Source organism: Staurois parvus, unplaced genomic scaffold, assembly GCF_062004578.1.
Source record: "Staurois parvus isolate SC_StPar_1 unplaced genomic scaffold, SC_StPar_1.0 ptg001162l, whole genome shotgun sequence".
Classification (NCBI taxonomy): Eukaryota; Metazoa; Chordata; class Amphibia; order Anura; family Ranidae; genus Staurois; species Staurois parvus.
In genome coordinates this window covers 3,970,116-4,114,294 of record NW_028318958.1, presented here as the reverse complement: position 1 = coordinate 4,114,294, position 144,179 = coordinate 3,970,116, and the positions used below count along the sequence as shown (strand labels likewise).

Below are 144,179 nucleotides of genomic sequence, written 5' to 3'. Positions count from 1 at the left end.
CATATGTCCTTCTCACAAGTAGCAGAGCCACCACCTGTTTTTCTATTCATATTTTCAAAACAGCTTTTTTAAATTTTTTTCTGCTGCTTGAGCTATAAGATGCTTCTGCTGTTAATTCTATGTTCAGGTCCGTTCACCCTTTTTTTCTTGAGTTTACTCACCCCTCCATTTATTGCTTCTAGATGTCCCATGGTCTAGGAATCAGTTCCTGTGTCCTGTACTGTATGATTAAGATAATAGGAATTTTGACATACCTGTAAATTCCATATTTTTGAGTACGGTACAAGACACAGGGTCCCCCACCGCCCAACTTTTTTCTTCTGTAATCTGTTTGCTGCTTGCTAAAAGAGTGGAGCCTCATAGGAGGGGTTACCCTTACACAGTGGTTCCCAGCAAAGCTTTTGCCAGTGTCCAGGGAAGCTGCATATAACCCATGCATACCTCCCAACATTTTGAGATGGGAACAAGGAACACCTAAAGTATGTAAGGAGAATTATACAAGAAAAAATGGTTAGTTAAATCCGTAAGTGTTTTTTATGACTACTATTCCTTTATACTGACTTTTGACATTTAGAAATGCAGCAATTTAGAAATTGGATGAAATATTTGGCACTGGGAAACACTTTTTGGAAGATAAAAAGTGCATTTTATATATAACTATATAGATCAGACCAAAATGAGAGACAAATGAGGAAGAAATAGGGACAGAGGGACTTTGTTCCAAATCATGGACAGTCCCTCGAAATCATGGACAGTTGAAAGCTATGCCCATGGTCTAAAAATCAATTATTGTGTACTGTACTCCATTATATGGAAGTTACAGTTACATCAAAATTCCTATTTTTCAGTTCTCAGTCCTCAAATGCTTCCAAAAGGATGTATTTTGAGAATTTTCTTATGCTCAGTGTGACTGTAACTGTCAAGCACCTGTGGTAGTGAGCCCTTGTAGATAGCCAATTTGGGGTTCCCCAGGGTGTGGAGTCTAAGCCCCAGCCTGCTTCTTCACCAGAGCCCCTGATGGTGGGGATGGATTTGCAGCAAGCTAGAACCAGGTTGCGGCCCCCAGGTACGCCCAGCTGAGGGTGTGGAGACGGCTCGCATGAGCAGAGTACAATGCAGGAGATAACAGGAAATCTGATAGACAAGCCAATGTCAGGACGGGCGGAAAACAAGCACAGTCGGTGAACGAAGCCGGAGTCGGTGCACGTGTTGTCACATACAAGATACAGGAGTTGCAACAAACAGTAGCTCAGAGAACTAAGAAGTTTCTCAGGCAAAGTGGACTAGACTGAGCATGTCTTATATAGACAAGCAAACTAGGAGGCGGGCCAAGAAGTGATGGAAGGGAAGGATATAAAACCCAGAGAATAGCAGGTGACTCCCATAGGTGAGCACAGACAAACCACACATGTGAAGGGAATTGGGAAAAGCACTGCAGCAAGGAGGTAAGAATGCACAAACAAGAAACTGCAGGCTAACTTGTGACAGTACCCCCCCCCCTTACAAGGTCTCCCCACTTGTTTAGGACCAGGCTTAAGAGGAAACCTGATAAAAAAGTTCCACCTGACGGGGTGCAGAAACATAAGTAGAATGAATCCAACACCTCTCCTCAGGACCATATCCCTTCCAGTCGATTAGATACAAAAGCTTCCCTCTGATGAATATGGAACCCAAGATTTGCTTGACTTCATACTGATCCGTGATACTCACTATTGGGGAAGGATGACGATGAGGACGGGAAAACCTGTTGATGATGTACGGACTCAGAAGAGAAACATGGAAAACATTAGGGATTCGCAGATGCGAAGGGAGGCAAAGTTTGAAAGCAACAGGATTGACCTGGCGGAGATGGTAAATGGACCAATGAAATGAAGAGCAAATTTCATAGAGGGTACTCGTAGATGGATATTCTTGGTAGAGAGCCAAACCTTGCCACCAGGGAGAAATTTGGGACTCGCACGGCGATGACGATCTGCAGCTACTTTGTACTTGGAAGCTGCCAGATGTATATTCTTGGAAACCTCTGCCCAGATAGAATTGAATGATCGTTGTGTCTCTGCAGCCATGGGCACCGCAGAAAAGATGGTAACAGGAAATGGCACAGAGGATGATGACCATACACAGTGAAAAAGGGAGACTCACCAGTGCTGGCACTGGCATGGTTAATAAGGGCAAACTCTGCCCAGGGTAGAAGGTCTACCCAATTATCCTGATGGGCCGAAATGAAAGCACGAATATACCGTTCAACATTCCAGTTGACCCTTTCAGTTTGGCATTAGAATGCGGATGAAAGGCTGAGGAGAAGTCCACCTTGTATCCGAAGGATGTGGCCAGAGCCCTCCAGAAGTGAGCTGTAAATTGAACACCTCTATCAGAGAGGATGTGTGAGGGCATACCATGAAGACAGAAGATTTTCTTAATGAAGTTGGAATCCAACGTGACAGCAGAAGGAAGTCCTGTAAGTGGAGTTACGTGACACATTTTAGAAAACCCGTCCACATCCACCCAGATAACAGTGGAACCTGATGAAGGGGGTAGTTCATAAATAAAGTCCATGGAAATGCAATGCCAAGGTTCATCTGGAACAGGTAGAGGTAAAAGAAGACCTGCTGGAGCAGACGTGGAGGACTTAGACTGCACACAAATGGAGCAAGTCTGAACATATTCTTCAACATCCTTCCGGAGTGAGGGCCACCAGTAATTACACTGCAGGAAGGCACAGGTGCGTTACACACCAGGATGTCCAGAGAGTTTAGAGTCGTGTGCCCATTTGAGTAGCTTGGAGCGAAGGATGGGAACCACAAAGGTCTTTCCGGGTGGGATGTGTTTAGGCTGAAGATGAGTAGTGGCCAGGATACGGCAGAAATGATAAGTTCAAGTTAAACATGACATTCACAGTCAGCAATGGCAAATGGTCTGGACAAGGCATCTGCACAGGCATTTTTGGAACCAGAAAAGGTAATGTCAAAGTTAAATTTGGCAAAGAAGGGAGCCCATCGTGCCCAAGAAGTGCTGCATGGCTTTCAAACCAGAGGGCTGAGGCCAGTTGGAGATGGCTTGGAGTTTGGCAGGATCCATAAGCAGCCGTTTAATCATGACTATGTAGCCTAGAAAAGGAACCTGGGTTTTCTCTGAGGCACTTCTCCAACTTTGCATACAGGCGGTGGACCTGAAGACATAGAAGAACAGTACATACGTGCTGACATTGGGTTTTTAAAGCTAGAGAACAAATGAGTATGTCATCTAGATAGACAATGACACAAACATATGTCATTAACAAAGTTCTGAAAGATGGCTGGGGCATTACACAAGCCAAAGGGCATTACAAAATACTCATAATGACCATTTCTTGTATTGAAAGCTGTTTTCTACTCATCACCCTCACGGATCCTAACCTGATTGTATGCTTCACGGAGGTCTAACTTTGTGAAAATATGAGCATCCCAGAGTCTGTCAGAGTCCGGAAATCAAAGGTAAAGGGTACCGATTCTTAATGGTGATAGCATTGAGACCTCTATAACCAATTCAGTGCTGGAATGTACCATCTTTTTTCTCCACAAAGGAAAAGCCAGCCCCAGCTTGAGAATTGGACTTATGGATAAATCCTTTCTGCAGATTTTCCTGGATGTACTCAGACATGGCTTGAGTCTCAGGAATGGAGAGAGGGTAGATTTTACCTCGAGGTGGAGAAGTCCCAGGTTGGAGGTCAATAGCACAATCATAGGGACAGTGAGGAGGCAAACAGTCAGCAGCTTACTTACAAAAGACATCTTTGAAGACCTCTTGGAGGGAGCATTGAAAAGGTGGTGACCGCAGCCACGGGTACACAGAGAGGTGGAAACACTTTATGGAGACATTGTGACCCGCATGACAATACTTGGCCAGAGTTCCAGTCAAGATAGGGTGAGTGTTTATGTAACCATAGAAGTCCAAGAATGATGGGACTTGAGGACTCAGGAAGGAGATTTCCTCACGATGAAGAACACCCACATGCATAGTTATGGAGTTAGTTCAGAAGCGTAGAGGTCCTAAGGCCAAGGTAGAACCATCAATTGCAGATACTGATAGGGGCGTCATCAAGGGGACAAGAGGACTGCCCAATTCAGCAGTCAATCATTGCTCTTCCTGGCTGCCCCAGAATCCACATAAGCAGAAACCTGATACGAGTTCAGGACCCAATGGATGGAGACAGGTATGATAAATTGAGGGAAGGTGGCGGAATTCATTTTCTGGTCTAGATCACCTTCCTCAGAGTGACCTAGACCCAAGAGTTTCCCGGATGGACCGAACAAGACTTAATTATATGACTTTCAGCCCCACAGTAAAGGCATAGACCAAGTCTTAGGCAACGCGATCGCTCTTGTTTAGTGAGGCATGTTCAGCCTAACTGCAAAGGCTCTTCGGATGCCAGTACAGTTGCAGAGGTAGATTGATCAGGGGTTTTCTGGAAAACAGGAGCTAACAAACCCACTGGGGGGGGGGGGGGGTGACATGGACCAGCCCTTTTTAGATCTCTCTCCTGGAAGCGGATTTGGATGCTAAGAGCAATCAAGTCATCCAGGGTGGTGGGTATGATTCTTCCAGCTAGTTCGTCCTTAATATGGTCCGCTAGAACCTGCCAAAATGTTGCAGAAAGGGCCTCATTATTACATGCCAGTTCCGAAGCTAAGGTGCAAAACTGAACTGCATATTGACCAACAGTCATGCTACCTTGACGAAACCAAAGAAGAGCTCCCACTGCAGATGAAATCCTGACAGGCACATCAAAGGTTTTTACAGAAACCCTGCTGGAAGGCTGGGAGACTGGAAATAGGAGGATCTTGACATTCCCACAGTGGCAAGGCCCAAGCCAGTGCTTCACCAGAAAGGAGGGAAATCATGTATGCCACCTTGGAACGGTCAGTAGGAAAATGGCCAGCTGCTAGTTCAAAGTGAATCGAGCACTGATTGATGAAGCCCCGACAAGCTTTAGGATCACCAGAGAAACGAGGCAGTGGAGGCAGCTGGAGTTTCAAAGGATTGTGTTCCACTGGATTAACAGCGGGGGTTGGAGCAGCAGGAACCAGAACAGGAGACGAAACAGAGGGTAAGGAAGTGAACACAACCTGCAGATGATCCAACCGGGAAGAGAGTTCCTGCAGACAGTGCGTAATTTGTTCTTGATAGGCCTGCTGGACATCGACTCTCTGCGCCAAACACTGAAATTGTTCCAGGAAAGGTTGCAGTGTCTCTGAGGAGCTCTCACGCACCTGTGGTAGTGAGCCCTTGTAGATAGCCAACTTGGGGTTCCCCAGGGCGTGGAGTCTAAGCCCCAGCCTGCTTCTTCACTAGAGCCCCTGATGGTGGAGATGGACTTGCAGCAAGCTAGAACCAGGTCGCGGCCCCCAGGTACACCCAGCTGAGGGTGCGGAGACCGCTCACGTGAGCAGAGTACAATGGCGAGAGACAACAGGAAATCAGATAGACAAGCCAATGTCAGGAGGGGTGGAAAATGAGCAGAGTTGCAACAAACAGGAGCTCAGAGAACTAAGAAGTTGCTCAGACAAAGTGGGCTAGACTGAGCATGTCTTATATAGACAAGTAAACTAGGAGGCGGGCCAGGATGTGATGGAAGGGAAGGAAATAAAATCCACAGAACGCCCATAGGTGAGCACAGAGTAACCACACATGTGAAGGGAATCAGGAAAAGCACTGCAGCAAGGAGGTAAGAATACACAAACAAGAAACTGCAGGCTAACTTGTGACAGTAACCAAATTAATGCACTTGCAACACCACAGTTGAGTACAATACATTATACCATTTTTATTTGTACTGACAGGAAAAAAAAGGTACAAACTTTCAGGTAGTGTATACCCTTCTTCTAAAGTCCAAGCAGTGCTAAATCAGTACTTAGAAGAAGGGGGTTGACCTCCGAAAACTTGCCCTAGAAAATGCAATTTTTAGTGCAAATAAAAAAAATATCATGGGCAGTACTCAACTGAGAATTTTCTTGGAAATACTGGTGATTAGTAGATTATGAAGCCTACAACAATGATTTATATCATCTTTAAAATTTAAAGAAAATTCTACAAACATGACGTATTAGGGGTCCTTGAGGCCCGGAATTGGTAAACACTGAGATTAAATTTTCATGAAGAGGAAGTTATATTTTTATTGGCATAGCTAAATTGTTTGGGTGAGTATCACATCTGATAACCTTCTCACTGTAGCTAATGCTTCCATGGACAGTATCAATTTAGACTTTTCTTCCACATTTGTCATTTGGAATCACATGAAACAACCCAAGGTATCCTCCCAGGTTTGGAACATCACAAAGTTGACAGAAATATTATAAAAGAGACCTTTTGCTTTGAGGATGATGTAAACAAAAGAGATTAAGTGTTTGTGATATGTCTTTCAGGTAAAAAAACATAATCCCTCAGCTGGCAAAGCATTAAAATGATCTTAATCAATCTACAACAGAGGAGAAGGATGCTTTGTGAAAGAAATATCCACTAATGGAGCTTTGACAAGATAAAGTATCCTGGATGCTTTTTGACAAAAAGATAATTGATGAGCAGGGTAAGGCTTTGCCGGAGCCAGTCAAGGTTAGAAATTGTGTGAAAAGTATAACTTCTTAAAGGAACAGTGTCACAAAAAATAGTGGGGTTGTTTATATTACACAATATCACCACACTTACAGAGTTATCTTAAATTATGCCTAGGAAGTGATGTTCTCCCATGTCACCACAGCGTGTCTTCCAGACCCAATGTCCCCACAGTCAACCCACAAGGAGTCACTGTATGGTACAAGGTGGTATCAAAAAGTTTTGAGACTAGTTTTGTAACACGCCAACAAATGGCAGCACAAGGCTGCATGCACAGTCACAGAGAGAACCGAGCTTCATAAGTTAATGTGCCAAAAGACATTGTCCTGTGTAGATCGGAAGCTTTGGAACTGGTGCTATTCTGACCATGTGCATTACCACATCTGCAATTTCATTATGGACAGCAAGTTAGAACAAAAAGCAAATGTGAAATTCTGTGTGAAATTGGGAAAAACACTAATTCTTTGCAATGTTGTCAAAAATGGCAACCTTTTTTAGCTGGATCTTCATCTTTGGGAAGAGGGCATTTTTGGGGGTTGAGCTCTTTGAAGGTTTTCCTGACCTCTTGTCATCTTCCAGTGATGTCCTCCCGCTCTTGAAGCACACATGCCATTCAAAACACCTCAAGCAACTCATGGCAGCATCGCCATAAACTTGCTGAATCATGTCAACTGTCTCTGTGGCAGATTTTCCCAGTTTCATGCAGAATTTCATGTTTACTCTTTGTTGTAACTTGCTGTCCATGATGAAATAGCAGACGTGGTAGCGCACATTGGGCTTGATTTACTAAAGGAAAATTAACTGCGCACTTTGCAAGGTGAAGTTGCACTCTGAAAGAACAGTTGCTCCAGAGCTTAGTAAATGATCAGAAGCTTTGCTGACTTCCATCATCCAATCACATGCAAGCAAAAATTCTTTTTTTTTTTTAATTTTTCCTGCACGTGATTGGGTATTCTTTGCAAAGTGAAAATGTACCTCATTTACTAAGCTCTGGAGCAACTGCACTTGCAGAGTTCAACTGCACTTTGCAACATGCAAGGTCTATTTACCTTTAGTAAATCAACCCCATGATCATAATAGCACCAGATGCACAGCTCCTGATGTACACAGGGCAATGTCTTTTGGCACACTGACTTATGAAGGTTGGTGCTCCTTGTGACTGTGCATGCAGCCTTGTGCTGCCATCTGTTGGTGTGTTGCAAAGATAGTCTCAAATCTTTTTGATACCACCTCGTATTATAAACAATATTGTACTATGCTTGGAGACAATTTGCTGTAAATGTAGGTCATTGTTTTACATTGTTTTGTAGAACAAATATCCCTGTTACCCAATGATGAAGATTGTAAAGCTCAATTGAAACACGTTGAGGAATCATCGGCAGAACAAACCTTCAGTACTTCTCTGCCATACTTTTCAGGGGTTCATTTTTGTGATGTGATGTTTTCAAACATTCAAATTAGAGACAAATGTACATGTAAATGTTTTTATGACTTGTACAATAAAAAATATGTTTTTATGATAGGTATTGTGTAGCTACAAGTTCGATAGGAGAATAATTCCCATTTCATGTATGATTGGGGACATAGCAGCCTATTTGCTCCAGAAGGGCTCACCTGTGTATTCTTCAACATCATATACAGTATTCCTGGGGGCTTCTGATGCAATAGTAGCTGGAATAGGATGGACCTGGCAGGGTGTCATCAGGGGGCCAGCTGCCTGGACCAGGAAGAGATAGTTGGCTACCATGATGTCAGAAGCGAAGATGGAAGTGCAGGAGTAGGCATGTTCGGCAGATCACCACAGGACAACACTGGGAATGCTGGACACACAAGAACTGTTTTGGTGGAAAACCCAACACACAAGGTAAGAGGGAGAAAAAGAGATAAAAATATGTTTTGTGGGTGTTTCTCACACACTGGAAGACATACCATTAAAGATCCATTTCACTTTTAGTTCATTTACATCTATTTTCTATCAAGCTCTGAGGAAGGGAGTATTATGGGCCTCTGAAATGCATTGCATATTCTTTGGGTTGCCCACTTGACCTTTATTGAAATAAAGTCATATTTGGACCTTCAGCACTGATGCAACACTTCAATTTTAATTTTCGTTACGTTAGACTACAAGCCAAGGAAACTATGGAAATCCTCTGCAGTATAAATGCCACCTGCCCAGTAACAAAATCACCTACAGTCATAGCCAAGTTACCGTCAGACGTCAGGGGTCTTACAGCAGGACAATGACCCAAAGCATGTGTTAAAAAGCTCCCAGAAATTGTATAAGACAAAGCTCTGGAGAGTACTGAACTGGCCACCAATGAGTCCAGATCTCAATCCCATAGATCACCTGTGGAGAGATCTTAAAACAGCAGGTGGGAAAAGAAACCCTTCCAATCTAAGAGACCAGAAGCAGTTGGTGAAAGAAGAGTGGTCCATATTTCCAGTAGAGAAGTGTAAGAAACTCATTGATGGTTACAGGAAGCAATTGATTTCAGTTTTTTTTCCAAGGGGTGTGTTACCAAATATTAAATTGATGGTGCCAATAATTTTGTCCAGTCCATTTTTGAGGTTTTGTGTGGAATGTGTCAGATTTGGCTTTTTGTTTATCTACTTTTTTGTGTCAATATCAATACAAACAAAAGAAATAAACATGAGAATGTCTAAAAATTTGTAATTGCAACAATTTTCTGGGCAAAGTGGTACATTATCTGACAGACATGCAGGGGTGCCAATATTTTTGGCCATGACTGTACATCAACATCAATACCTAAGATCAGATAGTAATACAGATAAATATACAAAGCAAAAATTGCAGGAGCAATATCCAACTCAAGTCCATGAGACATCAGTGGGTAGGGACGGGCAGTCCATCACTAGATTTTCACCAGCTGCAGCAGACAACACGGGAGGCCATGGGGGAACTAACGACTTGTTCCTCAATATGAGGCACTTCAAGTATGCCAAGAGTTCTTTAACTGATTTCATTTTTTAATTACATGTTTCATAATTTGAACAACTTTTTTATCATTGATAATAAAATAAATTGCTATAATTTGTTTCCACATGTGTAATGTTGACCCTGCCATGCACCAACTAAGGTGTGTCTATTAGAGCAGGTCAAACCACAGATCAGACTGCAGTGAGAACACGTATATTGTGCCTGCCGGATCAGGACCAAACCACAGGTTATTTCTGACTTAATGCCTGTAAATAAAGAACATTGCTGAACATGTATAGTAGACAATACCTTTACTCCCAGCATGTCACCACACCTTCCCACAGCATTCTGAACACATCTGAGTGACTACTGAAGCTGGACCTTGTAATTTAAACAAAATGGACATATGGGAAAGTTTCTCCAGAGATTAGTAAATGCAGTGAAATTTTACTTTGCAAAGCATACCCAATCATGTGCAAGGAAAATAGGAAAAAAACAGCACTTTGCTTGCACATGATCAGATGATCGAATTTAGCAGACCAATATCTCATTCCCTAACCTCTAGGGAAAATTCCCTTGCAAAGTGCAATCCCCCGTGCAAATAGAACAGTTCAATTGCCTTTAGTAAATGAACTCCATGGCATTAGTATTAGCATTATGTATATATATATATTTGCATTGATACCTGTTTTATATCTGTGAGGAATTCAATTTTAAAACTGATTAAAATAGATTTAATATAATGTGTGTGTGTCTGTATGAATAATTCCTTGTCAATCTCTAGTGCTGCTACACAGGGACTAATACACTATATTGCCAAGAGTATTGGGACGCCTGCCTTTACATGCACATGAGCTTTAATGGTGTCCCAGTCTTAGTCCGTAGGGTTCAATATTGAGTTGGCCCACCCTTTGCAGCTATAACAGCTTCAACTCTTCTAGGAAGGCTGTCCACAAGGTTTAGGAATGTTTGACCATTCTTCCAGAAGCGCATTTGTGAGGTCAGGCACTGATGTTGGACAAAAAGGCCTGGCTCGCAGTCTGTGCTCTAATTCATCCCAAAGGTGTTCTATTGGGTAAGGTCAGGACTCTGTGTAGGCCATTCAAGTTCTTCCACCCCAAACTCGCTCATCCATGTCTTTATGGACCTTGCTTTGTGCTGTGGTGCGCAGTCATGTTGTCTGAAACATAGGAGCTTGTCTGGAGCTTGTCTGAAACATAAGCCTATGTGTGTGAGTACTCCAAGTGAATAGAGGGTAAAGCTGAAGTGACCAAGTGGATGGGGAGAAGAGGTCTTGGAACGACAACCGTGCATGTGACAGTATGGGGTTTGGGCTGAATACTTGCATGACACCCTGCAACACTGTATATATAGATGGAGCCCAGCTGTGCCTGATGGTCACATGAAAATAAGCTGGGCCCCCCCTTACATGCTGGAAAAGAAATGTCTGTTTCTGCTTTTGGTATATTTTCTTTCACCTTGTTCTTCTAACTGATAGACTATAACACGTGTGCGAGAAGTTGACTGCTAATATTTTAATTCATAACAGTTTATCCAGACAGCAAAAGTGTTTGATAACTAATAAAATACATGTGTATACTGAGCTCAGGCAGTGCCTTGAAAGTGCTAGGTGAGCAATTATATTGCAGTGTTATCTGTGGTTTTCAAAAAAACACAGGTCTTAGTGATGGATTAATAAAAACTGAATAGCTGGGGCCCTGTTTTGGTTTTTATATGGGGCCCCGTCATTTGTGTCTAATTAGTCCCATCATTTGTAGTTAGTTATGCTTCTAATGGCTGCCAGGCTGCAAGGAAAAGCTTGTTCTTTCAACTCTTCATATGCCAACAAGGTTCCCCTTATTCTTGTTGGAGCTAGGGGAACTAAAGGCAAATGGCATTTGAGAACAGCCCCCTCCCCATCTAGAGTTTTCCGGGAATATTGTCTCAAAGACAATACAAAGCAGATGAAGTCTACAATGCTCTTCAGACTAGTGAGTCTCGTCTTGCGTCATCACAAATCACCAGGTTACTTTTATCAGCTCTGTCAATGTTCCTTTTCATGCCGGACAGAATATTACTGCAGTAAAATGACCACACATGATGACGCTTTGTCTGGATGGATTGTCACAGACTGTTTTAAATCTCCATGGTTCAGTTGTTCGATCAGACGCATTTCCATATCAAAGCAGTAGATATGTGATGAGTTTCTTGTGACCAGGGAGCTCTCAGTTTGTCATGTCACTTGTTCATGAATAAGCCTGCAGAAAATGGTCCACTCTTGTCAGCCTCCTGGATCAGCAGCTTTCAAAAAACCTTAAATGGTAAAATATTTGGAAAGCTGTGAAATCTTGATAGACGTAAACTATTTAAATTAACATTCCTAATAAGAGGAATAAGTGTTTTAAGAACACTGAGAACCTGTACTTATAGCTGGTCCAGATTATGACGGTTTCATATTGTGCTTAGAACACAGTAATAAACAGTAAACTGGGATAATCATGGCCCAAGGATAGCAATTTAACTTAGATACGCCTGTAAACATTACAGACAGATTAAAGCCCAACTACAACCAAAATGTTTGTTTTGGGTTTGGTTAGAGTAGAGAAGGGAAAATATCTCTATTAGAGTTTATTGCAGTCTGTGTCCCTGTTTGGGGAGGAGTGTGTCCCACTTTCTTTGTAGATACATGGACAAGTGAGAGTAAATCTCTACAGTGGAAATATTGTCAGCAGTAAAAACTATAATAGAGTAGTAAAGGTTAGAAATTCTGTTAGGTTCTATGTAGCCAAAATGTAAATGTAAGTGCCACACCACTGCTAAAAGGTCCAGATTCAAGCTTATTCCAAAAAAGTCAGGGGGACAATCCAAAGAGAAGCCTAACTTTTCCGTGGGTCACAAAAAGCCTCCTTCATCTGGCCTTGGTATTGAAAGCAATGTGAATGGACTAGAAGTGACCTGGAACTTTAATGATATTTCTTCTAGTGTAGCACAGGCCTTTTCAGTAGCTGGTTTGGCAACTTATTTTAATTTCTGTACAGTATACGTTTGGAAGCCTCATCACTACCTGTGTGTTCCCCAATGGAACATTAAAAAAAAAAAAAAAAAAACATAAAAGAGTTTCTATTCCTACTCAAGAAATGAAAAACCTTTGACTAAAGTTTTGTACCCAGAGGTCATTGAATTCTAGATTCCCAAAATCTAGCAGTGTCAGTGCGTTTTAGTGATGACTTGACTATATTATTATTATTATTATACAGGATTTATATAGCACCAACAGTTTGCTCAGAGCTTTACAATATAACAGTTCAATAGGGTGAGGAGGGCCTTGCTCCTTGGAGCTTACAATATGACTGACTTCCTAATATGACTACCTAAGTAATCTTTACATTTTTTAAGGACCTAAAGAATTTGATTTGTTACACTGTTTTTTATGCTGGTAAGTGGACAAAATGGAAGTAAATAATAAATATACACACACACAATCATGTGACAATGCAACTACACACCATGTAAAGGCAAACATTCGATAGTCATTCAAACATTGCCTACAGAAAAATGTAATGCTTTTGAACAATTTTAAATGCATAAAATTAGAGTAAGGTGTTTGAAATGATAAAGGCAATAATTAGAACCTCCTTGGCAAGTATGCAGGTGAACCTGTGTATTAACCACCTCACAACCACGCCATAGCCGAAAGACAGCTACAGGGCAGTCATCTTGTTCTGGGAGCGAGTCTATAGACGTTCTCCCAGAATCCTGTCTCCTGTGTGTCCAAGGAGTGTGCATTGGGCTCTCTCTGTGTCCTTTGTACACAGTTGATTACAGATCAAGGTAAAGGGCCAATCACAGTGGTCCTTTACTATGTGATCAGCTGTGTCCAATCTTGCCTGTCATTTGCCTTTTTTTTCCTCAACTCTGTCACTGTGTGAGGAAAGGAGAGCTGAAAACCATCAATCCTGATAGCACATATTTACACTGAAAATCAGGGCACTAATCATCAGTGCCCAGATTATCAGTGCAGCCCCATTATTGTCTATCAGTGCAACATATCAGTGCCCATCAGTGCTGCCTTATCAGTGACACTCATCAGTGTCTATTAGAGACGCTTATCAGTGCCCATCAGTGCCACCTCATCAGTGCCCATCTGTTCTGCCTGATCAGTGCAGTCCCATCAGTGCAACTTCATCAGTGCACATCGGTGCACATCAATGTGTATGCATTTAGAAGCTCCAAATGTCCTTTCTATCTCCCCCCAGCAGTCTCCTGCACTCTTGCTATCAGTCCTAATTCAATCCTCCCCCATCCCTGATCTTCAGTGCGTTGTGCTGAGAGAACCTAGAGGTGGAGCACAGCTTCTGCTAACTCCGCTACTGCTGACACTGCGCAGGGTGGGAAGTGAGCTGAGCTGATGGTCTGAGGAAAGTGTGAGAAGGTAAGCTGGAAGAATCTCATGTCAGGTCAACAAAGGGGTTTGTTTACAGGGACATCAAAAGGGATTCTGACAAGGAGGGTCAGAAGAGGGGGGTAAGTGTGTGTGGGAGAACTGGCTGAACCTGAAGCCCCCCACGGCTGATAGGGATCCCCCATGCAGGCACACTTCACTATATAAACATCTCCCAAGCACTCTGTCCAGATAATATGAAGTTAAAGTGTTTGTAAAGGAAAAATTTCTCTTTTTTAAAAAATAACAAATATGTCATACTTACCTGCTCTGTGCAATAGAATTGCACAGAGGGGCCCTGATCCTCCTCTTCTCGGGTCCCCTGCCAGCGCTACTGGATCCTCCACTCTTGTTGGTGTCCACAGTTGGAAGCTGATTCCCATGGGGGCATTCATGTAGGCTCGCTCCGGATTCTCACTGCTGCATCCATTGACACAGACAGCGTGACCCAGCCCTGCCCACTGCTCCCTTGTCACTGGAGTCGATTGACAGGAGCATGAGCTAATGGCTCCTGCTGCTATCAATCAGCCCAATGAGGAGGGACAAAGCCAGGAGAGCCTCAGCTCTCGTGCACAGCGCTGGATCGTGATGGGGCTCAGGTAAGTATAAGGGGGGTGAGGGGGCCAGTTTGTGACACAAAAGACATAGAATGCATTAAGGTAAAAACCTTAAGGCTTTAGAACCACTTTATTTATTTATGACCATTCCATTTAACCCTGTGTTATCCAAACTCAATGAAAATTGTAATCTCCCCACATAAACTAGGCACACTTTATACAAAATACCAGTCCTCCAGAGAATAATTCATGTTTATTGAGGATTGTTTCTTGTATTTACTCACAGGTTAGGCTTCCTTCACACATACAGCTGCTACCAAGTAGTGATAGGCAACATGTTCAAGTGGAATGTATATTCGATTCGAACATGGGCCCTTCGTATGTTTGCTGAACACACAAATGGTACGGGCATTTTGCCCACCGTGCCCCACAATGCACTATGCCCGGAAGTGCATTGTGATTGGCCAAAGCATTGCACCTGACCACAGGTGCAATGCTTTGGCCAGTCACAGGGCATGATGACACCGCATCAGGGCATGATGTCACAGGGTTACATCACCCTCCCCCTTGTGACGTTATCACCCTATTTAACCACTTCAATACCGGGCACTTTTACCCCCTTCCTGCCCAGGCCAGTTCTCAGGTTTCAGCACTCTCACACTTTGAATGACAATTGCGCGGTCATGCAACACTGTACCCAAACTAAAATTTTATAATTTTCTTCACACAACTACAGCTTTCTTTTGGTGGTATTTAATCACCACTGGGGTTTTTATTTTTTGCTAACAAATAAAGACCGAAAATTTAGAAAAAAAAAAACCAAGTTTTTCTTTGTTTCTGTTATAAAAGTTTGCACATGAATAATTGTTCTTCATAAATTTAGGCCAAGATGTATTCTGCAACATTTCTTTGGTGAAAGTAACCCAAATCAGTATTTATTATTTAGTTTGTAGGAAAGTTATAATTCACAAACTATGGGATATATCTGAAAATTGATCAATCGTGAAGTACTGACAGCCAATCTAATTTCTTGAGGACCAAAAATGTCAGAACAGTACAGATATCCCCCAAATGACCCCTTTTTGCAAAGTAGACAGTCCAACGTATTTCATAGGAGGCATGGCAAGTTTTTTGAAGTTGTAATTTTTTTGTCATAATTTTTCGGAAAAGGAACAAATTAAAAAAATTATTTTTACAATTTTTTTTATACACTGTCACCAGTGCAGTACAGCGTCAGCATATATATGGTATGGCAGTGATCAGGGACACTGACTGGTGACAGTACGAAAAAAAAAAAAATGATAATTTTATTAAATTTTTTTTTCTTTTTTTAAGATTATTTTTCATATTACACTATGACCAAAGTAGTATAATGTTACCATAGTAACATTGTACTACTTTGGGGAAGTGATCAGTATTTTTTTTTTCTTTTTACACAATTTGTTTGCTAATAGCAAATAATTTATTTGCTATTTGCAAGCATTTAACTGAATGAAATAGATTAATTCAGGTTTTTTTTGTTGTGATTAGCTGTGATTGGCCACAGCTAATCACATGACACAGATGGGCTGTGATTGGCCCAGCTTGTGCATGTGATCGTTGTGACCATTCACAGCTAGACACACTTGTATACAATGGATGGCATGAAAAGAAACCATCCATTGTATACAACTGTCATGTGACCTGCTGTGATTGGTCACATCAGGTCACATGGTACTGGCAATGGGGCCGGTACAGAGATCTGTCATCAGCTGTGTCTGAGGTACACAGTCGGTGACAGATCTCACCACAGTGCGGCCCTGCAGGCATGCGCAAAGCCCTCCCGAAGGGACGAGGTGTTCGCCCGGATGTCATTTGACTATAGGCCGGGCAGCAAGTGGTTAAGAACTGTCATTGCGGCGTGGCAGTCAGACGACAGGAGCCAACGTCGAGAGCAGAGCAGATTTTTTCTTTCTTTTTTTGGGTTGGCAGTGGCGGCAGGCATCATGATTGACATTGGATCTACTTCAGGGGACATTTTTAAAATTTTTATTTTTTTATTTTTAATAAAAGGACTTGTCAAAGATCCTGTCTTTTTTTTCACTACACTTACATTTTTTGGGAATGGGTAGCGGTACCATGTATTGGCATCCCAGTCTTAGTCCATAGGGTTCAATATTGAGTTGTCCCATCCTTTGCAGCTATAACAGCTTCAACTCTTCTGGGAAAGCTGTCCACAAGGTTTAGGAGTGTGTCTATGGGAATGTTTGACCATTCTTCCAGAAGCACATTTGTGAGGTCAGGCACTGATGTCAGACAAGAAGGCCTGGCTCGCAGTCTCCATTCTAATTCATCCCAAAGGTGTTCTGTCAGGTTGAGGTCAGGACTCTGTGCAGGCCAGTCAAGTTCCTCCATCCCAAACTCGCTTATCCATGTCTTCATGAACCTTGCTTTGTGCACTGGTGCACAGTTATGTTGGAACAGGAAGGGGCCATCCCCAAACTGTTCCCACAAAGTTGGGAGAATGAAACTATGCAATTCCAACCCCTAAAAAACAACCCCACACCATAATCCCTCCTCCACCAAACCTTACACTAGGCATAGTGCTCTAGAGTACACTGGCGGCATGCTTGAAACCACTGTATCTGATGCTTTGCATTGCACTTGGTGATGTAAGGCTTGGATGCAGCTGCTCAGCCATGGAACACATTCCTTGAAGCCCACTACGCACTGTTGTTGTGCTAATCTGAAGGCCATATGAAGTTTGGAGGTCTTTAGATATTGACTCTGCAGATAGTTGGTGACTTCTGCTCATTGTGCACTTCAGCATGCCCTGATCCCGCTCTGTCATTTTAGGTGGCCTACCACTTCGTGGCTGAGTGGAATATTTAGTAGCAAGGAAATTTCTCGAATGGACTTATTGCACAGGTGGCAACCTATCATGGTACCATGCTTGAATTCCTTCAGCTCCTGTGAGCGACCCATTCTTTCACATATGTTTGTAGAAGCAGTCTGCATGCCTAGGTGCTTGATTTTATACACCTGTGGCCATGGAGGCGATTGGAACACCTGAATACAATGATTTAGAGGGGTGTTCCAAAACTTTTGGCAGTATAGTGTATGCTATATTTGCTAGCTCTTCTTTTCCTGGGGTGATCTGTACCAATTGCTCCTGTGTTCGTTCATAACTGAAGCATAGTACACTGTGTTTACTGTGCATCAGTTTGTGAATGAACGGGAAGCTGATCTGTACAAAGCATTCCCATTTATTCAGTGTCCAGTGTAGCTGAGGCTGCAGAAAATAAGACTGCCTTTAGTCCCTTTCAATGTCTCAAAAGTAAGACATTAGGGGGTTTATTTACTAAAGCTGGAGAGTCCAAAATCAGACTCCCTTCTGCATAGAAACCAATCAGCTTCTAACCTCAGCTTGTTCAATGAAGCTTTGGCAATGAAACCTGGAAGCTGATTGGTTTCTATGCAGAAGGGAGTCTGATTTTGGACTCTCCAGCTTTAGTAAATAAACCCCTAGGAGTCTGTTTAGACCCCTGATATTTTGCCAAAGCCCCCCAACAGGGCTGTTAAAAATGTAATAAATGAATAACATTCTAAAAACTGTTAAAAAAGCACTGTAAAAAAATATTAAAAAAATAAATAATTAAGAAATTGTTCACACTTGCTGTGGCCTTTGAAGAGTGATTGGCATTCGTATAGCTCTTCAGATGACATTTGACAGTCAGTAAAGAGGTATGGTATTGCCTCCTCACCTCCTGCTTTAGCCCCCAGAACCCCACTCTAGCATGCCATAGCTGTGTGTATTGAACATGGTTGCAGGCTGCGTGCAGTGCAACACCATTCTCTTGAATGGACCATGTTTGACAGGGAGGGAATTCATGTCGTGGCTATGAGGCAAAGCATTGCAGCCCCAGCATGTGTACAGGGGGTGCCAGATTGTCCCCTCCTGACCCTAATAATTTAACCAGACCCACTTTTTACCACAGCACGCTACACACCCCACAGGTTGTTGCCCCCCTGAAGTGTCCCTCATTCTCAACTTCAAAATTTGGGAAGTATCCTTTTTCTAAAATGGTAAGGTCATTAGGTTATGTGGCCATTCTTTAAACGACAGCATGCTCTCCTCGTACTGCATTATTTAGTAAAGCCATTTGCCCTATTTAGTTCTGTCTATTTGCACATGAAAAATGACGGGGCTTTATTATGCTATTGCTGTAGCAGCAGGCTAGAATTTCATGTTTTATATTATGCTGCTCTCAATGCCCAGAAAAACAGCTTTCAAGAAGATTTTTTAAAAGAATTCTTTTAACCTTTTTTATTCTTGTCATTTGGTTTGCAAACATAAAATTTTGAGTGGAAACGAATACGCATACGTCGCAGTGGGGTTTGACTTGGCTGTCAATTTATGTTCTAGAATGAACCAAAAGGCTAAAAAAATAGATGTATTTCAGAGAGGAAGATGAATGGATGGCGGTCTGTTAGGACGCATAGTTTAAATTAAATTACAAGTATTTTGTCTGTGACTGTCTGTCTGTAGCATAACAAGTTCGGACCGTTTAGTTGGAAGATCTTATAACAATCATTGGAGGATTTAGAGGGCAAAAAAATAACTAAGTTGTATAAAGTTCATAAAAATAGGCTAAAATGATTAGTAATGATATTAAAGGTGACAGGTGAAACAAAGGCATGTGATTTACTAACAAAAATATGATTGTGTAACCAATCTGCATTGATCTTTTATTGTTTTGACTGTAGTAAACTGAGAAAGGGTAATATGGCTAGTGTGGGTAATTGCTGTGGGATTTACACTTCAATTGTAATTGTAGTGTAAATCACTTATCTTTGTATCGCCTTATTAAATTGAAAGCACTTGATTTTTCTTTTTTTTTCTTTTTTTTGTAGCTTTTACATTTTTTACATGATTTCTTTACCATATGTTCCAATATGGTATAATATACACAGGTTTGTAGTTTCTTTTTTTAGTGGCTATCTGTATTTCATTGATATCACTCACAGATTAACAAGTGCTACTATGGAACCCAAACCACATAGGGAGAGCATTGTTTCAAATTACTCAGTCATAACAGGTATGCTTGTAAGCGAGTTGAAATTAGTTAGACAGGTGCTGCCCCTGAAGGGAGAGTTGGGGTTAACTTAGTACCCGGGTTTTTCGTTTGGCGGGATCTTTGGGTCCAACCCACTGCTCCTGTGGATGTAAGAAGGGACAGTCAACTGGAGCCAGAGAGCCCCAGGGAAAGGAAAAACAGAGAGAGCCAGAAGAATTCTTGGAAGCCACACTGCCACCATAAGAGCCAAGGGGTCCTGACACAGGTCTATTATACTTGAAGATGTGAGAGCCGCACAGCTCCCAAAGATGCCAAAGACACCAGAATGCCTCTGTTGGACTTGAGAGTACATACCTTTTGCAGATATGCCAGGACAGCACATGAGTGGGATTAGGGATTTAGGACAAAAACTGTTCTTTTGCTGGATTTGTATTGTTTCACATTTTATTATGTAAAGTGTAAGAAATTTGTCATCTGCCTGGTCTGAAGTTTTTTAAAGGACAGGTTGTCATTGGACAGGTGGCTGTGATCAGTGTTCGACACGACATGCCTAATTGCAAGAAGATGTACTTTTCAACTGGAGAACAGTTGTGCAAATGTACAGGGTGTACGTTCATCTTAAGTTTGAGTATTCCCTGATGGCAACCTCAACCCTCTCCAAGGGCATTGATGAAAACAACACAGAGTTAAGTTACCCCATATGTTTGAAGTAGAATGACCCTGTATCAGGCCCAGAAGAACCCACCCTGGGGTAGGCCTCTCATGTGACCCTTGCTTGGCACCTAACTAGGAGGGGAACATGGAGGACAAGAGGAGCCATTGCTCACTCTACCCCCAAGATGCCAACATGCTAGTGCTGAAAGAGTGGGACAGTTGACAGCCAACAGACATTGCAAAGTGTTGCCTTCATCTGGAAGTTTAGAGTCAGACCAATTGCTGTTAGCATGGTTAGAGCTCCAGGAAGAAAAAGGGTGAAGATGCAAAAGACATAGAGTGTTAAAGCAGCCAGAAACTGTATCATGGCCGATGGGAGGGTGCAGAGAATGTAGGATGGACAGGAGAAATGAGAGAACTGCAAGAGAATGCAGTGTGGATGAGGAGGTGGAATGTAGCAGAGAATGTAGCCTGGATGGGTGTGGGGTTGCCAGAGTATGGACATTGGTGGGGGGGTATTGCAGAGAATGTAGTGTGGACAGGAGAAATGAGAGAGGGCAGAGAACACAATGGATGTGTGGCAGGAAGCCCTTATAGAATAGTGGAATGGAGTATTGCAAACACTAAAGGGAGAGCTGCCAGAGAATGTATTGGTCTCATTTCTGAAGATGAAGCTGTACCTTAGGACTTGCAGGGCAAAGATTTTCCTGCTTCTTCTTATTTCATTCTGTGGATCTGTGCTTATTCAACTTTTGCTGCTTCTTGAATATTGCCCCACCAACATCAGATCAGCAGTCATCAGGAAACTCCTTTGACATGAAGAGGCAAATCTTTGTTCCCCTACCTAGATGCACACCTTTAATTATAGATATAGTGTGGAACAAGGCATGGTAAGACGGTAATAGGAAAATGATAGTTTCCAGAGAGTCAATAGGCTATACTGATGATTAGTTCTTTGCCCTCCCCTCGCCACTTTTGGCCATGGCTTCATGCTGCCTACTTGGGGATTTATTGTAAGTGGGGAATCATTTGTTGCTGGAGAGGTCTATTGTTGCTGGTAGGGGATCTATTTTTGCTGGAGGGATCTTATGTTGCTAGGGGGTCAATAGTTGCTGGGAGGGATCTACTGTTGAGGGAGTGGAGTATTGTAGCTGGCTGCTGGAGGGTCTGTTGATGCTGGCTGCTGGAAGATCTACTGTATTGTTACCAAGGGGGTCTAGTGTTGCTGGGGTGCATTTTTTTTTTTGGGGGGGGGGGGAATTGATGCTGGGGGGAACAATTGTTGATGGGTGGAATTTATTGTTGCTGGATGGTATTTATTGTTGCTGGGGAATCTATTGGTGCTGGGGGTCTATTGTTGCTAGGGGGTCTATTGTTGCTGGTGAAGATCTGTTGCTGCTGGTGGTCTACTGTTGTTGGGGACCTATTATTACTGGCTGCAAAGGATCTTGCTTGCAGGTGGGTAGGGGATGGAGGCAAGTGGTTACTTGGAAGTGGGGAGTGCCTGCACCTATTTTGAGGAAAAAAAACCTGGAGTAAAGTATTTCAAACACTAACGGGAGAGCTGCCAAAGAACACAGTGTGGTTGCGTTGATATCATTGCCGGATCTAGCCTGTCTGACTTGGGGGTGCAGTAAAAATGTCAGGGGGGCAGAAGATGCAAGGTCAGCAGGGCAGTGTATAAGAATCAGTAGAGCAGTTTACAGGGGTCGGCAGTTTGTAGGGCAATGTACAGGGGTCAGCAGTGCAGAGGACAGGGGTCAACAGGACAGAAGATAGGGGTTAGCAGTGCAGAGGAGAGGGGTTAGCAGGGCAGGTAACAGGGGGCAGCATGGCAGAAGATAGTGGTCAGCAGAGTTGAGGACAGGGCACTTAAGAGATCTCCTCCCCAAACAGCACATAACTGAGGTCAGTATCCCTCTACACAGTGTGTAGCTGGCTACTGCAGCTGCCAATCCAATCAGGGAATTTCACAGCTCAGAACAGCAACTGCAGTCAGCTATACATTGTGCAGATCGATGCTGTGAGGAATCCGATCTCAGCTATGTGTTATGTGGGGAGGAAAAGATCTGTTGAGTACCTTGTGTGCAATGCAGGCAGTGCTGGGACAAGGTTATCTAGCACTCAAGGTGAAGGTGACAAACTGCGCCCCCCCCAAAAGAAAAACAGCGCTAATCAACACGCTCACCCCCTAAAAATGAATCCCCTCTGCAAGCCCAAAATCTACCCAAACAAAAATGCAAACACTCCCCGTCCTTATAATCCAAACCCTCCTTCCAGCACAAATCTTTTCACCCCTATCCCCCCTCCTAGTACAAAACCTCTCAGTACACATCCCCACTCCTAGAGTAAATCCTTTACCAAATTCCCCCTTCTAGTACAAATCCCCCCTCCTAGCACAAATACTCTCCCCATATCTCCACCCCTAGCTTAAATCCTCCCTCCAAATCCCCCTCTTACTACAAATTCTCTCTTAGAATCACCCCTCCTAGTCCAAATTCCCCCATATCTAGCACAAACCCTCTCCCTCAAATTCCCACTCCTAGTGTAAATCCTCTCCTCAAATCTCCCCTCCTAGTACAAATACTCCCCCCCTGAAACTCCCCTCTCAGCACAAATCCTACCCTCAGTACAAATCCTCTCCCCCAAATCCCGCCTTCTAGCACATATCCTCTCCCCTAAATCCTGCCTTCTAGTACAAATCCTGCCCCACAAATCCCGCCTTCTAGTACAAATCCTCCCCCCCAAATCCCGCCTTCTAGTACAAATCCTCCCCCTCAAATCCCCCCTTCTAGTACAAATCCCCTCCCAATCCTCCCTCCTAGTACACATCTTCCCTACTAGTACATATTCCCCCCATATTCCCCCCATCCCCCTTCTAGCATCCCCTTCTAGTACAAACTTCCCCCAAAAAATTCCTCATCCTAGCACAACCGCCTACAAATTAGTAGCACATATTACCTCCAATTCCCCCCACCTAACACTAATCCCCCCCATTTCCCCCCTTCCTAGCACAAATCCACCCCCCCAAATCCCTCTCCTAGTACAATCCTAACCCCACTAATTCCCCCCTCTTAGCACAAATCTTCCCCAGTCCTGCCTCCTATTACGTCCCCACCACCAATTACCCTTCCCAGCACAAATAGCCCCTCCATCCCTCTCTCACGAGCTCCCCCTCCCCCAGTCTTCATTACTCGCCCCCATCTCTTCCAAAGACTGCTCAACTGTTGAAAATGTAGATGGGGGCGAGTAATGAAGTTGAGTACTGTCGGATGTAATAGCGATCCTGTGTAACCTGCTATATGGAGGATTGCTGTTATGACAGGAAGGGAGATCACAGAGAGCCCGCATCTCCTCCCCACTCTCTCCTCTCTGCCGCTCCTGTCTGGATTGATCATTTTCGATGCAGCTGACCGTGAGTGCAAGGGGGGGGGGGAGGAAGTTCAGCTGGCATGGCACAAAGTACGTGGGAGGAGGGGGCACCCGGCCTGGGTAGGCACAACTGGAATCTGTGGGAGCACAGCCCACCCCAACATCCCCCCTAGATCTGGCCATTATTGAGATAGAGCTGTCAGAAAATGCATTGTGGATGGGTCCTCATTTCTGATGGCAAAGCCATACCTGGGGACTTGCAGTTCAAGGATCTCCCTACTTCTGCTTTTTTTTTTTTTTTTGTGGATCTGTGCTTACTCAAACGTTCATGCTTTTTCTACTTAAATATTACTCCACCAACACCATATCAGCAGCCATCAGGAGGCTCATCTGACATGATGAGGCAAATCCTTGCTTCTCTACCTATATATGTAGACCTCTATACATAGATATAGTAGGGTACAAGGCATGGTAAGCCAGTGACGGGGAAAGTATCATCTCCAGAGAGTCAACAGGCTATACTGATGACTAGTCCTTTCCCCTCTTCTTGCCACAGATTTCATAGTATGGTTTTAGTGCATCACCTGGATTCACATTGACATGTAAATAAAGAAAAGGAGTTCAGTCTGTAATTAATGCTTCTCTCATGACAGTTTTTCTACAATTGACAAAATAGAAGTGCAGCGCTACAAACAATGTCCTTTAGCAATTAAAAGTGGGAAAATATGATTGTCCAATGCGGTAATATCAGATGTGATAAGCAGTTCAATTATGAGGAACTTCCAAAAAAACGTTAATGTAATCCAATCCAATATCGAAAGGGTAGGTAGATTGCCCACTTACCAGAAGCGCAATCTCTATGCGCATGTACAGGTCTCATGTAGCCGAGGTCTCATATAGGCGCTGCTTGGTAATACCCAGGTGGTCCGTCGATGATAAGGAGATACTGGTCTGGCCGGATCCCACTGCTCCTTGGATCCACACAGAGAGCCTAAAAGTGCTGGGGCTGAGGTATGTGGACTCAGTGCCAGATATAAGAAGTAAAGGTGCTCATAGTGTAGTATTTAAATGAAATATTTATTATATCCAATATATAAAAAACAATTAAAGATACAAAGCACATGCCTGCAGCCTGTAGCCAGTAAAAGCAGCTGTACAAAACATCTAAGCACTGACCAGTGAGAAATATGGATTGGCCGCCGGACCTCCTGACCCGGCGACGTGACGTCAAGGCGTGCGAAGGCTCCTCCTAGACGCGTTTCGTGTCAATACATGTCTACCGTAGGGGTGATGCCCACTTTTAATTGCTATAAGGACATTGTTTGTAGCGCTGCACTTCTATTTTGTCAATTCCAGTTGGAAGGGTTTGTGGTTCCTTTTAGTGCATTTGCCGCTCACTGGAGTGCGCTCAATATCTTATCTATACAGTTTTTCTACAATGTGTACAATGTCCAAAAACCTGACCAATCAGCACTGAGCATATTACGAAAAAGCAGAAGGTAATTTCAGTGAAAACACTGTATCAATACAATGAATGGATCGAGAAATAAAGACAGGTGAAATTATATGTAGATTTGGGGTCTAGTTTGAGCCCAACCCTGACTGAGCCTTACTTTTGGTCCATCTACTGTATGTGCGGGCAACTTCAATGACTAAAGCCAAAGCACAAGTGGTGGAAAGAGGCAATGCCATCCCCAAGTTGTACTGGAAAGTTTACATTTAAATATAAATTCTGCATATTTCTCGGTGTATATCTGTAGATCTGCTGACCATTGTGACATGAGATTTTCACTGACAGTGACCTCTCTCCAAACTCCAACCATGCAGGCCCTCCACTCAGGCTCCGTTCCTTTCTTACAAGCCTCTATTGTTTTTCCTACTGCATTTTCATATTCATATTCCAGTAATTTAGGTTTATTTACTTTTTATTCTCAACTAAGAAATAATACAAACTAAGCTGCCTTACATTTCCTAAAGCACTTAATGTCAGGCATTCAAAATATATTTTCTTTGGAAGACAACAATAATTTTCTTTAACTTAGAAATCTTGGAGCTCTAGTTAAATTCATGTTTATCCATCCTATTGTCCAAGTTTTGCTTATTAAGTCTGAAGGATTTGGAGTGTTCTGCTTACATAATGCAATGTTGTGGTTCGATGACATTGCAAATTATTGTTTAGATGGAAAATGGTTCCAATAACCCTGCAATGAACATAATAGTAGGCACCTAAAAGGAAAAATGTTTCAGTAAGGATAAATTACAAATTACACAAATCTTCCATTTACCATTTTAATTGGCACATGATTGCCTATAAAGAAGAAATAAAGTCCCCTCACCCAGGTTTTAAAGGATCAGAGATTTTGCAGCAGTGTGTCGGTCCTACACTTTTTCAGGCAAGTTCAACCACTTCAACATCCAGATTTGATTTGTTTTCTAACTGCGAAATGATCTAGAGCGTTGGTGGCAAGTTACTTTAATTTGGTTTCTTTGTTTTTGCAATTAAAATGTGGTTGAATGTTGTCTAACTTATTGAAAGATTTGGAAGTGTTTGGTAAATAAAAATAACTGAAGTTAAGAGCTGGAGTGAAATTGAACCCCTAATTACTAAAGGCTATTGGCCTAGGTCAATTTTTAATCCTTTAGACCCCAGAGGTGTCATTAAGCCATTCATGTTTTGCTCAAAATATTAGTTTTACTTTTGTTATAACATTACCATAATTATATTGAAGACTTGGGAACCACAAAAAGGATTCTTGGATACCAGTTTAGATTTCAGTTCAGTGCCTATACATTACTTGTTTAGACATAAGAGGTTGCATAGAGAATGTGTGTTTTCTATTCACTGCTGTAATCAAGAGACTATTTTCTGTGAGAGTTGCTAGAGACAGGCCCGGACTGGCTATAGGGCATACCGGGCATTTGCTCAGTGGGCTGGGGCCTGGATAGGAGGGGTGACTGGGCAGCACATAGGGGGGGCCAATCCGTCTATTTCTCTAATGCCGCCGCTGAATACTCGCTCCCTCCTGCAGGCAGAAATAGACGGATTGGCCCCCTATGTGCCACCCAGGCCATGCTGCAGGGAGCCTGTGCGGACTCCTCTATCTATGCGACCATGGAACGTGTAGGGAGCAACAGGCTGCTTCTGGTTTCTCCCCGGGGTGCAGCGCAGCTTATATGTCCGGCATGTAACCTCCTGTGGCTGGCAGACCCAATGGTATCTCTCCCAACTTGGCTTCTCTGCTGGCTGAACGAGCTGGTGGGTGGGGCGGGGGTGTGGCCATCTTAACTCACCTGCACGGGTGGCTGCTCTTGTTGAAAATGGTCTTCAACTGGGAGGAGGAGCATAGATGTTGACTCGGGAGCCTTCGCCTTCATCCGTATGGTGACTCTTGGAGCAAGCCCCTCCATCTGCAATGCTTCAACTTCCTATTGTGCTTAGTACACTTCATGCTGTTTACTGCCCCCCTCCCTGTAAACTGATCACTGCTCCCCTTCCCCACTGTATACTGCCCCCCCAAACTTCTCCCCTTCCCCACTGTATACTGCCCCCCAAACTGCTCCCCTTCCCCACTGCGCACTGCCCCCCAAAACTGCTCCCCTTCACCATTGTGTACTGCCCCCCAAAACTTCTCACTGCACACCTTCCCCACTGTGTACTGCCCCCCAAACTGCTCCCATTCCCCACTGTATACTGCCCCCCCACACCAAACTGCTCCCCTTTACCACTGTATATTGCCCCCCTCAAACTGCTCCCCTTCCCCACTGTATACTGCCCCCCCAACTGCTCCTTTTCCCCACTGTATAATGCACCCCCCAAACTGCTCCCCTTCCCCACTGTATACTGCCAGCCAAAAAAACTGCTCACTGCTCCCCTTCCCCACTGCATACTGCCTCCCCCCCAAACTGCTCACTTCTCCCCTTCCCCACTGTATACTGCCTCCCCCCCAAATTGCTTACTGCTCCCCTTCCCCACTGCATACTGCTCCCCCCAGTACACTACTCATTCCCCCTTCCACTGTATACTGCTCACTGGTGCCCCCATTTAGTGCTCACTGCTCCATCTCCACTGTATACTGCTCCCCCCATATACCGCTTTTTGCTCCCCCCAAATACTGCTCCCTGGTGCCCCCATTTAGTGCTCACTGCTCCATCCCCACTGTATACTGCTCCCCTCCTATACTGCTCACTGCTCCCTCCCCCTCGTATACTGCTCACTGCTCCCCCCCCATATACTGCCCACTGCTCCCCTTCCTTGTATACTGCTCCCCCCTGTATACTGCCCACTGCCCCCCTGTATACTGCTCACTGCTCTGTCCCCACTGTATACTGCTCACTGCTCCATCCCCCCCCATATACTGCTCACTGCTCCGTCCCCCTTCTATACTGCTCACTGCTCCGTCCCCCTTGTATACTGCTCAATGCTCTCCCTGTATACTGCCCACTGCTCCTCTTCCCTGTATACTGCTTCCCCCCCATATACTGCTCACTTCTCTCTCCCCACAGTATACTGCTCCCCCATATACTGCTCATTCCCCCCTCCACTGTATACAGCCCACTGCCCCCTCCTATACTGCTCACTGCTCCCCCCGTATACCGCTCACTGCTCTCCCTGTATACTGCTCATTGCTCCGTCCCTACTGTATACTGCTCCCCCCATATACTGCACTGCTCCTTCCTCCTCATATACTGCTCACTGCTCCCCTGTATACTGCCCACTGCTCCTCTTCCCCATATACTGCTCCACCCATATACTGCTTGCTTCTCCCTCCCCACTGTATATTGCTCCCTTCCCACTGTATACTGCCCCCTCCCCACTGTATACTGCCCACTGTCCCCCTCATATACTGCTCACTGCTCCCCCCTATAATGCTCATTCATCTCCTCTCCCCCCACTGTATACTACCCACTGCTCCCCTTCCCCATATACTGCTCCCCCCCAGTATAATGCTCATTGCTCCCTCCCCACTGTATGCTGCTCCCCCCGTATACTGCTCCCTCCACTGTATACTGCCCACTGCCTCCCCCCGTATACTGCTCACTTCTCTATCCCCACTGCCCCGTCGTATACTGCTCACTGCCCACACTTTATACTGCCCACTGCTCCCATTCCCCATATACTGCTCCCCCCCCACGCTGTATACTGCACTATGACCCCCCCCCATTGTATAATGCTTCACTGGTGGAGAGCCAGGGGACCCATGCAGCCTTCCTGTCACTAAGGGCAGAGCCATGGTGGTCCTACAGAAACCCAAAAATATTGCTAGCACCCGTTCGCGAAGCTACTGGGATGCAAAGGTCACACTTGAGACTGACCTCCAGCATTCCACCACTGTGGGGGGTCCCTGCTGCAGAATATGTGAAAGAGTCCCATATCAGGACCTTAACGAATGGCTCCACAATGGGAGTAAGGGTCCTGGGATCAGTGGGAAGTACCCTGGAAGGAAAGGCCCTTGGACCAGTGGTTAGGAGAGACCTTTATGGTTTTTTGCACCAGGGACCTCAAGGTTCTAGTTATGTCTCTGCTCCTATCCATCTTCTTTCTGCTGCCCCTGGGCACCTGTCCTCTCTCCTAGTCCCCTCTTCCCTCACAGCACTGCCGGGTTCCTCCCTCCTCTCTTCTGCCGGCTGTTGTGGGGGATGTGAGCTGCTCAGTCTAAAATGCCAGTGCTTATGTTTTGTCCCAGTCCGGGTCTGGCTTGAGAGGTGGATTTTTTTATTTTATCAAAAGAACAGACAACCAGACTAGTCTTGATATGATACAAGACAACCAGTCAACATTGGGCTTATGGAATTTAAATATTCAATTTTCAATATTTTATAATTGTGCATCCTCCTAAAACATGTATATTTCTCCCTTATAGGTAATAGTAGTTATTCGGACTCAACTGGGCTTGTTCTGCAATGCTGAGACATTTCTCAGCTTATCCAAGCCACTTCATTACTTATAATGAGTGTTAGGAACATACCTCAGTACTTATAACCACACAGATAGCACAGTCTCGTTTATCCAATCATAATCTTTGGCTGAAGTGTTAGGGGGTTAGTGGGGTCAGTGGTCATCTGAAGTCTAACAATTGTCTGCTAACTGCCTGACAACACTGAACATTTAGACTTTAGGAGTATGTGTGAAGTCAGCTAGCTGACATACCAGCAACTGTTAAACCTCTGGTGACATTTAATCCTCATAAATGATAGTTGCCATATTAACATTCTGATACGTTCTATTTAAAGGTTCACCAGCCTTTGTGGACACTCTCTGTCGTGAAGGACCACCAATTTAAGCTTGGCTATTACAGCCATCACAATCAGTTCTCTGACTAAAAACCCTGAAGGTGAACTAAGGACTATTTTTAAAACATGTTGCCCTAGATCAAGGGTCTCCAAACTTTCCAAGCAAAGGGCCTGTTTACTGTCCTTTAGACCTGAAGGGGGGGGGGCAGACTGTGGCCAGAGGGGGGAAGAAATGCCCTAGCATCAGTGGAAGTAAACAATGCCTCAGATTTGGTGGTAAGTGATAGTAAAATAAGTACACAGCATGCATGGACAGTAGGAGGACGAATCGTGCCCCATCATTGGTATTAATGGGAGGCATAGTACCCATTGTTGGTGTCATTGGAAGGAATGGTCCCTCATCAGTGGTGTCAGTGGGAGAAATAGTGTTCCATCGTGGGTGTCATTGAGAGGAATTATGCACCATATTTGGTGTCAGTGGAAGGAATGATGCCTCATTGTTGCTGTCAGTGGGAGGAATAGTGCTTCATATCAGTGTGAAGATTAGTTCCCAAGGGCCAGATAAAAAAGCAAGCAAAGGGCCTCATTAGTCTGTGGGCCACAGTTTGGAGACCACTGCCTTAGATTCTTCTCAATAGTTATGTCTTTTAAAATATGTATCAAATGTGGTTGGAGAATGCAAAAAGTTAAAAAGCAGTATAATTAAGTAAGTTCATCCCGTCGTCTATATTTGCACACTGTGTACCATTAAACATTTTATTGTATAACCTTTATAAAAATGTGTGCTTTCCATAAGGTAAATGCTCCAGGTGTATGGTACTTTAGTTTGTAACTTTAGTGTTTCTAAGCGATTATTGTTCATTAGAGGACTGTGATCTGAGGTCATAAACAGGCTACCCAAGAAGCTGACAAAGTTATTATGTGTGCTGAACCTGGATTTAATATGATTGGAAAATATAATCAGCCTCTATTAGCATCTTTGTCTTGCAAGAAGAGAACACACCAAAAACAGAGAGAGAAAGGAATGTGAAAAAACAAAAGATGCAAAAAAAGTGGGGAGGGGGGATAGAAAGTAAGGGAAGAGAAGAAGAAAAAATGAGAAATAAAAGGGCAGAAAAGTAAGAATGAGAAAGTGATGAAAAAAGGAAGAAAAATAGAGTTTACAAACATGGATTAATGAATAAGCGTGACAGAAGAAGAAAAAGAGGAAAAAGAAAGGAGGGGAAGGAAGACAGCAATAAGGATGATGAAGGGAGAGAGAAACAAAGATGAGAGAGGAAAGAAGTATACAGGAGAATGAGGATGGAACAGAGAAGAGAGAGAGAAGGTAGAGAGAAATAGGAGAGAGAAAAAAAAGAGAAAGAGAGGAGGTAAGAGATAAATAAAAGATAAATATAAGTGTAGCGCTACCCCCACAGGAGCAGTTGAATTTGATTGAGCCCCCCCTAGCTCTGCACGGCCAGGTAACATGCATTCTCCACATCGTCTTGCACCTGACTGCGCTCACCCTTTATCTAGCCCAGGGGGTACAGAAGTACTCATACTATCCTGTCCTGTTAGCTTGGTGTGTTGCAGCTGCTGTCAGACCTTACACTGAGCTGGCTTCTTCCCTCTTCCCTAGGAGACTTGGCACAGTGGAGATCCTTCTGTCCAGCAACCAGCCTGTTGATAGTCTCCCCTCCCTGCCCCCCCCCCCCCAGGCTCAACTCTCCAGCACCTTCCTTCAGTACATCTTCCACCCAACTCCTCTACTGCACAGGCTCTGTCATACTTACGAGTTGTCCTTGGTCACCATGCCCAGCCTCTTGCCTGGGGATTGGCCAAGTTCCCTTAAACATGCACATCTGGGCCTCCTTCCCTCCTCCGCACCTCTTCAGAAAGTACCAGAAGTTTCTGGAAGGGTGAGGGGGTCCACCAAAAGTCCTGACCTGTAGAGCCTCCCAGCTTGTCCTGAGGGGAACTCACTACCTCACTCCCAGGCTGACTCATCCCAGGCTTCTAACAAGCCTCTGACTAACAAAAATGCTACCTAGCTAAGCTAGAGGGTGCTACATAAGAGAAAAGAAGGAATTAAGACTACCAACAGAGCTCTTCACTCTGCATTACTTACTGCTGATCCCTTCTCTCTGTGTTACTTAGCACTGACCTAGGTTCTCTGCAATGACTCACTCCTGACTTCTGAACTCTGCATATTTGCTTCTGACCTCTTAGCTTCATATTGAAAATTCTGCCCTCCTGAACCTTATTTACACTCTTAATGTATTTAAAGATTTCAGTCATGTTCCCCCTTTCCCTTCTTTTCCAAAGACGGTACATATGAAGTCCCTGCAGTCTCACCTGATTTGTTTTTGGTAGTGAGGTCTCCAAAACTGGATCAGGTTCTATATTTCAATAATTATTTGTCCTCATAAGTTCAGCCAATACATTTAAAACAATGTATTTCTTATGGACTGAATATCAGCTTATAAAGTGGACCTGAATTCAAACTGAAAGTAGGTGAAAATGCTGATTTGTTTTGGTTGTGACCAGCACATGATTAGTTGGTTAATTTTCCACAGGCTAACAGCTGTGTAAGAGGCAATTTTACTCTTGCTTTCTATTTTGTCTACGATACAGGAATTTAAAAGAAATTTCCTCAATGAGACATAGATATAAAAAACCTGGGGTTGTTAACTATTCCCTACTGTATCCAAAATGAGAAAAATGTTGGTCTTTAGATATTTTTTAAGTAAACAACTGTGGAAATAAGTAAAAACAAGGGTTCACACACATACAGTCATGGCCAAAAATATTGACCACTCTGCAATTCTGTTAGATAATGCACTACTTTGCCCAGAAAATTTCTGCAACTACAAATGTTTTGGCATTCTCGTCTTTAGTTCATTTGTTTGTATTGGTATGATACAAAAAAGTGGAAAGACAAAAAGCCAAATCTGACACATTCCATGCAAAACCCCAAAAATGGACTGGACATAATTATTGGCACCTTCTCAAAATTGTAAGAAATAATTGCATCCCAAGTTTATGATGCTCCTGTAATTTGTAATTAAATTCACCGGTATCAATTAACAAATCTTAATGTTCCTGTGTCCACTATGTGCAACATTGTCAAGAGGTTTACAGCCCATGGCACTGTAGCTAATCCCCCTAGATGTAGACAAAAGAAAAAAACCTGATCAAAGGTGCTATGGTAGGAGACCCAGGAGGACCCCACTGCTGACACAGAAACATAACAAAACAACATTTTGGAGTTTGCTAAAACTTACCTGAGGAAGCCAAAATACTTTTGAGAGAATGTGCTGTGGACAGACAAAACTAAATTACAGCTTTTTGGTAAAGCCCATCATCCTACTGTTTTCAGAAAAAGAAATTAGGTCTTTAAAGAAAAGAATATAGTCCCTACAGTCAAACATGGTAAGGGTTCACTAATGTTTTGGGGTTGTTTTACTATTTCAGGGACTGGATGTCTTGATCGTGTGCTTGGCATTATGAAATATGAAGACTACCAAAGAATTTTGGGGTGCAATGTGGGGCTTATTGTCAGGAAGTTTGGTCTCAGAGGTCATGGGTTTTACAGCAGAACAATGACCCAAAGCACACGTGAAAAATCTCCCAGAAACGGTTTAAGACAAAGTGCTGGAGAGTACTGAACTGGCCAGCATTGAGTCCAGATCTCAATCCCATATAGCACCTGTTTAGAGATCTCAAAACAGCAGTTGGGAAAAGGAACCCTTATAATCTGAGAGACCTGGAGCAATTGTCATGTGTCGGATTTGTCTTTTTGTTTCTCCACTTTTTTGTGTCATACCGATACAAACAATAGAAAAAAACATGAGAATGCCTAAACATTTGTAATTGCAACAATTTTTTGGGCGAAGTGGTGCACTATCTGACAGAAATGCAAGGGTATCAATATTTTTGTCCAGGACTGTACATTATACTTTCTTTTTAATTAAATACCCCAACATAAAATGTCAGTAGTATGTTAGCCTGAACACAGCCCAAGCTGACCATTCTCAATTATGGGTACTTTGACCCATTGAATGTAGACCTTATGAACACTTCAATTAACATATCATATTTGTCAATAAACACAAAAATATGTATTCAGCTCAGCTGCGATTGACACTGCATTAAAGCTGTAAGTTAGAATTGCCTTTAATAATATACAATCATACTGTATGTATAATGATTTCCTTTTACAAATTAATTTTTGTCTTTTGGCTGAACTCAATGTACATGTTCTTCTTTTCAACCTTACTATGTAACTATGGTTGTCTAGTATTTCACTTACAATTACAATCTACTTTCTGGTACAGTCAGCTGTCCAACTGAAAACCAAACTATACCGTAATTAAGAAAAATGTTTTGTAAAATATATATCAAGTGAATGCCACCCCTATAGTAGAAATGTAAACATCCACTTGCTCTGACTTTCACGTCCTGTTGACAGATTTTTCTATTTATTCTGAGAATAACTCCGTATGTTTTGGCGCTTCAGCGTGGGTGGTTCGGTTTAAGTAAATAGGAGTGCTCAAAAAAGCAATTTTTCATCCAATTTACAATATATCTTTTTCACTCATTTGCATTTCAGCGCTGGCTATTAATGCATCAAAAGCATTTACTTATCTATAACAAAGATATAGTTAGAGCTACAGCTGTTAAATGTCTTTAAATATATTCATTAAATCCATATCTTACTGTCAGTTGAAAACATAGTTTTATACAACTGACATAATGGCCTAAGACTGCTTACCGAAAAGTGGCTGTAGGAACATGTTTATCTGGTCAGGTTCCAGGAGAAGCCAAAAGGTGCCAACACTTGATGCTACTCATGACTAGGGCTTTAAGACATGAACAGCTCCAACCCTCTTCCCAAACCCGAGGTCCCACAACTCATTGGTTTTTAGGTCAATGAGGCACACTGTTTACAATTTGGAAAGCCATATGTACTCAACTTTCTATGTAAGACTACTGTATATTAAGCATACAACACTTCCCTTGCCTTAAAAAAAAAGGATGCAGAAAACTGTTGGCATCTACCATCACAATATTATAGGGTTGAAGAGATTTTGCCACTTTGTTCATGCAGAGAAAAGGCATAGAGTCTCTTAAAAGCCCCCCCCCCCCACCACCACCACCACCTCCACTTATATTTACCTTTACAGTCCACCCCTGCTGCTTCTTCTGTTGAAGTCTCTGCACAATACCCTTTGTAGGCTATGTGCTGAATGGTATCAGAGCTTGCACAGGGTTGATGATGTCACACACACCTGTCATGTGTGCAAGCCTAGCATTGGCTGTTAAGCACTGCCTTGTGTTCGGAGGACACATGCTTCTCCATTTTTTAGTGGTAGCTGCTAGAAAGGAATGAAATGGTAGGAAAGAATGCTTCAAAGCTGAGTATAGGTGGTTGTGGTTGGGCTTTGAAAAGACTCTGCTTTGAATGAGCATTGCAACTGGGCATTAATATTTTATGTGGCTCAAGATATGTTATGCAATACCTTGACTTTTGCCCTCCTTAGTACATGCTGGTTCATGATGTTAATTGATTATCCTTACATGTAAGCCATTTTATTAGATAGACTTGCCAAATTTTTGTGATGCATGGTTAAAGCTGCTATGATGTCATTGTAATGTCTACAAAACTTTAGACTCTGCAATGTATAAACGACTTATTATATGGTCATTTAGACATTATATCTGGTCCAAGCCAAAAATAACATCTGTAAGCTTTTATTTTCAAAATGTAGCTGTCATTATTCCGCATTTTGCATATTCATATTCGGTTTAACAAAAATACACTCTATGTTTTAGGCTAAACCACGTGCATGAATGTTAATGTAAATAACCGTCTCTAACTTGCTTCATAAGCGGAAACTAAACTGAATCTGTAAAAAGAAAAATTGAATTCCAATGGAGGGTAGCCACAGAAGGGCTCAGAAGATAATTCTATAAAGACAATTCTGGAAATCTCAAAAGACTATGAGTGTCTATGCCAGCATTTATTACATTTTTCTATTGAGGAATGCGTGAAATTACTTTAAGGTCTCAGGGACCCCCTGCTAAAAAGCATTATGTCTACAGAGCATCGTACAGTAATATGATTAGTAAGGGGCATATTGATAAAGTAGTAAATCTGACATTCACCGAACATTTATTGGAAGTGAATCTTCCAGCTATATGCGGTTGTGAATGTTTAGTGAAAATCACATTGACTGCTTTATAAATGTATCCTGGTGTTCTAGATGTAACAGGTAAAGTTTAAGGAGTGTAAGATATATCTATTTGACATTTGCTAATTTAATGTAGAATTTTAGCTTTCATGTGACCAAAACGTTAGTTTGGGCCAAACTATTTCCATTACATTACTATGTGGCCACCGTGTATTCTGTATCCTCCTAGATTGTAAGCTCCAAGGAGCAGGGCCCTCTAATCCCTCTTGTATTGAACTGTATTGTTTCTGTATTGTCTCCCACTATAATGTAAAGCGCTGAGCAAACCGTTGGCGCAATATAAATCCTGTATAATAATAATATAATAATATTATTGTTGTAGCATTAGCTAAGTGTAGTATGCAATGCTGTTTTCTGGCAGTAGTACGGGTGACTTCCCATCTACTGCCAGAACAAATTTGTGTCAGCCCGATCGCATCTCCACCACTCAGAAGTCTTGTATTTTTATCAGTGAATACAAGGCTCCCTTTGATTATCCAAGATGGAGAGGCAGGCAGATGACATCACAATTTCCACCTCAGCCAATCAGAGGAATCCTTGTATCAATTGATAAAAATACAAGGCTTCTCCTGCATAGCAAATGAGCATTTAGGTTGATTATGGAAGTCGTCTGTAATGCTGCTAGAACACAGCATCATGTACTGTATGTAGCTAATGCTGAAACAGTATGATACAGTGCACACAGTAGCCACATAGTAGTATAAAGGAAATAGTTTGTTTGGACCAGTTTGGTCCAAAAAAAAACAATTAATGTCACATGAAAGCTGGAGTTCGATTTTAAAGATAACAGGGTTATATGAATTACAATTACATAATAATTATAATTAAATAGGCTGTAAAAAATCAGAAAGTAAGTAATCATCTGTTGCTAAAATTCACTGAATTACAAAACTTGTCTGTACATTTACTTTAAATAATATTTTTAAGCTGAGTTGACCAACAGGTGATTGATCTGTCTCCAGAGGGGTGAAAATGTACACTCAATGTGTCCTGTGTGATAGTTGGAAGCAACGTATCTTGTCAACCTTTTTTTGAAGGTGTCACGGATCGCACGGTCGCCACCACCAACAGGCGACAATCGCACGACCGCGACTAACAGTAATACGTCCCGCTTGCGGCGTCAAACCCCAGACCTTCTCACCAAACTCGTGACCGAAGGACCGGCCGATCTAAAACCGCGGTGTGATGCGCATAACAAGGCCACACCCAGCTGCACCCTGCACCGCGATTGTCCAGCTAATGGGCCACAATCGGTGCCTGCAGCCTAAATGCGCTTGTTACTGGGTCAGGTTAATTACGCAACTAACCCTCTACTGCCACCACCACTTTTGTTGGAGACTGGGAAACTCCCGTTATCAAATATACACTATAATGATTGAAAAGTCGCCTGTCCAATACGGTCACCGCAGGCCGATTGGGCAGAGGATTAAACAAACACAGTAGCGTCTCTTCAAAGGCAGGAATTTGTGAATTGCAAGTAAGCGCTTAGAAACAGTTTAACATTTTCAGAAAGAAAGATTTATTACTAAAAGAGTCAAACAGGTGCAATAAAATATTTACAAAGAAAATGTAACTATATATATATATATGCATATAAAGGTACAGCAAAGAGATAATAGGAAGGAAATTAAAGAGTTAAGTTACTTGCCAATATGCCTTGGTTTGTAAGCAGATCCAAGTGCAGAGCAGGAAGGGTCTTTGATCTCCTCTGTTACGATGTTACACTCAGGAGATGTGTGTTAAGCTCCCAGGCTTGCTAGCCTGTCCCTTTTTAAAAATCCCTCTGAAAGGGGGGGTTGCTCTGACTACGCTGTGTTGGGAGGGGTCAGGAGAACTCTGAATTCGAACCCACATCTGTCATAATCCATGACATGAAACATACAGTTGACCTGAGGAATGTTCAATTAATTGCTGGTCAGTTTTATGATGTGTGGGCCTACACAGTTTTGGGTGACGAAGGTTACACTTCAGCAGACTGCCTGGCACCTGGACTCAGGATGTCTTAACCTGGTTGACCCACACCATCTGTCAGGAGATAACGTTTGCCTCTCAGGAAGGGAGGAGGAAGGGAATGAGAGGAATACTTCCAATACAAAGAAAAGAAAAAGGGGGAACTCCGCGTCCAACTCTGATGAGCTAGTTTGCTACAGAAGGTATAAAGAGAAAGAGTATTTATAGATACAGTACATATGTAGGAAGATCAATCCAATTCAAATAAAAGGGTAGCTTGTAGGTGGGTAGACACAGAATGAAGTGATGGGGTGAGGACAACATTGACTGTTTTAGATGAAGGACTGTTCAACTCCTGTACATCGTAGAGAGGTAATTTCCAGTCTTGGGTCAATATTATCTAATGTGGTTCAGTGGTTTGGTGCACAATTGTGTTTGCATAGGGAAGGAAAATGAGGATACACAACTATTGCGGGAGTAACACCAGTAGAAAGTAGAAGGGGTGTAAAGATGATGACATTTTTTTTTTCTGGGGGGAGTGGGTCATTATTTACTAAAAGCAGCACAATCAACAAGTGGGACTGGTGGCTCCTGAACAGCAAGGACAAAAAATATATAGCAGTGATGACAAAAGCAGAGAGATGATGCAGTGCAGAGGAGAAGTAAATGTCACCTTCACATCTGAGACTTAGATTGGACTGTTCAGGATGGATGCAGATCATCATGCAACAATATCTCAAGTTTTATATTAGACAATTACTGAAAATACCTAGTCTTGTAAAAATTATTCCATATGAATATTCTATCCATACGTATCCCAATCTTGATCTCTTCTGCACTGTTTTCTCTTCTATAATATATGTCAAAAACATTTTAAAAAAGCATAGATATTAAAGTACGGTAGATGTAAACACTAACAGAATGACATTTAGTTTACTAAACCGCCATGTATCATGAACAGTTGACTTTTTAAAAATAAAATATTACTTATTGCTATTTTTTTTATCCTTTGTTGAAACCCAGAGCTGTTGATCCCATGGTATCTCTGTACAGTTATTCTGTCTCTGCATGCACTGGCTACATGGCATTTCTCAGGGCAGGTTTGTTGATGGTCAAAACATTAGATGATGCCTGCATAATGTGTTTTAAAACTGACACTTGTAGTCCTTTATGGATTTAAAAAAAAAAGTTGCAAAAAAGTTACTTTTAAGTTTTCATTTACATTTTAAAGCTTATATTCGATTTTAGTGATTGGGTTAACATTTACTTTATAGGATCAGGAATTTGTGGTTCAACTCACTGATGTTTATTAAGCACATAAAGAATAATATCTGTTTTGGGTGGAATTCTTTTATAAATATTACATGTATTTTTTTAGATATAGCTAAGTTTTTAAGAATAGGATTAGCAGTATCGAACTGTATCATAGGTTAATTTTGGCTTTTCTTGAATGCTTAGTATTGTATAATTTTATTGCAGAAACAAAACCGAGCTCTACAAGGATGACTGTTAAATCCAATTTAATTAGCAAGGCTGATAGCTGAATAAAACATTTCTAAATGACTCACCTTTATTTTTATTTTAAATAGCTGACTTTACAATTTCATTTCAGTTTAATGTTGCAGAGCAGTTGCTGATCTAAATCAAGTTTCACCTGTGGAACATCTAGTAACCAGGCAACCTATTATTCCTCATTTCTCCAATAAATTCAGACATTAGGAAAAAAAATAATATTGAACGGAGAAAAGTTTGCAAAGCAGCTGGCAAAGCGTGCGCATTGTTAACTTAACTTGGCCGCAGAAGATACTTAAGTTTTGCTATTTGACCGGCCATCTCAGCCAAGTTCATGCTTGTGTGAGCTATCAAAAGTGACAGGATATTGGCAAAGACATTGACTTCTTTTGCCAAAACCTTTTTCTCTTCCATATGGGATCAATTACACTAAATATTCAACCCTGCATGACCATTTTTTTTAAAACTTTCCTTTGACTTTGGGTTTCATAAATTTGCCAATTCATTTAAGCACCTACCAGCCCCAAGAGAAATTTTGAGTGAGTGCAAGACCAGCGGTGCCCCAAAGGTGTACGTCTGCTCTATGTCGATATCATACTCAGACAAGGAGAGGGAATGTGGTCTGCTTTTTAAAACCCAACTAATTCTATTTTCTTTTGTTTTTCCTTTTTTTTTTTGCTTTTACAAATATTAGTGCCAGACATGGGTTTGACATGTACCTACATATTTCACATTAAAAGGATACCTTTATCCAAATAATGAAAATGCATAAAATGTAATATATGCTTACTACAAATGTTGTTTTACCATATATCGACATGTCTGTTGAATTAAAAATAAACTTGAAGATCTAAACAAGTGATATCACACAGTGGTTTGTTCTTTTATTTCCCTGGAACATGATCTAACTTTGAGGCATAGTAAGCATAAGACCACCCTGCTGTTTTTTTAGTTGGATTGAATTTAGGCTGTCACTCAGGTATAGAATGAGACAGCCTAAGCAAGAAGTAAAACATGGATATACAGATACCAGCTTTAAAGTTGAATTTCGGGCAAACTGCTAAACACACTGATGAAATATATGCAGTCGAGCTGTTTTATCTGCCAAGAGATTTGTATTTCTGTCGATCTAGTCCTGAGATTTCCACAGCTCTGTCACACTTCACAGCTAGGAAGATGACTTGCAATTAACCCCTTGCCACCCACCCTGTGTCCCTTTAAAAAGTTCTGAATGCCTAAACGGCAAGAAGGATCAGCGACCATATGACTACTGTGATTGGCTGTCAGAATGCACGTTCCCTGCCCGCTCAGTCTCTGTGCTGGGAGCATGCAGTGAGTGCACTCCCATCATAGAAACATCATAGAAACATCAACTGTCCAATGACGCATACTGTATGTGCGGTATGTGGGTGTTGAAGTCCACCCTTTTGCCACCACATATATGTGCTACATGGGTGGCAACAGGTTAAAGTGGTTGTAAACCCTGACAGTACCCCTATGTCCAAATGCCATACTACCAGCCATGAATTTGTATGGGAATGCTTTAGGGAAAGAAAGTAATAAATTACTTATTTTAATTCATTCATTATTGGATCACATGGAACGGACTGGGGGGAGCAGGCTAAATGTCCTGTAAGGTCCCTTTATCTTTTTAAAAGCCCCCCCCAGGCCATGCAAAGTGGTATAAGGCTGTTAGGGAAGAAGGATCCCCTCTGTCTGACAGGCATTGCTGTGATCAGGTCTGCTTTGCATGGTCTTGGGGGAGGGCCGAAAAAGCTGGGTTTATGTCACAGGACATGGACCAACCTTGAATTAATCCAGCCCGCAAGCCGTAGTGATCTAGCTAGTTAGGGAATTGCATCTGCAGTAAGCCATGTGTAGACATCACTTACATACTTAGAAGAAAGGTAGCATGCACACTGCGCAACAATGAACTATGGGTAACTGACTGCCAGGTTCAACAATGTATTTATGAGGAAAGATTTTAGAGCTAAACAAAGGGCACAGAAACATGATAATAATCATTAGGAAGGATTTCTTTTTTGGGGGGGGTGTATTGACACTACACAGTATATGATATGTTCCTGACCACTGCACTCTATACGCCAGGCTGTGTATGACATGTTCCTGACCACTGCACTCTGTACAATGGGCTGTGTATGACATGTTACTGACCACTGCACTCTGTACAATGGGCTGTGTATGACATGTTCCTGACCACTGCACTCTGTACAATGGGCTGTGTATGACATGTACCTGACCACTGCACTCTGTACAATGGGCTGTGTATGACATGTTCCTGACCACTGCACTCTGTACAATGGGCTGTGTATGACATGTTCCTGACCACTGCACTCTGTACAATGGGCTGTGTATGACATGTTCCTGACCACTGCACTCTGTACAATGGGCTGTGTATGACATGTTCCTGACCACTGCACTCTGTACAATGGGCTGTGTATGACATGTTCCTGACCACTGCACTCTGTACAATGGGCTGTATATGACATGTTCCTGACCACTGCACTCTATATTTTGGGCTCTATATGACATGTTCCTGACCACTGCACTCTATATTTTGGGCTCTATATGACATGTTCCTGACCATTGCTATCAATGAATTCATGTTAGTCATCTGGATCCGATATTTGCACATACCTCTGAATGCAGAATGATGTCCAGGCAAATGTGCATCAGCGTTGGTGCCAGATGGCGTTTTTAAGTTTCAGTGTCATTGCTGGCTGGCCTTCAGCATGTTCATTGCTTCCTGATTTGTGTTTTACATATGTTTCCTATTATCAGCTTGGCTTCCTCCTGACCTGATATTGGATCCAGAGTCCCCTTGGACTTCTGCTGGTTCTCCTACTGACTCTTTGCATGACACTCCTGTTTGCACATTTTGCTGAATCTTCCTGAGGTTCAGAAAACTACATCCACTTGCACTTGTGTTTCTCTTGTCCCTTTGCACCCTCTGTTTGGGCAGCAGAGTCATGGGAAGCTGCTCTGGTCATCTCAGTCTCCTATCAGATACTTGACAACTACACTCTGTACATTGCACTGAATGTGATATGTTCCTGACCACTGCACTCTATAGACTGTTTATGGCACACTCCTGACCACAGCACTCTATACACTGTTTATGGCACACTCCTGACCACAGCACTCCTAATGCTATAATGTACGAGTTGCTGGCTGCTCAGTAGTCACTATGTTAATGAAGTTCTTCTTGAAAGAAGGCTTTGTGTAGAAAATTGTTGATTGAAGTATGTAATTGAAGTTTCATTTTTTTTTTTTTACAAATGATTGTGCTGAGGTTTGTACATGGCTGTGAGGAGCTCACTTGTGGCTCAATCATTAAAGCATATTTTCTACGTACAAGAACTGTAGCGTTTACACAGTGAGTAGTCTCTATCTCTCTGTTTCTCTCGCAATGTATTTAAAGGTTTCATTCATGTCTCACTGTTCCCTTCTTTCTTCAAGGCTGTACAGAGCACGTTCCTGAAGTCTCTTCTGATCCCTGATGTTTGATTCCTCAAACTTTTCACTATTTTTCTTGCCAAACTCTGGACTTGTTCTATCTTATCAATATCTTGTTGTAAGTGAGGTCTCCATAACTGGACACAGTATTCTAAATGAGGTTTTACCAATTATCTACATAGGGGGATCAGGACCCTCTTCCTCCTGCTGGTGATCCCTCTAATCTGATGTGACAAATATAAGGCCTGTGGGCCAAATCTGGCCCACCAGGCAATTCTATGTGTCCCTCACACCTCTCCTGCAGCTGCTATACTCCCTTGTCTCTGCCCCACAGTGTGCAGCAGAAAGGAGGGCAGAACGTCTTTGCCAGACCCTGCACTTCTCTGCGCAGCCGCAGAGAGGCTCATCTCTGCCTCCCTTCCCCACCTCATCAGTCAGCAGCAGAAAGGAGGATAGAACCTATAAATCTGGTGGCTCTCTGTGTAACCACAGCACCCCTTCATCTCTATCTCCCCTGGTCTCAACAGTCTGCAGATTCTGCCAGCTGACTCCAGGCCTCCTCTAATCCTTCTCCAGACCCTGCACTTCCTGCTTCCCAGCTCTGCCCCCAGTTTCTTCCCAGCTGCAGCACAAGGGGTGTGTACTGTGATTAAGGGTGGGTGGGGGACTTTTGACTTTTGATGGTGGGGGGGCTCATAACATCTGATGTAAGGGGGAGTGGGGTGCTCTGGATATCTGTTAACAATTATTATGAGATTAATACAATTCTATGCCAGTTGAAAAGGAGGGTCACAGACCCCTGGTATCATCCAGAAGAAACTTTATTGGAGACTGCTCAGACAAAACACCATAGCAGAACCATTTTCTGTCTGAGCAGTCTCCAAAAGAGTTTCTTGTGCATGATACCAGCAGACCTGCATCATCTGCTGCAGGAGTGTGATGGGGATCTGTGCTGGTCTGCACCTGCTATTCACAGCTTAGAGCATATCTTTACCCTCCAAAAAGTACTTCCCTCCTTCCCACCCCTCGTGCCCTCCTCTACATTAGCAATATCTTTTTTTGTTTTGATGGTGAATGATGTATACTGTGCTTCATAGGCCTCCTGGGACATGCACATCACATATCCCAGGAGGCATAGTCCTTCATTTACAAAAGAGGAGGGGAGCATGCCTAGCAAAGAGTCATCAGAAGGTGCAGCGGTAGAATCCAGAAAAGCTGGCGGGTCTCTCAATAATATCATAAACATGGCGCAGTGGGACAATACTGGATCCTCTGGGTGGGTGAGTATCTGAAATGCTCTTATCACACCACCTAGTATATGGCAGACAAAAATGGGAGGGGGGAGTGAGTGAAGATCCTTTTTAAGTCTTACGTTATTGATAAAACCAGTAATAATTGAATGCAGAGTCAATTATTTAATATGATACAGAGTAAATACATTTATATAATCTTACAGATACAACTGGCCCTTTGAGGGCAACAATAATGCTAACGTGGCCTGAGATGAAATTCTCTAGAATTCTATTCACTTTTCCCACTGTCTTGCCACACCCTTTGATAGTTTATCAAACATCTGATAAAAGTACCCCCAAATATTTGTCCTCTGTAGTTCTGGCCAACATTCTAACCCCAATATTGCACTCTATGAAGGGATTCTAGGCCCGTAGGTGCATTATTTTATGTGGGTGAGATAAAACAGACACCCTGCTAGCAGGAAAACTGTCTCCAACTTAATAATTTGATTATTAAGAGTGACTAGTGGGAAATGTTTAAGCCACAGAGGAAGGGAAAGTCAGGCTTAGCAGCCAGTCACTTAAACACTGCCAAGTTATTTGAGAAGTTATATCTCTGGAAAATTAGGTAAATCTTCAGTATCCACCAGGGTCCTTTGGAAAACTTCCCCTCTATTCCTGTTCTGGAGACCACACAAAATTTGAGATTTTCTTTCTTTTTGACTTTCAGTGATACTAGTCACCAGGACACATTGAGAGTGTGAATCTCCCTAACACGGATTTAAAAAAAAATCTAAATTTTGCTTTCAGGTATGCTTTAAGCATGCACTCACAATTTGGGAGGTTCATGATTCAATAAAAAAAAGCATATTAACTACTTGCGGACTGCCTACCATAGATATATTGCTGAAGAGTGGCCCCGCTGCGCATGATCACATACATGTACATGATCCAGCATTTCTTGGTAGGATGCACGCATTTTTGTTTAAAAATTTTAATTTTTTTCGTTTTTATAATTAAAAAATAAAAAACCCAATGGTGATTAAATACCACAAAAAGAAAGCTCTATTTATGTGAATTTTTTTTTTTAAAAAAATTTCATTTGGGTAAAGTGTTAGCCAGTTAGCACAGTGCCGAATAGCAAGAAATGGCCTGGTCATGAAGGGTTGGGTGGTTAAATGAAATTGATTTATGAAACAGATGATTTTTTTTAAAGGCCAACTGATTACTGATTAGGGTTTGAAAACAAACATTGAGCGGAGTATTTATTTACGATCTAATAACTTTTCCTAGTTGACAACCTACGGTTTTCAGGAACAGTTTTAGCCACTAAACACGTTTCTTGTAGAACGGCTATTCAAGGGGACTTTGTCAATAAATGTAATCCACCCAAATGGCCATATCTTTAAAAGAAAACTATTATCACTTACCTTTCCCTCTGCTCATGCTGGTCAAAAGGCGCTTCATTCATCAGAAATTGACACTCCAGGAAGTGTCGGTTTTCTTGCTGACTTCAAATGAAGTTTTCTTGCAACACGGGAAAGGTAAGCACTGACAGTCTTCTTGCACAGGTATGACTGTATTGGGGGGTGGGGGAGGATTGTTGATTTTATGCTGTGGTTGCTTTCAACAAGTAGGGACCAAAACACAGGCAAACTGGTACATGCAGTCATAAATACATCCCTACATCAATACATTCACTGACAGCACCCATGAAGAGAGAAAGACTCCACTGCCAACAATACCTGGCAACCTAGATGTACCTTTTTCAAATGTGAAGGTGCCCAGAAAGGGTTTCGGTATCAATGGCCTGAAGGGTTCGCTATAAGTACATGCAAGTACATGCGTGTAACTTTAAACTCATTCTGAGAAAAAGATATCTGAGAGATCCCCAGACCAAAAGTAGTCCACCAGTTCACAACATCTTCAAGCACTAGTAGAAGGGTCTGGAAAAGTATTACACTGGCAGTTTGAAGACAGTTCAATTTTTCTGCTGGGTTTTCCACCTCCAAAGACCCCATCCCACTTGATTTTCTGTGTAGTGATGGCCTTAGCAGACTGATATTACAATTAGTAAAATTTAAATTCCTAGTTGATCCTAGTAATAGAATACTGTCACGACTGACTCAGGAATATGCATTAACCACCTGTGGATAGTCATGGCTGGACTGCTGTGAACTTGTTTGCAGTAACTGTATTACCTCCCAAGAGATGCACCACTAATTATCTGTTAATAAAATGCTGTTGGCTATAAGGAGCAGAAGGATTTAGAGGAACAGACAGAACATTCTACGCTCTAGTTTTGCATTTTTCCTTATGCTTTTAATGCCCTAGGGATTATATTATTTTCTGCTGCTTATAAAAAGGCCGTACCATGTTCCAGACTTGAATGTGTATAGTATATTACAGTCAATGATTGACAATTGAATCCTTCTCTATAAATAATAATATTTTTTATTACATGCAACTAAAAGCCACAAGGCCTCAAAATTGACAATTTTCCCTAATTTTCAGGATCGTTAGGTTTTGTTTTGAGGATTTGTCCTTTGAAAAGTATGCCCCATAACATGTAGCATTACTGCTAGTGATGCACCAATATATCAGCTGACGAAAATGATCGTCCCAAAAATAAGGTTATCTGCGTTTTGCTGATAATAACTGACTTCAATGCAAAATTGCATCCAATTGTCTTTACTGTAAAATTGCATTCCATTGACTTCAATGCAAAAACACATCTGATTGACTTAAATGCAAAAATGCAGCCTATTGACGTCAATGAAATACACATTTTTTTAAAAACTGTCCATTTCAGTTTTGGTTTTCGGCATCCTGAATTTTCTGTTTCAGTCCAGAATACTGCGAAACTGCTCATTATTATATACAAATATTTATTTATCAATGTATAATGCTCAACTTCTTACAGAGGAACAATACTTACTGTCACAAGTTAACCTGCAGTTTCTTGTTTGTGTTCTTACCTCCTTGCCACAGCGCTGTTCCTGATCCCTTTCACATGTGTGGTTTGTCTGTGCTCACCTATGGCCATAGTCTGCTGTTCTCTGGGTTTTATTTCTTTCCCTTCCATCACTTCCTGGCCCGCCTCCTTGTTTGCCTGCCTAAATAAAACATGCTCAGTCTAGGCCACTTTGCCTGAGCAACTTTCTAGTTGTCGGAGCTCCTGTGTGTTGCTATTGCCTGTATCCTGCATTGACTACTCGTGTACCAACTCTGGCTTCGTTCTCTGACTGTGCTTGTTTTCCGCCTGTCCTGACCTCGGCTAGTCTATCAGAGTTCCGTTTGTCTCCTCCCATTGTACTCTGCTTCCGTGAGCGATCTCCTCATCCTCAGCTGGGCGTACCCGCGGGCCGCGACCTGGTCCCAGCTTGCTGCAAGTCCATCCCCACCATCAGGGGCTCTGGTGATGAAGCAGGCTGGGGCTTAGACTCCGCGCCCTGGGGAACCCCAAGTTTAGTATCTACAAGGGCTCACTACCACAGGTGCTGACACTTACCTCTCTTTCAGGAATGCGCTATCCACAAGTTCCCTTGCCGGCACCAACATCTTTGCCTGATTCTTTTTTGATTGGCCACACCAGGTGACATAACTCCTACACATTCACATGGAAGTTCATTAATCATGGTGTCCAGCAGATGCTAGGATGGTACACTGCACTGTTGGTACACTGCACTGTGCATACAAAGACTGAGAACAGGCCGGTAAGAAACCTTTACTGAAATAGAGACATAGTGGGGTTGATTTACTAAAACTGGAGAGAGAGAAATCTGATGCAGCTCTACATAAAAACCAATCGGCTTCTAGGTTCTTTTGTCAAAACTTAATTGAGCAAGCTAAGGCTAGAAGCTGATTGGCTACCATGCACGGCTGCACCAGATTTTGCACTCTCCAGTTTTAGTAAATCAACCCCAGTATGTCTCTTCTGCAAGTAGAATTTTGTCTGTTGGCAAATTTTTAATTTGTAGGTAAAGTTCCACTTCAAGGTTTAATGATCAATGCTTATCATAAGAAGCATTACACCAAAAAGAATTACCTGGAACATCTGAGTATGGGCAGCGTCCCAATCAGAGTTCCATTGCTTTGCACAGTACTGTCAGTCTAACACTGTGAACATGCTTACAGGAGAGAAGACCACAGAGATAACCTAAGTGTGCCAATAATCTTAAACTGTATAGTCGGCAGGCTGGGGTGGGTGCTTGGACCAGACTGTAGCATTTTTATGCAGGGAGTTCCAGTACTTGGCTGTGCTGTCTGGAAGGGTATATTTACACTATAGGGTCTATACACTAAGGGCAATAGGGATGTTGCAATTTTCCCCAGAGCTTAGTGAATGTGGTAAAATGTCACTTTGCAAAGAATACCAAATCATGTGCAAAGAAGAAAAAACAGCATTTTTGCTTGCACATGGCTGGATGATAAAAATCAGCAGAGCTTCACCTCATTCTCTAAGCTCCTGGGATAATTCCCTAACAAAGTGCAACTTCCTTACAAAGTGTACAGTCTATTTGCCTTTAGTAAATCCACGCCAAGTAAAGCCAAATATTTTAGAAACCTGACCATTACACCCATATGAGATTGGTATACATCTTATTTCAAACATTACACCATTAGAGAACATTATATTCAGATTTAAAGTAGTTCTAAAGGTTTTAGGCTTTTTACCTCAAAGTGGTATTAAAGATTTGGCATTTTTTAAAAAATAACAAGCATGTTTTATACTTACATGCTCTGTACAGTGGTTTTGCACAAAGCAGCCATGATCCTCTTCTTCTCAGGTCCCCGCCGACGATCCTGGCTCCTCCCCATTGACCAGTGCCTCCAATAGTAAGCCACTTGATATAGGGGCACTGGTTTGTGCTTGCTCCTGAGCCTGACCCTATGCATCCATAAGACACACAGAGCTGCGGTTCTGCCCCGCCCCCCTCCTCTTTTACTTACTGGCTGGCTGTGAATGTCTCAGTCAATGAGGAGGAGTCCCGGGACAGCTGAGGCTCTCATGCTCATTGCTGGATCAAGTGGGGGCTCAGGAGAGTATTTAGAGGGGCTGTGGGGGGAGCTGCACTTTTCACCTTCATGCAAAGAATGTATGGAGGTAAAAAACCTTCTGCCTTTACAACCACTTTATTATTATTATTATTATTATTATTATTTCAGGTACTTATATAACGCCGTCAATTTATACAGCACTTTACTTATATATTGTACATCCACATCAGTCCCTAACCCTCAAGGGGTGTACAGTCTAATGCCCCTAACTTATGTTCATATATACACATACTAGGGCCAATTAACCTACCAGCATGTCTTTGGAGTGTGGGAGGAAACCAGAGGACCCAAAGGAAACCCACGCAGGCACAGGGAGAACATGCAAACTCTAGGCAGGTGGTGCCACACTTTATTGCATTCTCTGCATTAAGGTAAAACACCTTCTGTGTCAAGAATCCTCCACCCAGCCCCTCCATATACATATATGAGCCTGATTTTGATCCCGCACTGTGCACAAGACCAGCAGCTTTGTAATCTCTCTCTTCCTCCTTACTGACAGATTAAGAGCAATGGCTCCTGATGCTGTCAATCAAATTATATGATGAGGGAGTGGGGTGCAAGGCCACAGACAGCAGGGCTCGGGAGCAAGCCCTCATAAGTGCCCCCAAGTGGCTTTCAATGGGGGCACTCGGCAGGGAGGGAGAAGCCAGGAGCGCCGGCGGTGTACCCAAGAAGAGGAGGATCGGGGCTGCTCTGTACATAACCATTGCACAGATCAGGTAAGTATAAACATGTTCATACAAAATGCCTTGTAAATGTTACAGGCATATCCAGCACTCAAATGATGATGGAATGGAATCTTGGTAATAGGCGGGTCCACATAAATGACATAATGTAACCAGAACCTGTCAGCATACAAGGTAATGCATATATTTGATGATCAGTCCATCTGGGATGATGCTGAATGGAAGGATATGTGGACAACAGAGAGGCTATGGCACACGCACAATCACCAGCAGCTGCTCACCAAGAATGTGGGGAATCCCTCAGAAAACATGCAAAAGGAACATAGCAGGGCGGCAGGCCAGTGTAAATAAAACAATGAACTTTATTCAAAGTGAACTTACATGCAAAAACCTGTGATCAGCTGCCAAGGTCGGAGCGACATGCAGACACAGCTCTCCCCACGATAGTGGAGCACCCAATCGCTACAAGGCATGGATGGAGACACACTGCAAGATGGAGGACAGTGGCGTCTCTCCGCTCGCTCCCGCTGGCTGGCCAAGGTTCGTGACAGATGCATTGAGTGACAGGTGGGCGGGCCGCAATGCGTTTCAGAGGCTCCACCTCCTAAATCAAGCTTCAATGAAACACTCAAAGTCAATAATTAGAAGGGTTGTGCTCATGGTTTTTACAATATAGTGTATGTGTATAAATGTGACCATTCATCTTGACTACTTTGGGTACCTCTGCTGCTTTAGCCCTTTAAGTGGAATTCAAGGCAAATAGCTTAACCCTAGGTTCAAACCTAAGCATTTTCCATAGCGTTTTGCAGAAATGCACTACAGTCCATTGAACATGTAAATAAAACACATCCTACTAAGTGGAATTTAAAGTGATACCGTGACCCCTAAACCGCGGAAGTAATACTTCCACCATGGAAGCTTTAGATCTTCATTATAATGAACAGCGGTCACCATGAAATATAACACACAAAAAAGTCCAACGTTCAAAACACACAAAAACGTCCAACATATAAGTCCCAAAAAGTTCTCAAAGTCAGGGACTTTTAAACACAAAAAGTTGTGTTTTTGGTTCTACAGACTAAAGTGGAAAAGCTGCAGAAAAGCATGTAGTGCATTGTTGGTGCATTTTTGCAGTGTTTTTAATGCTTCTTGTGTTTTAAATCTGCCTAGCAACAAGAAAAAAAATTAAAATTAAAAAAAACCTGCAAAACGCACCAAAAACACAGCAAAAATGCATGTGTGAAAATGCACTGCAGAAGCAGATCAAGCACAAACTCCATAGGTGTGAACCTAGCCTAATAAAGAGTCGAATGACAATATTGTTAAAGTGGTATGAAATCCAAAAGCAAATGTTTATTATATTGCAACTTACCAATTCTTAGATGTGATGGTTGAATTTCTTTTCTTTTTTAGCCTTTCTTGCCTTTATTTTCATCTTCAACAGAACAACCTGTCCTGCAAAAGTAACAGTTTAAAATTTTGAGTCAAACCATTTACCACTGACAGGGGTGCATACAATGATCAGATTTTATTGATTTATGTAAAACCTTTATCCAAAAAGAAAAAAAAACACTGTTGCTGAAACTGCTTGTGTATAACTGCAGTGTGCCCTGGAATTTGGCTTCAATTTGTTAGTGTATCTTAATCTGCTAGTACATCTAACCATCATCTCCCGCCAGACTGACATTGCTGCTTTGCCCCTGTTCTCCTTCATCCAGAGTGGAAGCACTCTAATACAGGAGGTATGTTACTGGCCAGATCACCAGCTGAAAACAGAAGGAAAAAGTCTACAAAAAAGAAAACAAATGCAGTCACTACCTCTAAGGATTGGTAAGCTGCAATATATATGTTTGGTTTTTGGCTTAATACTGCTTTACCATTCCAAAGGATGTGCAATTTGTTTAGCCAGTCTTGTGATTTACATGTCTACCACACTACATAGCCAGGAAAATGTTCAAGGTTGGGTAGTGTCTTACAGTGCAGCAGCCATTAATGCACCCCGTCTTTTCTTTTATTCTTTGGTTTTGCTATCACTTAAGTGTTCATCCAAACCATCAATATTACAAATTCCCCTACTGTATTACACTATTCAGGATCTGTTTGGACAACTTTATGTAAAAAAGTTATTTTAGCTGAAACCCAATTTGTAAAATGTAACTGTATAATTTTTAAATAAATAATTACAATGTTGTACAAATTCATAAATAAATGATATATATATATATATATATATATATTCCACATCTAAGTCATCATCACTGTCATCTTCTTCTTGGCAGTGGTTGAGACCTGGTGACTGGAACTTGCCTGGAAGAAGACAGTCTTGGTGATGGTGCCTCAGTTCTTGCAAGTACCCTGACAGCTTCACACAGGAGCAGTAAATGGTTTTGATGCCAAGTCTTCAGAGGCTCTGTCTTCCCATTGAGGTGGATTTGGTATACTGGAAGGCCAGACAGTTTACTGTAGATGATATATTGCTGAGAACTCCACCAGTTAGGTAACTTATGCTTTCCAGGAAGCGCCAGATTTCTTAGCAACACCTTGTCTCCTGGCTGTCATGTACTTGAAATCTCAGATCATAACTCTTCTTGTTCTGCTGACCTCTGGTATTAGAGACTTATTGAACTTTTTCATGGGCTGTCTGTTAGGCCGTTCTTTAGGTCTGTGCACACAGCCTGTGAGTTATAGCTGGCATTCTGTCTAGGGAGATGCCAAAGGCCAAATACACTGGCATTCAAACTTCTCTCCTGAACATACCATAAGTCTATAAGGGCCTTTTCATACAGATGAACTTTTATGCACTTTTGATGCCTTCCTGTTGACGTACAATGGAAGATGATTTTGAAAAACTGCACCAAAGATGAATTTTCAAAGGCAGTGCACCTGCAGTGTGAAGAGTTCAATGGGATTTAAAGGCATACATTTTTCATGCATTTTTCTTCTGCTTTTAAAACTCAAAAGTGGATAAAAAATTATTAGTGTGAAAAGGCCCTAAGGAGAATATCCAGTCACATTGTAATAGTAATATCGTAGGCATGCACCACAGGGGACATGTGTCTGCTTGTCATATTTCACGTGACTGTCATCTTGACTGTCATATGCCTTTAAGTGTTTCTATATTTTGTTCCTGCTCCTCCCTTTCCTTTGGTTTAGTTAATGCTGTATAGATAGCCCACCCCTTTCCCAGAAATGCATTGCAGCTCTAGTCTCATGTCATGGAGCAGGAAACATTATGATCTTTTGACCTATCGAATGTTCATTGTTGTAAAATTCTCTCAGTTTATGGAATAAACTTCACAAGATCTACAAGATGAGTCACTGACTGTGGTATCCAACTGAGGTTGAAGTTATTGCTATCTCATCACAACTGTAAGTTACAGAGATCACACTATCAATGCTTAGATTGAAGAGACAGAACACTGCTCCAATTCTGTCAATGAGGGTACGATTAAATCTCTCTATTTGTGGATCCCCTTGAGGGGGGTAAAGTGTCATTCTTGACTTTTTAATGCCCCAAAAATCAATCAAACAGCTGTCTATTGAGCTCTTGATCAAAATATTTTCTTTGGGGTAGTCCATAGTGAACAAAGACTTTCTCCACTAATACTTTGGTGATTGTATCAACTTGTTGATCTCTCATTGGAAAAGCTTGTGCATAATGACTGAAATGATCAGTCACAACCAGTTCGTTTCCTTGGTCACTCATGTCAGGATCAATATTTAAGAAAATAATACATACTAAATCCATGGGACCTTGACTCTGGAGATGGCCCATTGAGGCAGCTCTGGAGGGCAGAGTCTTCTTCTGGATACAGCGGAGACAGGAATGATAACAGCAGCTCTTGATTTTGGTCCACATGAAACATGGCCAGTAGAACAATCTTCAACTAAGTTGAACATTCTTTCAGGTTCCAAATGTCCATGTTCATCAGGAAATGCATTCAGCACTGTCCCCCCTATGTTTCTTGGGAAGAAATAGTTGCCATCTTTATTTGGGCTCATCTGAGGGGCCCCTTCTGTAGACCAGTCTATCTAGCAACTGTAAACCATCTCACTCTTTTTGGACTAGTCAAGCCTCCTTCAGAGAATCAGCAGATAGTAGAAACTCTTGGGGACCGCTCTCCGAGGCTTTTAAAGTCAAAAAGCAGACAGGCTTTTTTGCTTGGTCTTTCCATGGGTCTCTTTAGACAGAGCAGGCAGACCCTCCTTTCTCACTAGGTCAAGTTGCAGTAGAGCTTTGGGATGCCAGCAGTGGTGACTCCAATTGCTTTGGCCCCTGTTGCCCCTCTGGCTTAGTACTCGATCCTTAAAACAAAGCTTGGACTCCCTCTGAGTCCACTCTTTCTTAGGAGTCCCTGAGTAGTAGGGTCTTCTTAAAAGAGCATCAGCATCTCTGTTCTTGACTCCAAGGCAGTATTTCAAACTGAAACAGAACCCAGACAGTGCTACCAAATATCGATGTCCCATGGCTTCTAATTTGGTCATGCTTAGAACTTTTGTGAGTTTATATTATCTGTCTTAATCTCAAATTCTGCCCCATACAAGTATTCTTTCAGCTTGTTCATGACAGCCAGCATCAAAGCCAAAAAATCCATCTTGTGGGTAGGGTAGTTTATTTCAGATGGGGTAAGGCCTCGGCTCATGTAAGTGACAGGTTTCAGTTGTCTGTTATGTTCTCGATACAACACACCATCTAGTCCTTCTCTGCTTATTTCAACGTGTAGCACATAGGGTTTTACCAAGTCAGCATAGGCCAAAACAGGGGCATTGGTCAAACTCCATTTCAACTGAAGAAAGAACAGTTCACATTGGTTGGTCCATTCTCTCTCTATGGACTCTCTGAACTTTCTCGGCCCTTTGGCTTGATGAGCTCTTGCTCTTCTTTATCTTTTTCATCCCACTGGAGCTGGGTGAGCTTTCTTTGTGAACCCTTCCACGAACCTCCTGTAGTACAAACATATCTGAGACAATTTACATTTTGGAACCTGGGCCAGGTAGTTACAGCTTCCGACTTTTTTGAGGTCAGTGTCCACTCCCTCAGTGGAGACAACATGCCCAAGGTAGGTGACTGATGGCTCATAGAAGTGGTACTTCTCAATACAGAGAAAACAGTTAATGTTTTGTCACCTTGGCCAGTGAATGATGGAAAGAACAATGGCGGAAAAATTTGGGCCCTTAAAGAAAGCACAACAGTTCTCACCAGATAATAGATTAACTTGAATAATGTTTGTCTCTTACCAGTCCCAGAACACCCTCTACTGGGTCTCTGGACACATGTCTGGATTCAGTACAAGTCAAGGTAAAGTCAGACAGGGATAGAAGTTGCTGTGATCTCTTTCTTTCAATCCTGCTGAGGCAATCCCTCTTTTCCTTCCTTACAAGCAGTAGGAGTGCTCTCCAGTACAGTCTTTGTAATCCAAAGGGGTGCTGGATTGTCCCCAAATAAACGGGAGTTAAAGCGGAGCTCCACAAAAAAGGGGAAGTTCTGCTTTAAGGACTGCTCCCCCGCTCCCCATTAAGGATTGGCACCTTTGGGGGGTGGGGGGGAGCGGGTACCCGAATTTGACAGGTACCCGATCCCACTTCCGGTCTGATCGCCTAGGTGATCGAAAGCAGAAGGTGTCCTCCCTCCCTCCCTGTAGTCTTTTGGGACACGTGACAGGTCCCAGAAGACTACAGGACCATTCACGAAGCGCAGCGCTACTCGCACATGCGCATACCCGGCTGTGAAGCCGCAAGCTATCAAAGCCGGGTGCCCACACTAAAGATGCTGGCCTCCTGGAGTACAGGATGGCCGGTGAAACGAGCTGCGGGGGACACACCACGGGACCGAGGGACAGGTAAGTGGCTGTTTTTTAAAAGTCAGCAGCTACAGTTTTTGTAGCTGTTTACTTTTATTTTTTGATAGGTTGAGTGGAACTTCACTTTAAGGCAACCCCATCGGGCAGAACTGTTTCACTAAATCAAAAAACAATCAGCCAGTGGCCAGGACGCCACTCGCCACAGTAGGCAATCTCCAAAATTGAAGCATTTCCACAGGTTTGCAAAAAGGTTCTCTCCCACAAGCTATCGCCTAACAATAGTAACCAGTGGTCCTCTCCTGATGGTCAGGGGTTTGTTATGGTCACAATCACTTGATCCCCAGTGCAGGCTCTTAGGATCTAGGTCCCCTTGCATGTAGCATTGCACTATTGTTTATGGATGCACACAGCTTAGGTTTGGAGCTAGCCTGCATATGCATCCCCATATCAAGTGGCTTTCTATAGTGGCACATACAAAAAAGGAGCATCCTAGAGTGCAGACCAGGAACCCAAGAGGATGTTCAGGGCTGCTCTTTGCAATGGTTTTGCAGGTAAATATAATATGTTTATTATTTTAACCACATGAGCTCCGGGAGGTTTTACCCCCTTCATGCAGGTGGGCAGGCCATTTTTGGCTGTTTAGAAATGCTCTACTTGGTAGCTGGTACTTTTTTGGTCATGCAGCGCTGTACCAACTGAAATTTATATAATTTTTATTTATATAAATAAAAAAGATTGACAATTTTGAAAAAAAAAACACAATTTTTTTAACTTTCTGCTATAAGACATATCCAATAAAAAAAATTAAAAAATCTAATTTCTTCATAAATTTAGGCCAAAATGTATTCTACTACATGACTTTTAAAAAAAAATCCCAGCAAGTGTATATTGATTGGTTTGTGTGAAAGTTATAGGGTCTACAAACTGTGGTATATATAGTGGAATATTTATTTATTTATTTATAATTGTAATGGTGATGAGCAGCGACTTACAGTGGGACTGTAATAGTGCAGTGGCCAATCTGACACTAACTGACTAACTAACACTGACATCACCAGTGATACTAATACAGTAATCAGTGATAATACTATACACTGTCACTGTACCAATAAAACTGTCTTGGAAGGGGTTAACAGCTAGGGACAATCAAAGGGTTAACTGTCTGTCTAACAATGTTTAATGTGTGCAATATGTGCTGATTTTTACTTAATATCAGTTTGGTCCTTACTGCTATGCAGGGAGAAGAAATAAACAGATTGTTCCCTCTGTAAAGAGCCCTGTGCTGTTTGTCAACACAGGGCTCTGGGCTGTGATTGGACACAGCCGATCAGCAGGTCTCAGACCTCTTTGGCTGAAACCAGCTGACAAAACCCTACTGTGTCCAATCACAGTTGCAGTCAGCCGTGAGGTAAGGAGGCGCGGGTCCTGAACTTGGAAACCACTGCCAACATACAGGTACATGATTTAATATTTTATATTATTTATTACAGGTACTTATATAGCGCCATCAGTTTACGCAGAGCTTTACCTATATACAGTCAGGTCCATAAATATTGGGACATCGACACAATTCTAACATTTTTGGCTCTATACACCACCACAATGGATTTGAAATGAAACTAACAAGATGTGCTTTAACTGCAGACTGTCAGCTTTAATTTTAGGGTATTTACATCCAAATCAGGTGAACGGTGTAGGAATTACAACAGTTTGCATATGTGCCTCCCACTTGTTAAAGGACCAAAAGTAATGGGACAATTGGCTTCTCAGCTGTTCCATGGCCAGGTTTGTGGTATTCCCTCATTATCCCAATTACAATGAGCAGATAAAAGGTCCAGAGTTCATTTCAAGTGTGCTATTTGCATTTGGAATCTGTTGCTGTCAACTCTCCAGATGAGATCCAAAGAGCTGTCACTATCAGTGAAGCAAGCCATCATTAGGCTGAAAAACAAAACAAACACATCAGAGAGATAGCAAAAACATTAGGCGTGGCCAAAACAACTATTTGGAACATTCTTAAAAAGAAGGAACGCACCGGTGAGCTCAGAAACACCAAAAGACCCAGAAGACCACGGAAAACAACTGTGGTGAATGACCGAAGAATTCTTTCCCTGGTGAAGAAAACACCCTTCATAACAGTTGGCCAGATCAAGAACACTCTCCAGGAGGTAGGTGTATGTGTGTCAAAGTCAACAATCAAGAGAAGACTTCAACAGAGTGAATACAGAGAGTTCACCACAAGATGTAAACCATTGGTGAGCCTCAAAAACAGGAAGGCCAGATTAGAGTTTGCCAAACGACATCTAAAAAAGCCTTCACAGTTCTGGAACAACATCCTATGGACAGATGAGACCAAGATCAACTTGTACCAGAGTGATGGGAAGAGAAGAGTATGGAGAAGGAAAGGAACTGCTCATGATCCTAAGCATACCACCTCATCAGTGAAGCATGGTGGTGGTAGTGTCATGGCGTAGGCATGTATGGCTGCCAATGGAACTGGTTCTCTTGTATTTATTGATGATGTGACTGCTGACAAAAGCAGCAGGATGAATTCTGAAGTGTTTCAGGCAATATTATCTGCTCATATTCAGCCAAATGCTTCAGAACTCATTGGACGCCGCTTCACGGTGCAGATGGACAATGACCCAAAGCTTACTGCAAAAGCAACCAAAGAGTTTATTAAGGGAAAGAAGTGCAATGTTATGCAATGGCCAAGTCAATCACCTGACCTGAAACCAATCAGCTTCCAGGTTTCAGTGCCAAAGCTTCATTGAACAAGCTGAGGTTAGAAGCTGATTGGTTTCTATGCAGAAGGGAGTCTGATTTTGGACTCTCCAGCTTTAGTAAATAAACCCCTTTGTGACACCTTGTGATTTAGTGATGTGAATTTTCACAGTGTGATTATCTTTTTTTTTTTTTATCCCTCATTAGGGATTCACTTTTGTGTTTGCTTCCTATTGTAGTGTCCCATTAGGGCACTTGGGGTCACTGTTTGCACTATCCCCATGCGGATTGGGATCACTATTTTTTGTGTGGTCATGTTTTTGGTCTAGTGCGTAGACCTTATCATCTAGTGTCACACATTTATGTCATTTATGATCATTGCATTTATTACTTTATTTGTATTCATTATTTCATTTGTATTTATTAGCGCTGCATCATTTTTTCTTCTTGTCTTATGACCTATATGGTATTAGGTAGGATGTCAGCAGCTTTGCTGTGATTATTTTCACCTTCTTTTTTACATAAGAGCGCAGGAGGATCTTTGTTCTATAATGTGATGTCAAGGCCAATGTCAAAATACATGGGTAAAATATGTTCATGAGACAAAATATTTGTACTTCTGTCCATCTTGTTCTGAGATTTACACAGCCCTGCCACATATCACAGCTGTCCTGGGGACCAGACAATGGACGGATGAAGTTATCCCTACTCTTCCCGTTTGTCAGCATGTTCCTTTTCAGCAGACGTGAATGTGGGACACTTGATTGACTCTTACATACTACCCGCTGTTCCAGTCTGAGTGTGTACTTATACTAGCTACTAGTGATGGGCTGAACACCCCCCTGTTTGGTTCACGGTCGAGCATTCAAACTTAACAAAAGTTCAACCCTGAACTTCGAACAGAGGGGACAATTCACTAAACGGTATCTTACTGCATCTGAGTATGTGGTAAGATACCGCATACCTACTAAAAACATTCTTTAATGGTTCAGATTGCCGACAATTAAAAAATTAAAAAGAAAACTCATGTGGGGTCCCCCCCATCCATACCAAGCCCTTCGGGTCTGGTATTGATTTTGAGGGGAACCCCTATGCCAAAATTTATTCTAAAATGATGTGGGGGTCCCCCCCGAAAATCCATACCAGACCCTTATCTAAACATGCAGCCTGGCAGGTCAGAAAAAGGAGGGGGGTAGGCACCCCTCCCCTCCTGAACCATACCAGGCCACATGCCCTCAACATGAGGGGGTGCTTTAGGGCAGGGGGGCACAATGCCTGCCAACACTGCTGACCCGAAAAGAAGAAACAAAAACCACTTAGCTCTCAAAGCTGCCTCCCGCCATCTGACAGCTGCCCCAGGATGACAGTTCTTCAATACTGTGATGACCTCATAAGGGGGTAGGGGTAACACCCCTTGTGACGTCATCATGTGCTGTGATTGGCCAAAACATTGCACCTGACCTGTGGTTGGGTGCATTGCTTTGGCCAATCACAATGCACTGTCAGGGCACAGTGCATTGTGGGGTGCAGTGGGCGAACAGCCCGCAGAATGACTTTACCGTTTGTGTGTTCACCGAACACATGAGCGGCATATGTTCAGGTTGAACTTGTGTTCAACTCGAACATAATGCCCAATACTACTAGTTACAAATAAAAATACATTTAATGCAGTTTAATGGAATACATAGCTGCTGTTTTTCATATCACCCTGGGGTTCAGTTTAAATGAACTGACAAATGCAAATCAGGATCCTTCAATTTATTAGTGACTTGCAAACATAGTGAATTAAAAAAAAAATACTGTAAAAAAATAACTTTAGGATAGGATTTCAAAAAATAAGAATTTTGCCCAAGTGAACTTTGCTTATCCAGATAGGCTCAAATGTCAGGGGAAACCCTTAAATGCTTCCAGTCAACCAAGGCTATCTTAAAACTTTGTGATTTTGTTTCCCATCTGTGTATATATCTGTGTTTATGGTGGGGGGTTGTTAGAACAAAATTCAGTTCTGAAATTACAGTCTTAGAAACCAAACAAATTCCCTTATGAATACTCCAGTTCTATAGTGATGAATGAGAAACATCTTTAGAACATATTGAAATGTTAGGAAGATGCTCCCCATATGCTTTACACTCTGTGAAATAGACTCTAATAGCAACAAAAAAGTACTTTGAACATTTTAAAAGTATAATCAATCAGATTTATATTTGTATGTCACTCCCTTCATCAAATATATGACCTGGGACATTCTGAGATTAATATTGTGCTTTCATTTCTAATCAATTGAGTATGAAGTCAACAGTAGGTTTACAGCTATTGTATTTAAAAAGAGGCTGGATTTGTTCCTCCTGCTGTAATTTGAGAATTGCCTTGTGTCACCTTTCCTCTACCTGTCAATTGACTAGCCTTAGCATCATATGGTTCCCTTGCCCCAATTTAAGATTCTCAGCTCTAGTAATAAGAGGTGGGTTGAACTACGTTTCAGGTTCTTATCTTTTTAGAAAATTCCCTGTAGTGTTCTACAAGTAAATCATAGAGGCACTGAGGTGCTTTTTAATATTCTAGTACCCTGACTATAAATTTCCTGAGAAAACGTTCAGTATAAAAAACGCCAAAGCTGCAGACACATTTGGTAAGCACTACAACCGGTTCAGGATTATAAATAAGAAAAAATTAATATTGGATACAAGGTCATGAGCTAAATTGTAAAGCCACCCACTGGATAATATCAGATGGATATCTGTTGTAAAACAATGACAAGGTCATCATTAACAGACAGCAGAGGTCAAGCACTTTAAATGAATAAAGATATATGTTTACCACCCAGAAACTTTACCAAAACAATTTACCTCCCAAACAATGACAAGTCACATGCACCATACTTTTTTTTACTATAATTTTATTGTCTCAATGCTCTTATTGTCTTTGTGTCATGAGGAGGAGTAGCATAAAAACAAGAAAAAATTTACCTAATTCATGTAATTCAAGGACAGCCTGCTTAAAACAAGCATATTTGGCGTTCTCACTCCTTAAAGTGGCCGCTGATCCCAACAGCAGGCACCTCCAAGCAATCCTATTGGCAGTGAAGGGCAGTCTTGCCAGTCAATATTATAATGCACAGGACAACCAACAAGAGGAGGACCATAGTGTGGCCAGGAAAATTCTGTTGCTATTTTTCACCTCGGGCTTCAGTGATCTTGGGTAGGGATGAGCCACACTGCTCTGGTTTCGATTCGAGCATTGGTTGGCGAGCTTCAAAGAAGCTCAGAAACCAAATCCAAACCCCATTGAAATCAAAGGGAGCAGAATCTGTCAAATTAAAAGTGCCCATTTTGGGGATAATAGGCAAGGGGATGTAAAAAAAACCTGCATGGGGTGGGCACTGCCCTGTGGACCATATATCAATGCAAAAAAAAAAAAATATCATTCAGCCAGGAGCAGTGATTTTTTTAAATGCTTACAGTGAAACATGCCTGGGGGTGCCCCAGTTTTGTCTGTGAAGGGGCACCTGTCTGTGATGTACAGAAAGTGCTTGTCCAAATATATATAGTTATTACCCAAATATAGCCATGTGGCCTTTTTTAGGTAATGATGTAACCCCTCCAATCCCCGCCCATTTGCTTGCATGGCCATGTAAGAGAATGGGCCAGGTGACGTCAGTGGTTGGAAAGGATGAAGTGGGTGCAAGTACTGAGCTCATTCCTCATTTTTGGCACAGATGCTTGCTCTAAAGATCATGCTGATAAATAACACAGGTTTCTTTGAATCCAAACTCAAGGAAAAAGTTAAAAAATAATTTTGGCTTTTCTAAGAAAAAAAAAATACATTACTACTAGTATAAAAACCTGAAGGTGACTTGATATTTAGCATCTTGCTGTGAAAGAGGGAGCGGCTTTGTTTGGGGCAAGTCAGCTGTCCTCCATTCAAATGTGCTAGCAAGGACCATGGTGACAGAAAGTGAGACCTTATCAGTTTACTTCTGGTCCTTCCCTGCCTATTAACAGGCTGGAGACAAGTACTGTAGGTGAGTGGGAGACAGGTACTGTAGGTGGGTGGGGGACAGGGGCGGACTGACCATTTGGAAACTCGGGCACTGCCCGAGGGCCCGGGGTCAGTAGGGGGCCCCATGAGATGCCCCTGGTACCTTTTTCATCGGATTTTTTGAGTTTGGGCAAGGACACAGGGGCCCCATGATCCCCTATTGGCCGGGGGCCCCATGAGTTGTCAGTCCGCCCCTGGTGGGTGACAAGTACTGTAGGTGGGTGACCTAGTTGTGTTTCTTACATGCTACAGAGAGAGATTGGACTAGCTGCACTACATATTATGGCTGTGTAAATCTCAGGTCTGAATTGATAGAAATAGAAAACCTTCAAATCAGGTTAAAGACAACTGCACGGTGTCTAGTAGGATCGGATTCACAAAGTGGAAATGGACAGGTAAAATGTCAAGTGTACTTATCTAATACTCTATTCCCCAGTATGCTAATCCTACCCAAAGTGCTTGTGTTCTGAGTACTTATGTGGCCTGTGGACCAGCATCCATTTATGTTTCAGTTTTCCTTACATGGATAGGTAGTATAAAAGATTGCAATCCCTGTTTGTTCTATGGAACTCTGGTCTATTCAGCAGGACTCACATGCCAAGTGCACAGATAAGGCTTTCCAAAAAAAGACAATCTAACAGATTTTATATAACAATTTAAAACGTAGTTCATCAGGACTGATTTTTAAAGTAGGCCTGAACTCAAAAATTGAAGATTTGCTATCTATTTGATATCTATAGAAAGCATCTAGAAATGTTAATGGTGCCCAAGCTTTACCCTGAAACATTTACCTTTTGTTTTCCTGTGCCTACAGCCTCATAGCTGTGAATCTGTAGGGTGAGATTATATAATCTACTGCTGCCTTTAACTGCTGGTTTCATGACCTTGCCAACACACGATACATTTTTGGGTATTTGGCAGCCGTGGCTGGACCACTTTCCGTCATCGACTGTCTCTACTTGTTTTCTGACAAAGTAGTATATCTGGTATGATCAGTAATCTGGCTTGCACATACATCCGGGGTGTCTTCCCCCTAGCCCTCCCCTCCCCACAACCCCATTCTCTATAATCTATGTTCTTTTTGTTCTACAATCTCATACCCCCCCCACCCACCCAAATGTCCGCCAACTTTTTTTTTTGTTTTTGTGCCCTCATACAATGGCTGGATCACTCCAATGTATCTGTTACCTCAATCTACGATTATTTACATTAGACTCTCCTTGAGATGGGTAATCTTATGTTTAAATATCCACTCCTGGGTCTTTTAATGTCATTGCTTTGCATATAAGATAGTTAGGTTATCTTTAGTTCGTTGGATATGTTGAGCCACTTTTATATGTACGGATTGCTGTTTATTCTCTTTGGGTTGACATTTTATTTGTAACACATCCTGGAGACTTTTCCTGAAATTGTTGCTCACATGTCCATTGTATTGAGGGCTGTGTTTTTGCACAGATATTTTTATACAGTTATTCTTTGCATGGGTCTGTATGTCTTATTCTTTATTTTTAATTCAATAAAAACAAAGTTAAAGAGATTTTGTGATTCATTACTGGGCTTTTTATTGTTCTCTCTGCTGGAGAGAAAGCTGTGCCCAAGGACCTGTGGTACAATGATCTTCTGGCCTCTGTTACATTTATTTTGTGGCTATGTACTTCCATTCAACAGATCACCAGTCATCAGAGCTATGACATGAAGAAGCAAGATGGCCACCTTCACTTAGAGAAACTGTGCGAAATAAGACATGTAAGCTAGTATTGGTGAAGCTATCAGAACTTGCAGTCAATACTGGTTATTAAAGTGGAGCTCCAGTCCCCCTAATACATTTTTGGTAAAAGCAGATCCACGATGACCTTTCAAATTGCATTAACAATTGGAATAATTCAATAGTAAAAGCACTGTAATTACTTAGTAATTATTAAAAATTTACCATGATCTTGGAAGCAGGCAGGCGCCATGATGGCTGTGGGCATCTGAAGCCCACAGGTATTTATTTCCGGGAATCGGTGCTGCTGGCTATCCCAGCATGCACCACTCATTCGCACGCCTGCGCAGTACAGATACTGCTCAGCGCGATGTACACACTCTGCAATTCCAGCATAGGACGCAGCAGGATACAGCATCCACGTCTTCCTGTAATCTGGACTCCAGTAAAATGGCAAGAAACACCTCCCATTCGTGTCATTTCCAGTTTCCAAGTCCCGCGATTACAGCAAACTAAAGGACTCCTGGGATCCAGGAAACGACAACACAGGAGACCTTGCAAATCGCCTTACGACGTCATCGCCTAGGCGGCCGGGACCAGAACTGTAGGCTTCCAGTGGATTTATATGGTATGTATATTAAAAAAAAAAAATACCCAACTTGTTCTTTATTTCACAAGGACAACATAATCAGGTAAAGTATGAAAAATGGGTGGAACTCCGCTTTAATCCTTTGCACTCTGCTTGCCTTTTTAGATATAGCTAGTTTAACAGAATATGAAATCAGGTGAATGATCAGACAGGGAGTAACTATAGCTTGCGGTTTACCAAACAGGTGCAAAGTTAGCTTTGTTCCAACAAAGGTTCAGAATGGCAAAGAGCATGCATAAACTGCAGAATAATACAAAGCAGATTATGAAAGCTGTACAAACATGGACCCTTTACAGTAATGTGGCAGTATAGAATACTCTCTATAAAGTCTATAGAGAATCGTTACTTCAGCAACACAGTTAACAAAAACCACAAACGGCTACTTTTAATTATCCTCATTAATAGTATCCTTCACAATGAAGGCTATGGTAGTTCTGGTAACACTGGCAAGCAGCTGGAGGGATCCAAGGACAAAGGACCACCCCACTGAAACTGGAGTACTCCGTTAGCAATTGAGGAAGTGATCCCAACAGTAGTTGAGTCTTCCAGTGAAGCTGCATGCTATTAGATTTCTGCCCAGCTGCCTGCACACCAGTTCTGACTATGGAGGGCCTTCTGCCTTGCTGCAGCTCACTTTCCCAGCTATTCCTGCCTCATCAGGCATGGATGCTACAGTTCTGCAGTACAGGTCCTCTTTAAAAATGAACCCAACCATCAGCTGCAGGAGCAAGCTTATTGTATATTTTCTATTGCGATAATTTAAAACAATATGCACTTACCGAGTTTTAGTTGCATGTTAAGTCAGCTTTAATGGTTTGCAAAATCTTACTGAACATAAGAATATATCCTGTTGTCCTCACATAATTTCTCCATTAAATTCACTATGATATGTTCCTCATCTGCCTTATATTTGGCATAGACCAACTTTTCCTCTAATTACAGTAAAACTGTGGACTCGGTGAACAGAAACTACTTATAAAAGGGAACTCATGGTGTTTTCCAAAAATGTTCCAAGAGATCATAATAAAAATCCAGATGACAGATCTGGCATTCGCCTGCTCTGTCCATATGTTCACTGTATAAACAAAAAGTTATCACCTTAATAAAACGTATTCAATTTCTAGCAACACTAATGATAGTCAACCTTCATTAAAGGGGAAAATCTAAGTAAAAAAATTGAAAAAGACCTATTGAAAAAACAATATTTATTTACTATGCCAAGCTGTAAAAAACACTGAATAAAACATTAAAGTGGACCGCCTTTACAAGAATAAACTCTTGATACATCACAATGTAAATATATAGTCACTAAAAACACTGGATAAAACATTAAAGTGGACCTCCTTTACAAGAATAAACAGTTGTTACATCACAATGTAAATATATAGTCACTACATGAATCCTATTTAACAATAAAATACTGCAGCAGTATTCATTTTCAACTAACACCACACAATTATCCAGCTAAGAGATCCAGTGTGGGTGTTTTCGCCTGAGCTGAGATAACGGCAACAGTCTGCTGCAGGTCAAAGACAGAACTTAAAAAAAAGTTGTTGTAAATCTTTACTCAATAAATTAAAGTGGTTCTAAAGTCTCGATGTTTTTTACCTTCATGCATTCTATGCATGAAGGTAAAAAAACCTCCTGTGTGTAGCAGCCCCCCCAGCCCCCTCCAGCACTTACTTGAGCCCCTCTTGATCCAGCAATGTCCACAAGAGCCTCGGTTCTCCTGATTGGCTGAGGCAGCAGACCATAGGCTCCCACTGTGCTCAATCACAGCCAGTGAGCCAATCAGGAGAGGGAGGGGGCAGGGGCAAGCCATGGATCTGTGTGTGAATGGACACACAGAGCAGCGGCTCGGGGGGGCGCACCTGCTAGGGTGGCCCCATGGCAAGCTGTCGGTTATGGGGGCACCCAACAAGAGGGAGGAGTCAGGAGTGACAGCGTGGGACCCAAGAAGAAGAGGATCTGGGCTGCTTTGTGCAAAACCACTGTACAGAGCAGGTAAGCATAACATTTGTTCTTTTTAAGAATAAAACCCCCACGCCTTTAGTATACATTTAAGTGAAGATTTATTTATTTCATCCGCACATGACTTGGTATTCAAAGTGAACGCAGTTACAATTTATTGGTAGACAACTCAACTCCTTTAGTAAAATTAATCTCAATATTGCAGCTGGTGGCAACACATAACAATTCTCTTTAAAGGCTAAGTTCATCTTTAAAAAAAAAAAAATAAATACACATATTTTTGCAGGAAAAATGTACATTTATTATTTTTCACCCAACTGTAAAAAAAAGTGGCAATCACCCCAACTTATAACTAGCCTTTGCAGTAATGTGCACATGGAAGAACAACGCACATCACAAACAAACACTTACCAGCTAGCCTGCAAGAAGAACCCAAATTCACCCTTTCTAACAACTGACGTTAAAAACAGAATGTTTTGTTTGCACACTTTGCAAATACTGTATATCCTTAAGCCGCAGTGCCTACATCAAGGCTTCTCTGTGTACTACGGTCCTAACCAGGGGTGGACTGACAACTCATGGGGCCCCCGGGCAATAGGGGATCATGGGGCCCCTGTGTCCTTGCCCAAACTCAAAAAATCCAATGAAAAAGGTACCAGGGGCATCTCATGGGGGCCTCTACTGACCCCGGGCCCTCGGGCAGTGCCGAAGTTTCCAAATGGTCAGTCCACCCCTGGTCCTAACTCTATCAACTGCTATATGTGCTCCAACTTTGCAGCCTCTGAAAATTATAGAGCTAGGACTGCAGTACACAGAGGAGTCTTGACATAGGCACTGAGGCTCACGCATATATTTGCAAATGTGTGCAAACAAAACCCTCTGTGTTTAACGTGAACTGTTAGACAGGGTCAATTTGGTGTTGTTTTGTTTTGGTTTTTTTGCAGGCTAGCTGGTAGGTGTGCTGGGAAATCTTTGTTTGTTTGTGATTATTTTGCCCCCAGGAACCTGCAAAGCATTGCGCCTGTGATCGATCGGATAGGAGGTGAAATGTCAGATCCCTCTAAATGCACGTAGAGAGGTAGAGCCCTACACAGTCATGATGATTTTAAGGCTGAAATGACACCTGCACATTCCTCAACACACGAAAAAACAAACAGAAATGTGCGCTTATGGAAAAAAACTGCATATGTGCTGCAAGAGTTGCATTTGCAGTGCTATTAATTGTTAATGACACCACGAGTGCGGGTAGCAGATGAGCATTTTGCTGCACGTTTTTCGTGCAACAAACGCACTACAAACGCACCTAAATGCACATTGAAATAAAAAACAAAAGGGTTCTGGAACTACTTTGGGGAATTTGTTGTGCGAAGGACAGCCCATTCAAGTGAAATGGCTGCCCTAGACGTGATGGGCATTATTGCATGAAAAACATGTTCCTAAAGGTGAACTTAGCCTTTAAGGCACTGGCAAATTTAGAAATCACCTATGAGAAATGCCCAAATTGTCTGAATTGATTCTTCTTTCCTTCACAAATGTCATATTTTTTTCAGTTTACCAACCCAAAATTATTTTGTAAAGATATTCATATTCTGAAAACAAAATCTTTCACTTAATTAATTCCTGAGCCCTGAAACACTAACCTGGTGGAACATTACATTTTGCTGAATTCTTGCATTCTAGTAAGTGGCTTTTTCCACTTTGCCCCTCCAATGACACACTCTGCAATGGATTAAACAAGAACATTCAGAAAACTTATCACAGGGTAAACGGCAAAAAGGAAAACAGATCACGTTCTGTTCTAAGTCAATCTGATTATTTGATATCACAGAGGAAATAAGTCCTTTTGGAACAAAGCTATTTTCAACTTCATGGCACGTACTGACAGTACACAAGGCATTCTCTTTGAAGAGCATCTAATCTACAGGAAATAAAAACAACAAAAACTCTGATATCTGGTCTAATCTCTGGGCAGTGTTACTACCTCCTTACATGTGGATGGGGAACAATTCATTGAGGGTCTGCTGTGCACTACTGTTTGTATTATGTTACAAAATGTTAGGCTTGGATTTAGGCAGAAGGATGAATTGATGGGGATTGAAATAGAGAGGAGTTAATAGGAGATGAATAAATGCAGAGTACCTGGTGAAGGGATCTTCACTAATGGAGGATGCCATTAACCAGCATAAGAATCCTCAGTGTCCATGATACAGTAAGGGAGATGATTATGTTAGTGATTAGTCAATATAAATCTGCTGGACACCTTCCATTCTGGAGGTTAGCAACCAAGTGTGATCTTGAAGCAATGTTAGCACAGGTCAGGGTAGCAGTACTGACCATCCACACTTAGTAGTTACAAGTCAAGCTGAATGCCATGTTGTCTGGGCATACAGCCACCATAGATGCTATTAGCAGCTGTAAATCAGTAAAAAAAAGTGATAAAGTTTGTCTTTAACTTGTGTCAACAATAAATTTTGTTCTCAATAGCAAGCACAGAATGGAACAGGTGCATTAGCTATATAAAATAGGCAAATAGACAACAAGGCCTCATTGATACTTATGTAGCACCCTCCTAGTTAGCTAAGGGGAACTAGAGTCTTGATTGTTAGAGAGGAGGGCTGAGTAGCAACCTAGGTGTAATAATCAGGAGGTAAATTGTGGTCAGGAGCTGGGAGGCTCTGCTGGTCGGTCCCTCTGGAATTTCCCCCTGCTCTAGAGCTTTGGAGGAAGGTCTAGAGGCAGTGGGTGGATCTAAGGAGTGGCTGGTTTACACTCTTGAGGGATCCTGGACAATCCCCAACAGGAGGCTTGGCAAGGGGCCAGGACACCCTTAAAAGTGTTGGAGCCCACTCAGCAGCAGGAGAGTTCGGGTGGAAGAGACAGAGAGGAAGATGTGAGGCTGAAGGGAGGAGCCTGGGAGGAGTCCCAGATGGAGAGAGGGGCCAAACTACAGGCAGCAGAGCTAGAAAGAAAGAAAGCTCAGAGCTTCACTAGGCCCAGAGCAAGGACAACCTGTACGGCAGTGAAGGAGCGGCCCAGCTAAAAGGCCTTGCAGCAGGCACCAACCCATCAGCGGTACAGGAGATGATCTGAGTGAATACTCCTGCATCCCCTGGGCGGATAAGGGAAGGAGCACTCTGGTGGAAAACCAGATTTGGCACCTAACTGGGACTGTCCATTGCTTAAAGTGACGGAAACCTGATCCCCTGTTCTGGGATACCTCCAGATTGCTGGGTGAAGGAAGAGGAGTTCATTTAGGGTCTGGGGTGGTACATTAGGAGATGCTGGCTAGCTCTCCAACAGAGACTGTGTTGCAGTGAAGGCTTGTAAATAGTTCCAGGAAGTTGTCCTAAGTTCATCAAGTCCCTTGGGCATCCTGTACACCCCTAACCTAACCTGACTTTGGATACAAGTGTATGTGAAGATGCGTGTGGCCTGGCTGTGCAGGACTATAGGGGGACCCAAATCTCTAGAAATTCCTAAGGAGGTAGTGCTACACTTATTAGGGTCACATCAACAAAGTTTCCAAAGCTAAGTTCAAGACATGCACAAGGACACACTACATTCTCCTTTAAGGACACAAAAGCGCACATCAACATGTGCATTCACCAACAAAGATTTGTGCCAATGGGCATATACATAGTTATGTTGTAATCATAAAAAAATCCCTTCCATGCACCTCGTACTGTGGCACACAAGCATCATTTAGTATCTCTCCAGTGCCCTATCAACTCAGACTATCCACTGCTGCTTCTAGATCTTGGCTTTTCCAACAGTACTTGTGTTCCGAATACAAATCCAGATATCCAAAATATGTCCGCTGACCCAGTCTATAACTGGCCTTCACAGCAAGGAGCACATGGATGGGCGATGCATGTCAAACAACAAAAAAGAAACATTCCCAGCTCTAACTTGCCAAGCAGCCTAAAAACAAACCAAATTAACCTGTCTAGCAGTATACGTTAAAAACAGGGGTATAGTTAGCACACATTTGCAAATACATGCATAAGCTACAGAGCCTCGTCATGGCACCCCAGTATTCTGTAGTTCCTAACTCTCCAATTTTAAGAGCCTCCATAGTCAAGGCACATGTATTTAATGCATAGACCAAGGGCAGATGGACCTGAGGGAGCCCTCCCTTCCTTAAAGGTACAGGAGTGCACTGGAAACCCAGCATGTAGCTCAATGGCAGCTAAGGTGTCCAGTGCGGTCCCTCGACCAAGAATTCAACAATACAAAAAATGGCCACTGCCCCAGTCTATAACTGGCCTTCACAGCAAGGAGCACATGGATGGGTGACGCATGTCAAACAACAAAAAAGAAAAATTCCCAGCTCTAACTTGCCAGCCAGCCTGCAAACAAACCGAATTAATCTGTCTAACAGTATGCGTTAAAAACAGGGGTTTAGTTAGCACACATTGTAAATACATGCGTAGGCTACAGAGCCTCGTCACGGCACCCCAGTATTCTGTAGCTCCCAACTCTCCAATTGTTACATAATACAGTATGCATTAAAAAAGGGGTTTAGTTAGCACACATTTGCAAATACATACATAAGCTACAGAGCCTCATCAAGGCACCCCAGTATTATGTAACAATTGGAGAGTTGGGAGCTACAGAATACTGGGGTGCCGTGACGAGGCTCTGTAGCCTACGCATGTATTTACAATGTTAGACAGGTTAATTTGGTTTGTTTGCAGGCTGGCAAGTTAGAGCTGGGAATTTTTCTTTTTTGTTGTTTGACATGCATCGCCCATCCATGTGCTCCTTGCTGTGAAGGCCAGTTATAGACTGGGGCAGTGGCCATTTTTTGTACTGTTGAATTCTTGGTTGAGGGGGCGCAATGGACACCTTAGCTGCCAATGTGCTACATGCTGGGTGTCCAGTGCACTCCTGTACCTTTAAGGAGGGGTGGGCTCCCTCTGGTCCATCTGCCCTTGGTCTATCTATTATATACAGTACATGTGCCTCTACTATGGGGGCTCTTAAAATTGGAGAGTTAGTAACTACAGAATACTGTGGTGCCGTGACGAGGCTCTGTAGCTTACGCATGTATTTGCAAATGTGTGCTAACTAAACCCTTGTTTTTAGTGCATACTGTTAGACAGGTTAATTTGGTTTGTTTGCAGGCTGGCTGGCAAGTTAGAGCTGGGAATTTTTCTTTTTAGTTGTTTGACATCCAGATATCCCCCTCCATCTCTGCCTTTTATTCTGCTCTTACCTATTCACAAACATTCTTTAAAGCCTTCCTTAGCCTACCTGAGCCCAGCATCATGTGTCCCTCACCACAGCCTCTTTCAGGAGTGGAGACCAGTGGTGTAGGCTTGTAGTCTGTGTCTGTCCCCTCATTCTGATGTCATCATGCTGCTTTAGTCTTCTGCAGACTAAGAGTACCTAGCCACTGGACAGCCAATAGAATGTGTCCATGTCACCTAGACAGCAGCATGCACACTTGAAGAAGGACCCTTCTAGTCTACAGTCTAAAAGGTAGCAGGCTCTGTGCCCAGCATTTCAAGTAACTACAGATTTAGGTAAGTAAAAAAGTAATAACTGTGTACTATCTGTATTATCTTCACTCAGTGACAGTTTTCTACTGCTCTGGGTTTCTGTTGCTGCTGTTGCACCTGTACCCCGTGTCCCTTCATTTCATGGACCAGTACAAATTAACTACCAACACAGATTAGGGGAACTCCTCAGACCCACTCTTCTATTTAAATAGTGGGTAGAGACAGGGTCCAACTCTAAGCCTAATTTCAAGAAAACTAGATAGGAAGGCCATACCTTTTACAGAGGAATGTAGAAGTAGGGACGTTTTTGTGTTACAGTGCAAAAAGTCCCATAATCAAACAGAGGTTTCCATTTTTCAAGGAAATCCCCTTGAATGGTATCATATTTATACAATTTTGTCTCTCCTACCAAGAACAAAATATTTAGGCTAACTAATAACGAACACGGTACAAAAGCAATTTTTTTTTTACTGTATAACAAAAAATTCACTTTGTGCTCTAGAAGGATAATGTCTTTAATCTCCATCTGTATATGTTTTAAATACACTTTAAATATACTGAGATGCCACCTGGATCCCATCAGTTGTACAGAAACCTTGTACTTCCAGCTGATTGTAATGGCCTACTTAATAGAATAAAGTAAACTGTTTATCTTGTAGTTGCCCTCCAGTTCTTGAATAATCCACTGATATTTAATTTTAATGTTTCTCCAAAGCAGAACTACAGTTGTGACTGCCTGGCCTGTTCAATGTAAATACCCTGTCAGGCTAAGACAAATGTTATTGATGGAGGTGACCCGGCTTTAATGATACTGACTTTACCAATGTGAGATATATACCAGACGCACAAGGCTCTTGGGGGTAGGACATACCCAGTCTGAAGTGATGTAATTTACAATACCACCCAGGAGCAGAGCAGACTGTTCTATCCATTTTAAAGACAAACATGTTAATCAAAGTCATTCAAATGCAAAATGATAAGGTCTAGTTATTACGTTCTGCTGAGCTCCACAGAATGTTAATTATACATACTTGCCTTTGTGTTGTTTGGCTGTATTCTAAAATTTAAATAAAATCCCTGTGAAAAAAGGGAAAAAAATCTAGATCTGCATAGGAATCTAAAAAAAGAAGAGAAATTATGTTATAAACCTACTGTGTTCCATCATAGGTAATTGGAACAGTGACAGGCAAGTAAAAGAATGATCAAACAGCTACTGTGAGTAGGGAAACTTCCAATAGTTGTTTTCATACAGGTCATTAAAGGTCCTCCAGGACCCAAGTCTTGGTAGTGTGTGGCACATTCTCAAAAAATCTTTAACCTACCTGCCTTTCTGTAGTTCCATGCATTGCAAGTTTTGGCACATTGCTTTATGGTTGGTGTTGTGTTGTTGCTACAGGTTGCTGTTCATGTAGCAGCTAAATCTCTGCAGTAGCAGGCTTTTGATTCACACCTGGATCCAATGCTTGATCCCTGTTTATCTGTGCAACCACTTTCGAACTCAGTTTTGCATTAAATTGCACAGAGTGCTTTGGTGAACACTGGGTTGTTGACCTGCCTTAGGGCCTGTATTGCCTGACTGCACAAAGTGTCCACTACCTCCATGACAGTTGTGAAAACTCCATTTTATAGCACAAATCCTGAAACTAAGCGTCACCATGGCTTGATACTTTATAGATATTAAGGATATGTTTTGACATGCACTAGTTCCCTGTGTGCATGTGCCTGATATCCTCTGAATAAATCAATTTTATTACATTGTATTATGTATACAGAAATAGGATTTCCATTCTGTTCTGTTTCTGAAAATACAAGTGTTCAATAACTAGAAGCAGTTAGTCACATTCAATGGAACATGTCCTTAATGTTGAAGAGGTTTCATTGCTCATCCAAGCAGCTTCTTCAGTTTTAAAAGGGGTGCCATGAACATACCCCAGCATTTGTAGCTACATGGGTAATCTAATCACCATGGAATGTGTCAGGGCAGATGTTGATTGGCAAGAACATGATGGGAGATATGAAAGTATGTAAAACCACTCTGCTCTAATTAGATAATCCAATTACTATTGTGTGGCTGAAGGTGTGAATTGTTGTCAAACCTCCAGGGCAGAGATGTTAAAACCGCATAATATGTAAGCGTAATATGCAAATGGTGTCATGGGCCCCCACCCCTGTTTAGGATTATTGCTCAACTGTGATATAAATGGTCTTTTTCAGTTGTTCCCTTTGTTCAAAATGTGCACCTCACTTCCCATGAAAGAATGTCTTACTTCTTTTTTTCAGGGAGAGTGAGGTACACTTTTTTTTATAGAAGGCAACCAGTTTGCAAAGCATGAACAACACAAGAAGTTCCATGGATAAGGAGTAAAACATCTTCAACATTACAGGACAAGTCCAGGTGAATGTGACAAATTACTACTAGCTATACAACCTTGATAAATGAGAAGCACATGCTTCACAGGCACAAGTGTGCACTGGGACTTTAAGTCCTCCATCCTGTGCATATGGCTTAAGCCGAGTTCTGTTGTGAAGTCTCCAGTAAACACTATGGGGGTTATTTACTAAAACTGGAGTGTGCAAAATCTGGTATACCTTTGCATAGAAACCAACCAGCTTCCAGGTCTGCCAAAGCTTAATCGAACAAGCTGAATTATGAATCTGATTGGCTACTATGCACAGCTGCATCATATATCTTCAAGGAACATCCCAGTATCTACTTTGTCTTGCCAGAATCCACATCTCTAAATAGCTTAATGTAGCACCCCTCTAGTTAGCCAGGGGGAGCTTGCTAGTTTTTTAGTAGAGGTTGGAGAGCAGCCGGGGTGTGTCAGCCGCGTCATTTTAGGTCAGGGTTGAGGGCTCTGCACATCAGCTCCCTGATACTCCCCCCTGCTCTAGAGACTTGAGAGATTTCTGAAAGGCAGTGGGCAAGGGTGAGGAGGACCAGGGGCGGACTGACAACTCATGGGGCCCCCGGGCAATAGGGGATCATGGGGCCCCTGTGTCCTTGCCCAAACTCAAAAAAGCCTATGATAAAGGTACCAGGGGCATCTCTTGGGGCCACCTACTGACCCCGGGGCCCTCAGGCAGTGTCCGAGTTTCCAAATGGTCAGTCCGCCCCTGAGGAGGACTGATCTGCATACTTAAGGGATCTTGACCAATCCCCAGGTGGAAAGCTTAACATGGTGTCATGACAGCCTTTAAGTATGACTGAGCCTGCTAAACTGAAGGAGAGTTCATGGGGAAGATGGAGTGAGAAGCTGGGATGCAGGAGCCTGGGAAGGGGTCCAGGGAGGGGCTTACCTACAGGCAGAGTTGCTGGACAGGAGGATCTCCCAACGCCCCATCCCTCGAGAGAGAAACAGGGAAGGAGCCAGCCACGCGTAAGGCCTGAAGGCAGCCACCAACCCACAAGTTCAAGGAGAGGACTGAGTAAGTAATCCTACACCCCCTGGACTGGGAGAGAGGGCATTCTAGTGGAAAACCTAACTAGCTCCTCACCTGAGACTGCAAATTTCCAAGTAGCAGCTTTTGGATCCCCTGTCCCAGGGATTCCCTCAGGAAGCTGGGTGAAGAGGAGAATTCATCTGGGGTCTGAGGTGGTACACCTGGGGTGGCTGGATAGCTCTTCCAATAAAGAGACTGTTTGTCTAATGGACTTGCACATAATTGCTAAGGAGTTTGCCCTCATTTACAGTTCCCTTGGGCATCCCATACACCCCTCAATCCCATCCAAGTTCCAAACCCCTTAATAAAACATCAAAATCAAGCTCAAGGACTGTTTACTGACTCCCGTGTGGAAGAAAATGCCTGTGGCTTGGCTGGGCAAAGTTTTAGGGGGATCCAAAGCTCAGTGACTCCTAAAGGGGTAGTTCTACATGAGTAAACTGGAGGTGATCTGCAGTATAATAGATGTGTTATTATGCAACTTGTGTGACCTGGAACACACAACAAGGTAAAATTAAAAATTCTCAGAAAATGCTGTGAATCTCTATGGAAGGCTACAAGGGTGTTATGACCATATAGCATCATAGATGAACAGCTTTGTGGTTCAGTGATCACCACTGTGACCCTGCAACATTGGAATCTTGACAGTATTATCTCTCAGGGCAGCAGTTTAGTACCACGCAAAGACATTGTACTAAATTACATGTGTGCATAGCTTTTTTTAAAGACCTGCTTTTGGACCTGTATTTGCATGACAACACCTAGGGCTAGATTTACTAAAACTGGAGCACTCAGAATCTGGTGCAGCTGTGCATGGTAGCCAATCAGCTTCTAGCCTCGGCTTGTTCAATTAAGCTTTGACAATAAAACTTGGAAGCTGATTGGTTTCTCTATAACCCCCATATGATCCACTAACATAGTTCTCTCTGCAACCCCCATAGTGTCCACTACCTCCATGAAGTTGTGAAAATAAAGAATTTGGCAAAAAAGGTTTAAACCTTCGCCAGTTTAAGTTTAGGTGTTTCCTGTTAGGAAAAATTTCCTTTCACTTTCTGTCCCAGAGACATAATAGTGAGTGAGAGGAAATCTATGAAGTGAGTGAGAGGAATTTCACTTGTATGTCGCTTCATTTTCTGTCTTCCTAACAATGGTCACCAGGGCAAATACAAACAATGAATTTTCCCAGCAGGGACACAGAAAATATTAAAGAAAAACATTGTAGCTACAAAGACACTTTAATTAAAGTGGAGTTCCAGTCAAATCTGAAACAAATAAAAGTCAGCAGTTACAACTGTAGCTGCTGACTTTAAAAAAACAGACACTCACCTGTCCTACGATCCAGCGGTGTGTTCACACCAACCAGGTTCACCAGCAGTGCTCTCTCCCCGGCATCTTCAGTGTGGGCACCCGGCTATGACAGCTTGAGGCTTCAAGCCAGTTGCCCACTGCGCATGCGCGAGTAGCTCTGCGCCATGTGAATGGTCCTGTTCTGGGACCTGTCATGTGTCCAAAAAGACTACGGGGGGGGGGAAGGACAACTTCCTCTTGTGATTGCCTAGGTGGTCAGAGCAGAAGTTAGAGCAGGTACCTGTCAAAATTGGGTACTGACTCCCCAAAGGTGCCAGTTTCTCACTGGGAGCGGGCGAACAGTTCTTAAAGCGGAACTTACCCTTTTAGGTGGAGCTCCGCTTTAACTTCTGACCAGTTTGCCCATAGTGTTATTATATGGTATATTTATGCAAATTACAAGCTACATGGGGCTTCATACACTAAAAGTACAGCATTCCATCTAATTTTGTTTTTTTCACATGGGATTGCTGCATAATTATTGCATTGCTCAAAAGATTTTTTTTTTTCTTGAAGTAATTTTCTGATAATGGGAATTGATCTACATGCTGCCTGTGGAGCATTAATCAGCAGATAAGAACCACTGCCCAAGGCTTCACTGTGTTCAATAGAATTGTTTTAAGAGTCAGAATTTAAGAAAATAATTCAATGCAACTGAAAGAAAAAAGAAAATCTCAAACTATTGCAAAATGAGGCAGTTGGCGTCTTTTAAAAATAAGGACATTTGGCATTTATTTAGCTTCATTATGATTTCAGCGGATAAGTGGGACCACATGGGAAGAAAAGTTATGGCTACAAAATGTCATCATTTACAGTCATTTACTATAGGGTTGGCTTAATACAAACTATAGAGCTGGGGGTAATATGAACTTAACCTACACCAAGTAGTTACCCCATTGTTCTTGCTGGTCATGAATGTGTATATGGGTATTGTATGCAGTGCTGGGACAAGGTCATCCAGTGCCCCCCAGGTGTAATGAAAGACTCAAAAGACACTGTCACTTCACTGTCATTTCAGTTTCTTTTGATGATATTTGATCACCACTGGGTTTTTTAGTTTTTGTTATACACACGAGAAAAAAGCCCCAAAAATGTTGAAAAAAAACATAGTATTTTTTACTTACTGCTATAAAACATATCCAAAAAAAAAATCAAAATTCTTCATAAATGTAGCCCAAAAATGTATTCTGCTACATGTCTTTGGTAACCCCCCCCAATAAGTGCATACTGATTGGTTTGTGTGAAAGCTATAGCCCCTAACAACTATGGGCTATATACTGGAATTTTTTTTTCTATACTAGTAATGGCGGTGGTCAGTAGCTTATAGTGGAACTGCCACTATAAGTGACACTGACACTTTGTGGGAATTAACTGCCACCAGTGACACTAATATAGTGATCAGGTCTAATACTATACTAATGACACTAGTTGAGAAGGGGTTAGCATCTAGGGGCAACCAAGGGGTTAATTGTGTGCCTAACAATGTGTAATGTGTGTGCTGCTTTCCACTAAACATTGCCTTGTTTCTTTTCCCTGCAAAACAAAACAATTGTTCCCTCTGTACAGAGCTCTGTGTTGATTATCAACACAGGGCTCTAGGCTGTGATTGGACACAGCTGATCAGCAGGTCCTGGCCATGAATCATTGACCAGGATCTGCTGACAGGCTCCCGCTGTGCACAATCACAGGGAAGATGGTGGGTGGGGGCATGCGCATGTGCCTGAAACCCTAAAACAGGCAGTGACATACGGGTACGTCGTTGTGACTGTAGCTGCTACTCTGCCACAGTATATGTGCTGTGGCAGGTCGGCAAGTGGTTAATTCCCAATGGTATTTGTAATATGCAGTATGAAGGAGTTAATGTACTGCGACTAGTCACTGACATATTAGTGACAAGTGGCAGGTAATTTATACCTTTGTGCTGCATAAGTGGCCCCAGAATCAGTGTTTATAAACCCCTTCAGCTGCAACATAAAGGGGTAACTAATATTGCAGCATAAAGGGGTTAATCAACACTGAAATTGGGGTCAGTAATGCAGCACTGCATCTGCAGATCATGCACATCTGCTTACTTGTTTGACACAGGTCCCTCTGGCTTGGGTTGCACTTACAGCGCTGGCGGCAGCAGTGTACGCTCTTTTCTCATCCTGTCTCCCTCGATGACGTCACGCCGGGTTGGGACTAGAAGGCGCCTGTCGGGAGAAGAATATTGCCTTCATTATTACTATAGCACATTGTGGCTTTGCAATAACGATATGTAAGCAGCTGGGGTGGTAGTTAGTGTAGATTAGAGGGTGGGTTAGGTTAGCAAAAGTTTAGTTAGGGTACACACATATTTTAAAGGGTGTGGAAACCTCCAACAATACCATTCCACAAAATTTCAATGAAGAAAAAAAGTTTGTGTTTATCAAATCTTTGGAACTTCTTGTAGTAAGTGCAAGAGTCTGCAGGTAGCCAGACCTGCCAAATTTGATCTATCAATTTGGAATCATCTCACAGAATCAAAATATCCCATAGTTATGTAGTATCCTCCTAATAAGGGGCTAGGTTAGGTAAATTTAGTTTGGCTCACTGTAATCAGTGTGGCTGTAATTTCTGGGTTAGGCTAATTTAGTCCTACCTCACCCTTGCATGTGATTGTTTAAGTCTGTTCTGTGTTTCACATGCTGCAGGTTTGATTACACTTCCTGCCTTCTAGAACCTACTGGATGGTCCTGGTACATAGTAGTGGAGTAAGGCAAATGAGCAGCGTGAATATTGTTACTGTCGCAGCCAATCCCTGTGGGAAGATAAAACATATGGGTGCTTGGAAACTGTATAAATAGTTTGAGACTTGGAACAGGCTTGCCTTGTCCTGGAAAGAGTAAGCTCAGCCTAGAGGGCATGCTGCCCTCCTGGACAATCAGCATGTGCTTCTTCTTTCTGCTGCTCATCGGGGGCCTAGCCCTGTTGGCCTGAGAACCCATTCTACAGTTACTTTGCTGAAGTTGACCAAGAGGATACTTCTCTTTGGGGATCTAATCTGGTATCACTGAAAAAGGAGTCTAGAAGGAGGAGTCTGGAAGGAGGCTGCAAATTATCCAAGAACATTAGGGAGTACAGACCGGTCTGAGAGATCCCTGAGACTGGGTGCTGCTGCTATACCTCTTGCAAGCCTATATTAGTCCTACTTAAAGGGAAGGTGCTATTATAGTGTCCTTGAAAAGCTCAGTCCAATATTTGCTGCAAGCAATGACCCGTGCTTACATTTCTTAGAGGATGATTAGTGTCCTCAGGTCCAATGCTAGGATTTACTAGAGTGTCCTACAACTACCGTCTACCTATCCAAGTTCAATATTTCATTAAAGTAGCAAAAAGCATACCACTGGACTGGTTAATGGCCTTAAGAGTGACTGGAGCTGCGTGTCTAGCTGGGGGACAACTACTGGAGAAGAATCCATGCATCTTTAAACCAGCTCCTGCTGGGGTAACATCATAGTTAGATGAACATGAATTGGTCACTGCCTGAACACACACAGATTTTTTTTTTATTTCATAAGATACTATCTGTGCTTTTCTTTCGGACTTTTCATCCAGTGGTCAGCAAATGTAAGGTTTTAGACCTACAGCAATTAGAGAATAAGCAAATAATAATCAAGATGTGACCTGGGCCTGTGGGGTGAGATACTGATGTAATACAGCACTGCAATGCAGGGTCATCATATCCAAAATCACATTTATTCATCCCTTAGTGATCAATGGTCTTGCAAACGTCTCTGATAATGAATGCGATTTCTCAGCATCTGTTCGTCTGCATGACAGTTATGGAGTCATTCTGTTGCAATATGTCTTCTTAAACTAATCATTTACAGGTATGTAGGACAATGGTATTAGAGGATAGCTCTTATAAGGACAACAAAATATAAAAGCATTCATTATTATGCAGAAATGTACCATAAATATATGTTTTTGGTTATTCTAATGACAACACAAGAAAAATGTAATATTTAGTTCCAAAATAAAATAAATAGCAGATCTATCTAAAACAGATCTAGCCTTCCAATTCTTCTAAGGGGAAATCTTTTAATGGGGACGCCTGTTTAGTGGACAAATTTCTAAAAGGGGAATTTTTCTTATATTCTAAAAAACACTCCAGTGCTCAACCCAGGGTACTTCAAACAGTTATCAGTATTATTATTATTATACAGTATTTATATAGCGCCAAAGGGTATGCTCAGCGCTGTACAGTAGCAGGGGGGACAGAACAAGACAGTAACAATACAATACACGAGGGGTTCGAGGGCCCTGCTCTTTCGAGCTTACAATCTAGGAGGGAGGGGAAGGTGGTACAGGAGGAAATGGCTGTAGGGGATGGAGTGGTGGGAGGAGTGGAGGAGGTTAGTTGTTAGGTGAGGTTAGGTGTTAGGTGAGGTTGGGGTAGGCTTCTCTGGAGAGGAGGGTTTTCAGGGTGTGCCTGAAGGTGAGGAGGGTAGGTGACAGTCTGATGGATTGGGGGAGGGAGTTCCAGAGGATGGGGGAAGTCCTAGAGAAGTCCTGCAATGGGGCGTGGGAGGAGGAGACCAGGGAGCTAGAGAGTAGGAGGTCCTGTGAGGAGCGGAGAGCTCGGGTAGGGTAGTATTTGGGTATCAGGTCAGTTATGTAGTTTGGGGCGGCGTTGTGAATGGCTTTGTAGGTCAGAGTTAGCATTTTGTATGTAATGGTTCCTGGGTGCAGCCCTCCATGAATTGGGAGAATTCCAGAAAACTGTAAAAACACACACAAGAGGACGCTGATTCCTTGTGCATTAGTGTCATAAAATTTAATCAAAAACATACAAATGCATGAAAATATCAGGCATATATAAGAAATACAGCCTCAGAAGGCCTGTTGCATCTCAGAGCCATCTGGTAGGAAAACTAGCGCGTTTCAGGAGTCAAGCTCTTTTCCTCAGAGCTGAGGAATGTTGTGAGTATGTTTTTGTCTTTTGACATTTGATTACATTTTATGACAGTAATGCACCAGGAGTCTGCACCCTCTTGTGTGTGTTTTTATGGGAATTTCTCTTATTTAGTGAGATTACCTCTAACTGCCTGTTGTGTCTCTGGGACAGAAAGTGAAGGGACATTTCCTCAATGGTACACAGACAGCAAAAAAATGACCTGGTGAAATTCCAACTTTTCTCTACTCCAAAACAAAACAACAACAAAAAAAAGGTTTTGACTGCATATACAGTTTAACAGCCAGATTTACTAAATATCAAAGACAAAGAATGGGGGAATAAAATAGTATCTTTATATACTGTATAATTTAGCTGGGTACAACATCCCTCCAATGCATGCCATTATAAAGAAATTCCCTCAGAGTACTGTACAAATACAATTAAATAAAATTAAATCAATTAAATAATTTAATGTTGGACATGCTCCATGTATTACAAATAGATTGTATTTTACCTAATGGAAGTACATCCTATTATATGCTGTTTGCTGAATTCCCACTCTGGCATTGAGGGTCTCCCCCAGGGTCTACGTCTCAGTATCTGGGCACACCTATCCACGAGGGTGTCTTCTCCAATCTGTTTTTACCATGTGCACATTCTGATAATATTTCAGGTAGGCTGCCTGCTTACTGTTATGAAAGAGGTTACTTTGCACAATGTAAAAGAATGGAACCTATACCCTCTTGTTTATATTTGCAGACAAATAGAAAATGTGCATCGGATTTATTCCTAAAGAAGCAAGCTTTGACCTGTGAAACGTGCTGATGTGGAAATTTCATCCAATATCTCTGTGACTACAAATAAAATCTGAAATCCTTTGTATACAATATGGTTAACATTTAGATTTGAATGAATTATAATGTTGTGAAGTTTTTTAAATACATAATTTTAATGCATTAAAATAAAGATTTTTTGATTTTTATATTCAAGTGATTTTAAAGGTTGTAATAAAAAAAATGTTATATTGACCTGCTCTGTGCAATGGTTTTGCAAAGAATAGCCCTAATCCTCTTCTTTTTGGGTCCCCTGCCGGCCGTCCTGGCTCTTCCCCCTTGCCAAGTGCCTCCAATAGCAAGCCTCTTGCTATGGGGACATACGAGTAGGTTTACCTTTGAGCCACACTTCTGTGAATGGACATTGTCCATTTACATACAGAGCATGGCTCAGCCCTGCCCCCTGCTCTCTCCTCATTGGTTCACTGACTGTGATTGACATCAGAGAGAGCCACGGTTCATTGAATCGAGATGAGACTCAGGTAAGTATTAGTTGGGCTGGGGGAGGAGCTGCACCCAGAAAGTTTTTTTACCTTAATGCATAGAATCTAATCTTATCTTCTTCTAGCCACTAATCCCTGCTGGATGGTTTAAAAGTGGAACAGCTCTTTTTAAGATTTGGGTCAAGTAGCGAAAGCGAAGTGCAGTCTTCTTCCTTACTGTACAATTGTCATAGGTGCAAGAAGTTGGGAGAAGTCCCTCACATACTGGTCAAAACTGACTGTATATTCGACATTTACAAATAGACATTTTCCTATGTGAAGACGTTTTTCTGTTCACCACGGCAAGATCTCAATTGTTTCAATTAGCTGAAGTTTGGTGTCTAACTTCTATTGCTTCACCTTATTCGTAGTAAATCAGCCCCTATGCGTCCAAGATAATGTTCATGGCAGAGTTTGACTTTTGACATGAGCTCTTCTTAACAGCACACTAATACTTTTTATTTGCAATCCAAGTATACAGCTCTGTCATCCCAAATCGTAAAGGATAAGTCCACCTTTTAGACAAAAATAATAAATGCACATTTTTTTGCATTTATTATTTTTGTCTACAGGAGCCTGGAAAGCATTGCACCAGCTATCAGTAGATCGATGATGCCATGCAGGTCTCCTGCAGACCTGTCAGAATATCTGCTGGCCGTACAGGATGTACGAGCAGCAGATATTCTGACTGGATTTCTCACCGTTTGCATCTATTGAGCCGAGACAAGATCCTTCCTAGCCTGTACTCCCAGCTGCTGTTACCAGACATGGACTGACAGGAGCCTGGAGTGGCACCCCTTTACCATTTGTGTTGCTTAGTTTGTGGAATTTACGCAAATTGAAAGCTTCAACACTGGAAGTAGGGCCCCAATACACACCAATACACTGGCCACTAGGAGGGGTTTGGAAGGAGACTAATGAACCTCTAATGATTTGCATTACACCCTTAGTTAAGATCCATCTTAATACTGGGCTTAGGGAAGAGACATTGGTCTGCTTGTTCTTTTCTTGAATTATGCATTATTTTGCACCTGTTATTATACGCCTGCTATAGAATTCAATTAATTATAGAAGCTTCAGTTAACTACCATGGTGCTTCACATTGCCATGGTAATTCATTGAAAACTACAAGCCGCTAAGGCTGTCGGGACTTGCAGGTCATCCATTTACAGAAGTCCGTGAATGAATGATGCATGCTGTTTTTTAAATTTGACAGATAGTAGGGGAAGACTTCTCCCTGTACTATCTGTCGGAGGGGGCGGCGAGTGGTGGCTGCAGTTATGGGAACATGTTACATGTTCCACCCTAAAAATGGGTGGAACATGTAACATGTTACCAAAGGTGAACTTATCCTTTAAATATAATATTGAACATCCACTGATACAAATAGTGTGCTTAAATACATAAGCGTCCAATTATATTAATGTCCTTACAGTGCTGGTGCCAAATAAATCCTGTGCACTCTTGTGTTCCGGAGCAACACTCCACATGCATGAGTTCCAGAGCTGTATCCTCCTCTGCTGTTCCCACACTCATCGGGATCTGTGAACTCTGTGCTAAAAAAGCGCTTGTACTGTGATTTTCACTGGCAAACCTAGACTCCTTGGTGGTACCCTTTGCTGTTATTCTCCACCTCCTCTCCACCATATGGACTTGGTTTTATGAAAATTTCTTTCTCATCATACAAGAGGACAAAACAAAGGAGCACCCATAGCGTAATTCCACTTTAATAAAACACACTTATATTGGTTTACACTTACTTTCAAAGATGCTTTAAAAAGAGCTGAGATTGCCAAAACTGGAAGTGCCACGTGAGAATGCACTCCACGGATCGGACATAAAGTCACCAGTTGACTCCACCTAACGCGGGTCACCAGTAACTTTAACAAATTCTTTTTATTTGTCTTTTTTTTTCAACTGTTATTTTACTAATTAATATTTGAAGAGGAATTTCACTCTCCCTCCTATTATTTTTTTTCTCTGCTGTTTACCTGATACTGGAATGGCGACAGTTCACATACTCACACCCAACCAGGTGATCAAGAGTTGTCCTGCCAAGATCCTCTTCTCTGCAGCTTCCGGGTCCCGCACAACCATGTTCCTCTGTGGCATCATCGGGAAGCTGCTCCAACTCTTCCAGGTTCTGGTGCAGCCTCCTGATGATGCACCACTAGACCCACCCTCCTCCTGTGTTAGTAAATGGGGTGATGTGCTCCTTGCACATATCCCAGGAGTCACTGAGGGCTCTGACATTATTCATCTAGGTGATGGAGGATAAGGTGCAGGCCAAAACACAATATATGTGCCACAGGGGAGGGGGGGGGGTGTTGAGGAGCCAAGTAAATTTAAAGGGTGAAGAACCACTTTAATGCATGGCAGGACTCCCAGAATACTGCAGGTTAGCCAAAATTACAGCAGTGGCTGCCTGGTTTGATTTGTCTGATTGAGACTTCAGACAGAACCATACCATGTTATGCATTATCCAGTATCAAGTCTCAGCAAGATCAGGGATCTGCAAAGGAGGAAAAGGACAGAGAGTTCCTGAGCTCAATGCAGTAGATTTGAAGACAGTGTTGGGTACAGGCTGTTTACTGGATAATTCACCACGGTGTCAGGAACGCAGAGAGGTTTGGACACTGGCATCACCAGGTCTGTGGGAACATCATCACTGAGCCCAAAGTCACCACCTGGTCTGTGAGCACATCATTGTTGAGCCAAGTTTTGCCACCTAGCCTGTGGGAACACCTTCGCTGAGCTGTGTCACAGCGGACATCACTGAGCCCAGACAACAAGTGAGAAGAGGCAAGTTCTCAGCTTATTTGGTGGTGAGAAGCTGCTGGCCACAACCTTTTACCCACTTTTTATGGGAACAGTATTACTGATTTGTGACACAGTTTGGGCATTTATGTGTCCAATTTGTGGGACCTCTATGACAAAGTCCCATGGGCAGGGTGAAACACATAGGGATGTGTGGCCTAGATGGATTCTGGGCTGAGGCTGCTTTTACCACCACTATATATGGGTTTTGTAGGATGTGAAGCACTTGGAATGATTTCACACCTTTTGCATCTATTGAGCCGAGACAAGATCCTTCCTAGCCTGCACTCCCAGCTGCTGTTACCAGACATGGACTGACAGGAGCCTGGAGTGGCACCCCTTTACCATTTGTGTTGCTTAGTTTGTGGGATTTACGCAAATTGAAAGCTTCAACACTGGAAGTAGGGCCCCAACACACACCAATACACTGACCAGTGGGAGGGGTTTGGAAGGAGACTAATGAACCTCTAATGATTTGCATTACACCCTTAATTAAGATCCATCTTAATACTGGGCTTAGGGAAGAGACATTGGTCTGCTTGTTCTTTTCTTGAGTTATGCATTATTTTGCACCTGTTATTGTACGCCTGCTATAGAATTCACTGTGTTTTCACATTTTTTTGTTATTGATTTACTATGTTTTGCAACAATAAATGTTCAGCCTTTGTGTGTCAGGTAATGTGGTGCTGCCCAGAGAGTCGCTGGCACTGGCAACAGGGGACCTGACATACAGCAGCTCCTCCGATGGTAAGCGCAACACTTGGAAACATCTAATGTTGTTTCCAGAAGGAGCAGAATCAGATGAGGCTGACTGTGTCAGGATCTGAAATAGTTGATGTATAGCAAAGAGGTCCCTTGCTCGTTCCTTATAAGTAATTTTAATTAAGTAATTAAAAACTGTCACATTCATTGTTTGTAAATTCCAAATAGTGCAGTAGCAAAGGAAAGTAGAATTCATTCAATTGATCTTACAATATGCCAAGGCACATTTTTAAAGTATGACTTACAAAATAGAAAATAATGATTGAGGTTTATCCCTGGTTAATGCTTGAGAGGTTATAATGAACTACCAGCCATAGTCCTCTATGTTACTCTTGGCCTTAATATTGCATAGACCCACAGTCGAGTGGTTTTTGCAGAGAGCACTGAGCCTTAAGCTATAGTAACTACTGAACGCTTCTAATTTCTAAGTCTAAGCTTTTGGATGTCTGATCTCAGCCATTTATAAAAGAAAAAAAAAAACAGCTGTTATACGTCTTCGCCAAAGCCTTCCAGTAATGCTTGTACTTCAGCTTGATCTGCTAATAACTTTGTGTTATATAAGGAAACTTGTTCAGTCCCTTTGGTTTAAAAATGTCTGTGTTAACTGTGTAAGTTCAGGTGAGATTGTGCTACACAAAGAGCAAACATCATCCCATATTAACCTGCCAGGTCCTCCAACCGCGACTTCCAGGACATAACGTTCCTGCTCACAGACACATGAATGAAGTGTCACATACTACTGGCTGAAGCTTCAATCTTGGCATGTTGGGTGACATCTCAATAATGTGTTGGAGTTTTACTGATCTAAGTCCAACCCCTTACTGGTAGGCTCCTCCCATTTTCCCCATTGTACTGCAGCTGGAGCAGATGGATGGACTGAGGTTGGAGCACACATCTGCACTGTCACTTCATAGATGGGAAGAAAGTGTACTGTACAGACTGTTGTTGCTGCCCTCAGGAAGAAGGAATAACACTTTTCCATGTGCCAGAAGGTGCAGTAACCCATACTGAGCCTTCAGAATATAGCTCCTATCAATGGGATGCTTTGAATTATTGCATATGGTACATTTTCTGCATTTGCTTTGCGTTGTTATTTTGAAATGCTAAACAGTTATGTTGTTGTTTGATCTCGCACACCAGTTAAAACTTCCCATCACACAGAAAGTAAGAGTGATTCTAGTGGCTGCTGAAGTTAAAATGAAAGGACATTAAAGAAACATGTCCACAAAGTGACCAGGGCAACTATAAGCCCCCTGGAGACCATAGCATCTCAGGCTATGGTCTATGAGGTCTATAGAAAAATCCATCCCTGCTGATCATGAATGGTGGCAGAATTGAGACACATTTTTTCCCAGGCTACTATAGCATTTTCAAATTCAGTAACATTTCCTTTTGTTTTTTAAATAGTAGCTTTACACAATGCGTGTTAACACACAAAGCACCATACAGTAACTTGTATGCTCTAAAGCACCACAACTGACTGATAGGAGGTTATATTATTATTTTTTTGTTTTAAACGTTTTAAGTTCCTGGTTTCTGGCCTAGGCCAAAATGATGTCATACGTCCCAGGAGTCTCCATTGGGCATTTTTATTTCTTTCAGCTGGAGGAGGGAAGGAGGGGTTTTCTCAGCTAAGCACACCCTCCTGTCTGCATGCCTGAGCAATGGACAGATATGAATTCCAGGAAGTATTTGTTACATGAATCATCTGCCCTTACTCAAGATGGCTGTGACTTAAAATGCTAGGGTAGTGTTTTTCAAATCAATTTCTTAACAAAATAAAGGATGGACACATGGATGAATGGACGGGTGAGTTTTCTTTGAATACTAAAATGAATTAGATAGAGTTTTCGATTTGTGGTGCTCGGATACAGTTAAGTACCACTTTAGACTCTTCTTCTAGTTAGCAGATGTCCAGTCCAAAATTATTTTAAATCTTTTTCTGAAAAACCAGAACTGTCCAATAATGTAGTGTAGTGCTACCCCGGAGGAGCCACTGATTGTTTTGTGACCTCGCTCACCCAGCACTTACCAACACACCTTTAAGTACTTCAAATAATTTGCTAGACCAAGCGTAGCCTAAAAGAAGAGAGGTTTAGTAAGTGTACTTATGCAATCAATAAGACAACATTACTCAGAGAAATATGGTTAAACGCCTGTAGCATTCTGGCTAACAGTTAACAGAACTGAAATGCATTTACCTAGCAACAGTATATAAGGACAGTCCTAACAGTCCCAGTTTCATCCCAGTGGCCAGTGACTGGTGAAAAAAAATTTGGTAGGCAAAGTTGTGGTTGTCATGTTTCACATGACTGTCATATGCCTTTAAGTGTACTTTGTATTTTGTCTCTGCTCCTCCCTTTCCTTTGGTTTAGTTCATGCTGTATAGATAGCTCCACCCTTTTATTAATTTCCCAGTAATGCACTTCAGCTTCTAGCCTCATGTCTTATGGAAGTAGATTACATTATGATCTTTTGACCTATCCAATGTTCATTGTTGTAAGATTCTCTTAGTTTATGGAATAAACTTCACAAGATCTACAAGGGGTCATCTGGATCGAGTCACTGCCTGTGTTATTCAACTAAGATTGGAGTTATCACTATCTCATCACAACTGTAAGTTACAGAGATCGCACTTTCAATGCTTAGATTGGAGAGACAGAACAGGGGTCCTTGAAGAAGGCACAATAGTTACCACCAGACAAGAGATTAACTTCTATGATGTTAGTCTCTTACACAGAGCTCCCTGCTCTGGGTCTCCAGAAACATGCTCTGATGCAATTCAAGTCCAGTTCAGATCATACAGGGATAGCAGTTGCTGTGATCTCTCTCTTTAAATCCTGCTGGGCATCCAAATCACATCATTCCAGGGAATAGGTTCTCAGTCTCTTTGCTTCTCTGAGTTCTTATCCAATTGTGTTCAGCTATGGAAGAGATCTGTAAATCCAGCAGCAGCAAATCAGTCTCTTTCCCACACACCTGCTTACTTCCAGGAATGTCCCCTCACATATAGAATTGCACAGAATATGATGACAGCAGCAGTCTCTTCTCCTGGGCAGCACAGCATCAGATAGATTCATTTAGGTCCACATACCATTGTTACCCCTGCACTGCAGCTTTGTGGTGGTCTCTCTCAGCTGCTTAGCACAGGAAAATGATTGCAGCAGCACATGGTCCTGACAGTAGCTTCCTCCCTGCATTCTGCAGGCCTGTGGCACAAATGTCCTCCAGACCCAGAAAGTTGGCTTCCCCCTGCACTGGTGACACTCCATAGATGAGCATTGCAAAGTGGTCTCTGTAAAGATTAATGCTGTACTTCTGTGTTAATGAATATTTAGTGTAACCTTGCCCACACTGCAGAAGGATAACACAACAGCAACAAATGAAGAAGCTCCACAACAGTTATCAGCTACACTCCAGATTTAACAAAAAATCCAGTATAGCTACTGTATATTTGTGGGCAGAGGTTTCCAGTGTAGACACAATCAGGCTTTCTCAAGATACATCAAGCAATAATATTTCAGTTTCCTTTAGGGAGCTAAGTGAAAAATGGTTTCTGACTAGGTTCACCTTGCACAGTGGTCCTTGCCTTTTTGGATAAGCCAGTTTGAATCTTACAGCAATAATTCCATTTATAGCTGCAGAAGCTGTAAAATCCATTAATGCAATTGCAGAGAGAAAAATGCCCGAGGTGATATATTTGTATCAGCACAGTCTTGTTTGTCCAAGCTGATAAAGAGGATTGTGGTTTGTGGGTTTTATTAACTCACAGGCTGCTCACTGTTAATACAACACAGTACACTCAAGCAATAAAGGACAAATAGACATAAATACACTTCCTATAAAATGATTAAAGCTAGTAAAGTGCGACTCCGTTCAAAACAGTTTTTTGTGTGTTTTGGATGAATCCAAACTCTTTTGCTGGAAATCGACATTAACCTTTAAAATCTAAGGGTATATGGGGTATGCTCTCTAAAATTTTATTTAAGAACATAACTTGTGCACCCTATGACACCCACACAATGCACATGGAACCTCTCTCAATTTGACAGTTGAGGTCCTGGTCTTTATACTCAGGAGCCACCTTTGATGATCTGACTACATAGAGAAGTGGTCACACTGCCTGTACCTACACATACAGGCAGCCAAAGATTAATATAGAAAAAAACCCTGGCCATGCATGTGCTGGGCAATGAAAAATGTGACTTGTAGACCTGCTGAACTAATCAATAGATTAGTAATGATGTAATGAGTATGCTCTACCAAACAGGAAGTTCAGAGACAGTGAAACAGGAAGACTTAGGAGTATTGTAGGAGAAAATAAGTGTTTATGTTCTATTTAGGAGCAAATAGCTTATTGTGATGTGTTAAGCTAATGAGTATAGATGCCTTGCTGTACAAATAAAAGAGGCTTTGGTACTACTTTAAGCAGAATGTAAAAATTTCCAGGCAGAAAGGAACAGGTAGATCAAGTAGATGGGTAGAACATCCAAGATATATATATATAATAAAAACAAGGGATTCCACCTTAAACTAATATCTCACTTGTAAGCAAAATAATAGATTGAATCTTGAGATAAAAGTTGTTGGAATCTTATAAGGCATAAGATCCAGATACCAGAGAGGTGAGTAGGCAGACAAAAGGTTGGGTTTACATTAGGGTGAGTAAGGCTAGTAGAAAATAACTTTTGTTCGATTTTGTAATCATTAGTGAGGTCAAGTTGTCATTTGTTTTTGACCACACTGATCAGCGAACAGGATGTCAATTTTTCCCAAAAGAACAGATTGGTAACAGTGAATGTAGTTTTAGTTTGAGAAAGTCACCTTACTCCAAAATTGAATGTGAAAAAGAAAGGTTTTTTGAAGTGCTTTCAAACGACATTCATCATAAATGTACTGATGAGAATTTTTGTACAAATTTTCTTTGCAAATGTTAGTTCAAAAATCTACTAGTGTATGGCCAGCTTTACTGTGTGTGTGTGTTTAGGGAAAGGGGAGGGGGTATTGTGTCCTGTGCTGAAATATTACATTGTCCATCTCCCAGAGCTGAAAGTAAATGCTTTCCTTTCGTGTAGAGTGATTCTTTTAAAATGTGTCTGGGATTGCCTATGTGGGGCAAAGCAACAGTTTGACTGTTTCACTGTCATTACCAGCAAGAAAACAAACTCACCTTTCCCTCACTCTCCTGCTGCTCCCATTGGCCGTCAGAGGAAAAGAAAGTTATCCCTAAGTCTCAACTTGGAGCTTAAACAGGGCTGAAGAAGCTATGTCCATGGCCAGTGGTCAAGCATCTGCATTGTCACATAATAACCATCCATACCTGAAAATATTGAATATTTTTTTCCACTTTCAATGCCTAAATGGAACACAGATGGATCACAGGAATGGTAATTATGTACTGCTGGTGGAGCCAACAATAAAATAAACCTGTTGCTTTAACCTGTCTTGGCAAAGCACTGATTTGCTATAATGTTTATTGAAATTGTAAGCTTTTCTTTAACAATCAAAATGAAAACATTTGAATAATTAAAGAAAGGCCATGTTAATTGCAAAGCAAAACATTTTGGTTCTGATTACATTTGTCCATGTTTCATGGTTTGTTGATTTGCTGTTAGGCAATTTCCACGGCATGTCTTGCAAAAGAGGTTAACTTGCTGGATGTATTACATAACTGACCCCAGTCTTAGAAAGAGTGCCCCTGACATTTAATGAGGAGTCTAATATCTGGTGCTTGGCAGAAGGAGCACAATGTCTTGGCCTGGCTAGACATTCTTGAGATGTTTGGAATTGCTGTACATAGCATGGGTTGTTTTGTGCTGGACAGTTCCCAAAGTGTAGAGAAACATTCATTATCATTAAGAAAACATCAAGCTGAGGCTGCTTGTTTTTGGCAGTTTAAATAAGTCAGAATAGTAAAATCCTAGATTTAATGCTAATTTCAGGTAAAAATGGGTTCTTAAATCTCTTAGGGACTCTAACTCAAGGATTGTCAAAGCTGAGTTTCTTGCTCTGCCCACTTCGGGGACTTTACAACGGATAAAGTCATCAGCAGATCACTTAATGGAAATTTCAATGGCTAGAGAGATACACTCTCGTAATGTCTAGGGCAGGGGGGGAGGTGAAGCTGGGACTTACATTGCAAGAGTGTAAGTGAAACATAAGAGGGCGGTAGATCATTTAACCCATGACTAGGCACCTAACATGAAATATAAATTTATGTAATCATTCTTGTTAAAGTTTATCTGTGGGCAAAACTGATTTGTTTCCACATTGCAGGGTGGATAAAAATCAATGATTTTTTTAAAAAATTTTTTAAAAAAATCTGATTTTTTTTATTTAAATCAGATTTTGTTTTATTTAAATCAGATTTCTTTTATATAAATCGGATTTTTTTAAAATCAAATGCTTTTTGAGGAAAATATATTACCATCCAAAGGTTATTCCCTCATGAAATAAAGATTAGTTTTTTAATTATGTAGAATAAGGCTGTATATGTTTAATCTGTTTGGTAAATAAATTCCATGAATCCATTCACAATGTCATGCTCTTCCAGAGGCTTTTGTAAGATTATTGGGCAGTTTCTCTGCCTACAAGATATTATCACAGATGCTTGGTTTACTTTTGCAGTTCTCAAAACTGAATTTGACTCAGCGGAGATCACATGCCTCTTCTTCACAGCAAAAATGTTATAACATGAACAGAGTTAAGAAAAAGACCTTCATCCTAACTTCTACAAACCTATGAATACAGAATCAACCCCTTCACTGCTAAGTTTCAAGAAGTTCAGCGAATAGAATAGAAACAATATTTTTCTGATTGTTTGGAGTGGAATAGATCTGCACAAGAAGAAAGTGAAACTAAGTGTGAGGAGGAAGGGGCTGACAGGCTAAGTTTCTTAAAATATATATATTTTGTTTAGCCAAATTAGTTAACAAACATGGATGTTTAAGCAAATGACATATGCTGGAATGTTATTGTTTCAGATGAATAAATCTATTTAAATTGTTATTATTAAGGTAATGATTATTTTTCTCCTTCCTAAGTACAACAGAAAAGTTGTCCAAATATGAATGATTAACCTATTAAACTGGGGATAAAAAAACTAATATGAAAAGTTGTTATTCTAAAAATCTTCATCTACTTGCATATTAAAGTTATACCAGCAAGAATTAGTCTTTATGTAGAAAACTAGGATTTAAATCAAGCCTTACTGACTAGTGATTTAAATCAAATCCACCCTGCCACATTGTATTTCCATTATTTCTACCTATTTCTACCTTCTATTTCCACTATTATTTTAAATGGTCTTGAAGTTTATAAACTTATTTTGTGAAAATCCCTGCACATGTATACACTATGCACTGTGAGTAGGCACTACTGTTGCACACATTTCACAGATCCTGGCACCTGAACTACAGGGGGGCTGAGAGGAGGAGTTTCAGGAGGCCGAAACAGTACAGAAAGCACTGTTTGCAGGCACCAGGTGGTATGTAGTTCCTAGAAATAGAAATTAAACTGCACAGGAGAAGCTGAAAAGCATGCAGGGAATTCTTAGATTAGATTGACAATAATAACTTTAATTTGTTTTATTACAGTGGTGATGTTATACATTGACAATGACCATATATATTTTTAAGCACAGTGCTTTTATTCATCATCATATAATTTAAAGTGTAGGTAAAGCAAAAAAATGTTTTTTCATGTTTGGATAGACTGTGGAAAGGTTAGAACATGTGTCTGGTTTTCATGGTTAGAACATGTGTCTGGTCTGTGTCCCTGCTGGGGAGACTGAACCTCACTTTTTGTCCTGGTGACCACTATCTCTGACACAGAAAAGGATAAGAAATCTAACATTTTTGAGACACAGGAACAGAAAGAAAGAGGAAATCTATCAAGTAGGAAACCTATACTGGTCGAAACTGTCTTAAATTGGCCATACATGGATCAAAATTCAGCAGGGACCAGCCAAATGTCAATCCATTCAAGCCAAAAGCCATATACAGTATTAAAATAAAAACAGCACAAATTACACATTGTTAGGCACACAATTAACTCCTTGATTTCCCCTAGATGTTAACCCCTTCCCAGCCAGTGTCATTAGTACAGTGACAGCATACAGGATTAGCACTGATCACTGTATTAGTGTCACTATTGATGTCAGCGTCAGTGTGTCAGTTAGTGTACCTCCCAGCCAGTGTTAGCTAGTGCCAGATTGCCCACCACACTGTAATCCGTGTACCGGGGTGGGCTCCCCAGGATACAGTGAAGTCACGAACGAGGAAAGCAACCTCAACACCAGCTTTTGCCACAACAGAATTTTACTTAGATGTGGCAAATAAACACAACCACAAATGCTGGAAAGTGAAGTAATTTACCTACTGGTGGGCACAACTAAGCTGCCGCACCTTACCCATTATTACCCTAAAAGAGCAGGAATCAGTGTATGGGTGTACGGTATGGGCTAGCCTGCGGTGCAGCACAACAGCTTACAATCTTACACAAATCTACAGTATTCCCCCTCCCATAACTGGTCCTGTAGCACGTGCCTGAGTATTCATTCTGAGCAAAACGTGAAATGCCACTTAAAAGTTGTGAAGTCCTTCCAATGATCAGTAACAACACTTGTGACCTAACACAAACAGAGACCCTAACTAACTAACTATAGGCCTGGCCTCAGTCTCTAGGCACCAACACTGAAATGAGGTGCGTGCACGATCTTACTGACCCGGGTCTGCTTTGTATCCGCTGGTGACTCTGAACAGAACAAATGTCTCTCCAACAAGCATGCGGTATCGCAGTATGTGCTGCTTAGTTCCTCTGCTCTCATCAGCATTCCTGGCAGCAATTTTCCTTTCTCTGAACAGGATCAGGGTCTTGGACACAATCAGCTTCACTTAGTTGCAGCTCTGGTTACTGAGGCATGCTTTCACACCTGGATGTCATCAGATTCTCAGCTCACAGGGCCCCTTATTCACCATGCTCCAAAACATGGCTTCTCCCTCTCCTTCCTGTTCTCTCTCCACTCTGTGTGAAAACCCCACCTCTTCATGAATATACAAATTTCTATGCAGTCTGAGGCTGTGTTAGAAAAACAGTGACATCTAGTGGCTAAACCGCAGAATGGCAGTCAGAACATTTAATTTACTCCATACAATAATTTACTTCCACACAAACAGTGTTCAAACAATGAGAGCTGTTTCCCCATCTCACAACACTATCACAGTCACTTATATAATTATAAGTCACTGATCATTACCAGTATAGCATCATAGCTGTGTAAACTTTACTATATATACTATAATTTGTAAGCTATACCTTCCACACACTTGTCTCTGCGAAGCAGGAAATGAGATCCATCACTTTCCTGAGTAAAATCAGCACACAGTTTACACAAAAGCACTAGCTAGGCACACAGGTAACCCTTTGATCGCCCTAGATGTTTAACACCTTCCTAACCAGTGTCATTAGTACACTGTCAGTAAATATTGTTAGCACTGATACCTGTATTAGTGTCACTGGTTCCCACAAAGTGTCAGTGTCCAATTGTCTGCTGAAATATCGCAGTCCCGTTATAAGTCACTGATTGCCACCATCATTAGTATAAAAAAAATACATAAAATGTCCAGTATATATGCCACCATTTGTAGACGCTATAACGTTTCCGCAAACCAATCAATACACACCTATTGGGATTTTTTTTACCAAAAATATGTAGCAGAATACATATTTGCCTAAATGTATGAAGAAATTAGATTTTTTATTTTATTATTCCATTTAGCAGAGTTTAAAATATATTGACTTTTATTTATAGCACAAAAAAATTAAAAACGCAGTGGTGATCAAATACCATCAAAAGAAAACTCAATCCCCTCCTCTTTTAGACACCTCTTCAGTTTCATCAATATTGCCCTTTAGAGCTCTTCAGCAAATTAGGCTACAGCTCACTGGCTTGCAATTACATGACACATGCAGTTGTGTATTTAAGTTTTGCACTGCCCTGGGCAACACAAAAATCCCCCCCTCCTTTCCAAGAGAGGCTCCCACTACCACCTTCCCCCATACACCAGCAAATCACCCACCCCCCTTCGCAGATCCGGACATCCCCAGGAAGGAGAGTCAGGCTCTGCATACACCGTCAAGCAGCCCACAGCCTCTCTCGGATTCCACCTGCTCCCCTGCTGCATGTGTCCCTTCTTTTATCCCTTCTTCCGTGTGGTGGCACTGCCCCCTTGAAAAATGTTGCCCTAGGCAAATGCCTTGTTTACCTTGTGCTAAATATGCCCCTGGACACATGGCGTACGCTGCACCCACAGGAGAAGGATTATACCTATTTTTCTGCACTCCACCGAAAGCATTCTAGAATCGATTACTTTTTTTCTCTCCCAGGCAGATCTTCCATCTCTACAACATGCCACGATTGAACCTTTGGTGCTGTCCGATCTCATCCCTATCACACTTACTCTAATGTTTCCTAAATTGCATACTAGGTCCAAACTGTGGAGACTTAAAGCTGCTCTTCTTAAGGATACCGTCGATGTCCAACACCTCACTACCTGTATTCAGGACTTCTTTATACATAATGACACCTCAGATACTTCCCCTCTTACACAATGGGAAGCACATAAGTGCGTAATCCAGGGAGAACTTCTCACGCTAACAGCCAAACAAAAAAGAAATTCACCAGGCCTTGATTTCTTACCTAATGTCCTGAATTTGCTCCTAAGAATCCACTCATGAGAGCAGACGCCACCCATCAGGAGCTATTGAAAGCGAGAGCCCAGCTTCTCAAGGAACTGGGGGAAAAAAATAAATGACAATTCCTTTTTAGTAGCAAACTACTTTACAAATACGGCAATAAATGCGAACATCTCTTGGCCAGAGCAGTGCAGGCCAAAAAGTCTTCTTGTTTGATTTATCAAGTGCAAGACTCCAAAGGTGTGATCCATTCATTCAATGAGTCTATTGCAGTGCAGCCTGAACAGTTCTATAAGAATCTATACAACCTTCCGCCTTCTGCCACTTCAGCCTCAAACGTGATCCAATGAGAATCCCATATCAATGACTTCCTCTGGCGATATGGTTCGAAACCGCTTTCTCCTGCAACAGCAGAGGATGTACCTCTCTCCCCAGAGGAACTTGACAAGGCACTGAAAGACATGAAAAGTCCTGTCCTGGATGGATTGACTTTGCAATTTTTTAAAACCTTTTCTGACATCCTCCAACCCTGGTTTCTCAATGCTTTCAGATCCTTAATGTTGGCTTCGACAGCCACACCCCACCTTCTGGAGGCTCATATTGTGGTTCTGCCGAAGAAGGCAAAGATGAGTCTTTGGTCACCAACTACCGCCTGATCTCCCTTCTGAATGTGGATGTAAAAATTTTTGCGATGATCCTGGCTAACAGACTGCTTCCTCTGCTCCCTTCCATGACCTCCAGAGTCCAAGTAGGCTTCATCCCATGAAGGTAGGGCTTTAACACAATTAAAGCTCTGAACCTTCATCACTGGCTGACCTCCCACTCCCAACCAGGATTCTTTCTGTCACTTGACGCCAAGAAGGCGTTCAATAGAGTGGCCTGGGACTATATGGCAGTGGTGCTTCGTTCCATAGGACTTTTACTTTGCATGTGTGCCTACATACAAGCTCTGTACCTTAGCCCTTTGGCACGTGTTCGAGTCAACCTATCGAACACCTTCAAACTCAGCAGCGGCACAAGGCAGGGTTGTCCCCCTCTCCCCTTTGCTCTTTGTCTTAACCATAGAACCCTTTTTAAATAGACTATGCCAGAACTCTGACATAAAGGGTATTGCAATCAAGAATCTCATCTATAAACCTTCTACATTTGTGAACGACATACTCCTCTTCTTGTCCGACCCTCTCAGTTCTACTCCCAACTCACTTCGGGATCTAGAGCAGTTTCATCACATCTCTAACCTGAAGATAAACTACACAAAATCTTTTGCATTCAATGTAACACTTCCAGATTCCTTAGTTACTCTCTGCAGGTCCAGATTCCCTTTCATTTGGGCGGCAGAAGCAATCACCTACTTGGGTATCCAAATCCCAGTGCACTTGTTGGAACTATACTCCTGGAGCTTCTTGGTGGCTTTGTTGGGATCTTCAATCATGTTCGAATTTGCTCATGTCCTGGTCTGGAAAAGCTGCCTTCATCAAAATGATCAAACTTCCTCGATTCCTTTACCTTATGCAAACTATTCCAGTTTGCCGTCCTCCTACCTTCTTCGGCACCTTCAAGCACATATGTTCCACCTTTATCTGGCAGGGTAAACCCCCTAGAATTGGACTTTACTCTGAACTCTTTGCCTCACCCTGCCTAAACTTCTTTCTATCATGACTTATGTCCACAAAGGTAAAGCATATGCTGTAATCATGAGCCCATGGCTCCAATACTGCCTCTGCTCACCTTTGGACATAGGCAAACCTATTGGACTGCTCTGAAACCCTTTTGCAGGGGATGGGAGAACGAACAAATTCGTACCCCCTAACGTTCGATCCCTCATCTATTCCCAACCCTTACCTTCTGTTCCTATATTCTCGTTTCTCCTCCTTCTCTTTCTATCTCATCCTTCCTCCCACTCCTGTTCTTCTCATTCTTCTTCCTTCCCCGGTAATACCCCCTGCCAGCAAATCAAAGCTGCATCTTTAATTTGGCAACTGTACTCCTGACAAATGACAAGTGACTCACAAATTTCTGACGGGATATCACTTCTTGCTTGCCTTGGGTTACAATACTTGGTCTTTTCTCATGACTATTCTTTATCTACTAGAATTCTTGTTTCTGTTTGGGGTTACATGTCACCATGTTCTCCCTTGTCCATATTCTGGCATAACATTTACCATTATGTCTTGACTTGCATGGTTGTACTCTCTATTGTATTAATAAACTACTAATGGGAAAAAAAAGCTCAATTTGTGGGAAAAATTGGCATACATTTTATTTGGGTACAGTGTTGCATAACTATTCTATTGTCAGTTTAAGTAACGCAGCTCTGTTTCGCAAAAAATGGCCTGGTCAGGAGGGGGGGGGGGGGGGGCAGGTTAAATCTTTCGGAGGGCAGGAGGTTAAATTGCTGGCAAATAACAGTTCCTGACCACTTATTTCTGTTTATAAACAAAGCGGCTGGGGATTCCCTGAATCTTATTCTAGGAGAGAGTCTGTTTTAGATGTTAATGGGGGATCCCACTGTAAGGTAGTGGCTTTTGTCCAGGCCTAGATTTGGAGAGTGTGTGATAGCCAACAGGGCTAGTTAGGGTCTATGGCCTGCTGCCCCTGCAAAGCTGTTACGGGATCCTGTCTGGAAATTGGTTTAACAACCCAGATGCTAGGTGGTCCCCCAAAAAGCCTAAGCTTGTTTGTTGTTGGTATCTGGGTTTGTTGGGTTGTCCCTATTCTCTGGACATTGTTTGTGAGAGTGAGTGAGGATTTATATAGCGCCACCGGTTTGCGCAGTGTTTTACAAAAAATAAGGTAGACATTACAGTTACAATACAATTTGGTAAACAGAGGGCCCTGGTCATTAGAACTTACAATCTAAGATTGTAGATTAAGAAATGTATTTCACCCTGGTCACTAGGAGATTTATTCCAGTGATGCATGCTGGGAAGGGAGTATATTTTTGGGGAAACTTTCTAGAAGCATCTTTGCCTTCCAGACTTTAACTGGGAGGAGCTATCAATGAAGGGCTCAGTCTTGGCCTCCCAAGCCTTGCTTTAATGCCTTCTGACTGGTGAAAGAAGGTGAAAGAGAGTTCTATTTAGTCATATTGGTCTATATTGGGCTTAAAGGTCCACAACTAGCTTTTGAGGAGGACTGAAGATAATTGAAAGCAGTTGTCCATCTGGCCTATCTATTCCACACTGGACTGTGGCATAGGTAAAGGAGTTCAACCATGGCTTGTGTCAGCGGTCAAAAGATACTACGGAGTGGAGGGAATTTTTGCTGCTGATTGTGGGTACCCTGAGTAGCAACCCATTGTGACCAATCAAAGTTCACTGCTGAAGTAAGATGCTTTCTAATTGGTTGTTATGGGTTACTGCATGTCAGAATTAGAACTTTGTTCTGCACAGAGTTTTTTTTAATAGGATTGTAAATGTTAGCACACATTTACAGTAAAAAAATGTGTTACTTTTAATCATCTGACTGATGTTATATGAGGTTAAATAAACATAATGCAGTGTAACAGATTCCCATCAATAGTTTGTCAGCAAAAAACTCTTGTAAAATGTGTTTATCGGCGACTGGCGATGATGGCATGAGTGTTACATGTATGCTTTGTCAGAATTGCTGACATGTGAATTGCATAACCTTAATGCACTGCTCCCCATATATTGAAATTCCAAACCTCTGCTGTAATTTGTGTTGTTTTTTTAAATTAGCAAACCCAGGGCGATCTCCCCACTGAATACCGTCCATCTCTATAAGGTGAGTGTGTTAGAAGGGTGAATATTGCAATTAATTATAAAGAAATGTACTAAAAGGATGGACTGAGGGGGTCAGTTCAGAGAATTTAACCCCATGCCAGGCACTGTTAGAACACCATGTACAGTTATCGGGTTCACATGTTTCCCCTTATAAGAAAAGCATATTATAAACCATGTCTAAAGTTCTTTAAAGTTAATCTAGACTGAAGAACGAAACATTTAACATATTGCAGCTTGCCAGTCTTTAGATGTAGTGGCTGAATTCATCTTCTTTTTATCAGGCTTTTTTTATTTTTATTTTCACCTGATGATGCTGCTAGTAAAACACTTCTTGTAATCGGGGGAAAAAGCTATAGAGAACCAGCATTGTCACACTAGGACAGGACAGCAGGACAGAATATCCAGTACACCCAAATTTGGAGGAGCATGTATCTCACTCTGTGTATTAATGTTGTGCCAATCAACTTCAAAAACAGATCTAAAATATCAGTTTACAAACTTTTAGGATGGGGCTAAAGCCAAGAGAGTTTTTTTCTAGTTCCATTCAGAGGTGGAGAGATGAGTGAGAGTAAAAAAGGCAAAGTTTAGGAAGATGCCATTCTTGTTTGAGAAGCGCACGTGGTGAGGCCTAGGATCTGGGAGGAACTGAGATTGGCACACACCAACCCCCCTCTTTCTCACTACCCTTAGATGAGACTGCTTAAGAACTGTAAATTGTTCTTTCATATCTGTGGATTCTGTCCATATGTGTGAGATGAATGTGATTTGGGACAGTACTATACTAGTTGAACAGAATTATGCACTAAAGTTGTATACCATATTCTTGTAGCCAGGCGTATATCGGCTATATCATTATGCCACTTAAGGACACTTACAAATGGGGCTACAATTAGTCCTTTTCCTCCTAGTGCCCCGTACTGGGATGGCTACATCCCTTCCTCTTACCAGAGTGGATACAGCTCTTGTACAGCTGAGGATCTTGAGATCTATAGCAAGTAAAGGCTGTGTTCCTGAATGCTAATTGGACTACAACTACCAGAGAGAGCTGGAATACAGCAAGGAATGCTGGGAAGGTCTATATATTCTACAGCAAGGGACTGGCTTGCTCTCTTGGCACGGGACTCAGAGCACAACACAGGAGGACTGCTGTTCTCCTCCAGCGATAGGCTGCTGGCTACGACTACACACCAGCCAGCCCAGCGGTAATGCCGATCATCACACCAAGATCACATCAGCTTCTCTGCATCAGGACTGTCACTATCTAGTCTTCAGTCAATCATCTCTGTTTGCAGCACTGACAGGCCATCATGCGGTAGTTCTGCACTTCTCTGCAAGCAGCCAAGATCATGTTCAAGAACCCTGTTCCTAGGAGGCTGTGCTATCCATGAGATTAGTGAGCAGTCGGATGCCCAACCTCTTTCTGACAACATTTTAGAGACACTGCATGCAGACATCTTTACAATTCAGTACCAGAAGATCTTTGCTTTGAGCATGTACTACAGGCAATATGTTATCTTCATTGCATTATCAGTGCTCACTACTTTATATGGGCCCCACTATTACTAGCAGAAGACAACAATTACTATCACATTAGGAACTTCACAAGACTCAAGTTGTAATTTCTATTTAAAGGGACCTCTGCGCATATAAGCAATTGTTATTCAAATTAGTGTTCATGCCTATTTGTGTCAGAATATATATCTATATATATGTGTGTGTGTGTGTTTACATAACTCTTTGCATTTCTCATTGTGAGGCTGAGGCTTGGAGAGAGCTGATAAGTCAACAAGCCTTCTCTTCCCCCTCCTGCTGCCAGTGTTACAGGTATATAATTGCAGTGTACTATTTGTGACTGTGCAATATGTTAAGCTGATTATTTTCATTTTATCAGTGTTCTGCATGTAGCACCGTTTAGTGTGCTGCTAGTGTAAGGGCTCGTTCACACTTGATTGTTTTACCAACGCTTGCCAAACGCACCTATAGCATTTGGCAAGCGTTGGTCCAGCGTTGGCGGAGCATTTTTTAATGGCCCACAAACACCTATAATGAAACGCCGGCCGGGCGTGTGCGGAGCGGCACCATAGACTAGAATAGGAGGCTTCAACGCCTCCTGACTCGACCAGAGGCGTCCGTTTTGCCGTGACGCGATGCTAACGCTCCCGTTAGAACAGCAACATGTGCTGTAATGTGCAGAATTGTCCTAGGCGTTTGGTAACAATGCTTCCCAAACGCCTCTCTGCCGCCTGCACACAACGCTAGTGTGAACGTAGCCTTAGTGTAGGTAAATTTGTTATGTTATGACTCATGTTAACTGTGTGAGTCTGTAATTAGGTCGGGTTACTGCAGGTCAGGCTGAGTGTCTCAGTAGGTTGGAACTCTATCGCCTCCACCTGGTTCTAGAGGACCATAAAAATTTCCAGAAGCCTGTGGGTGAGAGGAGTAGAGACCTAAATCTGCATGTTTATGGGAGTCTGGCCAATCCCAGGTTTTGAGGCCCTGCTAGTGTGGGAAGGCTAACCCATTAATATGAGAGAGCCATTGCAGAGGAGTTGGGTGGAAGATGGAGTGCTGAGGAGGCTGTCGGAGGGATCCACTAAGTCTAGAGGGGGCTTTGCCTCAGGCTGGGCTCGAGCCAGCTCAGGAGGATCCATTCAACATCACAGCACCGATCCCAGGCAATGAACAAGATCATTGTCTGGGAGCAGTGGGAGCAAGGAGGACAGAGTGGGTACATCAGCTCACCCAGGGATTCACAAGGAGAGAGACTGCCATATGTAGCAAGCTTTCAAAGGACGGTGCTGTGCTTAATCCTTTATACTTGTCCTAGGAGATCTTCAGAGCAGCTAGGAGCACTGGTAGTGTGTGCAGGCTGTGGAGCTTGGAGCAGTTCTACGGGGAGAAGAGATACTTCTGCATGTAGTTTGCAACAATCTGTGATAACTTTCAGAGGGGCTAAGAGTCATTAGCACTTAAGGGGCGTTTGCTACTGATCTGTACTCAAGGAGAACAGTCCAGGATCTTTTTCTGTACATAGGAAGGATGTTGTCCCTGTGCATTGCTTCAGTCAAGTTGGGCATCCCATACTCTCTATTACTCTATCCAATTTATTTCCCCTAAAAAGATAACAAAAACCAAGTTCATGGACTGTTAACTGACTGTGAATGTAAGTATGGGAAAATGTGTGTTGCCTGGCTGTGCAAAGGGGGGTGGGGACCCAGAAACACAGCAGCCCTCAAGAGTGTAGCGCTACATGCCTTTATGCGCTAACTGGCGCAAAATCTTTATTTTGTAGCCTACCCCTTTTGAATGAGCCTAATATAGAGATGTTGCTAAATAATTGTGTCTCTTGCATTAGTATTGTATACTGTTGAAATATGTCTGAACCCAGAGTGTCAGTGGTGTCGAAAGACTTGCAAGGTCAGGTCAACCATTGGGGACAAGCATTATCTAGTGGCCCCTGTAGGGGCAGCACTACATTCTTATTATCTATAGGAATCTTGCACAGTAAAAGAGTTGAAGAAAGTCATTTTGCCCCATGTATTAAAGAGTGCAATCAATTACAGTTAGAGGCAGTTAGGTTGCTTGAGGGCTATAGGCAGTTAGGCAAAGCAGTAAAGCCCTGTGATGATTCACTGGCTCAATCTATACCTAGGGAAGCCTGTGAGTAGTCAGTTTGGGAATAAGAGCGGTGGTGGTGAACTACATGGGTCAGTTTGAAGTGGTGACCTGGTGCACCGGATAAAACGCATTGACACCCATGTTGCACTGGCCCCACAGTAGTGACTGAATGTTAATTGCATCAGTACAACCATAGAATAGAGACCTCTACAGAAATTGTGTAGTGCTCCTAGCCAGGCCCAGGGTCTAAAAAGAAATCCAATAAGTGACTATACTGGAAACTGGTGGGATGTGCTGGTGCTTCAGCAACAGGAACTGGCTTGCCATGCTAGGGGGCCTGTGGGTGGGTAAATTGAATTGATTGGCACCCAAGAAGGAGTCAAGGTACACAGGAACCAAGGATATGGTACCATTATTATTTGGTTAATTAGAAGTGACAAATGCACGTGGAAGAGAACAGCAAGGTGCTTACTCAACAGCCCCAAACAATATGGCATCACATAGATACCACAGGCAGCTCAGGAACACCAGTTCTCAGCAATAGCTGTACTTTCAACACAGTCTCAGCACTTGAGATACACTTTGATAATGATTACAAGACTGGAGCACCATCTGAGTGATGGGGATGGCTGATAGGCGGAGGAGTGGTGCAGGCACACTTATTAGACTAGTAGACTGATAGAAGGATCCTTCCCCAACTCTCTAGAGTCCCCAGTGGAGCTAGAAGTGGCAACCTCTCCTTGGTGCTAAATATACTGTTCCTAACCAGCGGGGATCTTGTACCTACTCTACCCACTTCACAAATGCTCGCCATCTGCAGTGGGGCAGTGCTATTTATTAGCATTGCCCTCACTAAAGTTGGCCATAGAGGTAAATCAGGGTTGCAGTGTCCAATTGGACAGCTACTCCCCTGATGACACCTACAGAGGTTTAGGAGGAACAAAGCTTTCCGCATCCTCCATTTTCTCTTTACAGAGGTATCCAATACCAAAGTTGAAGCTTCCAGTGTAGTAAATATTAAAGTGTATGGTTTGTATTACAAAGCTTGGACCTACTGTATGTAAGTATATATATCTCACACAGAGAATTACTATAATAGTTGCTGCTACTACAGTGGTCGCTGAACTCCTCTGGATACCATGCCTTGCTGCAAAGTAACCAGGAGCTCATTCACTCAGCATGACCTTGATTTCAAGAATGTCTTACATTTTTCTCAATGAATGCAAAACATTCTCTTGATTGGACAAGTTGGAGATTCTGATGTCACCACCCCTCCTCTCCATCTTGTCCTATCAGAGAATGTTTGCAACGTTTCTCCGTGTAAGGGATCATTTTTACGTTTCCTGGAGTTGTGCTTGAAGGCATTGGTGAGGATGTCCTATGTCATGCAACAAGCTATTTATAGTTTGACCTCAAAGAGGCCATGAGCCAAATACAAAAGCGTGTGTGGGGAGGGTCTGCACATTATGGCACTTTAGACATTTATTGCTTGCTCATTGAAGTGGAAAGGTAATATGTGATAATATTAAACTACAAAACAGCTTATGTAGGTAGAAATGTAATATATCCTGTCACTAAATTACTGTCACAAAGCTGCTTAAAAACATTTAAGATTGAAAATAATGTTTTTGTGAGCTTTTATGTAATACAAAATTCAATCCAGTTCTGCATTGTTTCAGTTTTCTTCTCAATACTGAGATCTTATTTCATATGTGACAGATTAACAGCTAACAGAAGTTGAAAATGGGAAAAACAACGTGTTTTAAAATCCAAAGTGATTATAAAAGCTTTTATATTCTCACAGGACAGGTAATTGAGGCATTTTCCATCCATTTTAGTAGCTCCTCTTAAAAATATATAACAGTCAAATTCAAGATTTATAATGCACCTGAAAACAATGTACTCAGATGACATGGACTAAATGAGCATGGGAGGTGAAGAGGAGTCTACCTCTAAATGCTTTATCAAATAAATTCCATAAAATATAAGCCCATTTTCATAGTATAAACAATGCAGAGGAGCAGTGCTTAAAGCTGAATCTGGAATTAGCAAATACAGTCTAAATACAAGAGCCATGACTGTGGTTACATACCAAGGTCATCAACATTGTTGTCAATGTAGGGACAAAAATTGATTCCAAAGTTGTCACAGTCCATGCACTTTTAAAGGTTGTAGAAAAAAACATACATTTCAGTGCAGTGGCATAACTAGAACCTTCAGGTCCCCAGTGCAAGAAACCATAAAGGGCCCCCCTGCCCCCAGTCGGGGCCCTTCCCTCCAAGCCCAGTGGCAGAATGTCAGGGCCCAGTTGCAAATGCAACCTTTGTGACCCTGGTAGTTCTGCCACTGGTGGCAGTGTTTTGGGGTTTTTTTTATTATTATTTTTTACAATTTTTTTAGGAGCCCGTTGGGGGGTGTAGGTGAGATATCAGGGATCTAAAATCAGATCTCTATGATCTCTCTCTCCCAGGCCTCTACTCACTGTGTCCCTTTGTACATGGATGCTTTCTCCCAGTACCAGCCAGATTCTGCACAATGAGCCTTAAGGCCAGATCTTCCACAGACTTTTTCCCAACTGTTCTCACAGTTTCAGTGATAGCATTCCACCCCCCCCCCAGCTCTCCCTGTGCTGGGACCTCAATGAACTTCCTTCAGTCTTCAGCTAAGTAGTCCAGGAGGGCAGTCCACCTGGACAGATATACTGAATGAGGAATGTGTTTGCACTGGATGTGTTTGCTGTCACCTGGACAGATACCCTGCTGTTCTAGGCCTCAAACTATTCTTGCACACCTCAGCTCCCTGCTGGTCACTCTCATGACCAGGAATGAGGTTGCACGAATATTCGGCCCAGGGTCTGCCTATTCCAACCCACTATGTTCCAGAACTTACCAGAATAAAGAGGAAAGTAGTTGAACCTGCAACCAGCAGAACCCAGAACACCCAAAAAAGCAATCAAAAAATTTAAACTTACCTAGTCCTTTTAGCAACCTAACTAAGAGGGTGCTACGTGATGTTACAGTTTAATAGAGGATCTGTTGTATCTCTTTAGGAGCCCCTAATTTCTCGAAACAGCCACCACAACCCCCAAGAGACCCTGATTCTACGGTTTTAGAGGTTTGGTCCATCTGCGCCAAATACAACAATGATCATCAGGGCTTATGCAGGGCAGAGTGGAATATAGGGCTGCTGGGGTATCAGATGGGAAATGCTGATCTTGTGGGCCCAGTACAGCTTCCCCATGTTTATAGTGGTTAAATGGACTCTGCCTAGATTTTAAATACAGGTCTGCAGCAGCTGCAGGAGCTGTTGAAGAAAAGTAGTGCTGGGGGGGGGGGGCCTTAGTGGAGGGCTATTTCTAAATATATTCCAGTAATCACAGATGAACCACAGATTTTTCCTGTTCTTCAGCATCACAGTATGTGATAATGAGCACTTCCATCACCTAAAGGGTTAGTGCACTAAGAAACTGCCTGTGCAGATAAGGGGTGCCTGTGGATGAAGCCACACATAGCAGCTTTGACCAAAGTTAAAGTATAACTAAATGTAGCACTACCCTCTTAAGGGGCGTTGGATTTCTTTTGGGTCTCCCTAAGCTAGTATATGGGATGCCCAAGGAACTGTAAAATTGTGGACAAACTCCTTAGCAACCTTTACACTGTAGAAAAAGATGTGGATCCAGAAAAAATAGAGCACTGTCTCTTCAGAGAGCTCTAAGCCCCCTTGGTTTACCTCCTCAGACCCCAGATTAATCATCCACTTCCCCCGGCCGCACTGAGGGTGTCCCTAGGCAAGTGATTCCAAGATCTAGCAATTAAGTATTTCCAGATGAGAACTAGTTGGGTCTTGCACTTGACTGCCCCCTCTCCCTTTATCTGGCCCAGGGGGTGTAGGAGTGCTCACACTATCCTGTCCTGTCAGCATGGTGGGTTGGTAGCTGCTTTCAGACCTTTCACTGGGCTGGCTCCTATCCTGCTGCTCATGATGTCCTCCCTAAGAGACGGTGGAGCAGTGAAGATCCTCCTGTCCAGCAACCAGCCTGTAGGTAGGCTCTCCTCCCTGGGACCCCATCCCAGGCTCCACACTCCAACCTTCCTCTCAATCCATCTTCCACTTAACATTACACACCCCTCCCCAAGCTCTGCCACATTTGAGGGTTGTCCTGGCCACCATGCCCAGCCTCCTGCCAGGAGATTGCCCAAGGTCCCTCAGACATGCAGATCTGAGCCTTATCACCTCTTCCAACCCTCTTCCGGAAAGTACTCTAAGCTTCTGGAAGGGTGGAATGGTTCCAGAATCCCTGACCTGCAGAGCCCAGCCTGTCCTGAAGTGAACTCACTACCTCACTCCTAGGCTAATACCCAGTCTCTAACTAAAAACAGCAAACCTAGCTAACTAGAGTGCACTTCATAAAGAAACTTTTTTGTTTTGTTTTTGTTTTGGATAGAGTGCAGGGGGATTAGAATACATGTTAGTTTTGATTGCTTTCTGTGTCTTTTAAAGAGATTCAACCTCCTCCCTATTTGTCCTGCTTACCATTATAATGGAAAGTGAAAGTAAAAGAAAATCCCACATTTTGAGTTGTCCCCAGAAAATTAATAGAGGGTAAATCTTTCAATGAGGACACTAATTCTGGTGACCTGGGGATCCCCAAATAATTCTCTTAATTTGCAGGGATTTATTTTTACTTCCTGTTAAGCTATGGGACAGGATATACTGTAAAGAGAAATCTCCACAATGGGACGAAGAGGATGAAAAAAAATCAGAAAGGGGTTATAACCCTCTCTTTCTCTATCCTAAATGAACAAAATAAAAATGTTGTCTATAGTTCAACTTTAAATAACGCCTTTATTAAAAACATAATCCATTTACATACCTCCCAAACCTGGCCAAAACACCTAGAGATGGCATCATCCCATCTAAATCTTACACGGCTATAGAAAGCTATGTTGGAATCTGCTGGAATCTGTCATATTGCATGTTTTTAGTCAGTCAGATATAGCCACTCAGCGACTGTCCTAGGGCTTTCGCTAGATGGGCAGTTTTCAGCCTCATAAACCACAGGACTAAAAATGATTCTCAGTTGAGAGAATATTACAACAAACATTCCCAAAAGGTCATTTAACATTTATAAAAATGAATGAGTGTGATTAATTGCTGGAATCTGCAATCAGCTGTAGGCATGTTTTAGGCACGTGCTTCATGTGCCTGAATATCGTCCATGTAGGTTTTAGTGAGGGTGTTAAATAAAACAATTCAAACCTGCACCCTGATTGGTTATGCTTAGTCTATATAATCTGGTACAGAATACACAATAAACAAAAACAGACATTCAAATCACATGTATGATGTCATCACACATCGGGGCTTCCTGTTTAGGATCACCCTTACCACAATGGAAGTAGATCTGGAGAAGATAGCCCCTGGTGTTCATACAGCACTCCAAGATGTAAAATCAATATTGCTCAAGAGCGCAGTGAGCGCACAGTATGAAAACACATGTGAATTGCATTTAGCTGAGGATTAGGAACTTGTCTGATGGCAGCTGCTTCTGCTCACAGATCACTGTTGTGGATCTTAATGTAATGTTGACGTCAGCACAGTCCGGCTTTGATGAACGGGCTGTCAAAGATGGCATGTCAGCTGCCTCTTTTCACATTTCAAACCTGATTTTGAAAATATTATTAAATAAAACTCTTTTCACCACTGCCTGTGGGTTATAAATCAGTAATGTTCTGTCAGGTTCTTTTGTATAATCTGTTTAGAGAAAAGCTAATTTCAGTACTACAAAAATAGTCCTAGTCAGGTTTTAAAATGGAACTCCAGCCAAAGCTCTTTCTTTTGGTTTTGAACGGAGTTGGGAAATGTATTCTCATTAAGCACTGAACTGGGTGAAACATGTTGGGGGGATGGTTTTGGCCAGGAGTGAGCATTGTGCTGTCATTGTAATAAACCTTTGTTGAAAATTTAAAGTCTTCAGTGTGCAGCCCAGTGTTTGGTTGGTGGGTGGTAGTGGAGAAAGAGTGGACTCCAGTTCCTTGGCACCTGACTGATTTCAGGGTTTTTTTTTTTACATTTTTATTTTATTTTTTTATATTATTATTATTATTTTTTTTTTTTACATACTATCACCCTAGCAGTACAGTGTCACCATGGTGACACTGCACTACTTGTGGGGGGTGATGAAGATTTCTTTTTTTTTTTTTACCCTGATTGCTTTTACACCCATATAGGATGTAAAAGCAATCATTTCTCTTTCTCTCTGTCTGCATTCTTGCAGTCATTGAGAAGTACTGAGTGAGCTGTGATTGGTCACAGCTTGTCACATGGTACAAGGCTGTTGTGAATAGCCTCGTACCATGTGACCTATGTGATCATCCACAGATTTCACACGTAGTAAGCAATGATGTCACAAGTAACATCTTGCTTACTACTTTGCATGTGATCACTGATTGGCCAATCAGTGATCACATGATCGAGGACACAGCGGGCACCGGATCGCGGTGCTGCGTGCTCCCAGGGAGCGCGCACAGCTAGAAAAGGCGGGTGCCGTTTATGAACGGCAACCCGACCCTGGACTGCCACTGCCCTGTCTTTTTTAAACAGCAGGCAGATGGCAAGTGGTTAAAGGATAAGTTCACTTGCAGGTAAAAAAAATTTGCATTTACTATTTTTTTTTTTGAGCCTGGAAAGCATAGCACAGCTAATCAGCAGATTGCTGTTGCCATGCAGGACTCCTACAAACTTGTCAGTGTATCTGTGTGCCCGTACATCCCATACGGGCATGCAGACACAGCCTGACAGGAAGACTCAATAAACTTCCACAGCGCTCAACAGAACCGTGGTAGCTCATCGAGAGCTACAAGCCAACAGCCGCCAAGCCTATCAGGACTTGTAGTTCATTCATTCATTCACAGAACTCTGTGAAAGAATATCGCAGCTGTGGTGGTGGAGCTCCATGTAGGTGTGCTGTTTTCAAAAAGTGACAGCTAGTACGGGAAACTTCTGCCCATACTGCTTTCACAGGAAGAGGGGGAGGATCGGGCAATGGCTGCAGCAGTGGGAACATGTTACATGTTCCACTCTAAAAATGGATGGAACATGTAACATATTCCCAAATGTGAACTTATCCTTTAAAAGTTCCTCTCCAAATTGAATCACAAAGAAGATGAATAGCATTACAATAAGACAATATAATGATTCTGCTGGAATGTAATCAAGCAAAGACAATCTCAAAGGAACTAATAGCCTAATAGATCCTAAGTACACAACATTTGTTTTCTTTTTGTTTTTTGGGTTTTTTTTTTTTTTGCTGTCTGTGTTCCTCTGATTTCCTCTTCTTCCTGTCCCAGTTGGTACAAGTAGAAATGAAGGGAAATGTTCCCAGTAAGGACATAAAGGCTTTAGTATTATGATAGTAGCTGTAGAACCTAATTCTGGATCAGGACTTTCTCCCCCTTAACCACTGCATCCTTAAAATAAAAAATAAACTGTATATTTACTTTTTTGTCCGGTTGCCCTAAGTCCAGTCCAATAATGTTGCATGTCCTCTTTCACCTCTTCTTCCTCTAATGCTGAGCAAATCTGAAACACTGAAGATAGTGGCGTGGCGCCCCTCTTTGAAGCATTTCTGTGACTTTAGGGGAGGTAACTTTGAAGCCCTGGTTCATGGGAACCTGGAAGAGGAGAGAAGCTGGATCCATGAGTCTGTGGAGGACAGCACTAGACATCATTTGAGTATAAAAGTAGGATCTGAATTTGACTTTTTTGAACAAGCTGCACTTGTGTTTTTACCCGTTCCCACTTTCCAAGTGCTCTATATCTTTTTGTGTCACTGTTGGAGACATTTCTGTTCACTTTCAGTCTTATAGTATTGTGGAGGATGTCATGTCTTTTTCCTGTGCCGAAGATACCATGTCCTCGTGGCTCTGAGGCTTACAGACCAGTAGTTTTTACCTCCCACATCATGAAGACCTTGAAGAGACTTGTTTTACATCAGTTTTGGACACGGTTAGTACATAGACCTATTACAGTTTGCCTACCAGTCTGGACTAAGAGTTGAGGGCACTACCATCTTCCTGCTAAACTGCATGAATGCACACCTGGATAAAGCATTGTGAGTACTGTGAGGGTCATGTTTTTTTACTTTCCAAGCAATTTTGATATCATCAGGCCGGCTCTCCTAGGTAAGAAGCTAATAGCAATGCAGGTTGATGTCTCCCTTGTCTCCTGAATTGTTGACTACCTAACTGGAAGACCACAGTATGTGTGTTTGCAAGACTGTGTGTCAGACAGAGTGATCAGCAATACTGAGCCTCACAGGGGACAGTTCTCCCCCTTTCCTTCTGCTGTCCATACCATTGAATTCAACTACGAGACAAGAGTCTTGCCATCTTCAGAAGTTTTCTGATGACTGTGCAGTGGACAATCATCTGCATTTAAATGTGATTAAGACAAATAAGTTGGTTCTGGTTTTGAGAAGGATGAAGGCATCATTGACCCTTGTTTCAATCTGAGGAGTTGGTGTGGATGTAGAAGAGAATTATAAATACTTGAGGGTGCATATACTGTAGATAATAAACTAGACTGGAGTAAGAATACTGAAGCACTCTAAAAGAAGGGCCAGAGCTACCTCTATTTTGTGAAGAGGCTCAGCTCTTTCAATGTCTGTTGGACAATGATGAAGATGTTTTATGAGTCAGTGGTGGCAAGTGCTTTCCTGTATGCGGTGGCTTGCTGAGGAAGCAGGCTTAGAGTGGCCGACACCAACAGATTCAATAAACAGATCTGCAAGACCAGTGATGTTGTTGGATTGGAGTTGGCATCTTTAACAACAGTATCAGAGAAGAGGATGCTTTCCAAGGTATGTTTTATCTTGGCCAATTTCGCCCACCCACTCCACAATACGCTGGTCAGTCTAAGGAGTACCTTCAGTAATAGATTGTTACAACCACACTGCATCACACAGTGCCACAGGAAATAATTTCTGCCTGTGGCCATTAAATTATACAGTTCCTCTTTGAGAGTGTTGAATGCATGGGCACTAATCTGGACTTCGACCCAGATTGTAAAGTCATTAGTCAAGTAATTTCCTTAATATAATACTTACAGTTAGAGGTGAAATATTTGTATTTCTGTAGTCTGACATTTTTTGTTACTTGTTTAATTGCTGTTTTTATTTATGTTATATGTTATTTTGTTTTATTGTAGTCCATGGTTATTGTATACATTAATTTGTGTTATTGTATTTTTCTATATTTGTTTGCTATTGTGGCTATATACAGTATTTTTTTTTGTGATTTGTAATTTTTGTTTTTGTTTGTTTCATAACCATAACTTCATGATTTCCCTGTTGGGATTTGTAACGTAAACTGTATATTTCTCCAAACGTATACAAGAATTTTTAGGAGTGGGCTTGTGAGCAGGGGGTAAAGGGCCTCTCAGCATGCTTCCGGTGGATACCAAGAAGTTTAGTAGGGTGACACCAAAAGCTCTACCCTGGGGTGAGTTCTTTTGGGCTACTCTAGGCACCAAGAAAGGGAGTCACATGCTCTGAAACTTAGAGATGGCCAAACACCATGAATACTGAGAAAATAAACTGGACTCCAGTTAACTCTCTGGTCCCTCGTCAATGCACACCTTGACTGTAACTGCTTGCAATTAAAAGGGACATGCTGTGCCTATGACAACTCCACACGTCAAGTGTATCTCTGTCACCCCATTTCCAGTGACAGAATGGGGTCCCACCATGCACCTAGAGGAGAGCTCATGTGTGCACTTAGTTAACTTTTCCAGTTGGTGGCCAGCCCGATAACCTCTGCATCTGCTCCTGTTGCTATGGGAGACAAACCGCTCGGGGAGGGATCCCTAGAATCAACCCCCTCTCTGCTACAGGACACCCCACATATCACCGGTACCTTGCTTCATGACAGGCTACTTGTACTTGTTACTAGACTTCTGTTACCCATGGTAACTGCTTGCTTTAATTCTTTACCATGTTAACTCTTGCAGGAACTGTATTCATACCCCAATGTGCTTTAACTGATCTGAACTGTAGAAGACTGTGAGTAATGTGCCAGTTATTTTCGCACACCCTTTTGAATAACTTCAGATGAGGCAGAATAATGTTTCAAAGCTTTACTGCAAAACTTCGGTGCAACAGTTCCATAGCAAAGAACCTTTTTCTTACTGAACCTAACTGTATTTGTGGCTACCCCAGCATACCTGTACAGGATTAGAGTCCATGATGGTGATATAGATGCTGATGGTGTCTTCAGGGTGGACTGCAGATCCCAGCAGTCCCTCTCACTGATGGCTTACTCAGGCTAAGCAAGGCTCTCTGGGATCAGGACTCCTAACCCTTTTATAATTGCACAGGATCGATGGGTCGGGCCCAAAAAGCCCTGAAAATCAGACAGGGAATGGCAGAAAATGCACCAGCCCCTTCCCTTCCAAGCTTGACAGCCACACTAGCTCACTTACAGTAGGCAACCTACCTACAGGCTGTTTTTAATATATAAAATCTAAAATACCAAATCACTAGTACCAGAAATAAAGTACATAGCGGACTTTTAAGGTAAGCACACGTCACAATGTGTAAAATCAAACCATGACTTTTATTAATATTCTATTAAAAAGTATTTAAAAATGTTATCACTCACAATAACATTTTCTATCCTAACAAGCCCGGTACGAATCTGTATCCCCCTCCAGCACCCTTTAGCTGTCTGATATTCATAGTTTAACTTTGATGGACCTACAACTCTCCGTCAGTATTTTGTTAGATCTGCTGATGCAGCTGTGGAATAGAGATTTTATCTCGACATTTTTCTTGGAAATTATACTGCTTCTTCAGGAGCATAGTATGGACTAATTTTTCATGCTTATGATCTTTACCAGAATAAATTCCTGATGCTTTTTTTCTTGATACAAACCCTCTGTAATCCTCTGTACCACAGCATGCAAACTGTGGAAGGGAAGGTCTGCACAAAATAGTCTTTATTTGTTTTGCATAGTGTTGTCAGAATAAAGTTGGTCACACACATTCAGATTCCTATATCCATGCTATACAGCGCACATGGACAAATCTCCCACTACTGTATTTTAACAGTCGACTCCGAACAACAGCTACACCTGTCTGTATGAAGTCGCGGTACGAGTAACAGTTGCTGTCCAGCTCATTCAGTTGTTCATTTGAAGGATGATGGGCAGGAGAGTGGTGACAGGGCTTCCAAGTCTGTGGCAGCGTACTAGCGGAGTGCTGTGACAGCACCTACAGATGATGTCACCAACTGACAGGACCAGACAGAGGACAATCTGTAATGTAACTTTGATTTGGGTACATATTAAATAACAGACATTTGTGATCCAGGTCCTTGTGAAACTTGATGACTTTTCCTATGGTGCTTAAAGTGATGGAACTACTGTACTCTCCATGACTAATGTATAGGGGAATGTATTGGACCTTCATGTAATCCTATAGGATCTTCATCCTCAAATCCATGGCTGACTTAACATGCTGGGTACTCTACTTTTATGCTCCTGCATGTGGCCCTAGTGGTGTTTTTCAGCAACCATATTCTCATTGTATGTGAAAATCATTTTTCAGTCAATACATAACAGGATTAAATGTTTTTTTTGTGTGCTTGAAATTTAACTTAGCCAGAGCCTACTACTACTGTAAACCTACGCTTTAAACCCAACCTAACCCCCTAAGGCTAGCTTCACACCTACAGTATGTGTGGTACAGCTTTTAAAATAACTTCTGAAATTACATTAACATGGTCTAGCTAAAATTAAAGTTTTATCAAGCACTAAGCAGCAGCCATTATACTCAGGGCCAACTTATGAGCATCATGGACCTGGTGTTGACGATGTTGGTGGACCTTGAGGGCGGTGCGTCAGCGTGCATCCTGAGGTGAAAGAGCACAGCTGCACAGGCCCAGCACTACAGAAGCCCCAGGCTCCTGTAAGAGCCCTGCATCGGAGTGCGCCGCATGCCCTGAGGTGAGATGGAAAATCGCAGCCACACAGGCCTAACACCACACTATAGCAGGCTTTCACTAGCAATGGCCACCCGGCACCTATTATTAACAACTTGACCTCTGGAAGGTTTTACCCCCTTCATGACCATGGCATTTTTGCTATTTAACACTGCGCTACTTTAACTGGCAATTGAACAGTCATACAACACTGTACCCAAATATAAAAATGTTTCACAGAAATAGAGCTTACATTTGGTGGTATTTGATCACCACTGGGTTTTCATTTTTTATTATATGAACAGAAAAAGACCAAAGAGTTTGAAAAAAAAAATATTTTCTATTTTCTGATATAAAACATATCCAATAAAAAAATCAAATGTTTTCATAAATTTAGGCCAAAATGTATTCTGCTACATGTGTTTGGTAAAAAAAAAATCCCAATAAGTATATATTAACTGTTTTTGCGAACATTATAGCGTCTATGGTGGTGTATACATACTGCAATTTACACATCTATGACGCTGTAATGGTAATGGCAGTGATTAGCAAGTTATAGTGCGACAGCGATAAAGTGCAGGAAATCTAACAGATGCTCGCTGGGAGGTTCACTAATTGACACTGACGTCATTAGTGACACTAATACAGTGATCAGATATAAAACTGTACACTGCCCCTGTACTAATGACACTGGCTGGGAAGGGATAACCATCTAGGGGCAATCAAAGGGTTAACTGTGTGCCTAACAATGTGTAATATGTGCTGTTTTTACTAACAGTTCTGGCTGTTTTTTCTCCCTGTTTTGCAGGGAGAAAAAAAAGCCAGATCACTGCTCTATAAACACAGCACTCTGTGCTGTGATTGGCCACAGCTGATCAGCAGATCTCAAACATAAATCATTGGCTTGGATCTGATGACAAAATTGCATGTCCAACCACAGTGCGGGTCAGCAGGGGGACATTGTATGCGTGCTGCAAACCTGGAAGCAAGCTTGCACCGTTTATTTACGTTGCTGAGCCTGCAGCTGCAGTTCGATCACAATAAATCTACTGTGACTGAGCATCAAGTGGATAATCTCATCACCTGGCCCAGGATGTGTTTGAAATGCAGGGCTGGTCAGGGGAGATCTTTCCCCGTCAGCCCATTGCTTTCCGTGTGTGGCATATTCTTTTAATATTAAAGTGGAAATGCACTGCATCTGAGCACCACAAGCCAAAAATGCTTTTTAATTCATTATTAATATACAAACTCATCCATCCATGTCTCTATGCTTTAGTTTGCACTGAAATCATTTAAAAAACACCCCTTTATCATACTGGCAGTGGCCATCTTGAATAAGGTCAGATGATTCACGGAGCATTTACTTCCTGGAACTCATTCTTAGCTCAGGCATCAGCTGAGCTGAGAGCCCTCCCCTCCTGAAGACTCCTGGGAAGTATGACATCTGTGACGAACTAGGAGCGAAGAGAGAGAGCACATGGAGACAGATCACACAAAACCCGATGTGCGGGTGTTTATTGGGGAGTTTCTTGTGGTACAGACGATTGAACAGCTAGTCCACAGAACAACACAAGACACAGCAATACAGTACGGTTATCAGGATGGCAATATGGGGCAACAGGGGGCTGATAGTCCACAGGGTTTAATAGGACAGAGCGGTGGAGTACCGCAAGGGTTGGAGTTCACAGATAAGGTTTCAGGCAGAATAGGGTTAAATCCTCAGCACAGGGGTTGGCACACAGCAAAGAGGCAGAACTCTGGTGGGCAAGGGTTAAGTTCAGGTTGGATCCTCGGCACAGGGATTGGCACATAGAAAGGAGGCAGAACTCTGGCAGGCAAGGTTTAAGTCCAGGTTAAATCCTCAGAGCAGGGGTTGGCACACAGCAGGGCGGCAGAACTCTGGCAGGCAAGGACTAAGTCCAGGTTAGATCCTCAGCACAGGGGTTGGCACACAGCAGGTAGGCAGAACTCTGGCGGGCAAGGGTTAAGTCCAGGTTGGATCCTCAGCACAGGGATTGGAACACAGCAAGGAAACAGAACTCTTGCGGGCAAGGGTTAAGTCCGGGTTAAATACTCAGCACAGGGGTTGGCACACAGCAAAGAGGCAGAACTCTGGCAGGCAAGGATTAAGTCTGGGTTGGATCCTCAGCACAGGAGTTGGCACACAGCAGGAAGACAGAACTCTGATGGCAAGGACTAAGTCCAGGTTGGGTTCTCAGTGCAGGGGTTAGCACACAGCAGGGAGGCAGAGCAGAGAGTCTCAGTATCCAGAAAGCCACACAGACAATGTAGAACCACAAGTCCCAGCAGTGCGACAAGCAAAGCACAGTTCAATGCATCTCTTAGTGAGACCTGCAGCCATGAGCTGCTCTGTCCATCCTGACATCCTGAAGTCTTTCTTCCCACATAGGGACATTATATGGTCCTTTCAATTTGACCAAGCATCAAGACCCCGTATCACGTACCTGGTGATGGAGGCCAATGGAGAGAGGGCTTCCCTTGTGGCAAAGTTCCGGACTCCCCTGAGAGTGGGATAGCGGGAGTCTGGCCCAAAGTTGCACAGGTCGCCTGTAGGAGTGCTGGTTGGTGGTCCACTCAGAAGCACAGCTGGTGCACGGAGATAGGTCTGCAGATAGGAGGTGCCTGTGCGTTGTATGTAAGCCCTTCCGGGATTTAGATGTTTACTGGGTAGTTTGTTCAAGCCAAGGTCAGGTATCAGGTGGGAATCAGAGCAGACACAGTCAGATGGGATAGCCGAGGTCATACACAGAGGAGTGAGAGAGAGAGTATCCATAAGCCAAGCTGAGGACAGATCAGGGGTAAAGCAGAGTAGACAGGTCCAGGAGCAAGCCGAGTTGGTAACAGTAAATCACAGGTCAGAATCACAGGAAACAGGAACAGGGCATGGGGAGCTAGAGATCATCCAGCAACTTGAGGAAGTGATGAGCCTCCTTATAAAAGCCGTCTGCCACCAAACTGAGGCTGATGTGTGCTTCTGCGGCCATGCAGAGTACTGGCAGAAATGCCATATCTTCTAGAACTTCTGCCGTGGACAGGACCCTGACACCCTGGTGCCAACACATCTGGCTTTTCACAGCCACAGGACACCATGCTGTCTGTGCTTCCTCTCTGAGATCAACCTCATCTCCCAACCCCTGAGGGGCATAGGAACTCCTAGATTTAATTAAGCAGACACACTGACTACTGGACACCCTTGATGAGTTCAACAAACAACACAAAAAAAAAATAATATTTCTGATCTCTGTCACAACATTGTTTGCCTAGGCATGGAAACCAGGAAGTAATTGAAGATATGTAAAAAAAAAAAAAGTTTAAAACAAATAAATATAATATACTTTCCTACCTATTTAATAATGCTAGCAGTATAAAAATAAAAAATCCATGTTGATTGAGAGGATGAAGTTCCACTTTAAGGTAGGCACCTGGAGCTGCAGCTGCAGCCCCTGCATTAACCTAGCCCTGATTATACTGTATACTGTATATAAACTCACCAGCCTCTTTATTAGGTACACCTGTTTAATTGCTTGGTAACATAAATTGCTAATCAGCCAATCACATGGCAGCAACTCAATGCATTTAGGCATCTAGGCGAGTGAAGACGACTTGCTGAAGTTCAAACTGAGCATCAGAATGGGGAAGAAAGGGGAATTATGTGACTTTGAATATGGCATGGTTGTGGGTGCCAGAATGGGCTGGTCTTTCAAAAACTGCTGATCTGCTGGGATTTTCACACACAACTATCTCTAGGGTTTACAGAGAATGGTCCAAAAAAAGACAAAATATCCAGTGAGCAGCAGTTGCATGGATGAAAATGTCTTGTTGATGTCAGAGGTAAGAGGAGAACGGGCAGACTGGTCTGAGATTATAGAAAGGCAACAATAACTCAAATAACCATTCGTTACAAGCAAGGTATGCAGAATACCATCTCTGAATGCACAACACGTCGGACCTTGAAGCAGATGGACTACAGCAGCAGAAGACCACACTGGGTGCCACTACTGTCAGCTAAGAACAGGACATGGAGGCTACAATTTGCACAGGCTCACCAAAGTAAATGATAGAAAATTGGAAAAACGTTGCCTGGTCTGATGAGTCTCGATTTCAGCTGCAACATTCAGATGGTAGGGTCATAATTTGGTGTAAACAACATGAAAGCATAGATCCATCCTTCATAATATCAAAGGCTCAGGCTGGTGGTGTAATGTTGTGGGGGATATTTTTTGGCACACTTTGGACCCCTTATTACCAACTGAGCATTGTTTAAATGCCACAGCCTACCTGAGTATTGTTGCTGACCATGGCCATCCCTTTATGACTACAGTGTCCCCCGTCTTCTGATGGCTACTTCACCAGTATAATGCACCATGTCACAAAGCTCAAATCATCTCAAACTGGTTTCTTGAACATGACAGTGAGTTCACTGCACTCCAATGGTCTCCACAGTCACCAGATCTCAATCCAATAGAGCACCTTTGGGATGTGGTGGAACGGGAGATTCGCAACATGGATGAGCAGTGGACAAATTTGCAGCAACTGCATGATGCTATCATGTCAGTATGGACCAACTTTGAGGAATGTTTCCAACACCTTGGTGAATCTCTGCCATGAAGAATTAAGGCAGTTCTGCAGGCAAAAGGAGGGATCCAACCCGGTATTAGCAAGGTGTACCCTAATAAAGTGGCCAGTGAGTATATATATACAGTATATTTATATAGTGACAGTGTGGCGATCTCTCACGATGTTGAAAGGTTATTTCTCAACAAGGCAGGTTGAGGGGCTCCAGGGTAAGTGTTTGACTCAGAGGAAAGTGGCTTTTCACTTTCCTCATTTGTTTGTAAGGTCCATTTTGGGACCTGGAGCCTGGAGATTTCAAAGCGATTTGGAAGGGATGAAATCTCCAATCCTGGGACCAGGTTTTGGGAATGGCCAGGATACTGATTGCTCAGGTGTGCATGGCAATCTTCTAGAGTCAGGACCAGGGCTCTGGGCTCTACCCCGGCAGACAGGAGGTCTCTGCTTGGGGTCAGGAGGGCTTCACCAGGAGAGGTGGAAGCCAGAGTAGCTGTGTGCTAGTGGCTAGCTGTGTGCAAAACGCCATTTTGGAAAGAGTCTGTAGGAGACAGACATAAAACTGTGTACAAGCCAGGAGGCTGAATATTCATTTTTATGTGTGTGATGGTGGATACCCCTGCGTGGGAAGCTGTATGGAACTTTTTTCTTTAAATAAAAGTGGGCTAAAAAGGCCTTAAAAAAGAAAGCGAGTTGCTGTGTGCTTTGAAGAAGCTCTACCATTTGAAGCGAGGTCCCACAATATATATACATGTATACACAGTGTACTGTCAAAAGTATTGGGACTCCTGCCTTAACAAGCACATGAACTTTAATGGCATCCCAGTCTTAGTCCGTAGTGTTCAGTATTGAGTTGGCCCACCCTTTGCAGCTATACCAGCTTCAAACCTTCTGGGAAGGCTGTCCACAAGGTTTAGCTGTGTGTCTATGGGAATGTTTGACCATTCTTCCAGAAGCGCATTTGTGAGGTCAGGCACTGATGTCAGACGAGAAGGCCTGGCTTGCAGTCTCCACACTAATTCATCCCAAAGGTGTTCTATCGGGTTGAGGTCAGGACTCTGTACAGGCCAGTCAAGTTCCTCCACCCCAAACTCGCTCATCCTTGGCTTCATGGACCTTGCTTTGTGCACTTGTGCTCAGTCATATTGGAACAGGAAGCGGCCATCCCCAAACTCTTCCCACAAAGTTGGGAGCATGAAATTGTCCAAAATATCTTTGTATGCTGACGCCTTAAGAGTTCCCTTCACTGGAACTTCCCTTCACCCTGAGGTTATCACAGAGGACAAGGGGGCACTCTTTACGTCTGGAGGAAAAGAAATTTAAATCTCCAAACATGGAAAGGTTTCTTCACAGTGAGAGATGTGAAAATGTGGAATAGACTCCCTCAAGAGTTGCTTCTGGCCAGCTCAGTGGATTGCTTCAAAAAAGCCTGGATTGTTTGTTAGATACACAGAATATAACTGGCTACTAACATTTATAGGTAAAGTTGATCCAGGGAATATCCGATTGCCTCTCGGGGGATCAGGAAGGAATTTATTTCCATGCAGGAGCAAATTGGATCATGCTTTGCTGGGTTTATTTTGCCTTCCTCTGGATCAACTGTGGGTATAAGATTATAACTTTTTTTTTTAATGGTTGAACTGGATGGACTTTTGTCTTTTATCAGCCAGACTAACTATTTAACTATGCAACTTAGGGGCCAAGCCCCCACCACCAAACTTTACACTTGGCACAATGCAGTCAGGCAAGTACTGTTCTCCTGGCAACCATCAAACACAGACACATCAATCAGATTACCAGACAGAGAAGAGTGATTCCTCACTCCAGAGAACACGTCTCCACTGCTCAAGAGTCCAGTGATGGTGTGCTTTACACCACTACATTTGACTCTTTGCATTGCACTTGGTGATATAAGGCTTGGATGAAGCTGCTCGGCCATGGAAACCCATTCCGTGAAGCTCTCTACGCACTGTTGTTCTGCTAATCTGAAGACCACATGAAGTTTGGAGATCTTTAACTATTGACTCTGCAGACAGTTGGCGACTTCTGCGCAGTGTGAGCGTCAGCATGCCTACCACTTTGTGGTTGAGCTGCTGTTGTTCCCAGTTACTTCCACTGTTAAAATACTACTAACAGTTGACTGTGGAATATTTAGTAGCAAGGAAATTTAAAGCATGGACTTATTGAACAGGTGGCAACCTATCATGGTACCATGCTTGAATTCACTGAGCAACCCATTCTTTCACAAATGACTCTAGAAGCAGTCTGCATGCACCTGTGGCCATGGAGGTGATTGGAACACCTGAATCCAATGATTTGGAGGGGTGTCTCAATACTTTTGAAAATATATTGTTTTTTTATATATATATATATATATATGTACATACACACACAATATATATATAATACTATTTTCTCTCTGTCTTTCTGTGGCCCAGCTTATGGTTTACATTTACTAGCCCTTTAATATCTCCATAATGTAAAAAAGGGTCCATAAAAACATTTCTAAGTAACAGCAAAGGGGTAGAGGATGGTTGCTTTGATTTGTAGTAAGGTACAGGATAATATTATCATTATCCTTTGATCCCACTTATGTATCTGCTTCAAATAATACAAAAATGATACTTAATCCACTTACAAATAGTTGGGTCAGCTGCAAAAATATAATTAAGAACAACCATTGTTCTTAAAGGAGAACTACATTCTGGAAACTGTGCCCAAAAAAAAGGAAGACAGATGCTCATAATACAATATAGCATGTGGTCTCCCTTTAACTGATCTCGTCCCCAATATTGATTTACCATTCTGTGCTGTGTCTTTAGAGGAGGTCATCTTTGCTTCCTGATGTCAAGCAAGGAAAACAGTGAGCAACACAATAATGACATCATCAAATCTCATTCCATATTTCATGAGACTAGCAGCCAGAGGCAAGGCTGGTTTAAGAGCATCATGGGCCAGGTGCTGGGGATTTCAATGGGCCTTTTTTTTATGGAAATAAATAAAAAGAAAATGCAAACAATTTTTTATTAAAACAAATTAAATACTAAAAGAAACTAAATAAAATATGCAAAATGTGAGAGAGAGAGATGGGGGTAAGGGGGGGGGGGAGTGAATTAGAGGGGGTGAGAGAGAGAGGGTGCCTTTGGCTAGCTTAAGTTGAGATGCACCTGTGATTTAGATATCAATGTTCTCAATTTACACATATTTATTATGTGTACACTGCATGCAGAGCAGGGCTCGGCAACATTAATAGCTCACTTATGCTACTGGGCTGGACCTACCTTAAGGTAGGGGCCTGGAGCTGCAGTATCAATAGCCCCTATGTTAATCCAGCCCTGGCCAGAGGCAGCAATGCCTTATGTCTCACACAGTAGATATGCAGCTATAAGGTTGTAGGCACAGGCGTACCTAGGCACCTTCCCATACAAGGTACTGCACTGTTAATTTTACAGCAGTACAGCTGCCTTGCTGCACTCTGAACACAGGAGGATGGCCGCAAGATAAGAAATATGCCCAAGAAGAGTTCCATTTTCCCTGCTGGTGAAGCTGAGTCTGCACATAATGTTCCCGCAGATGCTGCACTGTCCTGGGGATTTCCTGGCTGCACAGTCCCGGTAGATACTTCCAGCCAGTGAAAGGGTTTCAGGACCTGGCTCTCCTCCATGATCTGACCAAGAGAAGCAGACAAAATCCTCAGCCTCCTCCATGGTAAATATTAAATGGGTAGAAGGATAGCCTACAGTTCTCTCTAAAAAGCCCCTGTCCTGGTTGGGTCTGTCACAATGTCACCACCCCACCACTCTACCTCCTCTAATGAGAGAACACTTTGCATTTGTTAAGAAAATACAAGGAATTCTCTAAAAGGCTCATGTGTCTAGCAGCCGTCCTCCAGTGTTCAGAAGGCAGCAGGAGAGCTGATTTCCAGCTTCTAGAGGCATATGCATAGTTACATTGGTCCAAACTGGACCAATGTAACAATGTATATTATAGCCATACCTGTAATTCTTCTTCAATGAAAAGGTGAGGCTGTGTTCATTTCAAGCATCCAATCATGTGCAAGCAAAAAAATGTTTTTCCTTTTCCTTGTACATAATTGGGCATCAATGTGAACACAGCTTCGATGTATTTACTAAGCTATGTTAACATTGACTTTGCGAAGTGAGCATGCAGTTTCAAAAGGAACAGCTGCTATTTTTGGTGTTGCCGACTGTCAGTAAAGTAATACATTTCCTTGTTCAAACATTTTATTAAATTTTTAGAGAAAAAAGAAAGAAAACAAACAAAGGACAATCCATGTACATATACAGGAATATGTGATTACAGGAAAAAAGGTCCTACGGGAAAGTAATACATTTCCATGTGTAATAAAGGCTTATAGACCCTGCTTGTCGGTGCAACTGGCAGAATATTCATTGTTTCTGCTCCTGCATAGTCTGTACCAGGGGCGGACTGACAACTCATGGGGCCCCCGGGCAATAGGGGATCATGGGGCCCCTGTGTCCTTGCCCAAACTCAAAAAAGCCTATGAAAAAGGTACCAGGGGCATCTCATGGGGTCCCCTACTGACCCCGGGCCCTCGGGTGCTGCCCGAGTTTCCAAATGGTCAGTCCGCCCCTGGTCTGTACATTGTTATGGATGGAACAATGCCCACTGCATTCACGATTCAACCACTGGAGATCTGTACACCTAGAACCCAGCTGCTAGCAAAGATTGGTGACAGTCTGCCATATTGTTTTAGCCATTAGCTCCAGGTGTAGTGATGCAAAGTTGGCTCACTGTCCCTTTCAATCACTAAACCCTCAGGGGTACCTAGCAGGCTTTTGATGTCTGATTTTGTTAGTATGATACAAAGGCTTTTGGCTTAGGGGAGCATGAAGTATAATTCTGGACCATGAATATGATCATGGTTCTTCCTTATCATGGGGGAACCATTAATTGTTATTGTCAATCATATTATTATTATTAAATGGGTTCATGCACACAGGCTCATTCTCCAGCATAGCATAAACATGCTGGTGTATTTTGGCACCCGGGAGCTCCTGGTGCTGTGAACGGCCGCCCACAAACATGAATAGTTGTAGGTGGCTGGGTAGTTGTAGGTGGCTGTACACAGCTATTAGCAGCTACATGCATAAGAGACACAATCATTAGACGTGGTGGCTGCATTAATTTTCTTTTTCAAGCTTCTTTCCCTTTCTTTTCACCTGGTGATCTGGCTAGTAACACACTTCCTATATTAGAGTACCTCCACTCTGGATGAAGGAGCACAGGGGGGTACAGCAGGCAGCCACATTGTCAGTCTGGGAGGGAGGGGAATCTTAAATGTACTAGCAGATTTAAATACACCAACAAATTGAAGCCAACTCCAGCTCACTCTTTACAGTCAGTGACAGCAAACAGTTTTGTTCCTTTTGAGATAAAGGTTTTACATTATTATTATTAATTAGTTAGTTCAGGTACTTATATTGCGCTGTCAATTTACGCAGCGCTTTACATATATATTGTACATTCACATCAGTCCCTAACCCTCAAAGGGTGTACAATCTAAGGTCCCTAACTCACATTCATATATACACATACTAGGGCCAATTTAGACAGGATCCTATTAACCTACCAGCATGTCTTAAGAGTGTGGGAGGAAACCGGAGTTCCCGGAGGAAACCTATGCAGGCACAAGGAGAACATGCAATCTCCAGGCAGGTGGTGCTGTGATTTACTTGAATAAATAAAAGCTGATCATTGTAAGCTCCCCTGCCAGTGTTAAATGGTTTGTCTCATCCTGGATACATTTACAGGACAGCTTTTTTTTTTGTTGGGTGTAATACTGCTTTAAGTTCCTGAACCTGTAGTATGCTTACATCTGTGAGTATGTACCTCTTTACACAAGTAGTGGTGCACAGCTGTAAACAGCCTTATTCAACCATTCACATCTATGGGTGGCAGAATACACCTGCGCACAAAAATACACCAATGTGTTTACCATGATTACGATGTCCCGGAGAATGCGCCCGTGTGCCTGAGCCCTAATAGCAGTAGTACTGTCTGTAATGCATCTCACAGTGGTAATGAGTGTTCTTTTTCTCATATCTCTTACATACTTGAAGGGTTGAATAATTCCTGAGTGCATGCAAATCAGAGCACCGGAGAAGGGGTGCAGCATTAGAGGAGTCCTGTGGCCTGGAGAAAGAAAATTATAGTGAAGGAAATAAGTATTTGATCCCCTGCTGATTTTGAATGTTTGCTCACTCACAAAGAAATGATCAGTCTAAAAATCGAATGGTAGGTGTATTGTAACACTGAGACAGAATAGCAACAAAAAATTCAAAAGAAATAAATGTCTAACAAATGATGCACTGATTTGCATGTTCATGAGGGCAATAAGTATTTGACCCCCTTCACAAAACATGACTTAGTACTTGGTGGCAAATCCCTTGTTGGCAATCACAGGTTTGCACACATCTCAGGAGGGATCTTGGCCCACTCCTCTTGGCAGATCCTCTCCAAGTCATTAAGGTTTAGTGGTTGATGTTTGGCAACTCGAACTTTCAGCTCCCTCCACAGATTTTCAATCGGATTAAGGTCTGGAGACTGCCTAGGCCACTCCAGGACCTTAATGTGCTTCTTCTTGAGCCATTCCTTTGTTGCCTTGGCCATTTTTTTTGGGTCATTGTCATGCTGGAACACCCATCCACGACCCATTTTCAATGCCCTGGCTGAGGGAAGAAGGTTCTCACCCAAGATTTGACAGTACATTGCCCCGTCCATCGTCCCTTTGATTTTGATGCGGTGCAGTTGTCCTGTCCCCTGAGCAGAAAAACACCCCCAAAGCAGAATGTTTCCACCACCATGTTTGACAGTTGGGATGGTGTTCTTGGGGTCATAGGCAGCATTTCTCCTCCTCCAAACACAGTGAGTTGAGTTGATGCCAAAGAGCTTGATTTTGGTCTCATCTGACCACAACACTTTCAACCAGTCCTCCTCTGCATCATTCAGATGTTCAGTGGCAAACTTCAGACGGGCCTGGACATGTGCTTTCTTGAACAGAGGGACCTTGCGGGCACTGCAGGATTTCAGTCCTTGTCGGCATAGTGTGTTACCAAATGTTTTCTTGGTGACTGTGGTCCCAGCTGCCTGGAGATCATTGACAAGATCCTTACATGCAGTTCTGGGATGATTACTCACTGTTCTCATGAACACTGACACTCCACGAGGTGAGATCTTGCATGGTGCACCCGACCTAGGGAGACTGACAGTTGTTTTGTGTTTCTTCCATTTGCGAATGATTGCACCAACTGTTGTCACCTTCTCACCAAGCTTCTTGACGATAGTTTCGTAGCCCAGTCCAGCCTTGTATAGGTCTACAATCTTGTCCCTAACATCCTTGGACAGCTCTTTGGTCTTTGCCATGGTGGAGAGTTTGGAATCTGATTGTTTGATTGCTCCTGTGGACAGGTGTCTTTTATACAGATAACAAAATGAGATTAGCAGCACTCCCTTTAAGAGACTGCTTCTAACCTGAGCTTGTTACCTGTATAAAAGACACCTGGTATCCAGAAATCCTGCTGACTGATAGTGGATCAAATACTTATTTCCCTCATGAACATGCAAATCAATGCATAATTTGTTAGACATGCATTTCTTTTGAATTTTTTGTTGCTATTCTGTCTCTCAGTGTTACAATACACCTACCATTTGATTTTTAGACTGATCATTTCTTTGTGAGTGGGCAAACATTCAAAATCAGCAGGGGATCAAATACTTATTACCCTCACTGTATTTATGAATGAAGCAAAGGTCTTGGATACATGACTACCTAGAGAATGAAGGGAAGAAGTCAGATCGTTAGAACTAGGAATCCAAATCAAAACTGTATGGAGGCAGTTGGAATAATAAACTTGACTTGTGGCACGCAGCGCACCCCAACACATGGTAATGGGTCACAGCTGTATTACCTAAGTGCATTGGAGTGGCATTAAAAATGAAAGGCACTGTAACATGCCAAAGCACACAGTGTGTACTACTGTACATTGCAGTAATGTGTTGAAAGCACGATCAAAGGACCTCATACACGGATGCTTTCGGGCATCTGACCCTGGGAGACACAGTTCCAGCATACAACCACCCACAAAAATGAATAACTGTGCGCAGCTGTGCTTGTGAAAACAAACACATGGAAATTCCTGGATGCCAAAATGCCATATTCACATATTTTTGTATGTATGAATTTATGCAAGCACGGCGTATACCTATGTACAGCTAGCGTTTAGCCCAGTGGTCTCCAAACTGCGGCCAGATGCCACCCTTTGCATACCTTTATCCGGCCCTTAGGGCACTTTTCCTCTCACTGATATGAGACAATATTCCTCCCACTAACACCAACTATAGGACACTATTTTTCCTACTTACACCAATGATGGGGTACTATTCGTTCCACTGACACCAATGATGGGGTATTATTCTTCTTACTAACACCAATGATGGGACAGTATCCTTCCTACTGACACCAATGATGGGAGACTACTTCCTCCACTAATACAAATGATGGGGTACTATTCCTCCCACTACCAATGATGGAGTACTGTTCCTCCCACTACCAATGGTGGGGTACTATTCCTCCCACTACCAATGATCAGGTACTATTCCTCCCTTTAACAATGACTGGGTACTATTCCTCCCACTGCCACCAATGATGAGGCACTTTTCTTCCTACAGACACCAATGATGGGGTGCTATTCATTCCACTGACACCAACAATGTGGTACTATTCCTCCCACTAACACCAACATCCCTCCCCTTAAGTAAACTGTCCCTTTGTTTTAATAGTTTGGAGACCCCTGGTTTAGCCTTTCATTACTATGGTTGGCTGTACATTGCCTTTATGTCCCTGGGTGCTGAAATACCCCACAATGTTGGATACCCAAAAGCGTTAGTGTGCATATAGCCTAAAATAGCTTTTGGATCTTAAAGAGGTTGCAAAATCTAAGTTCTGCCGATTTGATATTTAGAATTTGTGGGAAATAAAATAATATAAATCAAGTGAATATTTAACATGGAAATGAAATGAAAACAAGTAAGATAAAATGGTAACATGGCCCAGAGAAAGGGATTATCTCCTCTCCTGTGTATGTGTTTTTATCTTGTAGAAACAAGCAAATTACAGGAAGAAAGGAAAATGTCACATATTAGGCTACAAGCAAGAGGCCTTGGAGGAAATGATGTCTCCTCTCTGTAGTGGGAAAATAAATAATTTCATCAGATGGAAAGTTATTTGGACTGTAATGTAACCGCCACAGGATAACTTTTTATACAGATTATGTCAGTTTAACTACACACTGCATAAAATATTATTGTGTATTTAAACCTGCCCACTGAAATCTCATGGAAGCTTTAGCATGTAAGTTAAAGTCATTTTTTTTTTAAATCTGCAGCTTTCATTTAAATAGTGCTTGGTAAACCTGCCATGATGGTCAGGGGCGTATCTACCATGAGGCAAACAAGGCGTTCGCCTAGGGCAGCAATTTTGAGCCATGCAGGACTGATGTTTGAGGGGTACCGTCGATACTCCTGTAGGTGGCCCGGACAGCAGGAGGATTGGTGTGGTTGGGGAAAGCAGTTGCAGAAGGATGCACTACTCCCCCTCTCCCTCCTGCCGGCTGTCTGCTGCTGGAGGGAGAGACAGACCTGGCCAGATCAAGGGGGTGCCCTGGTGTTCCGGAGGGGCTGCTTTCCGCTGAGCTCCTTCCCCCGCTCGCATTCAGAGCCAGGACCAGGGGAACGCCTGGAGCAGTTAGAGGAGAAGTGGTGGAGAGGAAAGAGCCAGGAGGAGGTGAGCTGTGATGTGTTCTCTGGGCTCTCCCTCCTGTCGTCCTTACAGCACATGATACACGATCACTGACAGATCATATGGGACTGCACACACACAGTATGATTACCACCCCCTGCCCACATTTCCTGCTGCCTGGAGATCAGCAGCCCTTGGAGGAGATGGGGGGGTTAATCATACTGTGTGTGTGTGTGCAGTCCCATACAATCTGAGAGAGAGGGAAGAGAGAGGGGGAATAAAGAGAGAGGGAAGAGAGAGAGGAGAGAAGGGGGGAAGAGAGAGAGGAAAGAGAAAGAGAAGGAAGAGAGAGAGGGGAGAGAGAGGGAGGAGAGAAGAAAGAGAGGTGGGAGAGAGGGAAGAGAGAGAGAGAAGAGAGAGGGAATAAACAGAGAGGGAAAGAGGAGAGAGAGAGAGAAGAGAGATAGAGAAAGATGGAGAGAGGGAAGAGAAATAGGGAAGGGAGAGGGGAGAGAGGGGGGGGAGAAGGAGGGGAGGAAAAGAGAGAGAGAAAGAGAGAGGGAAGAGAGAGAGGAGGGAAGAGAGAGAGAGAGATAGGGAAGAGGGAGAGAGGGAGGGGAGGAAGAGAGGGGGGAGAAAGAGAGGGAAGCGAGAGATGAGAGAGAGAAACAGAGGGAAGAGAGAGATGAAAACGAAAGAGCGGGAAGAGAGGGGAGAGAGAGAAATAGGGAAGAGAGAGAGGAGGAAGAGAGGGGGGAGAGGGGGGAGAGAGGGGGGGGAGAGAGAGGAGGAAGAGAGGGGGAAGGGGGAGGGAGAGAGAGGGAAGAGAGAGAGAAACAGAGGGAAGAGAGAGATGGACACGAAAGAGAGGGGAGAGAGAGAGAAAATATAGAGGGAAGAGAGAGAAGAGAGAGGGAAGAGAGATAGAGGGAGGGAGGAAAGAGGGAGAGAGAGAAACAAGAGCGAGAAACAGAGGGAAGAGAGAGAGAAAGGTGGACACGAAAGAGACAGGGGGAAGAGAGAGGAAAGAGAGAGAGGGAGAGAGAAGAGAGAGGGAAGAAACAGAGAGAGAGAGAGAATGAGGGAAGAGAGAGGGGAGAGAGAAGAGAGAGAGAAATATGGAGAGAGGGAAGAGAAATAGGGAAGGGAGAGGGGAGAGAGAGAAGGAAGAGAGAGAGGGGGGAAAGAGAGAGAGATTGGAGAGAGGGGGGGGAGAGAGAGAGAGGGAAGAGAGGAAAAGAGAGAGAAAGAGAGAGGGAGAGAGAGGGGAGGAGAGAGAAAGATAGGGAAGAGGGAGAGAGGGAAGAGAGGAAAAGAGGGGGATAGAGAGAGAGATAAATTAGAGATAAATTTGAGAGAGAGAAAAGGGGAGGAGAGAAAGGGGGGGGGAGAGGGAAGAGAGAGATGAGGAAGAGAAGGGGGAGAGAGAGAGGGGGAAAAGAGAGAGAAAGAGAGGAGAGATAGAGAAGAGAGAGGGAAGAGAGAGGGGAGAGAGAGGGGGGAAGAGAGGGGAGAGAGGGAAGAGAGAGAGGGGGGAGAGAGAGAAGAGAGAGGGGAGAGAGGGGGGAGAGAGAAGGAAGAGAGAGGGGGAAGAGAGAGAGGAAAGAAAGGAAAAGGAGAGATAGAGAGAAATGAGAGAGAAACTGAGGGAAGAGAGAAATATGGACATGAAAAAGAGAAAGAGAGGGAAGAGAGAGAAGAGGGGGGAGAGGGAAGATAGAGAAAGAGAAGCGAGAGAGAGCGATAAATGAGAGCGAGAACAGAGGGAAGAGAGAGAGAGGGACACGAGAGAGAGAGGAAGAGAGAGAAGAAAGAGGGAAGAGAGAGGGGCGAGAGAGAGAAAGAGGGAGAGAGGTAAGAGAGAGAGAGAAAGAAAGAGAGAGGGAAGAGAGAGAGAGAGGAAAGAGAGAGGGAGAGAGGAGGGAGAGAGGGGGGAGAGAGGGGGAGAGAGAGAAGGGGGAGAGAGAAGAGAGAAGGAAGAGGGGGGGAGAGGCGGAAGAGAGAGAGAGAGATAGAGGGGGGGAGAGAGAGAAGGGATAGGGAAGAGAGAGAGGAGATAGAGATGGGGAGAGGGAAGATAGAGAGGGATGAGAGAGAGGGAAGAGAGGAAAAGAGAGAGAGGGGGGGGGAGAGGGAGATGGGGGGAAGAGAGAGGGGGAGAGGGAAGAGAGACGGAAGAGAGGGAGGGGGAGAGAAAGGGAAGATAGAGAGAATAGAGAGGGAAAAAAGAGAGAGAAATAAGGGAGAGAGAGAGAGAGAGAGAAAAAGATGGAGAGAGGGGAGAGAGAGAGAGAGAGAGAGAAGAAAGAGGGGGGAAGAGAGAGGGAAGAGAGGGAGAGAGGGGGGAAGAAAGGAAAAGAGATGGAAAGGAAGAGAGAGGGAAGAGAGAGGGGGGGGGGGAAGAAAGAGAGAGAGAGAGGGGGAGAGAGAGCGGGAAATGAGTGAGAGAAAGAGAGGGGAGAGAGAGAGAGAGAGAGGGGAGAGGAGAGAGAGAGAGACAGAGGGAAGAGAGAGAGAAGAGAAAGAGAGAGAGGAGCGAGAGAAGAGAAAGTGAGAGAGAGAATCATATATTCACACACGTATTGAACACTCTCACTCTCTCATGGGGGGGGCACAAAATCTTTGTGTTGTCTAGGGCAGCACAAAATCTAATTACACCACTGGTGGTGGTCCTTGTTCATGCACTCCGTGACATAAGCTTCCAGAAGAGACTCACATGGCTATTTGAACACACAATATGCAGGCATTGTCCACTGCTGTCACCATCAGGAAAACCACTCTGACAAATGTCACACAGCCAGGGCTGGAACAAGGGGTGGGTAGGAGGGGCAGCTGCCCTGGGTGCAATGGTTTTTTGCAGGGATGGGGGCACCCTGTGCTGAGTTCCTTCTGTTACAAGGCTGCCCCCTCTAAAGGGGGGGGGGGGGCACAGTTTGGCATCTTTCCCCTGACAGCTGGGTGGCCTTGTCCCAGCACTGCATGCATCCATCGCTGGAATGCGTATAGACTGCTGCAAAGCGAAAAGCACTAAAATGCAACAAATTATTTTTAAAAATGCAAACAGTATTTTATTTAAAGCCCAGTCATGGGTTATGGCAAACATTATTTTAGCAAACCAAATGCCATTTCTTATCTGAACTCTGGGCACAGAAAAATATCTTGTACAAACAGCAGTGACATCATCACTGTGCTGTACACAGTCCATGCAAACAGCAGGGCTGTGGAAGGGACTCAGCAGGCCCCACCCACTACAGGGCCCCACCCACTACAAGACCAGTGATCCTACACAAGGAGACAGAGCAGCAGTGATTGGTTTTTATTATAGGAAGATCCTGCACAGAGGCAAAGTTTCATTACTGCTCAAATCTGGAGGAAATACAGAAAGGACACAGATTTGCAAGTAAGAATACACATGCCTCTTATAGTTTAACATTATTTGCTTATCCCAGGGTTCAGCTTTAAAGCTTCTAGATTTTGTCAGACTATGTTTAGTAAACCTAAATTTGTATTGTAAGAAATTTGGAACACACAGACATATTTTGGCCAAGCAGTGAGTATTGCTACCTGCCTAATACATAGATGCTGATCTTCTGGAAAAGGGGAATGACACCTTTTTACACCATCGCTTATAGGTAAAGGATATGCCCTTGCCAAATAGTATACATTGCATAGACATATTTTTCCCATATTTGGAGATAAACTGTTACCATCAGCAAAAAACTGATGTTAGAGATACACTGGTGCTTAATACAAAAAAGCTAATAGCTATAGCCACCAATTTCATTTATTTTTCTTGTTGCACAAATTAGGTCATTTACAGGATATCTATGGTCACAGCATACAGTAGTTATTTTTACCAATTCAAAATAGGCTTTATTTGAAAATTTTCTTTCATGTTGTGAATTCTGCCTGTCTGCTGGCAGCTTCTTTCCACAAATTCCTGGATTGGTTGCATATTCTCCTCCTCCAGCTTTGCAGCTGTTTACTTTCCATTTGTAAGGAATATGTGTCCCATGGTACCTTGCTGCCTGCAAGCAGTGATTTTTGTACTGACTCCCCCTCCTAAAACTCCTCCTCTGAGCAAATCTGAAGTTCAGAACGCAGGCTCTGTGAAATGTGCGACACAGCAGTGCCTGTACACAGGGCATAGTGAATACAACTCACAAAATTCAGAGAAGTAAATGTGTGGGGATCTATACAAAATACAGTAAGTTTACAAACTTCAAGTGGTAGTAAACCCACTTTGTTAATTTTTACCTACAAGTAAGCTTATAATAAAGCTTACCTGTAGGTAAAATAAATATCTCCTAAACATGCACCATTTCACCAATGTCCCCTTCAGTACTACCCCAGAATATAAAAACAGCTCTTCTGCATGCTTGTTGGGGCCCTAGTTTGAGGACCTTTAAGGTTGAAGTCCTTTTTATTTGAGAGCAAGATTTCCTGAAGAAGAAAAGGCACATTAGTAGGGAAACTTCCCCTAACTCATGGTAGCGGAACTAGAAAGAGTACCGTTGTTGGGGCAAGTGAAGACACAGAATGATAAAAATAAAAAAGGGGCGGAGGTAGAATTTGGTAGAATTTATATTCAAATAATTAGGCAAGTGGCCTAATGAAGCAAGTTCTTTAATAGCAATAATGTATTGAAGTTGAGGTATTAATAGTGTTATTGTCTTCCAAGACACATGTGCCGTAGGAGGAGTCCTGTGTTTACAGCAATGGGGAGGGAAAACACTAAAGCTTTAGGCAGCAGTACTGAATTGGGCTAAGAAGTCTGTATTTGTAGTGCTAGACTGTGATAAAAAGTGTACTGCACTGAAGTAACAGGATAACTGATAACTGGAGACAATTTGGGTTGTGGATCCCTTTCCCCAAGTCTGTAGTCTTAACAGAGTGAAGAACGGTCTCTTGGGTGGGGGCCCCCTTGTCCTCTTGGTCCCTCTGGGAGTGAAATGCCACAATAAAACAGTGTTTCTGCCTGCAGGGTAAACTCTCCTGCTTGTCAGCAACACCAGCGATCTGTAGTCCTTCTGTCCGGCTTTCTGATGCAACCCAATTTGGCCAGAGCCCTTTGAGTCCCGCCCCAGCGTCCATCACATGTCCTTATCCTCACACAGTCTCTCTCCTATCTTCAGGAAGTTTTTGGGCTTTAGATTAAATAGGCTGCCTCCTCTGCTTTTAGCCTGTCACACAAAAGTCCTGCCTTCAGCATACAAGTTCAACAATGTTTTGCTATACTCAAGTCAGTAATAGCTAAACTGTGAAACACCAGCATCTTGTGATCAATCAATATCCTGCAAACAGTAAAAATGCAATGTGTTACATATACTCACCGGCCTCTTTATTAGGTACACCAGTTCAATTGCACGGTAACACAAATTGCTAATTAGCCAATCACATGGTAGCAACTCAATAGATTTAGGCATGTAGACATAGTGAAGATGACTTGCTGAAGTTCAAACCGAGCATCAGAATGCAGAAGAAAGGGGAAGAAAAGGGATTTAAGTGAATTTGAACATGGCATGGTTGTTGGTGCCAGACGGGCTGGTCTGAGTATTTCAAAAACTGCTGATCTACTGGGATTTTCACACACAACCATCTCTAGGGTTTACAGAGAATGGTCCGAAAAAGATAAAATATCCAGTGAGTGACATTTGTGTGGACAAAAATGCCTCGCTGATGTCAGAAGTCAGAGAAGAATGGGCAGACTCGTTTGAGATGATAGAAAGGCAACAATAACTCAAATAACCCCTTGTTACAACCAAAGTATACAGAATACCATCTCTGAATGCACAACACGTTGAACCTTGAAGCAGATGGGCTATAGCAGCAAAAGATCACACTGGATGTCACTCCTGTCATGTTGGAACAGGAAGGGGCCATCCTCAAACTGTTCCCACAAAGTTGGGAGTAATAAATTGTCCAAAATGGTATGCTGACGCCTTAAGAGTTCCCTTCACTGAAATTAAGGGGGGCCAAGCTCATCCTCTAAAAAATAACTCCACACCATAATCCCCCCGCCACCAAACTTTACACTTAGCACAATGCAGTCAGGCAAGTACTGTTCTCCTGGCAACTGTCAAACCCAGACATGTCCATCAGATTTCTAGACAGAGAAGCGTGATTCGTCACTCCAGAGAACTTGTCTCCACTGCTCTAGAGTCCACTGCATCCAACGTTTTGCATTGCACTTGGCTTGGATGCAGCTGCTCCATCATGAAAACCCATTCCATGAAGCTCTCTACACATTGTTGTTGTGCTAATCTGAAGGCCACACAAAGTTTGAAGGTCTTTAGCTATTGACTCTGCAGACAATTTGCGACTTCTGCGCACTGTGCACTTCAGCATGCGCTGACCCCGCTCTGTAATTTTACGTGGCCTACCACTTTGTGGCTGAGTTTCTGTTGTTCCCAGTTGCTTCTACTTTGTTATATTACCACTAACAATTGACCATGGAATATTTAGTACCAAGGAAATTTCATGGATGGACTTATTGCACAGGTGGCAACCATTCATTCACAAATGTTTGTAGAAACAGTCCGCATGCCTAGGTACTTTATACACCTGTGGCCATGAAGGTGATTGGAACACCTGAATCCAATGATTTGGAGGGGTGTCCCAATACTTTTGGTAATATAGTGTATATATATATATACTGCAGGGTAGGAAATGGCATTTATAAAAATGATTGCCACCTCACAAAGACTTGGAGCGCTGCCCCAAGCACCAGATGGCGCTGCTAAAATGTTCCACTGTGAGAGAGGGTGCTGACATGAGTGTGTTCATCCAGAAAGCTCTATGAATATAGAATGGATCAATGCCGCACACTGATCCACTCCACGGTATAGAAAGTGAAGAATGGCCTCCGCTCCAGCTCCCAATAATTACGCCCCCTCTGATGTATTTTGGCATGCCCACTGGGGTTTACTCATAGAGGTTGGCAGGCTTAAATGTGTCAGAGAGTGTGACTATCAGAAGTATCTAGGACTGAGGCAGCTCTTCCCTTCCTAGTCCTTGATGCTGATCATTGTGCTGTATTGATCCACTATATAGTTATAAAGATGATGCTACATTTCTACCTAGAGTTCAGGCCGAGATTGTGAGTTTAATGCAGTTTTGTATGTTCTCCTTGTATTTTGTTATCTTATATAGTCCTAAAAATTACATGTAGAACAAATGGCTACTGATCAAATTGTCCCTGCTGTGAGCACGGTTGGGGCATTAGATTGTAAGTTCCTTTGGTCATCAGAGATAGATGTGAACATTTCAATGTCCTTTGCAGAACGCAGTGGAAAATGTTAGGTCTATAAATAAGTAAAACAAAAGTCTTGTACACAGCAACCACCTGACCCTGTGTAGTTCCAGCTGATTTACATCACAGCTCAGTCTACTGTGAATACTGCTTACTCTGACACATGGTAATTGAGATCATGTGAACAGTTTACAATCATTGTTCTTAAATATCACAACTAAGCTTGGAAAAAGGCAACTTCTGGAGTCATATAGCGGCATTTGCTGTCCTCATTCCCTGACAAATCCTCTCTCCGCACGTCCCAAGAGACCCTTCCATTGCCAGGGGATTGTAGAAAATGAGCAGTGCAAGCACATACTTGTACAGTGAGCTATGAGTGTTCTCATTTTTCTGCAATGATGTCACCAACTGAAATGCTCACTTTCAGCTTATTCTGCCATTTTGCTTCTGTGCAGGAGCCAAAGCTCACAGGTTCACGTCAATACAAAATTATGTTTACAGAAGGGTGTTTGCGACTGAAGGCATCCGCCATATGGTGTAAGTGAGATGGATCGAAGTGTTTCACAACTTTAATAAGTGAAAAGGCCAGAGTGTTTAAGAATTCTGTCAATGTATCAGGTGACTAACGCATTCCAAGAGAACCGTCCATTTGTTCTAGACTGACATGGAACAACACCAAGATTAATTGAGTCATTGCTTGAAGAATTATTGGGACCCTGAGTATGATTGCGTGGATGTCTACTCCACTGACATATTATATAACAAATGGGGAAAAAACTCAGGCCATCAGCTTGAAGCCCAGATTTGTATTATTTAGAGGGTTACACCTTCTCCCCTAGACAGCACCCACAGACTAGTGGTAAGCACATCTTCCTGGCAGTGCAAGGGTTATTGGTTTAATCCTGTCTACTGTGCTGCCCAACGGCTCCCAGTCTATGCAGTCCTTCACACAGGGGCCAATGGTACTGCAAAGCTGCAGAAGTTTTGGGTCCAATTTAAAAAAAAATCCCTGCCAACACCTATTCTAACTAACTTGTGTAAGAAAGATCTGCTAACTTACCTATTTTCAGGACACTCCGGTCCGTTCATATGATTCTGCTCCCTGTGCCAGCCAGTGGCAACTGCAGGGGAGAGGAGGGAGTGCCAACAACTAATAGGCCATTGAAGCCTATGGGTAATGTAACCACTCCAAGCTTTACTAGCCATTGTCGGAGCTCTCTCTCCTCTCATGAACAGACCAGACCGACCTGAAAAAAGGTAAGTATATACATCTGTTTGGCACAGGTTAGTCAGAATAGGTGTTGGGGAGGGGTATTTTTAAGATTAGTTAGATGGTGCCTGGAATTCCACTTTAAGATACCCTGTGTCATTGATTCTACATCTACCTTGACCTCCTGCCCTAGACATTGGTACTACCTTGTACAGGAAGCAAGGGAAATAGATGCAATAAACATCTATTTTAAGCATTTTGCCACAGCGCCCTTAAAGAACCCAGGCGGCACCCCAGGGTGCTACAACTTCCAAGTTGAAAAAGGCTGTAGTAGAGTCTGAAAATTCAGGTGCACAAAGGGTGGAACTCATCCAAGCTCCCCATACAAACTCAAGTGCCAAAAACTGTCTGCACACCATTGACCTCACCGTTCAATAAAACTTTATTGTTACAGTCAAGCACAAGTAAGTCTCTTTATAACCTCTCCTGCCTGACATGTGTCACTCTAAGGACAGGCTTAGTCATAGACCCAGACTGGAATCCTTTGTGCTTGTCCAGAGCAATAAACATTAATGAAGTGCTGAAGTCATAGGTTTGTGGCTGGTCTTTTGCACTCAGGTTTAAAATGCTGTCTGTGTGCCCTAGGGAGGTTTACCTTCCATTTCTTTTCTAAACATCGGTGCCACCTTGGAGTATGAAGACATGGATATCAATAAAAACCTGACAGAACGTCAAACCTTTCTCCATTCTATCCAAAGCCAAAAAACGGTTTTGGGTTTGGATTTCTACTTTGTTACTTATAACAAAAAGTCATTTTCTGTTTTAGGCTTAGCGGTCCTTTAAGACTATTTGCTGAGGGAGCTGTCGTCAGGTGCGTCTCCTTCTCATGCAGTAAGAATAAAAGTTCAAGGGTAGTGAAAACAACAGGCCTACTGTATGTATGACAGGGCAAGATCCCCAGATCAAAGGAATTATTACATGACACAATTATAACACAGGAAGGATATTCAGTAAATGGAATTATCTACAAGGAGATTGCCGCCAGAAGATAAACCTGCAAATTGACACTCCTAATTTGTTCCTAATATACTGTACAAACGCACAGACAAAGCAGAATGAGGAAGGTGAGCAAAGGCTTTGAATCCTTTATCAAACGTACTTTTTGCTGATGGATGAATAATAATGTAATCTTTGAAGTTTAAGATTTTGCTGCTATCAAAAAAAAGAAGAAAAAAAAAATAGAACAAAACACAGGAGCGTTCTCATCACAGAGGCTCATTCAGCAGGAGAGAGCTTTTTGTTTTCTGTAATTGTACCAAGGATATTTCAAATGACTATATGCTTTATAAATGCCTTTACAATGGATGGCTGCTGGGAAATAAAGGGCAAAACAGTACAATTCAGTAACCTACAGTATGTGGAAGAGGGAATTTTTTATTATTTTATTTTGAGATTTAGGCCCCATGCGCACTGAGTGTTTGCTCAGCTCATCTAAACACACTTCCTCATGGCAGGAGAAACGCTGATTAAAAAATATGATAATAGTCGCGTTTTGTACACGTGTTTATGTACGTTTGCGTATGCCTATACATTCTATTGGCCAGAATTTTAATTCATTAGAATGCATAAAAGTGTAAATGCACCTAAAGGTGTCTAGTGTTGACCTACGCTTATGAGTGTTCACATATTTTTTCTACCCAAACTCTCCTCTCCTGAATGAACTAGTGATATTTTTTTTTCAGCCTGTAAATGTTTCACTTTTAAAATGTCTGTAAATGTGTGTATGTATGTGTGTACACATAGGCTAACATACAGGTGCGTTTACAGACTAAAAAAAAAAAAAAGCCAAATGCCTGTAAAAGCAGTGTTTTTTTCTGGCCAATGTATATGAGGTCTAAAAAAAAAGAAACAAAAGATAGTTTAGAAGCTCTATAGTGAGTAATAGAAAACTATGCTATATTATGCATGCTATGCTAGTGTAACACAGACCCCTGATGGGCCCCACAGATTTGTCACAGGTTCTTTTCCCAACTGAGTGCAAAGCAGCCAGGCATACAACAGCTCCTAGTCTCACAACATAATGAGCAGGGCAGGCAGTGGGCGTCTTTTTAGGGTTTAATGCTCATTGATCTTGGTTGGGGTGCAGGGTGAGCCTTAGGATACTCCAATCTAGAAAACTAAGTAGCAGTGGAGAATAAGTCTCTGAACAAGACTCTTCAGAGTAACTCCCTTCAACTCAGGGGACTCCAAACACAGGAACAGTCCTAAGTCAGCATCTCTGGAGCAAGTGCTCAAAGGGTTAAGCAGCAACAGTCACTAAGATCTTTCACTCCAGCCCATACACACAATGTCCCCATATACTTGGATGCCTCCTTCCAGTACCAGACAGACACATCTCCTGTGAGCCCATATGCCAGATCTTCAGTGAAATCCCTTCTGAATTGGCTCCAGGTCCTTCCAGAAAATAGAACCTCCAGTTCGCTGTGAGCTGAGACCTCGATGAACTCCTGCAGATTTCAGCTAGTCTGCCCAGAATGGCAGCAGCTCTTCAGTCTGGGTCTTCCCTGCAGTTCTAGGCCCCAGACTATTTATGCACTCTTCAGCCACCTACTGGGCATTATCCCCCTGAGATTGACTGAGACCACATGAATATTTAAGCTCAGGGCCTACCTCCTCCAGCCCACTACATTCTAGAATCCACTGGAAGGCAGGGAAAAGAAGTTGAGCCTGCAGCAAACAAGACGTAGAACAACCAAAATAATCACACACTGCTCCTGTCGGGGATCGCCGCGGCGCTGGTCTCAGCGCAGGCGCAGTGCACCGCCCTGTGCAGGGACACGGGCACTAGGGCCGGGCCGACCGCGGCGATCGAGCTCGCGCATGCGCAGTAGAGGCCGCGGGCGCGTGCCTGGCACCAATGACAGCGCAGGGCGGGATATTTAAATGGCCCTGAGCTGTTATTCAGTGCCTTCTGGTCTTATCCTGTATCCTGTATTGCGAACCTGTTTCTTGTAAGTTGCTGACCCATATTGTGCCTGACCCTGCTGTATTCTGCTGCCCAGACCCTTGCTTTGCCTGACCTCTCTCCTGGATGCCCCCTATTGGACCTGACCTGCTGTTCCTGTACCGCACCGTCCCCATAGTTACCGACCCGGCCTGCCTGACTTTGCACTTGCTCAGCCATCCATCCATCCATCCCTCTCAAGTCCATCCCCACCATCAGGGGCCCTGGTGAACAAGTACTCTGGGGCTTAGACTCCGTGCGCTGGGGACGCCTGATCAGTGGAGTCGCCGGGCGGTCCCTTACAGCTCCACTGACTACAAAGAAGCTTAACATCTCTATCAACGTATTATAAGAGGCTGCTACACTAGTGTTTATGATAGCACTGATGTATACCCTAGTACAGCTGAGCACAAGCAATTTTGTATATAAGAAGCTGTATGAAGCACTTGGGCTTCGCAGGCTGGAGAGGGACTCCAGCATTTATGTTGCACAGGCTCCTCTGCCCATGTGCATCTCTTACCATGTGTGCTGGCTTGTCTTTAAAAAAAACTTATGAACCCAACAATCCACCTGGTTCTAAGCTTCTAGGCATCTTTTTCACAGTATTGTGATGATTTGGAAGTAGAGCTTAGCAACAGCAGCCTACATAATTTGACAGGTGTACCTTAAAACTAGCCAAAGACATAATATTTGTTCACAATATTTTTTCCTATTTATACAACTAGAGCCTTAAGAAAATTTGACCTAGTCATCTTCACACACATTACTGTACTATGTATATAGTAGATAGTTTGGGCAGAAATATCAATATTGAGTTAATAAATTGCAGACACAAGTGACAGTTGTAGATTGATAAATAACAGTTTTCCTTCTGAGTTGTAGTTGTGTTGAACAGAAAGATTCTCTGTATTTGAAGATGGAATTCTTTCTAATTTGGGGAGCAAGTTCATGAGACCACATGCTGGTTAAACTTGTATGTGTTTGCTTTTTAGGAGTAGACTTAGGTATATAATAAAACATCTTAATGTGAATACATTTTAAAATAAAGTGCTAATATTTGTTAAGGAGGGATGACGTTTTCTGTAAGTATATTCTAAATTAATTTTTTCTTCCCTACACAAGTGGTGATAGTAAAATTAATAATCAGATCTAAATGAACACTTTCATATAAGAAAAGTTAAAACAAATAAAACTTTAGAAAAAAATACAGTAATAATAATTACTAGTTGCATTTACTCTTTGCTCTCTTGCAGAACTAGAGGGATTGCTAGAATCTTCAGCATCTGACACTTACAATTGCAATGGATTGCGTCCCTTT

At 42.6% G+C, this 144,179-nt stretch overlaps 1 long non-coding RNA gene across 1 annotated transcript; it reads right to left on the bottom strand.

The window, feature by feature from the left end:
- Positions 1-50,336: 50,336 nt before the first annotated feature.
- LOC149439052 (uncharacterized) lies at positions 50,337-110,543 on the bottom strand. Its single transcript, XR_016307879.1, has 4 exons — positions 110,435-110,543; positions 79,248-79,367; positions 51,365-51,447; positions 50,337-50,606 (listed from the first exon to the last, which is right to left on the bottom strand). It is a non-coding gene; the product is annotated as an uncharacterized LOC149439052 (long non-coding RNA).
- Positions 110,544-144,179: the final 33,636 nt, after the last annotated feature.